The 144,179-nt window shown below is 37.2% G+C and overlaps 4 protein-coding genes across 10 annotated transcripts; 1 reads left to right on the top strand and 3 right to left on the bottom strand.

The window, feature by feature from the left end:
* Positions 1-9,090: 9,090 nt before the first annotated feature.
* On the bottom strand, positions 9,091-11,900 carry ADRA2A (adrenoceptor alpha 2A). The gene has a single exon (XM_054581755.1). The coding sequence runs from the start codon at positions 11,880-11,882 to the stop codon at positions 10,485-10,487; it is 1,398 nt and encodes a 465-aa protein (XP_054437730.1). The 5' UTR covers positions 11,883-11,900; the 3' UTR covers positions 9,091-10,484.
* A 19,428-nt stretch (positions 11,901-31,328) lies between these two features.
* Positions 31,329-105,857, bottom strand: SHOC2 (SHOC2 leucine rich repeat scaffold protein). 4 transcript variants are annotated; one of them, XM_054581501.1, is made up of 9 exons: positions 105,841-105,857; positions 80,591-81,530; positions 60,598-60,735; positions 48,242-48,372; positions 43,828-44,016; positions 39,892-40,014; positions 35,824-35,961; positions 35,371-35,488; positions 31,329-33,662 (listed from the first exon to the last, which is right to left on the bottom strand). In XM_054581501.1, exons 2-9 carry the CDS (start codon positions 81,291-81,293, stop codon positions 33,454-33,456), a joined length of 1,749 nt encoding a protein of 582 aa, XP_054437476.1. In that variant the 5' UTR covers positions 81,294-81,530; positions 105,841-105,857; the 3' UTR covers positions 31,329-33,453. The 4 variants fall into 4 exon arrangements, with proteins under 4 accessions (XP_054437476.1, XP_054437472.1, XP_054437474.1 ...); XM_054581497.1 differs by lacking the exon at positions 105,841-105,857 and adding an exon at positions 103,579-103,809; XM_054581499.1 differs by lacking the exon at positions 105,841-105,857 and adding an exon at positions 103,025-103,061.
* On the top strand, positions 103,305-116,846 carry BBIP1 (BBSome interacting protein 1). 3 transcript variants are annotated; one of them, XM_054581504.1, is made up of 4 exons: positions 103,305-103,432; positions 104,365-104,472; positions 115,742-115,813; positions 116,551-116,846. In XM_054581504.1, exons 3-4 carry the CDS (start codon positions 115,768-115,770, stop codon positions 116,706-116,708), a joined length of 204 nt encoding a protein of 67 aa, XP_054437479.1. In that variant the 5' UTR covers positions 103,305-103,432; positions 104,365-104,472; positions 115,742-115,767; the 3' UTR covers positions 116,709-116,846. The 3 variants fall into 3 exon arrangements, with proteins under 3 accessions (XP_054437479.1, XP_054437481.1, XP_054437480.1); XM_054581506.1 differs by lacking the exon at positions 103,305-103,432 and adding an exon at positions 115,586-115,619 and having other exon boundaries at positions 104,440-104,472; XM_054581505.1 differs by lacking the exons at positions 103,305-103,432; positions 104,365-104,472 and adding an exon at positions 109,618-109,716.
* PDCD4 (programmed cell death 4) lies at positions 116,816-143,359 on the bottom strand. Of its 2 annotated transcripts, XM_054581502.1 has the most exons (13): positions 143,234-143,358; positions 141,109-141,292; positions 139,309-139,415; positions 134,279-134,581; positions 132,451-132,545; positions 130,792-130,905; positions 127,981-128,202; positions 126,137-126,234; positions 125,126-125,240; positions 121,505-121,612; positions 121,153-121,263; positions 120,262-120,401; positions 116,816-117,554 (listed from the first exon to the last, which is right to left on the bottom strand). In XM_054581502.1, the coding sequence occupies exons 3-13, from the start codon at positions 139,349-139,351 to the stop codon at positions 117,494-117,496; spliced, it is 1,410 nt and encodes a 469-aa protein (XP_054437477.1). In that variant the 5' UTR covers positions 139,352-139,415; positions 141,109-141,292; positions 143,234-143,358; the 3' UTR covers positions 116,816-117,493. The 2 variants fall into 2 exon arrangements, with proteins under 2 accessions (XP_054437477.1, XP_054437478.1); XM_054581503.1 differs by lacking the exon at positions 141,109-141,292 and having other exon boundaries at positions 143,234-143,359.
* Positions 143,360-144,179: the final 820 nt, after the last annotated feature.

The following is a 144,179-nucleotide window of genomic DNA, read 5'->3' as shown; positions in this document are numbered from 1 at the left end:
GAAAAGACCCAGAAGAAAAGAGCACATGCCAAATCCAAGACAAACTAAATTTAAAGCTTTTTAAATGAGAGAACAGGTAACCGAGTCAGTTATCAGGACAGGCAAGAGTAAGACCTGACAGAGACAAGTGAGTTGTGGTGAGTGTCCAGGACTAATCCTATGAAGAGTAAGGACACCCCAGAGCTGCTCAAAGGCAAGGGAGAATGATGAGAAGGAGGCCCAGACCCTTCAGGCACAGGCCACCGAACAGAAAACCCAGAAGAAGTGGCTATGAACGCAGGCCCAGAGTGACCCCAACTCCATGGAGTGTGGCATGCAGGAGTTGAGTCACCCAGAGAGCAAAATAAAGCCGGTGTCTTTTTTTGCCGCACACACAAAGGATCACCAGGAATGTGACTGAAGCTCTAAACCATGTGAGCTAATTAGTTCTGACCCCCTTCTGGGCCTTCCTGACTGAGTCAGGGACAGCCTCAATGTGTTCCAACCATGTTTTGTGTATGGCTGGGACAGGAACTTCTGCCCCCGGCCTCACCATTCTGAATACAAAATCCTAGATCAGGGTTCAGTTTTACACCCATTTGTGATGGTTAATTTCATGTGTCAACGTGGCTAGTCCATAGTACGCAGATTCTTGGTCAAACATTATTCAAGATGTTTCTGTGAAAGTGTTTTTAGATGAGATTAACATTCAAATCAGTAGACTTTGAGTAAAGCGAAGCAGATTGCTCTCCATAGTGCGGGGGTGCCTTACGCAGTCAGCAGAGGGCCTCGATAGTAACCAGACTGGCCTTCCCCAACCAAGAAAGAATTCTGCCAGCAGATCACCTTTGGGCCCAAACTTCAGCTTTCCCCTGGACCTCCAGTCGGCCGGCCAGCCCCCCACCCTGCTGACTTTGGAATTACCAGCCTCCACAGTCAAGTGAGCCGATTCTCTAAAGTAAATCTAGAAAGATAGATAATAAATAGACACATACATACAAACACAGACAGACAGATACCTGTATCCTGTTGGTTCTGTTTCTCTGGAGAACCCTGACTAATACACCATCTTTCTGAGTTTAAAAGGTGAAACTCTTTCCCATTTCCCAAGCACTCATTTCACTGCCTCATGAGATATATAGAAATGACAGAGATAGAGACATCTCATATGTATATCACATATAGATCATATATATGGGGTATATATGTACGTATGTATACATCACACAAGCACGCGCGCGCACACACACTCTCTCTCCCCCCCGTACACTCAAGGCTCTGCAAAAAGGTGTCCCCTTGAGACCCCGCGGTGACCCTCCAGCCGGGCGCTCATCTCGGGCCCCCTGGAGCCTCTGCAGCCTTAGGTCGGTCTGCCGACCCGGGCACCCCGCCTCCATTCTCCAGTGCCTTCAGGCTCCAAAGCACAGCAGAGCAGCCGCTCTTGGAGGTGAACAGACCTCAGATCTCTATTTATCCAACCTTGGTCCAAAGAAGAAACCATTTTACCAAATCAGCCTCTGCTTAAACATCTTTAGGAGAGGGGGTTTCATCTACCTGGGGACAGGCTCTTCCACAAAGGACAGCACACCCTCTCTTCTTCAAGAATGCACTCCCCTCTGCCCTACAGCAGGCACGCATGTGTGGGGAGCAGTGCACAGTGTGTGTGTGTGTGTGCCGGTTTTAGGCTTTTCTTCTCACACCTGACACTAGGTATTCACGTTTGCACTCACCATCCTGGCTTTAACATGGTTCTCCATGGCCCTGTCTACTGACGGGGGTGTATTCCATCACATTAAGTGACATTCTCACACTCATCCGACAAATGTTTATTGAGCACCTACTATGGGTTTCCTGAGACTCAGGAGGAACAAAGTCCCTCCCCTTCTGGAACTTATGCTCTCAGAAATAAAACATGTGCATATAATAAGATAACCATGCAGCCATGAACACTGTGGGAAAAGGTAACATTTTACCCATTTTTCAGATAAGGACACTGAGGCTCTGGAAGGTGAAACAATTTGTCCAAGTTCAGAGATGGGGCCACAGGATGAGGCCACATCTATCTGAGATCAAAGTCCAAGCTTGTCTGACCCGGGTGCTGGAGAGCTTGCGAGAACTTGTAGGCTAGGGGTGGCTGAGAGGGGACAGCACTTTCCAAAAGCCAAGCATCTGCATTTCTCATGTTTTCCTCTTGGCTTATGCCTGAAACTCTTCTGACGAAAAGCCCCCCACCGACCCCAAAAAGTAGGCAGAGCGGATTGGTAAAGACACCAGCCCCTGGACCCAAACTATCTGAACAAGAAGAAGGGGTGGTGAAGAGACCCACCCTGAGAGCCTGGGAGGATGGGCTGGGCAGGGGACAGGCCCACAGGCAGCCCCTCTCAGCCACACGGGGTCTGCCAGCATGCGCACTCACTGGGCATTTGCCACCTTCGGGGACAGGGAAGGACGGGGACAGGGAGTCAGGCCCAAGAGTTAAGACCTGGAATGATTGATGTCAAGCCCCAGGTTCTTTCCACTGCTTAAATTAAAACGTGTCATGATGTAGTTTGGCTTTAAAGTTTGGGTGTGATTTTGCGAGCAGCCGGGGAAGAGCAATGTGGCATTCCACACGTAGGACGGCACAGCTTGAGCAGAGTTATGGAGGCAGAAACAAGAATGTTACCGTGAGGAGACAGGAAAACCAGCCAGGGCAGGGTTGCGGGAGGATGCCAACAAGCTGCAAAGGGCACTAACCTGGGCATCAGGAGGCCTCAGTTTCAGGGCAGCTTCACTGGAAACCATGGCGGTCATCATGGGTCCTGTATGGGACTTGGCGTTTGTGTAGTCCCACCCTTTTGCTCTACTGAAAAACACAAGGTCTTCCCTTCATTGGGCTGGAGAGAAAGCTAAGAGCCTCAGAGGTCAGATCCCTAGCACAAATCACCCTAAAACACCTGTTCTAAAGGGCATGGTGTTGGCCCTGTCCAAACTGGCCAGCCCATCCTGGCTCACCCCACAGCAGCTTCATGAGCAAACACAAGCCTCCAGCCCCCAAACTGGAGTGGAAAGTGTTGGCACTGCTGGGTCTTGGCACTGTGCCAAGCGCTGGCCTGGGCAACTCACCAAAATGCTGGGAACCATAATCTCCAAGCTGCAGGTGAGGAAGCTGAGGATTGATTCAGCTATTCAAGGTTCGAATCAAAGCCATGTGATGGACCCAGGGCTGTAATCAGGTCTTCTGATGCCTAAGTCTTAGCTTTAAAGTGCTTTTCTCTGCAACACCGGTCATCCCCTCCGAGACCGGGACATCCTCTCCAGGAACTCCTGGGCGAGAGAGTTCCCATGCCAACCAGCAAGTGTTGGGCAGTAAAGGGCTTGGGTTTTAAGCAATCGAGCACGTGTGGAGAGTGATAGGAAAGGCCCCGCCTGGAGCAGTGAATTTGCTGCTCAGGGCTCCTCGCAGCAGGCAGAGCAGACAGGTGCGCCGAGTCACAGGTCTCCTGAACTCCTTGCAAACAGAGACTCTTTCTCCTCAGGGGCCTGGGGAAGCATGGTAGAGGGTTAAGCAGGATGAGTCCCAGATTGGGGGTTTATCAGATCTTCTGATCCCAAGCAGGATCCAAGGGGTGCCGAGCGCCTTCAAGCCCTCATTTGCCCTGCAGTGCCAGCTAGGCTTTGGGCAGCTCAGGGGCGCACGCAGTCATTCACAGGCCTGCTGCTTATGGTCTCCTCTCAGCCTCCCTGACCTGTTGTGCAGATAAGGCAGCTGAGGCTCAGAAACAGGAAGCAAGTCAGGCCAGGTCGCAAGACCAGCTAGTTTTCCACACCACTAAGGCTGGCTGAGCTGTAAACGTGAGCTCTGAGCCCAGGAGCCACTCTCTAAGGGTGGACGGGGTGGGGACAGTGGTGTGTCATCTTTGGAAGCAAGGGAGCCTCTGAAATTTCAGTATCTGGGTCTGCACATTGACTGGAACTGCCTTTGGATGACTTCAGGGGAGGCAGGGGAGGCCTTCGGTGAATCACAGGTCAGCGCCCCACTCAGGCCACTGTTGTCTGTTCCCAATATGCCCCACCCTATCAGTCTCCTTAGAGGAGCCGGAAGGATTTTCCAAACAAAAAAAATCCAATCACGATCATCAGCCGCCTGACCCCCTGCCAGGATACCACCACCACCCCCACCTCCTCCCTCTCACTGTGGTTCCCATTGTCCTCAAGATAAATCTGTCCAAGTGGCTGCAGGATCTGGCCCCACCCCTCTCAGCCTCTCTGCTGTCCTTTAAGCCTTTCATGGTCCCATCCAATCCAACTAAAGGAGGTTTCATTTAGTTGCTTGAACATACGATGCTCCCCGTCTCACCCCAGTCCCTTTTCCGGACCTATTCCTGTCCCTCCCTCAGCTCTCCTTCAGCTGTCACCTCTCCAGGGAACGTCCTTTGACGCCCTAGCCCAGGTCAGCCTCTCCCACAGTGAATCACTGTCACCCACTCTACCACCCTCATCCACCTGCCTGCCCCTCCCTGGTGCCCACTTACTGTCTGTCTCCCCACAGAGGAAGAAGCTCTGTGGGGTGAGGATCCTAATTATCTTGTTCACCACCCCACGCCCCCGCATCCCCACCCCCACCCAGCACAAGCAGTGCAGCATCAGTGATGTTAGTTTGGGGACAGCTCAAAAAAATTGCTTTGGACGAAAAAAAAACAAGAAAGGAAGAGGGGAGGGAGGGAGGGAGGAGTTTATCATTTGTTAAAACTCTCAGTGTCTCTTCTGCGGCCAGGGCATGAAAAAGAATCCTTAAGGTGTCTATCTGCTGATAAGAAAGGCTAAAGGGTGCCCACAGGTGCTGAGTAAGGAGCAGCAAAACTCTCAGTGTACTCAGGGCCCGGGCGGGGTCACTCACCTGGGCCAGCCCCCGCCACTCCTGGCCCAGACACCAGCCCCATTGGTCGTCACTGCCGGGCAGCTCAGGGTCTGCTCCTTGGTCTCCTAGGCTGGGCCTGAGCCACAGACAGGAGCACAGCCTAGACAGCTTTGGCTAAGAGCCAGCCACATGGTTCCCTGGGGCTCTCCCACCTGACTCACCAGCTGGCTGGTATATGCCTGTCTGTCTGTGCCTCTGTATCTGTGTGTGCCTATACATCCATGTGTGCACACAGTCTGGCCTTACTCATAACAAACCCAACACAACCGCAAGTCTCAATGAGGCCAATGATTTTTAGACTCAGCTGGGCCCAAGAAGAACACATGGCTTGGCCCCTGCCCAGGGTGTCTCACCTAAGGGAGGGAGGGACAGAAGAGAGAGCAGAGCTGACATTCCACAGAATCTATGAACGGATCGAGAGAAAAACCCAGCAAGAGCCCTCAGCCCAGTATGACCCAGCAAGTGTCCCAGCAAACATGATTCACTGAGATGCTCTGTAAAATGCAGTGCGGGGAGTCTGAGAAACGTAGCTCACCATATCTATCCCCCGCCCGCCCCTCCACAAACACAGAACCACAGTCCACACTGGCATAGTCAGGGCTCTGCAAAGTCCCGCAGAAAAGGTATCTGTTAGAGGTTGCTTAATCCAGCAATTTATCAGCTAGATGATAGAGATAGACATACAGACAGACAGATGATAGATGATAAAAACGCGTGTGTGAGAAAGAGATTGAGATTGATTTTGTAGTTAATAAAGTCTACAGAACACACTCGCAAATAACACTGATCTACACCAGCCATTTTCATTTCACAAATGAAGTCACGGGGACTCAGGAAGGGCTTTGCCCAAGGTCACACCTCTGGTAGAAGCCAAAGCTGGGACTGAACCCAGGCCTGCGAATTCCCAGGTCTGGGCTCTTTCCAACAGGCCCTGTTCCCTTTGTTGTGTTTAACTCTAAACCCCAGGATTTCCGGCGCTCCAAACGATCGATGCTATTTTCAAAACAAATCCTGGCGTTTGTGATTGCCATCGTGATGCCACATGGCTTCTCTGGCAGGCATGCCCTCTGCTGAGGAAGGTGCTGGGTCCTGCATCCCAGGCCCTCAGGCCCACCATGGCGGGGGCAGGGCCCGGAGCAGAGGCCTGTACATGGGGCCCGGTGTGGGCCCCTGGCTCTGGCAAGGCCCAGAGCCCTGGTACTTGGAACCTGCTACTCTATTTGAGTCAGAGAGGTAGCTCTCCTGGTAGGATAGGTGTCCTCACATGCGGACAGGAGCGCGCCATGTCATCCACAGAGATCAGGTTGGACAAATGAAAGCTGGGGCCTGACCTAGGCCTTGCAATGTTTCCACGGGGCTCAGCAGCCGGAACCTCAGCTGCCTTCCACGCCGCCTCCCTCAGCTACAGCCCTGTCAGCTACACCCCAGCTCCCACATCCTACCCTCTGGGCTCCCCGCCACAGCGACCTCTCCCCCACTGCACTCACAGCACAGATAGATGCCCATGATCTTCAGTGGGCACTCAGCATCCATTAACCGCCGCCACATTGTCGCTGTTGTATGGCTACTCAGTGCTTCACGCAGGCACTTCCTGTCTCCCCGGGCAGCCTTAGTGCTTCCAGGGCACAGGGCAGGCCCTGCTCTCTTAGGGCCATTGCTGAGCTCTGGGGGGCATGGGCATGAAAGGGAGAGAGCTGCCTCACAGTGCCTGGCGTGATGCTTGGCACAGCACAAGCGCAGAGGGCTTCCCTGGGCTTGGTCGGCAACCCCAACAGCAAAACAGAATTCCTGCTGAATAGGGATGGCATCAGACGGAGGATCATGGAGCAGTGGGCTCAAGGTTCCCCGGGACGTCACATGACCAGTTGCCTCTTCAGGGTCTCAGGCCCCTCAACAGCACAATACAGGAGTGGAGGATGTGAGTAGAAACTTCTGGCTCTAAAACTCCGATGTGGTTATAGAGTCATAAGGAGAGGAAAATCAAGGCCCCTTTTTATCGTCCTCTCCTCCAGCCCAACAACGCAGGAGAAATTGAACAAAGACTTGCACCCAGGCTCAAGCAAGGGCACTACCCTCTTCCCCAACTCAAGGCACCTTGCAGGAGTGAACCTGGCAAAACACACGTGAGACCCAAAAGCCAGTGGCTTGTGACATGCTAACAAAGTCACATTAAGTAGGCGCTTCCATCACGAGGACAGATCCTTTTGGCCCAGATAATCAGGGTCAGATATGGATGGGAAGCTGCGCAGTGACACAGTCCCACCTCCTGATCTTCGGGCTAAGGTCCCCAAGAGGCCCGTCTCTCCTCCTGCACTCTGCCCCCACCGCAGACCTTTGCGGGCTGTTGCCTGAGCCCTCCACAATGAACAGCGATGCTGTTTCAGCAGCCCTGTCCCCGCCACATCGCCCAGGGTCCCTCCATCTCTGAAGCTTCTCTGTGGCCGGCCAGCCTTATGGGGCACCATTGCCCATGCGTCCTCCTTTCTCAGGGAACAAGGCCTCTGGGGGTGAAGGCAAGACAAACACAGACCCGCAGACAGAGCAGAAAAGAGTCAACAGCCAGCCCTGTGTGTATCTGCCTCTGCCCCTGAGACACACGGCCCAGCTCCTGGGGGCCTGCCAGGCCGGCCTATTGTTCCGGCACTGTTTGCCTTTGGGGCGATGGGTGCCTGGAGTGGGAAGGAGAGAGAACCTGGTGTGGGGGCAGGGAGCAGGGCAAAGCACCAGACCAGGCAGCCAGACCAGGCAGCCGGACCCTGCAGCAAAGGCCAGGGTGTGGGAAGCCCCCCGGCAAGGATCCCCGGAGCCAGCAGGCTGCCTGCCCTCCTGTCTGCAGGCTCAGATGTCCCCACCTCTGCGAAAACCTCTCAGAACCAACACCTTCTCTCTCCCAGGCCCCTCAGAGCCCAGATGACTTCTCAGGTCTCCCCTCCCTCTCATCCCTGTACACACACCCCCACCCTCGCTAAAGAAGTTCAGGGAGACAAGTGCTGCCCAGAGGGTGATTGGAGACCTGCTTGGGGCTGGGCTGGGGCGGGGCGGGGGATGCACCCGGAGTTGGTTTGCACGTGTGTCTGCCTTACAAAGTCCATCCTCCCCCAGCCTGTGACCTGGGGCTCCCAGATGACTGGGTGTCTACGTCTCCCTCAGCAGTGTCACCCACACGCCCAGAGCCGCTCCAGCTGCTTCCCTACTGAATGAGGCTCTGGGTCCAGAGATTTGTCACCCAGAGCTGTGGGACCCTGTACCAGCCACTCCTCGTGGAAAATACGGGGTTAGTTTCATGTACCTCTAAGGGCCCTTCCCACTTCAAAGGGCCACAACCATAACCATAGGGTTAGGATCTCAAGGTCCCCTTCCATGGCAGGGCAGAACTTGGTATTACAAACATGCAATAGGAAGGATCCACGCTTTTGGTCGGAGACAGTTCAAGCCACAAACTAATACGTGATTCTATTACGGTGTCGATACCATATTCTGTGCCACACCACACTACGGGCTACACACCACATGTTGTCTATTATCACACTGTAGGGTGTGATACACAATTTGGAGTATATTCCACACTTTGTGCATATACCATACTTTAGGGGACATATGTACACTTTGAAGTATGTACACACTTTAGGGCATACAGACATGCTGAGATATAGACGCACTATGAATAATTACACACTTGGGATATATCCCATACTTTGTGTACATAGCATACTTTGTATAGAGACCTCGCTTTGCATTCTGCAAAGTGGTAATGATGTGACACTGGCAAGGCCCCGGGTTAAAAAGTATAGACCCTGCAACTAGATAAAGCTGGATACAAAGCATTCCTACCTCTTGTTAACCTTGAGCAAATCCCTTGCCTTCTGAGACTCAGTTTCTTTACCTGCAAAATAGGGATAATAATAGTCTATATCTCACAGGGTTGGTGGGGGGTATTAAACACAGCAAAACCTATAGTGGGCTCATCAGTGTCACCACATAAGAACCACTTGGTAAGTGGTAGCTTTGTTATTGCTTGCTCTTGTAAAGGTGAGTGTTTTATAATGTCCATGTATTTTTTAATTAAAAAAAGTGTGTGGTGGGGGTGTGTGTATCCAGATGTTCTCAGAGTCTCAAAGCTTTTGGAAACTCAAATAATAGACAAGACCATTTAATTCATATTTATTTTACATTTGATCTGTAAACTTTTTATTTAAAAAAATCCACTGTCATTAGCAACATGTGCTGACATTAATTTTTCTTTAGTAAAATAAGAACGCAGGCCTTAAAGAGTCTCTGTCTCAAATGTGTAGAATCCCGAGGTAAACACGAGGTCTCCGCCCTCCTCCTTAGACTTTGGGAATTCATCAGAGATAGGATCTCAACCGGGAAAACAGAGGGAGGGAAGGACACCACTTTGATACTAAGAGCTCTTGGGGCAGGAACTGTACAGTTTGGCAGGCCCATTTGTCTTTTCAAACTGTTTACCTTGGGCAAATCGTATCAGGTTTGCCTCTTCCACATAATTTACACTTCCCTGTGTCTAAAAACAGCAGCTAAACGATTTCCCCACAGTCAGCACTTTGGGAGACAGAGGGGCACACATACACATAAAGTAGAAACATACATATTCTTCAAGCAGCAGCCCCGGAGAAAAGACGGGAGGGGCCGCGAGAAAGAGGAGGTTTTAACGTGAGCTGCTGGCACGAAGGGACAAGTGGGATAATGGCTTTGTCCATGGGCTGACGCAGGGCAGGAAGGGTCATTACTTCTGTGTCGCTCCCCCACTGCAGTATTTACATAGGAAAAGGCAATCGTGCTGTTAGGCACAGGGAAAAATAAAAAAAAAATAAAAATAAAAAAAACCGGACAAATCTTTCCCGCCTCAGGAAATCTCCAAGCGGTCCGGGCCCAAAGGGACAGTCACCAGTTGCTGGTGAAAAGGACACAGAGGGAAGTAATGACGCTAGAAAACGGTGTGCAGATTGCAGAGGGACTGGGCCTGAACCAGACACAACGTGTCTGCCTCCAGGGCATCACCAACAGCCAGGATTCCGACGACAAAAGCCAAGCGACAATAGGGACCCCTTCTCCCCCATCAGGCATGTACTATCAAAAATAGTGTATATTTACAGTGGGGGATGGGAGGGCGGGCTGGGCTGCCCTGAGCTTCGTTTAAAAATAGAGTTGGGAGGAGGGGAGCCCAATTAGCCAGAGCTGGGTAACCCCTTCCGTTAACCCTTTGTGAGCCATACCCTCTGGGGTTCAGCAATTGCTCAGAGCTGCTCTGGACTCGGGGGAGGTGAAAACACCTTTAGGAAACAATACTGATGAGGGGCGGCCCAAGGACCCTGGAAGATCACTCGGAATCCCAAGCGGCCCTAACAATAACTCGCGGGTGGGGGTGGGGGGCCACCCAGCCGGTGTTTTTCCCCGGCCGGGAAGAGCAGATGTTCGAAGGCGGCCGCAGAGCAACAACCGGGCCAAGACGCACGGAGTAGGGAGACCCCCCGTTTTCAGCGCGCTGGGACTGTGTAGACGCGCCCTCCGATCCCCGCCGCCTTCGGTCAGCGCGAGTGCGTCCGCGGGGGAGGGGGTGTTGCGGGGTGGAGCGCGGCCTCGGTGCTCACACGATCCGCTTCCTGTCTCCGCGGCAGAGGATCTTCTTGAAGGCGCGGCGAAAGTCGTGGTTGAAGATGGTGTAGATGACCGGGTTCAGCGAGCTGTTGCAGTAGCCGAACCAGAAGAAGAACTTGAAGAGCGTGCCCGGCACGGAGCAGCCGACGGCCGTGAGCGTGTAGGTGAAGAAGAAGGGAAACCAGCACACCACGAACACGCCGATGACCACGGCCAGCACGAACGTGAAGCGCTTCTCGCGGTTCTGCCGCCCGCGCCAGCGCGACGTCTTGGCGCCCCCGCCGCGCTCCTCCCCCGGCCCGGCCGCCGGCGCCCCGGGCCCTGTAGCCCCCGGCCCGCGCCGCGGCAGGCTGTCCCCGGGCTTCACCTGGCTCTCCCGGGCCTTGCCCTTGGCCCGGGTGCCGCGATCAGACCTGCGAGTCCCCGGGGGGCGCTCCGCGTGCTCGGACGACGAGCTCTCCTCCAGGTCCAGCGCGTCGGTGTCGCGCGGTCCGGCCGGCGCGGGCTCCCCGGGGGCACCGTTGAGCTGGGCGGGCAGCGGCTCGGCCTCGGCGCCCACGGGGCCCACGAGGCCCACGCCGCGCTCGGGGCCCAGGCCGTTGGGCCTGCGCTCGGCGCTCCCCGGCGGCGCGGTGTCCGGGCCCCGGCGGCTGGGCGGCACGCGGGTGCGGCGCTTGGCGATCTGGTAGATGCGCACGTAGACCAAGATCATTATGAGGCAGGGCGCGAAGAAGGAGCCGATGCAGGACGAGATGACGTACCACTCCTCTTTGTTGATCTCGCAGTGCGGCTCTGCCTGCTGCTGGCCGCCGCTGCCCTTCTTTTCGATGGAGATGAGCGGTGGGAAGGAGATGACGGCCGAGATGACCCACACCGTGACGATGATAGCCTTGATGCGGCGCGGCGTGCGCTTCAGGTTGTACTCGATGGCCTGCGTAATGGACCAGTAGCGATCCAGGCTGATAGCGCACAGGTGCACGATGGACGAGGTGCAGAAGAGTACGTCGAGCGCCAGGTAGATCTCGCACCACGCTTTGCCGAAGTACCAGTAGCCCATGACCTCGTTGGCCAGCGAGAAAGGGATCACGAGAGTGGCCACCAGGATGTCGGCCGAGGCCAGAGACACCAGGAAGAGGTTCTGAGGTGCCTTGAGCGCGCGGCTTGTGAACACGGCGATGATGACCAGCACGTTGCCGAACACGGTGACCAGCATGAGCAGGCCGGCCAGGCACACGAGCGTCAGCGTCACCTGCAAAGAGTAGGGGGTGGCCCGGGCACCGCCCCCCGGCGCCTCGGTCCCATTCCAGCTCGCGTTGCCAGCGTCCGGCTGCAGGGAGCCCATGGGCGCAAAGCTGCCCTCGGCCAGCGGCTGCTCCTGGCGGAACATGAACGCGGGTGCCCGCTCGCCTGGGCCTGCTGCCAGCTGCCTTCCGGCCCGGAGCCCGTGGGTCCTCCTCTTCCTCCCGCGCCCCGCTCGCCCCGCGGCTCCTCACATGGGTAGAGGGCCACAGGGAGGTCGGGCCGGAGCTGGCCGGCCGCTAGCGTCCCATGAGCCCGGCGAACGGCGCCCTACCTGCGTTTCGGGCGCCCGAAATGGGCGCCTTCTGGCTCCCAGCTCCTAAACACAGCCAAGTTTTATTTCTAAGGGGCGGAAGAGATTAGGTCGAGCCGATGGGGAAAGAGATTTATTCTTCCAGAGGAGAGAGCAAAAATCACTGCTGGCCTGATGACTTGGAAGGATAAGAGGAAATTTAAAACATATGTATATATCTATGTCTTGACTCTTGAGCCTGAGCGAAAGCAAGAGGTCTTACCGTGTGCGGGGCCCGCCCCCACCCCGGGAGCAGCCGAGGGGTGCTGATGCGGGCTTAGGGTCCTATGTCTGTCTCCTTACATCCCCGAAGCGAATACCAGCTCTCCTGCTTCCCCCGGACGCGGCGGGGCCACTGGAGCCAGGGCTGGGGCCGGGGTGCGGACTCTGCCGCCTCTCGGAGCGCCGCGGGACTTCCAAAGTTGCGTGCCCTGCTGGGGCTGGGGAGCAGCGCGCGGAGCTCGGAGGCGGCGGCGGCGGCGGGGTGAGAGGTGTGGGGGCCGCATGAAGGCGCCCCCGTCCTCAGGCGGGCCGGGGCGGGTGCGCGCTCGGCCCTCCACGAGCCGCAGTCTAGGCAGAGGGTCTCTTGGGCGTCGGCCTGGCGCGCTGCTGGCGCTGAGCGCGACCGGACTCGCCAGGGTCCGAGGGCAGCGTGAGTTGGGGCAGGAGCTCCGAGCTGAGTGTAGAAAATGCTGGGGGTGGCCGGGCGGCGGCGCGCCGGCTGCCGGGCGTCTGCACAGAAGCCAGATCTGCTGCTGCTCCGCCGCTCTCGCCGTGGACTGGTTTTATAGCCCCGGGATCAAGCCGGCGTTGCTGAGCAGCCGGCGTCAGCCCCCACGTGGGAAACCGACCCTCCCCCGCCCCTTGCACCTCCCCTTAGCGGGTCCAGCGCCCGCGCCCTGCGCCCCGCGCCGGACCCAGGGGAGCGCTGCCTCGCTAGCCGGACCTGCCCTTTGGAGAGGCGGGTACCGTGAGCAAGGGGTTTAAGGAGCGTGCCTGGGGAGTAGGGAGCGGCCCCTGCTGGGAATTGGCAGGGCAGCTACGGGCCAGCCCAGCAGAAAGAAGCAGGCACCCGGGAATGTCCCCGACGAGCTGGGTCCTGGGAGGAAAGGGGTTGGGGACCCCGATCCGAAACTGAAAAAGCAACCAACAGTACGGGTCGCAGCTAAAGCAGTCGCGCCATGAGCCGGGAGTGTGGACCCGTAAATGCTCCAGGAGGCCAGGGAGAGTAGAGTCCGTGAGAAAGGAAGACCCAGGTTCGGATCGACTCCCTGGGGCGGAATGGTAAGCGCCTCCCGGAAGAAGCTTCGGCCAGAGTTCAGAGCTGCTCTTGGGAGAGGGTGACCAAGTGAGGTCCGACCCGCAGAGCGGTCTGCGGACCGCTCCGGCTTACCGCGGTGGGGAAGGGGTCTCGGAGGCGAAGGCCTGTCGCTGCGACAGAGCGAGGGCGCACTGACACCTGCTGGCGGCTCGTCGGCACCGCTGGGAAGCTACCCGCCAGCTCGAGGCGCTTTCTCCCCACGCCCCTGCAGTCCTTTGCCTCAAGCGCCTTCTCCTGTCTCAGGACAAGTCTGGGTGGGTCCAAGCTCAGGAAAGTGGGACCCAGGTTTTAAATTGCATCGTCTTGTTGGAGAGAACACACTTTTTTATGTCTGCCCTCAGCAGGAGCAGGACTTTGCCTGGTGAAGTCACATCAGGAAGGGCTCGGCAGGCATCAGAGCTCAGGACTGGCACCCACCCTGGAATGGCAAAGCCCGCTAGGCGCCCCGCAGATCCGAATCGTTGTGCCTTTGCTGCAGAGGAAAAGCTAGGCTCCACCCCCTACCCCGCTCCCAGTTTAGATGCACACACCATCTTTTAGTAAGGGGAGGTGCTGGCCAAGAGGAGGGAGGTTGTCTGTGTTCTCTCTGATAGGAATAGCACAGAGTGGGGTGAGTTGTTTGTTTTTCTCTGTATGCTAGATGTCCTCTAATAAATTGTATTGTGTTATTTGCACTTCCGAAATAAGCAGCAGGCAGTTTATTGGTAGGGCTCAGGAGGATAGGGACTTAGCAGAAAAGAGATTAGACCTAAAGAAAACTTGTCTTACTTAAGGATCCACCATAGCAGATTCCTCAGGCAGTCACCTCAGCTGGAAGTTCCGAGGTTTGAACAGATCACCCCTGCGCAGCAGGGTGCGGGCTCAGACCTGGTGGGGCGCTGAGGACTAGTAGTTGAAGGCCTTGAGCATCACCTTCAACACCAGCTGATGATAGTTATTGAGGCTGCTGCTCTTGATGTAGTCAGAGTCTAGCTAAAGTATTTTCAAAGTACTTCACACAAATGTTTACCTCCTAGTCTTTGCTTGGGGGGGGGCGCGGGAGAGTGGGGGGTGAACTCCCCTTCCTCTCTTAATTCTGAGGAATCTCTCTAATCCTCTTTTCTGAACAATCTCAAGAAGGCCAAACAGGCAGAATTTCCTCCCTCTGTGGAGTCCATCATTTCCCACCTCCTGCTCAGATCTCGGCTCTGAGTCTCTTGACAGGGGCAGAAGCTTTACACTAGGCTCAGCTGGAAATGTGGTTACACTCATCTTTGCATAGCAACCAGGAGCCCCAAACGTCAAGTATAAATGCTACGACAGACAGCAAGCAAAGCCCGTGGCACTCTGGGCTTCGCCGTGGTGTTCACAGCACGAAGGGCGGAGTACCCGGAGGCCAGCGCTGCCCCTCGCTGCACCAGAAGCTACCATACTGCTCTTCTTCCTGCCTCACTTCAGAAGCAAAAGGGGAAATGAAAAGAGAGACCACAGGGCTTTTCTTTCTCGAAATCTCTGCTACTAGTCTGTGTATGACACCTCTTGTCACATTTTCTAAATGCTTCCCAAACAGCCAGTTGGTTTCTTAATTCCTGGGTTTGGAGTCTTTTCTCCTAAAATGGGAACAGGCCTTTCAAGGATCTAGGCCAATAAACAATATTAGTATGCATCATGTCCGGGGCTAGGTACAGAGTCCCTTTATAGGCAGAGTTCCTCTTGTCATGTGTACCTCATCACCAAAGGCTCTGCCTCCTTAGTTTGACACACAGGGTCGGTGTGTCTGAGCTCTGAAAAGCTACCGGACACCATTATTTTTGTTACAAGATTTAGTGCTATGCTGGCCTACCTAGTGAGACAGCATTGAGTGGAGAGACACCCACGAAGACAGTAATTCTTAACCGAGCCTACATCTCAGCATTGCCTGGAAAGGTAAAATACACTTACCAGTGCTTCACCAGGGTAATTATGATTCAAGTCGGATGAATCATAATGGGACGCAGTTTGTGTATTTTAACAAAGCTGCTTGGGAGAAACTCACACACACGCTGCTTAAGACTCACTGCCCTAAGCAATAAATTTTAGTGGCAGCCAGGGCGGGGGTTCAAATGACCTGAAGACTTTTATCAGGCTACCCTGAGCTATGAAGAATGGGTCCCAGGTTGAGAATCGCTGTCCCGGTGGGGGAGCGGGACAGCTAGAAGGGTGTCCCTCTGGGGATCTGGCAGGACGAACACACAGTGGAGAGCCGTTGCAAATACGGAGGTGCCTTTCATGACTTGAGGAAGAGGCAGGTCTGGGCACACAAATAGAGAGGTCCATTATTATTTCTACTATTAATAAAAGTAAATACACCCTGCATAGCTCAGTTGATTGGGAAGCCATCCCGTAAAATGAAAGGTCACTGGTTCGATCCCTGGTCAGGTCACACTCCTAGGTTGCAGGTTTGATCCCTAGTCAGGGCATATAGGGGAGGCTACTAATTGATATTTCTATTTCACATCTCTCTCTCTCTCTCTCCCCCTCCCTCCCCCCTTCTCTAAAAGCAATGAAAAATAATAATAAATGTATTAGCACTGACTCCCTGTCAGGCACAATGCTGAGCAGTTTATATACCAGATATTTTATGTTATTCCCAAAACAGCCCTGATATGTAGCTATTATTATTACCAACGTTTGCAGATGGGGAAGACAAGGCTCTGAGAGCCTAAGTAGATTGCCCAGCTAATAAGCAGCAGGGGCAGACCTGGACCCCATGTTTCCTGATTATAAGTCCAGCAAGATTTCCAACCCCTCTTCTGAGGATCTCTGCCCTCTGCCATTGTGACAAAGGGAAACCAGCAAGAGGGTCATCAGGAATGAGAGTGGTGACAAGCTGGCAGATCCTCCGTGAAGCCCTGTGCTCCCCATCTATTCGTGGCTACTAGAGCAAGCCAGAATAGAGCCAGACGTGTTCTTTCATTCCATGTAGGGTGCCTGCTGAGTCAGAAGAAGCATCGAACACAACAGTTCCCAGTGGCCAACCTGCTGGACAGCAAGCACCACACTGACTGGTTGTGCAACGGAGATTGCTGGCCTCCCAGCAATTGGTGGGAGCAGCCACTCCTTCTCACATTTCCTCCGTAGCTTAGGTAAACCCTTATTGCACTAGCTCACTGCTCCTTTTGTACTATGGTCTAGTAAGTGGAAAGGACTGTCCTGTCCACCTTTGTATTTCCAAAACATACCTGAACCAGCTTTATTAAAAATCAAATTTCTGGAACCTACCCCTTGGAGATTCAACAGGGCTAGGGTAGGACTTATGTGTTTACTTATATTTTTAACAAATACCCGAATAAGTCAATAAATACTAAAATAAAAGAGGTATTGGCATAGGTACTTGATGTGTACATAGGTTGAGGTACATAGGTCTGTGTGATGAATGAATGAAAGACTTAGTGAATGAGTGGATACTTACAATCAAGTTACCCCAGCGGTAAGAGGCCCAGGAGAAGGTGGTGAAGATGGTTTGTACTTCATTCCAAAACTAGGATTCAGTTCAGGAATCCTCACTAGCTCAGGATATAGGTATAGAATTCTCTCACTCTCTATCTCAATATATGTCTATCTACCTATCCATTTTTATTTTCTAAAAGGAACATGTAAGTGTTGGGAGATACTCTATTTATAACTGTTAGCTAGACAATTTACCTGTAAATGAAAGCTGCTTGAACTAAATAATCTGTTTGGTCTGGAACTACATCGGCAATTAAAGAGTCAGTCAAAATGACACCAAAATACAACCTGACTTTATCTAAAATGAGAAACTGAGTAGAGGTGATATTAATAGCTTATTTTTGTTTTGGAGTTTTTGTTTTTTGGTTTTTGTTGGGGGTTTTTTTTTGTTTGTTTTTTCTTTTTTTGACTTAACTAAGAAAAAACTGCATGCCCCATCAGCTTGCACTGCTAGGCTGTGATGTAACGCTCACAAACAAAGTAATTCGGACACACACGCACGCACACAGGCCTTAAACACACACACTCACCCGTCTGAACATGGTGACCACAGGGGGAACACAATGTTCGCACAGCCTTCCATGCTGTGTGCGCAGCTGGAACCAAACATCTGTCAAGTCACTGTGTTGCTGACACAGAGGCTGGGGGCAGTCACTAGGAAAAAAATCTATTGCTTCCTTTGAGCTGTGATTTAATTCCTCCACTTTCTCGTACCAATGCCGCAGCTCTTAGGGATCACATTGTTACGGAGGGCAGCCGTGAGCCAAAAGCAAAGCACGGACTCCGAGACTGTGGTCGCGGGAGCTGCCTTATCTCCCCCCAGCCATGCTCCTCGTCACTGACTGCCAGATCAATCCTGCCACAGTAACAAAAGCAAGTGAGAAGTCCTGCCACCCCTTTCCTCAAAGAGGTTCGCAAGTGCCAGCCCCTCCTGCCACAGGCTGGAAGATTAAGCCAGGTGTTCTCCGTCTCTGGCCAAGACCACACCACAGCGGTCTGCGCCAGGGTCCTCTCTACCTTAATGATACCAAGAAAGGCTGGGCTCCTCCGCTCTGGCTCTTTGCCACAGCCCAGCCCTGCAGGACATTTCTGTGTTTCCACTAACACGTGACTACTGAGGGCTGTGCGCACACACAAAACTTACCACCACCTCCTGCAGTCCTCCAGGTGGGTCCTTACAAAGAAGTGTCCCTCCCCGCAAAATCCAGGTGAAGTGTCTTGCCTGCTGTGTCCAGAAGCGTAGTAAGGAAAAGCAAAGCCTAAAACAGTCATGGTGAGTGATGGCTATTTGTTCTCAGGCAGAACAGGTGAGCCAGATCCACTGGCCTTGGGTGTAAAGGAGATAACTGTCACCGACATTAACTAATAACTCTTAAACTAACATCCCATTAATCTAATTAGGTAAGGTGACTCATCCTTCACATTTACTCAAAGAAACCAAGGAGATGTGGTGCCTGAAACACACATACACACACACTCACTCACTCACACACACTATTTAAGAGGTAGTCTGGCTCTCATTGTTCCCTAGGAATGATTTCCTTTTTGTATTCTCCTAAATTAACGACAAAAATACAAGCTCTTCCTTCCTAAAGGGTCCCCCGCCTGGGAGGCATTAATGTCATTAGGAGCCTGGGCTTTGGAGTAAAATAAACCTGGGTTCTGGTGCTGGTTCTGTCCCTTAAGAACTATTAACTCACTTTCTGGACCTCAGGTTCCTCATATGGACACGGGGAAAATACTTGTCCCCACCTCATGCACACTCTTAAGTGAAGATTAAGTGAGCAAATACATGGAAAGTACATAACATAGTGTTTGGTATTTAATAGGTGCTCATTATGCATTAGGAATATTTGTTTACTTGGCAACATTTTTTCCTTTATTAATTTGAATTTTCCTCAAACATGCAAATACATTATAAATTTGTTCCCTTAAAGTTTGACAGCTAATAAATTAGCATGAGAAATAAGAATTGAAAACTAAAGGAAAGTGGAAAAATATGACTTTAACGAGTATTTATTTTTTTTGTGACCAGCAAAGGAGGGGGGTGGTGGAAGCCAGAGGTTTGTGAACTGTTCATAATAAGGATACACATGCAGTTACTTACATTATTAGCTACTATAGAAGAGGCACACAATCAATGAAGTTCAGAGAACCAAGAGAATCGGACTTAATAGGAGAAGCCTCCCAACAAGGTCATGAAGCACTAAAATGTGAGAGATGAAAACTGGAAGGGAATTACCTTCTTTGAGTACTTTAAAAGCAGGATTTATGTCTGTCTGTTGATTTTGAGTCAGACGTGGACCAGACTGGAGGTGTAGAAAGAGCCAAGAGAAAAAGAAGAGAGTCACCCAATCTTAAAGCTGATGGACCTCTAGATAAATAAAGTGATGCCATTTCGGGATGCTTTTTTTGCAATAGAAAGCCCAACTAAAACGGGCTAAAATAGAGCAAAAAATGGATTAATTCACATAAACAAAAAACAGTTCAAGCCAGGGGCAGAGTTGTCTTTGGGCAAGATTGATGCGGTGGCTTAATGTTCTCACTAATACCAGTGGAGAAAAGAAAGAGGATTAAGCAAACGCACCTCAAGTAAAAGATACGGGGAACCACGGAATCCTCCAAAACATCCATGAGAAAGAAGCTGCCTTGGTTTTTCCCAGCCCAAATTCCAGACTTTATTGCTATGAAGCTGAGATAGACCCTTTGTTTTTATTCTCAGATTCCATAAAATTTCAGAACCCTCAGAACTACTTCCCTTTTTCATTTTAGTCTATTGGGGTACATTTCTATTCTGTATAGACAGAATGCTTGACCCCAATGAATGTTAGAGATTTAATTTCACAAAAATTACTTATTGATCATCTACAATGAACCAGACTGAGTGCTAGACACCAATGTGAATAATCACCACCAAGACTTCCCACTGATTGGGAAGTCTCTGAGAGGAGTCTTTTTCCATTGATTTTACATATACTGAAAAGTTTTCAATAAAATAGCCAAGCTTTTTAAAGAACACCAAATATTTCCAGTGATGATGGTGCTCCAAGGTCAGGCACTAAAACATTCCTTTATCCAAGCACATAGAAATAAAAGATGTATCTTAAAAGGCATATCCATTCTCAACGTCTGACAAGGAGTAAGCCTGCCATAGCCTCTCACTGATTACAACTAAAACATCTGGAAAAAATTAAAGTATCTACTTAAATAGTAAACAGTAGCATGTTTCTAGTTTAATTCCATTATGGTCTGAGAACATATTTGCATGATTTCTATTCTTTTCTTTTTTTCTTCTTTTTTTTCCAGTACCACCCAGAATGTGGTCTATTTTGGTGATTCCATGTGAGCTTGCGCAGAGTAAGTATTCTGCTGTTGGATGATACAGTCTATACATGTCAGTTAGGTCCAGTTCATTGATGGGTGGTATTGAGTTCAGCTATGTTCTTACTGATTTTCTGACTGCTAGAGCTCTCCATTACAGATAAAAGGGTATTGAAGTTTCCAACTAGAATAGTAGATTGATCTCCCTAGAGTCAGTTCTATCAGTTTTTGCCTCGCATATCTCGATACTCTGTTAGCAGAATTGTTATATCTTCTTAGAGATATGAGCCCTTTAAAACTTTCTGATGCCCCTTTATCTCTGATAGTTTTCCTTGCTCTGAAGTTTGCATTAAATTAATATAGCTACTCTTTTATTAGTTTTAGCATGGTATATCTTCCTCCATCCTTTTGTTTTTAATCTATTTCTTTATATTTAATGTTTCTTCTAGGCAACACATGGCCTTGTTTTAGCTACGTGACAATCTCTTTATTGGCATATTTAGACCTTTGATACTTAAAGTGATCATTAATATAGTTGGATTAATATCTAGCTTCTATATATAAATTTTGGGTTTTTGTCTTCCACACCCTTTTTGTCTTCAGTGTTTTGAATTGAGTATATTATATGATTCTATTTTCTCTCCTCTCTAAGCATACTAACTATACTCTTTTAACTTTTGTTCATGGTTGCCCTAGGGTTTGCAACATGCATTTACAACTAACCCAAGTCCACTTTCAAACCACCCTTATATATCACTTCATGGGTAGGGCAAGAGCTTCATAATGGAGTGGTTGCAATTCCTCTCCCATCCCATATAAAATTGCTGTTATTATTTCACTTATACATAATCTATAATCACCAAATACTTTGCTGCTATCTTGAACAACTTACCTGTTAGGTCAGTTAAGTATAAGAAAAATGATTTTATTTTACCTTCATTTATTCCTTTATGCTCTTCCTTTCTTTATGTACAGTAGATTTAAGATTCTGACCTATGTAATTTTCGTTCTCTCTTTAGAAATTCTTTTAGTAATTCTTACAAGATAGTTCCAGTCCACTGATGACAAATTCCCTAAATTTTAGTTTTTGTAAGAAGGTAGTTCTCCTTTTAAATGAGAATTTCACAGGGTACACAACTCTCAGTTGGTGAGTTTCTTTCTCTCAACAAAGTATTTCACTCCACTCTCTTCTTGCATAATTTCAAAAACAAGTCTGATATATTCTTCTCTTCACTTCTTCATAGGTAAGGTGTTTTCCCTCTTGCTTCCTTCGTTTGTTTAATCTTTTTTATTTTTATATATATCTTTCTTTTCTGCCATTTGGATATACCTAAGTATAGATTTAAGGGTATTTGTCATGCTTGGTGTTCTCTAAGCTCCCTGGATCAAGTAGTTAGGTGTCTAGTGTTAAATTTGAGAAATTGTTATTATTGTTCAAATATTGTTTTCAAATATTGAAAGAACTCTTCTTTTTCTGGTATTCCTATTATACATAAACCTTTTGTAGTTGTCCCATAGCTCTTGGGTATTGTTTTTCCCCAAGGATTTTTTTGTCCCCCCACTGAAAATGTCCAAGTCTTCAAGTTCACTGATTCTTTCCTCAGCCATGTTACCTACTAATAAGCTCATCAAAGGCATCCTTAATTTCTGTTAATGTTCATTTCTGGCACTTTTCTTTCTTAGAATTTCCCTCTACTACCTCTGTATTTTTGCATATTCTTTTCCCTTTAGAGCCCTTAGCACATTAATCATTATTTTAAGTTCCTTGTCTGAGAACTCTAGCATCCCTGCAATATCTAGGCTGGTTCTGATGGTGCTCTGTCTCTTCAAGCTAAGCCCCCTTCCCCTTTTAGTATGCCTTGTAACTTTGTGTTAAAAGCTAATCATTATGTATTGGGTGAAAGAAACCGACAGAAGTAGGGCTTCAGTGATGTGGTAGTAAGATGCGTTCCACAGCCCTGGGCAGAGGTGTGTTGTTTAGTGAGCTTGTGCTCCCAGGCTGTAACCAAAAAGTAAATACTTCTTAGTTTTCCCCTCTTCAGTGGGCCAGGAAGACTAGAGTTGCATATTTCCATTCCCCCACATGGAATGCTAGAGGGGCCTGCAGGTGGGTGTTACTCTTCCCCTGTGCAGGTAGGCTCCAGTAAAACCCCAGCAGGTTAGGCTCTGGTAAAAGTGTTTCTCTTGAGGGCAGCACTTGTTAGCAAAAATGGTCTCCATATATTTCAAAATGACTATTTTTTCCTCTCTCCATGCTGGAAGCATAAAGGTTGTTCTACAGTTTTCACTGTGAGAACCTGCTAGAGCTTCTGGAGGTACTCAAAAGAGCACGGTCCCCTTTAGACTGTGCCACCAGTTTTTTAACTTGAAGACTCGTTCACACTGAGCCATCAGGAATTCATCCACTATCGTTTAGGCTTTCCTAGCGCTGGTTTCCATGGAGCGCTATGCTCATGGGAGTCTGCTCTAGTGATGGTGATTCTCTGTCTGCCTTTCTCTCCAATTTTGGGGGTATTAGTTTGCCTTGTGACCTCAAATCTCTGACTAGTAGTCCATGTGCTTTCTTTGAACTCCTAACTCGAAAGTCATCAATACTTGAATTTGTCCAAAACAAAGATTCCATTAAATATTTCACCTGTAATCAACACAAAAGATCACACAAAAATAGCAGTGGTTAAGTGTGTAAATTATACATTATGGACTTAATAAAGTTTAGCACATAGTTTGTGGCTTGTATCTTGCATTTGATTTAAAAGGATAAGAAGGAAAGAAGTGTGGGCTTCAATTCTAAATTGTTCAGATTTGTGTTTGTTCCAATTTATGGTCTTTCCAATTTTTAGATTTCTTAGTGAAGGAAAAGTTTTGTTTGATTTGGCTTTCACCTGGTTAACCTGTTTTAATGAAGCCTCCACTTATTACCAGCTTTCACCTGGTTCACATATTCAATCAGAGCAGTAGAAATGATGTGGTTTAGAGGTAATACAGTGGAGTAGCAAGAATACTGATTAAGAAGTGAGAAGGCTCAGGCTCTAATTCATTGTTGACATACTGCATCAATGTGTTAATTCATTCAATTGTCTTGGATATTCTCTCATGGTGAAGACAGAGATAATGAAGTCAGATTTACATAAAAATCAAGGGAACAGTAAGGAAACATTAAATTAGTTTAGTTATTTAAAATAATACATGTTATCCTAAAAAAAACAAAAACTATAACTAAAACCAAAGAAGTGGGGGAAAAAAATGATTACCAAGGTTGTCAAATTTCTAAAGGTTCAGAAGTAACCTGAGTCCTTAACAATCCTCAATAAAATGCATAGCCCAAGCCAATTTCAGGAATCTAAAGTGTTTTAAAATTGACTTTTGGACAAATAATAGTATATAAAAGTTATGAAATAACTGCTAAGGCTCTTAGGTATAAACAAACTCTTGAACTTAGAACTTGGAAGAATTGTTTGTATATTTTAGAATTGTATACTTTTTTTAAAAGCTGGTATTTACTACATGGCATTCAAATGTGTTAGAAAAGCTGGAGAAATGTAATCTCCATGAAGTGTGTGTATAGGTATATATGTATGTATATAAAATGAAAAAAGTAAACCTTATTATTCAGATATCTACAATGACACCTAATAAATGTGATAAGACTACTTATGCCCTGGAAAAAGTAACAGGATAAGTTATTACTGTACAAAAGCAGAAAACTAGAAACATTTTGCTTTTCATTTTCATCTGCAATCCAAGTAAAGTAGGGGTTACTTAGAAGAATTCTTGACTATACAGTGTTTTTCTGAAGTTGATATCAAAAGCCAAAATGTGTAGATTATTGATATCTAAACTGATGTTCACAGGAAAAAAGAAGTCGCCAGCATTTTAAAAGAGACTGGTAATCATTCTAAACCCAGGTTCATCCATAACTCTTGATGCTAATATTTTATTCTCCATAAACCAAAGTCTGTTAGTATTTTTTAAAGGCAACCAATATTCTCAATTGCTCAGGATGGCCATAATTAAGCAGTAATAAGAGGTGCTTTGGAGGTTAGAAAATTGAACTCTGAATGAAATCAGCTATTCTTAATTTTTTTAGAAGTAGATCACTCAAATGAGTGTCAAATTCATTAGACTGTGACCTCCTCAATGGCAAAAATCAGTCTATTGAGTATGTTCAACAAGATACATAATAAACATTGTTTTGCACTAAGAAGTCATGCTATTTAAAGGCATATTATCTGTAATAAAACTCAGAAAACACAATGACCCTCCAAAATCAACAAAAACCAGGAACTTCTTTACAAATCAATCACCTGCCTGACTTAAAACACAAAGTTCATTTGTTTTCAGCATTATGCTTTTGACTATCTTTCTCCCATACTCATATATTCATAAATACATGTTCACATAAACATATGGTTTATCTTTACACTTCGGAAACTAAAAGGCTAATTCTAAGCATTTTGAATACTACATCAGTTATAACAAATTTGGACATTTAGATGCTTAAACACTGTGCATTAAAACTCCCTAAGATATAAATAACATTAAAATTAGGTTTTCTAACTAGTTTTCAAAGTAATTGATAAAAACTAAAAAAAAAAAAAAAAAAAAAAATCCAAACATTCAGATTCTTAGCTCTAGTCTCAACAGGGAAATTTAAAGCAACCATATACAAGGTCTATCCAGAAAAAGTCCAGCCTTGTTCATATAATAAGAATGGTTTGTGCAACATGGATGGAACCCGGCAGCCAAGGACAGTGGACTGGAATGTGCATGAGTGAACAATGACGACGTCACTGTACTAGTCAGTGGGGGCGACAGACACTACTGAGTGAGCATGTGGACTGGGTGGCCACCCTCATTCAAAGTGACTGAGCAAGTAGAGCAACGAATCTGCATCAAATCTTGCGCTAAGCTTGAACATTCCTCCACAAACTATTCAGGCGATTCAGAAGGCAGCAGCTGTGGGCAACTGGTGATTGGCAGCTTCATCACAACTGCACCCACTCATGCATCATGTCTTGTGCGGAATTTTTTGGTGAAACATCAAATCACCGAAGTGACTCAGTGCCCCCTACAGCCCAGCGCCCCCTACAGCCCTGTGACTTTTGGCTTTTCCCAAAACTAAAATCACCTTTGAAAGGGAAGAAACTTCAGACTGTCGATGAGATCCAGGGCAGCTGATGGCAACTGGGAGAACTCTGTGAGGTTCCAAAGTGCCTACTTTGAAGGGGACTGAGGCGTCATCCTATGTACTATGTTTCTTGTATCTTCTTCAATAAATGCCTGTATTTTTCATAGTACATGGCTGGATGCCTTCTGGACAGACGTTATATTCAATGAGATGGTATCTTTATAAAGATTTGGACATTGACATTGCCTAACTTGAAGGTAATATTTATAATATATACTAACTTTCCCAATTAGATGTGATTGCACTTACAATTTAAAGGAGAACTTAACTAGTTTTTTTAAACCTCAGTAAAAAACAGTAATATGAGCTGATGGCTTAATAACAAGCCACTAAAGAGCCAATCGTCTAATCACTTAAATTTAATCATTTCATAATGGTATTCTTTCCAGTCAGAGTTTTTGTGCCCCTCCCAAATACAGACATTTTCTTCCTGGGCCTGGCTTTTGCTAATAGGGCTAAGACCATGAAAATCTAGTTCTTCAGCTAGACCAGTTAAGCCAGTCTTGTTCAAAGATGAGTTAAAAATAAATGTATAGACTTAGCCAGTTATATCAAACCTGATCTATTTTATAAGATTAACTACAGAGTTAAGTAGCAAAAAGGGAGAAAGATCACCATAAATTAGCATGGAAAAGAGCAAACAATAAAAACATTTTAAATGAAGAAATACAGCTTATTATCTTCAGGTGACATTTCTAGAGATAAGATTTAAGGGACTCAAATTTAAATAATATAATCAATCACACAGGATTATTGGAAAGACCATGAGAGGCTGCCCCTACCAATCCTCATCTAGCACCCTCCACCCAATTCATTGGGGAAATAAAATTGCACACAGGCCCAACCTGAACACTTAGTATAATCTCTATCTCAGCTTCAGGGCTGAAAACTAATTAGAAAGAGTAGCTATAATCTAGGATCGCCATCCAACATACTTTTCTGATGACACGTCTTGTATCTACACCAATGTAATAGTCACCAGCCACATATGGTTGCTGAAAACTTGACATGATTAGTGTAACTGAGAAATTAAATTTTTATGTAACTTTAAATTTCAAAAGCCACATGTGGTTAGTGGCAACTATTTTGTATAGGGCAGATCCTAGGAAAACAGGTGTGGAAAATAAAATGATACTGAAGCAGAATATACTGATAGGTTAGAAAAATGGAACTCAATGAAATTGCCTATTAAGTATATTTCTCGTGTCCTTCCCACTTCTATTGTAGCTACTTCTCAGTCTCTGCAGGCTCCTCCCAACCTCCACAAAAGTTAAACGTTGATCAGGATTCCGTCCTAGGAGATTCCATCCTTTTCCCATTCTACCTGCTCTCCCGAGAAAACTCTTACTTCAACTATAACCTATATACTGGCTCATCTGTTTCCTAACTGCTTACCTGACATCTCCAGGTGATATGCTGCAGTCACTGGAACACACCCTCCTCTCACACCCAAATTAAAAGAACCTGGTCCTGCTGTAAAGCTCCATATTTTAGCAAATACACCCAGGTGCTTAAGCCACAATTTTGGGAGTGACCTTTGATTCTCTAACTCACCTTTCCAGTCAGTCATGCATGAGGTCTTACTCTTCCCTTAGGCTCCCTTAGATGTGTCTTTCCTTCCATCCCCACTGGCAAAACCCCAATCAAAGCCATTGTTACCTCTCTCCTGGAATACTCGAACAGGCTCCCACCTTGCCGCTTGATCTCTAGTTTTGATTCCATTCTTCTCACGGTTGCCAGTGAATTTTTAAAAATACACATCAAAGGTTTGTAAAAGATGAAAATTAAGCAAGTGCGTAGGACTAGTATGTGTCACTTTCCCTGATAAGTTTTCTGCAGCCAATTAAATAGTTCTCACTGTATGAGGTCTCTTTTACTCTTACAGCTTTTGTTCTTATGAAACACTTAAATACACAAGTAGTGTTATTAGTATCACAACTTCCTTTTTTCTGGGAATCCTGCACTTAATTTCCACCTTTAGTTACCAAGACATAATTAAACTGCAGAGAGGACAAAACTACACAAAAAGTATTTTCTTCATGAAGGCTAAGAGAATGGGGGAATCACCTCTAATAATATAATGTCTCTGTTACAGGTTAGTCTTCATTATAGAATATATTCATTATGTATTCTAAAAGTTTAAAAGAAACCCAAACCATAGTTTTGGACTTTATAAATAGATATAAACAATATAAGTAACTATATTGAAGGTCACTCGACTATATGAAATATTTTTGGTGCATCTTTTGTGCACCTATTTTTCTACACCTTATGCATGACATTTGTTGTTTTATTTTCCAGATTAAATGATAGTGAAGAGTCATTGTTCATAGTTCCACATTTTTGTGGTTCAATGACATTGCAATGATTTCATGTGCAACTGAAGTTACATGTAGCACTTGGAAAATTCTTTAAAAGTCTCAATGGCAAAACATTTACAAATACATTATTTATATTTGAATATCTTACTACAAAATGACTAAACAAATAATTTTTATATAGCCAAAATAACAAACAACTCGTTAAAAGTACATTTTCTGAAGGCTGTTTACACCTTTTACCCTTGAGTCACCTAACTCAAAATAGCTAAGTATGTATCCCAGCACAAAACTTGTTAAATATCAGTGGAAGTTTGATCTTTACTAGGAGAAAAGTCAAAACTGTTAAATATTGTTTTTAGGTATTATCATTTTTATAGAGTTCAATCTGTGCCTATGTACTGTGTAAACTGCCATGTAGCTAATTAAAAACAAGTTCTAGCATGCAAATTAAAATATAACCAAAGGATACTATTCATCATACAAAATACTTTGTTATGTTCTTATTTAGCCATTACAAGACAACATTCTGAACTCTGATAAAATGATTTTTGTGATTTTTGAGGTAAGGAACCCATTAAATGAGGAAAAATTATATATTAGTATATTATTAAAAAACAAATTATTAAACAATTTGAGCCACACACATTCCCTTTAGTGGCTGACACGAGGTTTTAAGTGCTAGCTAGATGAATAGACTTACTGAAGAATAATTTTACAAAATCATGAGAAGAAAATGGTATTGACAACTAAAGTGAATGTTATTTGTATATAAGCCTGATCAGGCCAGTGGAAGGTTAAATTCTCCACATAAATAATACCAGTAATAATTAAAAATAAATTCTATAACATGAAATATAAATAATAATGGTCACTGATAAGACACCTAGACTCTAATTATCCAAGTAAGATAATTTTTCATAGTACCTGTATCATATAAAATATGTATAATGTCATTTAAATACTATTCATTTATTATTAGGATGGTTAGGCCGGACCTCTAATAATCTGCATGAAGATAAAATCTCCCTATTATTAGCCCACTAGCACCATTGTGCAATTGAGAGGGGGAAATGGTCCTTTCTTAAGACTCTTTACTTCCATCTGTCAGAAATTTGACATAATATACTGACTTTGTTAGAACAAGGCACTTTGTTGCCATCTGCTGAAAATCTCTCATAATAAACATACAAATCCATGATGTAAATGCATCTCCCCTAACACGTGGTGGTGGTGGGGTACTCTGCACAATGCACAACCTGCAAACCTGTACATGACAGCCTTGTCTGACTACTCTCAAAAGTGGACACTATTCCTCCTACCAAACTTTCGAATATCCCCAATCTGAAACATGGTAAACTACTACCCATAGGAAATCCTGACACTAACAAGTATTTACATTAAAAAGTTTATATTTACTGTGTAGTATTCCATTGTGTATATGTACCATAATTTTTTGATCCAATCATCTACTGATGGGCATTTAGGTTGCTTCCAACACTTGGCTATTGTAAATTGTGCTGCTATGAACATTGGGGTGCATAGGTTCTTTTGTATTGGCATTTTGGTGTTCTTAGGGTATAGTCCCAGCAGGGGAATCACTGCGCAGCAGAAAGAAAAAAAGAACTACTAAACTTCACAACAGCATGGATGGAACTGGAGAGCATTATGCTAAGCGAAATAAGCCAGGGGGCGAAAGACAAATACCATATGATCTCACCTATAAGCAGAACCTAACCAACAATACAAAGATGCAAGGAAAATAAGACCAGCAACACCGAAAGGAAAAGAAATCAACAGAGACAAGAGGGAAGGAGGAGGGGGAGCAGGGAAAGGGAAGGGAAGGGGAAAGTCAAGGAACATATAGCAAGAACTCATGGACAAAACCAAAGGGGAAGAGCTAAGGGAGGGAAGAAGGGAGGGGGCAAGGGAAAGTGGTGGCGGGGAGGCAGAGACAAATGTATTTGAAAAAATAAATTAAAATAAAATTTTAAAAAAAGTTTATATTTAGAATGTATAATGTCAGCAGGATAATTAGCAGGTGCGTACAGAGAAAGTTCTTTTAAGGATAATAATGACCAACTTCAGTTTTAAAAGTTAAAAATCTACCCCCCAAAAAACACTTATTTATATTTTAACTTGTATTTCAAAGTTTAAAATAAACCCACAAGTATTTCCTCAGTGTTAGCAGCTTTAGAAGGCATCCTGTTCAATAACAAAGTATTGATAACTATTTTATAAAAGATTCTCATAGAACTTTATTAATCTAACAACATTGAAGATATTCCCTTAGATACCAAATCAATGTCACAACTCCACGTATTCAAATTCTCAGAGATTTGATAATCAACCAAATATTGTCAGTTTTCCAATGGCCCACATTTGGCTCCTAAGGGCTAAACTAACCAAAAGAATAAAGCAAGAAAAAAGTTTTAGGTAAGATATTTGGTGTACTACTTTATCCTCAAGTATAGGCAGAAGGAAATCTTTCTTTAAAAATTCATTGTGATTCTTCTGCTTATTTTTGCATTGTGCCATTTGCTTTCACCTATGTTTAATCATGCAAGAGTAACGATATATCCTGGTTTTCTAGAGACAGTTCTGATGTATGGTTGTTGGCCCAATATATGATTGGTAGTGTCTCCTTTCCCAAAGTGTCCCATTTTATATACCTAACGACAACCCATTCTTATTGATAAACAATTACAAATTCTGCAAGCTGAAATGTGGATTCAATACACATGGCTTAGCAATAACTGAGATGAAGAGTAAAAGTATAACAAAGGTATCAGAGAAAGACTAGATAAATTGTGATGTGTAACAGTTTATCCATTTTAAATGATTGAGACTTTACAAGATAAATTAGAAATATGCAATTACATTTTGAACTTATTCCAAATGCATCACCCATCTTTTAATGTAAGTACAAATAAATGTTTTATGTGTATTTTCTCCTCCAAGAGTTTCTATTTTCTACCGCTTTCATTTGTATCCATCAAGTCCACAAGTTATTTAGGATCTCCCCCTTCTTTCTGTATGAAATAATCATCTGGAATTTAAAAAGTAGTAAACAACCACAGAAGGACTATTAAACATAGTCATTGCTGTTTTGCTACTATCCAGGCTGGGGCAAAAGTAGGTTTACAGTTGTGAGTACATAAAACAGTTTATTCTTGTATTATTATTTACTAATTATTGTATATTTTCCATATGCACAACTGTAAACCTACTTTTGCCCCGCCTTGTACATTAACAAAGTTTAGAGCAAGGTAATATTCTATGACATTTTTAAAAATTTACTAAGCCTCATGGAGAGACTAACCTAATTTCTTTAAAAGAAAAATTTTCTTTTAAAAAGAAAAATTTCAGACATGCTTAGTAGTCCTACTGCATGCAGTTCAGGAAAAGTATTAGCCCACAGGTAGTCAACAATATCCCTTATATCCTAATTTTAAATATTAACTATCTTGATTTCACAAGGGTATACCAATTAGAATCCACTTTAGTTTCTTGTTAGAAGTAGTAATAAAATTCATGGGCCCTTACAAGCTGGCAGCCGTATATACCCAGGACATATGTTTTATGCTTTGTAAAAAAAAAAAAAAAATGTTATAACTCTTCAGCTACATATGGTTTGCCTATAACATCACTCCTGCATGTAACATTTTGATCATTTTGTATTTGTTACAGACCAATATAAATGAAGGTAGGGGAATCAAAATGTTTTAAAAACCATATCTATTTTCATTTTTAAGAAACAATAATGATTTCTTTTTTAAAAAAAGGACATTAGGTTACTCCCTTTAAAATTCAAGTTCCATCATCTCAATACATAAGCACACTTGGGTATGAGATTTTTAAAAACCACACATACACACAAGCTCTAGGGAGAGCTGTAATAAACAAATTCCTTTTATAAACAAAATTTTAACTGAAAAGCCACAGTAGATGGAAAAAAAAGAAGAAAGGATATTACTTGGTAAAATCCAGTGATATCTACAAGAGTTTTACAGCACATTTAAGCATTCTAGGGTTTTATATCTTCACCTGCCTTCAATTCCTTAGTTGCTCCTTAACAATTTGCCAATTACAGATACAGTTTCCACCTCAAACTTAGTCCTGATTTTGAGCACCAGGAAAAGCAAAACAACGCTCCAAATTTCTATCTTTATATCATGGCCTTAATTCAAAAATGGTTTTATTTAAGACACAATGCCCATCTAAAAGGAAGTAAAAAAAGAAATCCAAGCAGCAACATGTAATTACACATAATAGTTATTCATTATATGGAAAGTGTTTTTTAGGATGATATCTAGAAAGCACTTGCTCTGTGAGTCTCTTCAAATGTTAAATAGACTTGGACTGACACTACCAAACGTAAGGGTACTGAATAAGGGGCACGCATTTACAATACTGCCAGCCTTAAAACAGTAAAGCAAAAGAAAATACATCGAATAGCACATGCACATCTTACAGAACTTCCACTGAACTATCAATGGCTTCTATGCAATGTGCCTCTTTTCCATAACTGTACTAACAACTACCAAGAAAGGAAAGATGAGATTAAAATCAATGGTACTGAACTGAATTGTTTGAAGCCAGTGCCCCACATGTGGGGAAAAGTGCATTTAGTTCAGCAGCAATACAGCACAGTGTGAAGATATTGTGCTTAGACGCAGATATTCCAGAACTGAAAGATGTACAAGGCAAGTCAAGATATAAAACCATAGTACACTGTTAAATAACCTTGGAACATACATATATTGCAGTGTTCAAAGAAAAACATTCATTTTCATTGTACAAGGCTAGGGAGGAATCCTTAGTTACCTATTGTAGTTTATGATATAATAAATACATATCTATATAGCATTGTATATACATATATAGAATGTGTGTGTTTATGTGTATTTTTTTTTTTTTGGCCAAATTATTCTGTTACATTTTGTGGACCTGCAACTTTTAGTAATGAAATCTCTTTCGTACTTCCCCCAAACTTAAGAAAAGATATTTGTATTAGAAAAGGTCTCAATACCCTCCCCCCCCAACCCCAAGACCCCTGTCAAATATTTTGCTTCACAATTGATCTGAGAATCATAATTAAAGGAATTCTAGAATTTCTCACTGTATCTTTAATTTGCCAGTTGTTTCAAACAAGTATCTTTTAATATTTGAACCAGCTGATGCAAATTCTTTAGTAGATGATATAAACTCTAGATCTGACTGATTAAAACAGAGCAAATCAAAACAACAACAAAAAAATCCAGTGATTTACTCTGACTGTAAACAATATATAAAATTTAAATCTCAAATTTCAAAATAAGTTAAAGAAAAATTCTACCTTCAGGGCCTATAATACTATAAAGGTCTGACAATTGGTAAGGGGAAAATGCATATGAAAAGTTGCAACAAAATTGTCTGCCCATTATATTTGCTAAGAGAAAGTATACTATACTATCTCTGCTCCTTAAATTTAATAAATTCATAATTTGTTTACAAATGTTTTAAGCAAACTGGCATATCATATTACACAACAGAAAAACATCCAAGTTCAGCAAAGAAAACTTATATAAGCCTTTTGTACAGAATTAAAAAAACTCTAAATGGCTATGATTCCTCTATTAGCAGAAACACATAATGCAGTCTTTATAAATCTGCCAAATATATCAATATCTACATAAATAGATACAGATATAGATATGAAACATTAATGGCAGTCTATTTTGAACAGTGTGTGGGACCAGCAGATTTGTATCAGACCATGGCACGATATGGACCCTGCATCTTTAGGAACTGAATGATGAAAGAAGGACCCCCAGCAACAATCTGAGGTGGAAGGTGGCTGAGTGGACAGTTCTCAATACTCATGATTGAAAGCTTGCTGCAAAGAGCCAGCTCAAAGGGAAGGCTATGCAGGTTGGGGTTGTCGTTCAAATACAGTTCTTCTAGGTTCTCCAGTGTACCTGTTTAAAAAAAATGAAATCAATTCTTATTTTTTTTTTAATTAGTTACTACTAAAAAAGAATTCAATGGCATGATGCTCTCCTGAGCATTCTATACAATGAAATACCCATTTCCTTGTACTTTCTTCTCCTAATTTTAAAACTCTATACAACTGTGGACCTCAAACTTTGCGGCATGCTCAAATCAACTGGGGAGATTTTGAAAACCCTAATATCCAGGTCACGCTCCATACCAATTAAATCAGAATCTCTTCCTTATGACTGGTGTTCAAGCTTAGACAGTTATTTTTGAAACTCCAGAGGCAAGTTTATTGTACAGCCAGTGCCTATAATCATTTTTCTGCTGTAGATAATATGACAATCTCTCTTATTGATAAATTTCACATGTGGAAGCTTTTGTTACTTGGTATAAATCTTTCACTAACAGAATTACCACATAGTTGGCAGTAAACCAAAAATCAATTGATATATTCTTTTTAAAATTTTTCTTAGGTTGTCTTAGGATACTTATACTTTCTGGGCAACTGTCTCAAGCAACTGCATGAGGCCAGCTGAATAAATATACTAGAAATAAAAGTGGAAAGTTGCCTCATGTGTTGTCATTTTTAAACTTCAAAATTGGTGATATTTCACAGTGGTATGTATAAGTAATAAAAATAATGGCTACCAAGTATTGGATTTGTTTACATTTAATATTTTATTTAATATTCAGAGCAACCCTATGAGAACTTACTATTATCCTTATTACAGACAGGAAACTTGAAGCTTACAGTCTCCCTACCTTATCCAAAATCACATAACCAGATTTTGAATTGTCTATTTTACTTCAAAATCATTCTTAATCAACAATCCATGGTGCCTATGGAACTGCATGGCTATTACTAATGTATAATTAATTTATAACTTATAATTAATAAAATTACTAATTTAAAAACTAATGTGTGATATCAATTAACTCTTTATAAAATTGGATTACAACTTGCACTGCCTCAAATTCAAGGTGGTTAAGTTGATTATATGAAGGGATATGAAAACGCTTAGAAAATTCTAAGGTATTCTCAAATATTAACATTCATCAAATATTATTAATCCTAAAATATCATTAAAAATGTTCTTTTGACATAAGACATTACTAATTTAAAGCAAGCCTGTGTAATTTTCAAATTTGGAAAAAATATAAAATAACTCTTTGAAATTAAGGCTATACCTATTAGAAATATAAATATGGTAAATCATTCTCAAATACCCTATGAAGACAAAACCAAAACCAGCCAAACAACCCACCAATCACAGTGCTTGATAGAGCAAAGTAGAACAAAACAGAAATGAAACGAAACAAAACGAAACGAAACTCTGAGCCTGCTGGAACCTCAGCTGACAAAAACAGTAGAGCCCTGGCTGGGCAGCGCAGCTGGCTGGAATATTACCCCATACGCAAAAAGGCTGTGGGTGTAATCCCGGGTCAGGGTGCATAATGGAGACAACCAATCGATGTTTCTCTCTCACTCTTATTGTTTCTTTCTCACCCAGTCTTTCTCTCCCCCCCCCCCATTTCCTCCCTCTCTCTCCCTCTCTCTCTAAAATCAATAAAACATACCCTCAGGTGCAGACTTAAAAAATAACCCAGATTTGTCAAAATTATCTGAACTACTACTTGAACACACAAAGAGAAATTTTTGATAGAGTCAAGCATCCGAAGGCTTCATACCAATTTCCTCAGGAAGATGAGTAAGTAGGTTCTCTCCAAGGCCTAGATGTGTGAGATTGGTAAGGTGACCAATGCCTCTGGGAAGAGTGGTCAACTGGTTGTTTGTCAAGACTAATTTCTAAAAGATCAACATAATAAAAGATAGTTACATATATATTTCCAACAACCAATGTAAATTTAAAATGGTACATCTACTAAACCAATAACATAAACAGGGAAATTTGACTGGATAGGACAAGAATCGCTCAGTAAGTTTTTCTTTCAAAAAATATCATTTGTTAGGAGGACAAAAGCAAACAGGTTAAATGAACATAAAACTCAGTCCTAATGCTCTAACAGGAAAATCTAGCCACTCCAAGAATTAGATCAAATTTTTAAGGAACATGTGCAATTTGGAATGCAGCCCCAAAATTTTAATCATACAACTATAAAATCATCAGGACAATGTTTTACCTGTAAATCCTTAAGATAAGCAATTTCATTTGGTAAGGATTCCAATTTGTTCTCCTCTAGATCCAGCTCTCTTAACTTCCTAAGGTTTCCAAGACCATGGGGAAGCTTCTTTAGAAGATTGTTTGATAATATTAGAACCTAAGGAGAAATTATTGATAGTGTTTGGCAACTTATAAAATGGAATTATTATTACCATTGTTTGGCTTACTATTTATTAAGCAATGCTAATTTTATAAACATTGAATATTAAAGGTAATATTCAATTTATCACATAAAACACTTAACTTACTATTCTTAAAAGGTCACCATTGTTATTGTAAATAAAATAGATTTTAAGTCACAATTACTGTAAATAAGAGTTTAAATTAAAAATATATATAATTATTAACTTACAAAAATATGTACAATTACTATCTACTTGTACTAAGGTTCATATAGTTAATGATATCTTGACACTGAATAGTTATAAATGTCTAATAGAAAACCAGTTATTTCTTCAAATCCCATACAAAGCATCATTTAATGGAGTTAACAACTGACTTATAAACTGCCTATATCAATCCACCACAGTTATTATTTGTGGCATATTTATTTACATTGCAAGGCATCCTACAATATACCTGAGAGGGGAGGAAAAAAAAGGTTGAAGAAGATAGTCTTTGTTGTCAGGGAAGTCACAATGGGGATGTAGGGAGAAAAATAACTGGGTATGGGGTTTGAAAATAACACTACATGGAAAGATCTATGTCACGTCTGGCTAATTTTTTATACCAACTTATTTCCTTCAATGTTATACTACCCAAAATAAACTACACATATACAATAAGATCAAGAAAATAATAGCAGCAGTTATCATTTATTGAGTTCATTATTTGCAGGACACTATACTGAATGCATTATCTACAACATTTCAAGAAAAATACTCCATATTATCCACATTTCATAGCTAGGAAACTGAAGTTTGAGAAGGTTAAATCCATAAGTAAAGAGTCTCAGATCAGTTTGGCTTCAAAGCTCATGCTTTTAACCACTATACCACACTATTTCACTTTACTAAATTAAAAAATACAAGAAGAAATTAGATTTTTAGAAAATATGGATACACAGAAAATTTTAAAAAGTAAGTATTTACTATTAGTAAGCTTTCTCATCAAAAGGATGAAAATTCTACGGACTCAAAGGCAAGCAAAATCACACTTGACTAAGGAGGTGATAATAAGATGGACCTTTAATTATGGAAAAGAATTTTAAAAGGAAAACAAGGGAATGAGAAGAGAGCATTCTAGATACTGAAAACAATAAGACTAAATGCATGGATCTAGAAATATGCATGTTTCCAATAAATAAAATAATCTAACTAATAAATAAAAGAGTAGGTGGATAGTTAGGATGTAAAAGTAGGCCAGAGTTGTATGAAGGGTTCTGAATGCCAGTGTGAGAAATTCATAATTATTTTGACAGAGTTGGTAAAGAGTTCTTAAACAATTCAGGGAAAAAATATGTTCTAAAAAATGGTAAGTTTTAGAAACCTTTTACTTCAAAGATACTTCATAGCACTCAAACTTACCAACTTTTAGTGGGCAAGAGTAATTCAAAAGCACTGAGCCCAGATTAAGTCAACACCTCATCATCCTACCAAGGTTGTATATTTAAGAGAGCTCTGGACTTCCGGTCAAGATACAGACATAGGTAAACACGCTTTACATCTTAGCACAACTACAGCAAAAATTACAAGACCTCAAAACAAGTACCACCCAGATTTGTCAGAAAATCAAGCAGTATGGAAGTCCGACTACCCAGGATTTAAAGAAGCCACACTCATCCAGACAGGACGGAGGGGTGGATGGGCAGAGATGCAGAGTGGGCAGTCCCACATTCACATGTAGTAGATAAAAATCGGGAGGGCTCCCTTGGGACTGACAGATCACAGATCCAGACCAGACCAACCAGCCCAGCGTTCCAGCGCCAGGAAGATAAATTCCCATAACTTCTGGCTGTGAAAACCAGTGGGGGGCCATGGTTGGTGTGGCTCAACGGACTGAGTCCCAGTCTGGAAGCCTAAGGGTCACTAGTTCAATTCCCAGTCAAGACACGTGCCTAGGTTGCAGGCTAGGTCCTTGGGTTAGGGGCATGTAGGAGGCAACCAATTGATGTATCTCTCTCACACATTGCTGTTTCCCTTTCCTTCTCCCTCCTTTCCCCCTCTGTAAAAGTAAATAAATAAAATCTAAAGGGGGAAAAAAAGCTAGTAGGGATTGGGGCAGTGGAAGAAACTGCAGGATTCTCAGCATACTCCTCTTAAAGGGCCAAAAACAGAATTAGGAATTAAGTAGGCTCATCCACTCTGGGATTTGGTACCAGGGCAACAGCTGGAAGGGCACCAGTGGCACACAGGGAGAGGCTGAGGTGACTGGCAGCAGGGAGAGTGCCAGGAGAGAACATTTTCCCAGGCAAAACTCCAGAGCCACGCAGCAACATTGTCCACTCTCCCGCACTGAGCCACAGGGAAGTGACATGGGTTGCCTCACCCTGGCGATTACCTAAGGCTCTGCCCCATACAACCTACAGGTGCACTTTTCTACAATAGGCCATGCTACTACAACAGGAAGTCAAAGCAGCTCTACCTTAGGGAGGTGGACCATAGGGAGGCTGCCAAAATGAGACAAATATATATGGCCCAAATTAAAGAACAGAGCAAAACTCCTGAAGAAGAACTAAGTGAAATGGAGATAAGCAACCTATCAGATGCAGAGTTCAAAACACTGGTTGTCAAGATGCCCAAAGACCTCATTGGGTACTTCAACAGCATAAAAAAGACCCAGGCAGAAATGAAGGTTGCATTAAGTGAAATAAAGAAAAACCTATAGGGAACCAACAGTGGAAAGGATAAAGCCAAGAATAAAATCAATGATTTGGAACATAAGGGAGAGAGAGAGAGAAAAAAAAAAAAAGCATTCATCAGAATAGCAAGAAAAAAGAATTCAAAAACAACAAAGATATGCTAAGGAGCCTCTGGGACACCCCCCAAGTGTACCAACATCAGAATCATAGGGGTGCAAAAGGAGAAGAGGGAGAGCAAGAAGTTAAAAACTTATTTGAAAAAATAATGAAAGAAAATTTCCCTAATCTGGTGAAGGAAATAGACATACAAGTACAGAAGCACAGAGAGTCCCAAACAAGATGGACCCAAAGAGGACCATACCAAGACACATCATAATTAAAATGCCAAAGGTTAAAAATAAAGAGAAAATCTTAAAAGGAGCAAGAGAAAAGAAGTTAGTTACCTACTGGGGAGTTCCCATAAGACTGTCAGCTGATTTCTCAAAAGAAACTGCAGGCTAGAAGGGACTGGCAAGAAGTAATCAAAGTGATGAAAAGCAAGGAACTACAACCTAGATTACTCTATTCAGCAAAGCTATCATTTAGAATGGAAGGGCAGATAAAGTGCTTCCTAGACAAGGCAAAACTAAAGGAGTTCATCATCACCAAGCCCTTTTTATAGGAAATGTTAACGGGAATTACATAAGAAAAAGATGATCAAAACTATGAACATTAAAATGGCAATAAAGCCACAACTATCAACAACTGAATCTAAAAAACAAACTAAGCAAACAAGCAAAACAGGAACAGAATCACAGATATGGAGATCATTTGAAGGGTTATCACCTGAGTGGGGACAAGGGGAGGATGGGGGAAAACGTACAGGGATTAAGAAGTACAAATTGGAAGATACAAAATGGACAGCAAGATGTTAGTAACACTATAGGAAATGGAGTAGCCAAAGAACTTATATGCACAGTCTATGGACAGGAACTAAAGGCAGGGGCGAATGCTAGAGAAAATGGCGGTACCAGGTAGAGGGGGACCAAGGGCAAAAAACTGGGACAACTGTAATAGGATAATCAATAAAATATATTTAAAAAATTAAAATTAAATTGTAAAAAAAGAGACGCTCTAACGTTTATAATTATGATTTTCGCCCAAACAGAAATTGCTTATTTTAATTGGAAACTTTGTGAGATAGCTGTTGAAGGATCTAAGGAGTTCTGAATGCTCTTTTATACGAACCTCAAGAGAAACAAGGCCAGACACATCCTCCGGGATCTTCGTGAGCTGATTAGTGGCTAAATTCAACTCTACCATACTGGTCCAAGTTCCAAAATCCAAGGGAAGTGATGTCAACTGATTGTCCTGGCAAAGACAAAAAGATGCATCTAAAGTATAACCACAAAAACAGAGTTCCATGATTACCACCTTATGGAAAGAGAATTCTTAATTAAGCAGAAAACCTTTTCCCCTCTTGATAACAAATATAGAAAAAACAAAAAAACAAAAAACAAAAAACAAAAACACCTAGCTTCCAAAGTTTCCCATATAGTAATTCTGTTTTTATTGAGGGTAAATTCAAAGTTTGTTCCCTAGGTGACTATCTGTATATAGAAAAAAAATACCATAAAAACCAACACTTGAGATTTCAAAACTCCCAGTGATAAGTATGGTGTTTTCCTCATTTCTCAATAAGGTACAGAAATCACTTAATAAAATGTGGATGCTCATGAGCACAATGGAAGAAAAAACATCTAATTGTGGCCTACAACGAAACCAGATATCCTCAGCAATTCTAGAGACGCTGAGCAATAAAGTATGAGAGGGAAAAAGTCTTAATCAGACAGCAAATTAAATCATTAAGACACTAATTAAGCATCTGTAATTTTACTTTAAAAGTCCATACGATGACAAAAACGTATCACTGAATAATAAAAACAGATGACAGAATAGTGAGTCTAGTTTTGTTTAAAAAATAGAAATAGCTATGCACAGAAAAAAAAGTGAAATATGCGCCAATGATTCACTGTATTTTTTTGCTCCCTCACATTCATTTATAAAACACATTTTCATCAATTACAACTGTTATCACGGGGGTATTGTTATTGAGAGGGGACCACCAGTACCACTATCCCAATTGGAATCAATGATATATGCCAATATATTAACAGTGATGTTACATCTCATTGGTGGGATTACTTTATGTCGTTTTTGTTAATCTGTATTTTAAATTTTTTTTGCAATGTACATTGATTACTTGTCCTATTTTACACAAAATCATCCATAAGACAAGTCCCAAGGAGCAAATATCCATTTAAAAACCAAATTTTGCCTTGACTGGTGTGGCTCAGTGGACTGAGCACTGACGAGTGAACTCAAAGTTTGTGGTTCAATTCCCGGTCAGGGAATTGAATTGGCCTGCAGGCCAATTGCAGGCAAGATCCCTGGCTGGGAGCGTGCAAGAGGCAACTGGTTGATGTCTCCCTCACACATCAATGTTTTTCTCCCTCTTTCTCCTTCCCTTCCAATCTCCCTAAAAATAATAAAACAAAATCTTTAAAAATCAAGTTTTTCTTTTATCATAATATTTTAACTTATTACCTATTATAACATTTAAACTTACTATCTACCTATGCCCACACGACTGATGGTTAATAGTATGATAAAACATTTTCATGAAAAAAAAACTTACTATTGGTGCTTATATGAGGAGGAAATGTCAGGCCTCAATTGACTTTTTTCAGGAAAAAGTTTTTTTAAACATTTGTTAGAATCTTGAAGAAAAATTAAAACAAAGCTCTATGCAAAGTTTTATTATTTCACTGAAAACAGCCAGCCTTTCCAAGCTAACATATTACATTAACTCATACTGATAAAAATGTATAACCAAATGCAAAAACTAATGAACACCTACCTGGACTGCTGTGATCTAAACCTCTTATTACAAAATGAACATCAGATTAATGCCATTACTACTGCTAAATCTCATATAAACAGAATGATTAACAAGTTTTATACTTGTTTAAGATTATAAGGTTATTTTGAATTTCCATTAGTTCATTTATTATATATTTCCAAAGAACTATCATAAAAGATACATACATTTATGAACAAATATAAATAGAATTAAGAATTACTGTACATTTAGACTGTAGTTTAAAGAACCACAATTACTCTGAAATAGTTCATCAAAGGCAAAAGGATGTGTTATGATACAATAGAAAGAACACTACACCTGGAAGCAGGAAATACAGGTTTCCTGGATTCCCACCTCAGCCATGAATTAGTTATGTGGTCAATTTATTTTCGCCTCTGGCCCTAAAGTTTGTTCACTACAAATTAAATCACTAAAATCATTTTCATTTCTTTCTTCCTTTTGTAATAAACTTGTTTTTCCTTATTACAAATGTAAAACATTCATTGTAGAGAATATAAATAAGCAAAAAGAAGCTAAAGATACACATAAATAATTCTGATATTCAAAGATAAATATTGTATTTTGGTGAACATTGGCTCTATATATGTATATACATCTATAGATATTTAATATATAATTAAGCACATTAAAAATAGCTTTCAAAAACTATGTGTGGAAAGAAAGTCTTACATGCTTTAACTTTTTTCTACTTAATAAACTGAGAATGTTTCAACTGGTATTTAATATTCTTCTAAACTAGAGTATTATTTTTAATGGCTTCATAGTATTCCATTGACAACATACAGGCATACCTGAGAGAGACTGCAGGTTTTAGTTACAGACTACCACAATAAAGCAAATATGGCAATAAAGAGAGTGACATGAATTTTTTGGTTTCCCAGTGCACATAAAAGTTATGTTTATACTATATCGTAGTTTATTAAGTATGTAATAGCATTATGTCTAAAGTAATAATGTCCATACATTATTTTTAAGATATTTTATTGCTAAAAAATGCTACCCATAATTCAGGCCTTCAGCAAGTCATAGTCTTTTTGCTGGTAGAGGGTCTGGCCTAGGTGTTGATGGCTGCTGAGTAAGGGTGAGAGTTGTTGAAGCTTGGAGTGGCTATGGCAGTATCTTAAAATAAGACAACAATGAAGTTTGCCACATCAACTACCTCTGCCTTTCATAAAAACTTCTCTAGTCTCCTTACCCCCTCAGCCTTCAAAGAATTGAAGAGTAGGGTCTTGCTCTGAATTTGGACTTGGCTTAAGGGAGTGTTCTAAGTGGTTTGATCCTCTATCCATACTACTGCAACTTTCTCCACGTCAGCAATAAGGCTGTTTTGTTTTCTTATCATTTGTGTGTTCACTGGAGTAGCACTTTTAATATCCTTCAAGAACTTTTCCTTTGTAGTCACAACTGAGCTAACTGGCACAAGAGGCCTAGCTTTCAGCTTACCTTGGCTTTCGACGTGCCTTCCTCACCAAGTTTAATCATTCCTAGCTTTTCATTAAAGTGAGAGACATGCAACTCTTCCTTTCACTTGAACACTTAGAGGCCAGTGTATGGTTGTTAACTGACCTAATTTCAATATTATTGGATATTAGGGAATGGGAAGGCCCGAGAAGTGGGGAAGAAATGGAGGAATGACAGGTTGGTGGAGCAGTTAGAACACACACAGCATTTATTAATTAAGACCCCCAATTTACATGAGTGTGACTCATGGTGACCCAAAACAATTACAACAGTTACATCATAACAGGTATAATAATAAGTTAAAAGTTTGAAATATTGTGAGAATCACCAAAATGTGACACAGAGGCGACTGAGCATATGCTGCTGGAAAAATGGTGCAGACAGACTTGCTTCATGCGGGGTTGCCACAAACCAAATTATAAAAAAAAAAAACAATATCCGTGAAGTGTAATGAATCAAAGTGCAGTAAAATGAGGTATGCCTGCACTACTTCTAAAAAATAAAATCTCTATGAATATTGTAAGTTGGTACCAATTAAATAGAAAGCTCTATAATAAATATCCCTACAACTATGCATTTATGGACATTCATAGTTTTTTTTTAGTACAAATTGCTAAGGGTCTGCATGGTTCTAAGATTTTTGTCACCTAATACAAATTGCCCTGAAGTATCCTTATTATCATTTAGAACCCATCAGCAAGAACCCAACAGAGAACATAAATATTAGTATAAGTGCTAGTAAGAGCAGCTTTTTCCCTCTAATACAAACAGAGGCTTACCTTCATGTTCAGCTTACTTAATACTTTTGCTCTGGAGAATATACCAAATGGAATTTTATTGATTCGATTGTGTTCCATGTTGAGGGAATAGATGGTGGAAAACTGAGATGGACCACCTACTGGATATAACTGGAAGCAATTTCTAGCTAAGGTCAAACTATTCAGTTTCACAAGACTTGATAAAAGACTCTGCAAAAAATGAAATAAATGTAAGAATTAGAACTGTAAAAAAGCTTATTCTATAGAGTATAGAGCAGAAGTCCCAAACGCCAATGCCTTAACAGTCTTGCAGGTAAGAAATGAGAGACTGGTTGAGCTGTTCTATGATGTCTCATGGAGGATAACAGTCACTACTCAACTCTAGATAATTCCTTCTTGCAGGAATATGGAGCCAATATAGTAAAATTTCCGATTTTACAAGAAACAAGAAATTCAACCACTTACATGAAATCTTACAATTGTTATTCTTTAGCTCAATTTATTTAAAACCCTTTATAAAGAAATATGTCTGTGTGGAAGAGGTGCCTCGTGAGTGGCCAGTTTGAGACCTCTATAGAACAGAAACTTTGGTATCAAACAGTCCTGGTTCTGCCACTTGCTGTGTGACCAATCCTTACCAGGTATTAGTTAAATACTATCTTTAAATTATTATTAAGATTAACATAATGCCTGGCACAGAGTAAGCAGAGTATTTAGTAATTTAATGGTTCCTTTATGAATATTAAATTCAGAAGACGATTATACTTCCTTATATTGTATAATACATTGCTTTTCCATATAGTAAAATTTATGAGGGAATATGCACCTATCAAGTAAGTATTCATTAAGCACAAGACCCCATATCCCTTTACTTCGGCCTCCCATGCTGTAACCACAGTGCTAAGTGTTTAGGTAGTACAAAAGAATCTGTTATTAAGAAGATTACACCCTATTAGAGAAATAAATCACACAGATAGGAAAAAGAAAATACAATACTGTACATAATCGATAATAAATGATAGGAAGTAGGCTCTTGCTGTTCAAAGTCTGGTTCATAAAAGAGCAAATCAGCATCCCCTGGGAACTTGTTAGAAATTCAGTGTCTTAGGCCCCACTCCTAAAGAATCATAATATGAATCCTAAAATTCCCAGATGATATGTATGCTCATTAATGTTTAAGAAACACCAGTATAAACGATAAAATAGTTTTGAATCCTGGCTCTTTCAGTAGCTTGTGACTTTGGGCAAGTTATTTCTCTGAACCTGAGTTTATTCATTTGTAAATGATGATGCCTTATTTTATAGACTGTAATAAAGACTTCTTAGAGAAATAAAATACATTTATAGTTTACAATATCTAACATATAATAAGTACTTAAATTTTAAGTCCCTTCTCTATTTAAATTGAAAGAAAAGATGAAAAATACTGGAATAACTGGAAAAGCAGTAAGGAGGCTGAGAGTGAGCTAAATTTTAAAGGATGAAAAATAATTAAATATTTAGAGAAGTAGAAGAAAGCACTGTAAATGGAAACAAAAGCCCAAGGGGGGATTGAAACAAGCAGTGTGGAATATGCATGTGTATGAGTGTTTTAAATAATGTTCAGATTTTAGCTGTCCACCATGAGAAAATTGAAGACTTAATATCTAAGGTGTCATTTGATTTGCATAGCCAGCAGAAGGAATGAAATAAATATATAATTAAAGGTGTAATTATACGGTGAACTGAAACTTGTTCTTTGTACTGAATGTTAAGAAGGTACTCAACATTTGTCAACTGGTGCACACAGATAAAAGGAAGAGCACAGGTAAGAGTGGTGAGAAAGCTTTGCATGGCAGTACATTCAGGAAAAATATCTATCATAGTTTACTGAAAATAAAGGAGTTTTCCATTGAGTTTCATGGCAAAAATGTTACTATTCTTACAACTTACTTAATTTGTGACTTGAAATTTTTCTATTAAAAATGTTAATAACTGAAGATATCCAAAAAGGGGCAACAAGAAGGGAGCTCTCCAACCTTTCATTCTTAGATCATACTGTGAAGCTTTGGAATTGTTTATTATTGCTTTAGAGTCTGACATCTCTAGGTTCCCATCTTAGATCTTCACTTGCCAGTTTTGTGACCTTTGGTGAATTAATTAGAAAATCAACATATCTCTCACCATATTCCCCCCAAAATATGTAACAAAATAGGTAACAAATTTAGTCAGAAACGTAACTTCTCTTAAGTCTTATTTTCCTACCTATTTGATAAGAATACCCCAATAATTAGTAGGGTTATAATGAAGACTTGAATGTGTTAATACATAAAGAGCTCCTAGGCTTGAGCATTAGTAAGTTCCTTTTGCTGATGTGCATATGTCTACATTAAAACTAGTCCATTTTCAGACAGTCTTCAAATGGAAAAGTATATAGTCATTCTGTCAGTTCTGATTTCAGCAATATAATGAGCTCCAACTGGAAACCACTTTAATTTTTCTTGTCTAACCGAGCTTGAACGTCTAGAGTAAGTGCTATATAATGGATTTTGTCTTCCTTATTGTATTTATTATAAATAATCAGATATTTGCATTAGAAATATGCTCTTCCAAAGCACATACACTATATTTAAATAAGGCTTAATACTTTCCCACAGTTGAACAAGGCCAATCAAGGGCTTTCCCCACAGCTTTTCCACCTGAAAACAGGCCAGTTTAAACACATGCACACACAAACTCCCATGCACACACAGTCCTTCTTCCACAGCCAGACTGAAGAGAGCTGTCCTCTTTATAAATTTTCTCAAAAATAACTTCACTCACAAAATATTATATATGAAAGTACTTACCATAATCTCTGTATCCTAAGAGGTACCCAATAATTATTAGTTTCCCTTTACAGACAGTAAGACTAAATATATAAACTTTAAAATTTCTCACTGTGTAATCTGATATACACCCAGCCTTTATATGTAGGCACAATGAAGTTATAAAAGCGGTCAATCTTACTTAAGCTCAAAAATCACCCCTAAAAGCATCCCAACAAGGTCTAATTAATGTGCTTATTGTTTGTCGTATTATGGATATGAATCACTTTTAGAAACGGGGATGATGACATTAAACAGTAGGACCTCACCCATTTTGATCATTCTAAATTACCGCTATCACAGAAACACAAAAATCCAGACAGTCTAGTTGTCAGGGCTCTATCTACAATCTGTGGACTCTATTCCTTATCCCACTTAAATTGCTGCTAACAATAGTGTTCTTTTGCCACAGGGGAGAGACTGGTCCAGCCTAGAAACTACAATCCTGAGAAACTCATTTTTGTACTCTGACCAAGCTGCTTTCTGAAACTCCAAACACTCATATTAGTAAGAGCCAAATTAATATATGAAACTTCATTTCTGTATCTCTAAGAAGCAAGAAAATTGAATACATGTATTATATAAATTAACTGCTACAAACCTATCTCTTAATCTACTCAAATTGTTCTTTCTAAATCAAAGCATAAATCTGAAAAACATTCATCCAAAGCACCTTTATTCTTAATTCAAATATACATACACAAACACCATGGAAAAATTAGCAATAGTTGAAACATAATAGGGCCATATATTAGACATTCTTAATTGTTAGGAAAAAAAACTTTACAGAAGTTCACTCAATCCATAAGTCCACAATTCCATTCTTTTATATGTTGGAATACTACAATAAGATATTATGCTATATAATCATAAGCAAACATACAAGTTGTTGGGTATGCTAAAATAGTTGGTAGTAAAAGAAGGCAAGAATAAAAAAGTAGTAAGTTGAGAAGAAATTTTTTTAAATTATTGCATCTTGCCTGATTAATCTGAGCAAAATAAGTGGAAATATTTTTCTAACAGAACCAACAAAACCAAAATTAAAACTGAAGTGTTTAAAAGATAACAGATTTTGGTGACTGATAGATGCTAAATAGGCTTTAAAAGTATTGTATAAGCAGGGTAATAACTTGGGTCAAGGAGCGCTGCAGCTAATATCAATCTTCATAATAAACAGTAGTTCTACGTAGTTCATTTCTTTTCATTTATCATCTTTCTACAGTACCTTTTTTTAATAACTGAACTGGGTGGGGCAGTGAGTTTTAAAACCAGCCACACAAGCTTTCCTTTATTATAGCTTTTACTGCCAGTTCCCAAAATGACATGAGAAAGATTTACACGGTGCTAAAGGGGAATGTAGCACACCAATTTTCCACCTTGGTTTCCCCCTACTGCACAACAAAAAGAAATTTAACATGTTCCTTTAATCATACCTATTCTTTCTTCTTTGAAATCTTTACCTTTAGTAGTGGCTATATATCCACAGCATACTCGTTTTTAGGCAATCTCAGTCATCAAATTATTCACCCAGCTGTAAAGACTTGCTAATTTTCCCTTCATTATCTTGCAGGCTTGTTTCTATCTCTTACCTCTGGTAAAGCAGAAATGTTATTGTTCTCTAAATTTAATTCTTCAAGTGCACTGCATTTTGCCAGTGATCTGGGTATTGCTGACAGTCTGTTATATCTCAGACCAAGACGACTTAAACTGGACAGGTTTCCTGTGAACACACACATACAGAAAATTTTTTTAATATGATGACCTTCTCACTGTCCTAGGCTATCAACCAGATATTTATGAATCACTGTGAAGCACTATTTCGGCAATATCCTTAACTTCAAGTATGAAGGAACAACACACTACTCTTTATCAATTAGGATGATACTGAAAACACTTTTGTGTCCTCTTGTCTTAGAGAAACAATGAAATACACAGCTGTAAGTCAATTATAAAAATAAATCATTAGAAAGTATTGGCATACTTTAATAACAAATTAACATTTAGATATGCCTAATTTATAACATTACAAGTGAATATTTTAAATTTATAATAGTTAACCTACTTGTAACTACGTGATGATGATACAACAAGGAACAAGTGGTTATATATAAAAATGTACACATAATATTTAAAAATTTCAGATTTCCAAGGATATTATTTAAAATACACAATGCAAAATTACTTTGTAAGATAAGACAGGTTCAATATTTTCCATGAGTTTAAATGTAAACATTCCAAAACTTCTCTGAAAAGTTGACCTGATGGTAAAAAAAATTCTCAAAATTATTATTTTTTAATTACAAACAAAAGTGAAAGTTATAGTTTCTCTTATTCTCTAAGTATATATCAGCCTTGGCACAAATTAGCCACTACTGAATACATTAAAAAGCAGAATAGAAAAATAGGCATTTTCTAGTTTTGTTGCCAAGACTGCATAGATAGCAAGCTACAGGTAAGCTGCATGAATGAATGATGTCTGCATGCATAAAAGATTTGAATCAAATTTAATTTCATAAAAAAGATATAACAATGATGAGAATTTAGTGTTTTTTTCTTTGTCATGACTGGTTAATTTTTTTCTGACTCCAAATTACAACTGCTGCTATAACATTTTTAGACAGGCTGGGTTTGAATATCAAATCGAGTTTCTTGTTTTAAATTAAACAGTATTATGAGTGTTAGGAGTAATAGAAGTGGTTGTCTGTCACAACTTTTTGAAGACAAAGGTTTGAGTGTCTTTCAATTTCATCTATTTCTTTCTTTTAGTTCTTTTTCAAAAAGTTGCATGAATAACTTTCTCTTACATGCAACTTACTACAATACTTACAGAAAAGATTTATTAGCGTATAGCATTAAGTTTAGCTTTGAAACCTTAGGAGGACACACACCATGCCTCATAAACCTCATCTAGTTATTCATTTTCCCCTCTTGCTGAAGAAACCAGTGACTGCAATTATAAAGAAATGACTAAACGGGGCCCTGACTGGTGTGGCTCAGTTGGCTGGGTGTCGTCTCACAAAGCAAAATGTTGCTGGTTCAGCTCCTGGTCAGGGCACATGCCTGGGTTCAGTCTCCAGTTGGGGTGCATATGAGAGAACAACTGATCTGATAGATGTTTCTCACATCAGTGCTTCTCTTCCTCCTCTTCTCCCTCCCTTCCCCTCTCTCTAAAAAGAAATAAGTTTTTAAATGACTAAATAGAGTTAATTTTTATCCTTTACGTTTTCAAGGTAAGAATTAGTCATTCACAATGAAAATACTCTGATAATTCTGTATCATAAGTCTAGCCATCTATAATGCAAACAAACTTAGCAACCATTTCAATTCCTGCCATTAGAACTATTCCAGAGGTACTCCATGCTCATTTACATTACTTTCTTAACATGGTATTTGGAAACTGGGTTAAGAGTTCACTGGTTCTGATTAAGTAAGATTCCAACAGACAGAAAACTGAATACAAAAGCAAAAGTAAAAACTACCACTTGGCAAAGACAACTTAGTTCTGTCTTTAAAGTGCTTCCTAATTTAACTAATGATGCTTCACTTAGTGCCTTTCTGATGACACTCTGGTGAGATGTGTCAATTCTGGAGAAAAAAAAAAAAACAAGCAGAGCACTGGATGACTTTCCAAAGCCCCAGAGAATTCAGAGGTTAGAAATAAGGGAAGAACAGTATTTACTATTGCTATAACTGCATTATGGCATTGAATATGATACAAATGTTATTAAAACTTGGGTTGTCAGCAAATAATCTTCCTTATGACTGTTACAGTAATTATAGTCGTATTTCTAATGGCTACAAATAGGAAGAACCTACTTGTTCAAGAATAGATGGATAATTATTTAAATTGGAGGTATCACATATATAACAGAAAAAAACAAAGGACTTCACATTATTTATGTGACCGTGAGCAACTTACTTAACTGAGTCTATTTCGTCATTCATAAATGGAGATAATGCCAAATACTTGACAAGGTTGCTCACCTAAGGGTTAAATACAATGTGTATAACATACTTGGCACAGTGACACTGATACATAACGGATGTTCAAAACATCATTTTACTTTATGGGTATGTCTATATTCTGATATATTTTGTACCCATTAAGATTATGTTACAAAAATTTTAAAGATGTTATAAAGTTATAACATTGTGAAAAAAACAAGATAAAATTATTTTGTATAATCTCAACAATGTAAAAAATATGCATACAAAAAGAGTGGAAAGAAAACACATTGAAAACTCATAGTTATCTTTGCATGGTACAACTATGGAAGATTAAAATATTTTTCTTTGAACTTGTCCATATTTTTTCTAATTTTCTATGGTTTTTATAATTTTAAAAAGATCCTTTTAATAAAGAAATGAGCTAAATTGTGGAAGGACAGAACAGGATGGTTTGAAGTTTTGGATAGCCATCCTGATTTTAAAAAAGATAAGAGATGAGAAAGACACCCAAGAAGCAGCAGTAAGAGCCATCCGTGAGTAATGAGCATGGACTCTAGCATAAGCTATGTGCAATATAACCTGTCCAAGTCACCAACTTGTTAGTGGTAGAGCTATAATCAAACTCAGTTGGCTCCTTAACAAGTACCCATTCTTCAAGATCTTCACTGACTGCTCCAATAAGCTTGTTTTCTTTTGACACAGAAGTAAAATATGTTTATTCTTACCTCCATGCTGTTTGACTGTCCATGCTGTTGTGCTCAGAGAATTGATTTTTATCCCCTACCAAGTCTAATATGTTTGTCCATGAAGCTTTTCCTGGCCCGTTCTATCAAGACATTATTGATCTCCCTAAAAGTACAACTCCTTGCAGCATATTATTTTCACCATAAGGTGGCATTTAATTATATTTGGTCTTATGCTGTTAGTTATTGCACAGATTAGTTACCTCCCCCAACAGACTGATTTTCTGTCTCCCCATAGAATTTGTTTTTGTGCTAAGCATACAAGTAGGCATCCATTCATGGTTTTTTAATAATTATAGAAGCTAAAACATTTCACTATTTGTCCTTTCTATTAGCAACAAGATACAAAAACTTAGAATTATATGAAAGGCTCATAAAACTTCTTTTTAAAACTCATTTTATAAAATGGCTCATCCACAAAACACAGACTTTACTAAACATGATTTTAAAATACACATCAGATTTGTCTGATCTCTCTGAATACAAATTAATTCTTCTACAAATATTTGCAGTAATTTTTTCTGGAATACCAACTTCTGAGAAGCCCACTTCCAGAAACAGAAGATGAATAATTCCAACTCTGACTTCTTCTGCCCGAACAAATGATTTTTAAATTACAAAAATATATGAATGCCTCTTACTCTCTTCCACCAGATAATCATGGTCTATAATATCTACCTATTGAGACATTTCTCTAAGCATTTACTACCACACATAATAAATATGGGGGGGGGTTTGTTTGTGTACTTGTTTTTATATAAATGGGATCATTCTGTATGTCCACCACCCCCCCTTAACGGGTCATAGTAAATACAAATAAACCTCATTTCATTTAACCTTTGTATTCTACAATATGTTTGTGCCATTATCTCTTTAATCATTTCCCAATTTGATGGCATTTGTTTCTAATTTTTAAAAAGAAATTCTGTAATGAACAACCTTATAGATATCTTGTATACATGTGAAAATATTTCTATCAGAAGAAAATATATATATTTTCAATCTTGATAGATAGTAACCACAAGGCTATATCAGTTTTATTCCCAGCAAAAGTGAAGGACAGTGCCCATTTACTCACATCCTTTTAAAACTGGGCAGGGCGGGGGCTGGGGGAGGAAAGATACTAATAGTTTATCCCTTGCCTATTCAATGTCCATGGCCACTTTAGCTACAGCAAGTTCATAAATGTGGAAACTTTCCTACTATCAGTGGTAACATCTGACTATAAAGAGTTTCAGTATTTTTTGAACACATTTCAATTTACTATATGAAGCAGAAGATAAAAGAGGTAGGCAACCTTAAAAAAGAAAAAAAGAAAAAACATGCAAGCAAATAAGACCAATCCTTTCTCTCCTTCATACCACTGCTTTCCCTAGGGAACAAAGCTGTTCCACTGTAATAAAATGGCTGAAGCACTGATTAAGGGGTCTTTGAAATCTGCCAGAAGAGGAAAGAGCTTATTAAAAGTAAAAAGTCCCCAAAATTTTGTTCCATCAACTGACATGCCTCATTCAGTCACTGTTTACAGTAAAACAGTATACTAATACATTGTGTTAAGCACTTTTTATTTTCACTGAAACCTAAAAGCTTTTTCTGGTTAACAAAGATTAGTATGGCAACCAAATTCTAAATGTTTAACAACTCAAAAGCCCAGTAAATATTGTAGAACCAGATTCCTGAAATTTCTCTCCCAAAAGCAAAATAACTCTTAAGTTTCTCACTTTTAAAATCAGAATAGGTTTCCCACCCTGGCTGGGTAGCTCAGTTGGCTGGAGCGTTGTCCCAATATGCCAAGGTTGTGGATCAATCCCTAGTCAAGGCACATACAAGAATCAACGAATGAATGTGTCAATAAGTGGAACAACAAATAGATATTTCTCTCTTTCTCTCTGTCCCCCTGCCTTTCCTCTCTCTCTCAAAATCAATAAGTAATATTTAAAAAAAAATAAAATCAGAATAAGTTTCTAGAATATTAAAATTACAAAATGAAAATGGTGAAATTCCCATATAACACTATAGCAAAATTTGTGGTTAAACAAAAATGGTACCTCCAATGTTCCTATACTTTTTCTTTTTCCCCGTGAAAAAAGAAAAAGCTGAAGAGGCTGAACTGTAAAAAATGTAATGTATGAGAACATGCTACTCTGATGAAGAAATTCACATTTGCAAAGGCTCTATCACTTTCTTGAGAGCATGGCATGTTCAAAGAGTCATCCAAATTTTGCCAAAATCCATTATTCTCAAGAAAAATAAAAGAGGTGAAAAAAATTAAGGATGAAACATCAAAACTCTTTATGCCAAAAAAAAAAACTTGACATCAGAAGTCTGGCATTTACTGTGATTCATGCCCTGCAGTGGTTTCAACCTCTAACCTCTTTCAATGAGCAGCTTTAACCACAAGCTAAACTGCAACCTAGAAATCAAGCCATAGCTTGCTTTAATGTTGAGCCATTGCGACTAAGTAAAATCAGTGTTGCTGAGATCCTGGGTATAAATGTAGGCTCATCATTGCCAATCACTGGCATTTAGCTTTTAAGTGCTTAACTTTGACTTTAAATTGTTCTATGCTCCAGTTTGACAGCCTGCTTTCTTATGCTGTCAGATTTTTAAAATATGGCAACATCAAATGACTAAGAATTAAAATTAGATGCTTTCAATTTCAGCAAATATAATCAGCATCTTTAGGTTAATTCAGTATAACTTTAGAGTAAGACTAACCTAATTAGCCTTAAACTTATTTTATTAACAAAGTAGCAAAAAAATGAGTAGAAAAGACACACAATTCTAAAAATGAAATCATATCGAAGGTACAAGTTTTTGAACATTAAACTAGAAAACTGAAAGCACACTGAAAAGCAAGCAATACAGAAGTTCGTAAATGGCAAAAACCTAAAATAATGACACTACTAAAAAGAAAACTAGCAAGAGTTGCTGTATGTAAGCTGCACTGTAATTACCTAAAACCTAACTACTAAAACCCAACTTGTTGATAAAACCATAATTACTGTAGCATTTCTTCAGAACCCAATGCAACAAAAAGACCTCTGTGAATTGTTCTGTGCTCCAGCCTTGAAGGGCAAGGTCTTGTTGCCTATTTCTCTCTTTATCTCATTTTGAGAAGAAAGAGAAAGTAAAATACTTTTTCCTACTCCAAACACAACACTTTCCCAACCACCCACCCCCAATTTCATAAAACCACAAGAGATCTCAGAAGGCTTTAAGATTATTACGTTCATAGTTTGAAACCAAAAGACTGCTGTAATGAAGCTTAATATTTTCTTTAGTTCATAACTGATTCTTGATTAGAACATATTTACATGAAAGAGAATACACTTTTTATTCTTCAGTGGGGCAGACTAATGGTTAAATCAAAGAAACTATAAATATGTTCTTAAGTACTCTCTCACTTAACTGCATCTAGCTGCCCAGTCCCCATTCATTCTATGAGCTGTCAGCAATCCTGGCTGGCACTGCTCAGCCTGGAAGTAAACAGCAGTGATCGCTGCCAGGGAATGGTAACTACTTTAAGAGTGTTCATGCTAAATACAGAAAGAGGCAAAACATCTCAGTTATGTTTTTTAAAAAAAGAAAAGGTAAGGAAATAAAGTGACCTTTGGAAAAGTAATTTTAAGGTGGTTAGTTACAAGATTCAATTATCAACTCTGAGTTCAGGGCTAATTTCTTTAGTCCAGGGAGGAGAGAGTAGGGCAGCTGCTTCAGGGCTGTCACCGACTCTCCAGTACAGGTGTTAGTTTTTTCTTTGTTTTTCACTTTCAGTTATACTTTTCAAGAAGCAGAAAAAGAAAAAGAGGAAAAGTACCAGGAACACTATACTCTAATTAGTCTGCCACTGTTTTAGGTGAATTGTGCTTCTCCAGTAAATGAGAGGAAGACTCTCAAAGGTCAATTAAGACTGTTGAGATCTGTAACAGACCAAAGCCCAAATATTCAAATTTCTCACCCAGTCGCAACCTTCGGCTATACAATCAAAATACTGGGAATGGGAGGGATGGAGAAAGGTAAAAGAATTATTTTAGTAAGCACGGCATATGATAAATGACTACACTATTATAAAAAATTTCAGTAAGCATTACTTACTCATTTTGCCATTATACTCGGAATAACAGCAATACTGAATTTGCTGACAACTATCAAAGAATATAAAAAATGAAATACTGAAATTTTTCTTATTGTTAAATGTTTCAGTTCTCATTGATTTCCAATACATACTTGCAATATGACCATGTAGAATGTGCCAGAAGTGAGGCACTTCTACTGTTCTGATGTAACATCTTAACTACAAGAGATTAATAATGAAGTAAAAGTATTTTCATACTGATAAACACATTTAAAATACAAAAGAAGAATTACTTCTGAGGGAACAGAGAAATGTAAAATTAAGAAAACCAGGAGAAAGAAGGATACATAAAGACATTACCCTTTGTCAGAGGAAGTGAATCCAAAGGACCCTAGACCTACGAACTGGAACATTTTATCATCCACTACCACCTATGCTTTCTCTGTTTGCCAGGACTATTCATTTTAGCACTTTCATTGTATCCTCCTTTTATAGTTATTTAAGAAAATAGGGATAAAAAACTTTCATGAAATATTAAATAATGAAATATTGTTAGACTATTTGAGAGTAAGAGAAGGGCTGATGGATGATCATGCCCTATATATCAGTTTGGTCTGTTGAAAGAGTAGAGGAAATTATGTGGATATTTAGGAGAAAAGAGTTCTAAGCAGAACAATCAAAAAGTGCAAAAGCCCTTAGGCTAGAACTTGTCTAACACTCTCAGAGAACAACAAAGTCGCTAGCATCTATAATAGCCTAAGAAATACACAGTGCTTGAGCATCAATGAGAAGGATAAGAAGAAAACTATAATATTTCAAGCATCTTTAATTTTGGCTCCCCTGTCTAATTAGCAGTAAACAATCTTTATTTTTCTTTCTAAGACTGGGAAAGACTTTAATTTTATAAAAGAAGTTGCTTTTATAATGTGCTTTTATGTTACATTCCACTGAAAAGTGATCACAGTAAGACTACATATGATTCTTTTCTCCTTTACTGTTTCAATTAATTGGTTGTTTGAAATAAGCAAACTCAGGCACATATTTCAATTAGGAACATACAAAACAGACTAAATATGCTAATATGTAATTCAAGAAAACTACACTGAAATAAAGATTAAATCTATATATTGAATTGGCTCAGAGTATCTCAGGGAAATGGAACCTGAAAGATCAACACTGAGAACTATATTAAAGTTCTTGAACTTCAGAAATAAAGAAATAATCCTTTGGGTGGCAGGGCAAAAATATTAAGTCACTTATAAAGGGAAAAAAATGGGACTGACCTCATACTCTTGTACATTAAATTACAGAAGACAGAACTACCTCTTAGTTCTACTAAGATGCTCAAGGAAAAGAAATTGGACCAAAAGATGTTAATATCCATCCAAATTGTTCTTCAAGTATAAAGGTTACAAACATACAAGAACTAAGAAACTACTTTTCATGAACCATTTCTGAAAAAACTACTATAAGACTGATATTAGTCAATGGAGAGAAGACTGAGGCAACTATGGCCACAGAACTGTGGATGAACGTTAAGACTAAAATAAAAGCAGAGATCAGTAAGCAAAACATGACATGCCCTGACAATGTAACTAACAAAAATTAAGAGAGAAAGAGACAAAAAAGACAGGTAGAGAAATAAATTCACCAATTGCATCATCTGTGTCACTCTACTCAACAAAAGTAGAATGCACATTCAGTTGCATGTGGAATATTAGTCAAGATAGACAATATACTGAGCTACAAACTAAGTCTCAATAAATTTAAATGATTCAAGTCACACAAAGTATGTTCTCAACAACAATGAAATTAAATCAGAAATCAGTAACAGAAAGACCCTTTTGGAAAACTGTGGGATATTGGGAACTCAGTAACATACTTCTTTTTTTGTTTGTGTGTTTGTATTGTCTTTAAAAAAAAAAAAGCAGCATCAATTTGCTGTTCCACTTATTTATGCATTCACTGGTTGATTCTTGTATGTGCCCTGATCGAGTATCAAATCCACAACCTTGGTGTATGGTATGATGCCCTCCCAACAGAGCCACCCAGCCAGGGCAAAAACACACTTCTAAGTTAACCACAGATCAAAGAAGAAACAGAAAGGTAAATCAGGTAAATCAAAGTATTTTGAACAAATCAAAAAGGAAAACCAAACATCTCAGAATTTGAGGAATGCTGCTAAAGGAGTACATCAGGGTAAGTTTATAGCACTAAATGCCTATATGAGAAGAAAGGTCTTAAATCAATGACCTCAAGCTTCAGCCTTAAGAAACTAGAAAAAAAATTAATAAAACTTAAAGTAAGCCAAAGAAAGAAAATAAGGGTCGAAGTGGAAATCAATGAAATAAAATTCAGAGAAACAAGAGAGAAAATCATTAACACTTTGAGACAATCTATACAATTGATAAAACTGATATACCTCTAACTGATTAAGGGAAGAAAAAGAATACATAAGTTATTGATATCAGGAATGAGAGAAGAGGTATTACTATAGATTCTATGGATATTAAAATAGGGGATTATAAACAATTTATACCTTTTAAATGTGACAAGTTAAATGGAATTAACATTATTGATACAGAATATTTATTTAATTACTCTAAAGATACAAATACTCAAGTTTGCTCAAGGAAAAAAGTGATAACCAAAAAAGTCCTATATCTATCAAAGGAATTAAAATTGTTCTAAAAAATATTTCTACAAAGAAAAATCTTGATCCAGGTGGTTTCACTGATGAATTTTACCAAATATTAGGGAAGAAATAATAAATTTTTTATTTTTTTAAAGATTTTATTTATTTTTAGAGGAGGGCAAGGGAGTGAGAAAGAGAGGACGAGAAACATCATTATGTTGTTGCCTCTCACACACCCCATACTGGGGACCTGGCCTGCAACCCAGGCACATGCCCTGACCAGGAATCGAACTGGCAACCCTTTGGTTCACAGGCTTGCACTCAATCCAAAGTCACACCAGTCAGGGAGAAATAAAACGAATTTTAAACAAACTTCCAAAACTTGAAAAGAAGGGAACACTTCCCAGTTTATTATATGTAGCTAGCATTATCCTGAAACTAAAACTAGACAGAGGTTTTATAACATTATACATTAATATACTGTTCTTTGAAAACAAGTAAGTAAACTTAATTCTTAAGACATCTACTAGAATGTATCTTTTTCCCATTATTTCTTTTAGTAAGCAATTTTAATCTTACTCTCTGGGTTTTTGTCAAGTTCAGGAAAATACTATAAAATTTAATTTTATTAGTTTCTTTATTGCATTACCTTTATTCTTTTTCCACAACTTCTAGTCCTGTCTCCCATGACTTTTTTCACTTATTTTGTATTTCTTTTTTTGTTCTAGATTCTAGAGGACTTCTTCCACTTATCTTACACATTATTCTTTTTGCCTTTGGGTGTGTTCATATTATACAGTATTTTCACTAATTTCATATGGCAAAGGTATTCTAAAAAGTGTACTCTTTGTTTCCTTTTTAAATAAGCCTGATCACATTTTGTAGATGCAATATGTATCTTTTCTATGCTTTTCTTCTTCTACGGTCAATTCTCTGTTCATCTTGGCCATTTCAACAGACTTTAAAGGGAGAAAAATAAGAAATAATTGTGTTCAGTTCCTATTGAACCAAAAATCTGATTCTTATATTTATATAAGAAATTTGGTAAAATATTTATGAATATTAACAGAACAATTCATTATGTGTTTTAGATCATCTTGCCTTTCAGAGATAATTTTAATCCAATTACAACTAGTTAATTAGAATACTTAGTTTGCTGCCATTACAAATAGTAATGTTATTTAAAGAGCTTTGGACCAAGAATCAGGAAGACATAAGTTCTAGTGACTAGCTATTATAGCCTCAAGACGTCTCAGATTGCTTTTATGTAAATAAATTGTTGTCACATAACCTAAGACAGTCTATTATAACGTATTAAAAACTCCTTAACAACTGCTTTTGTTTCAAGTAATGGTAGACCAGGTGGGTAATTCAAGCAAACCCTCCCATTGTAAAAAACAAACATCACTTCTAAAACAAAAATCAGAGAGTTAACACACTAACACCAATTTCCAGGCCAGAAAGTGCTGGGAACCCAGAAACAAGCAAAAACACTGGTGACGATTTTATCCTGTGAGTGCTTTCCTAACTAGAAGATACAACTGAAAGGCTAGGGCATGCTTCTGCTGAGAGTCAAAATCTAGTAATCACTATCAACTGGGACCCTACAGGGCTGCACCTTAGTACTAAGAGTGAACTGGAAGTAAAACAGCCCAACATTTAGTCTGTAGCTTGCCTTTGAATCACCTGGAGGATCAGGATAATCTCAGGCCATAGAATATAAATGAATTAAAGGGTCCCTTAGGTATGATAGAAGGAATCAAAAATCCTTCTGGAGAAAGGTATCATCATAGGTCTCATATGATTTAGTAATAGAACTTCATAAATATTCATTATTGAAATTCATAAATTAAGTACAGATGTAATTGTTTCTGGGAAAATATTATAGTAACCTATAGCACATCAATAACTAAAAAGGTGTTCAAATTTTTCAAAACTCCCTTCACCGTTTACACAAATTTATGGGCATTTAGAAAAATAAACAAGACTATGTAAATACAGAACATTATCACAGTAAGCATAATTTAACTTTTTGTAGTTTGGCTAAGTCTTTGAAACAGAGTTTGAACTTCAAGACATTTTGTACATCTCTTCTCTTATTCCCTCAATATTACAGAACACACTTAAACTATATTGGCTATGTTTTAAAAACTAAGCAGTAATGGTTTTATTTTTCAGTGTGCTCTACTTTGGCAAAGAAGGAACCACACTTTATACAATAGCATGTAACATTCTGAAATCAGTAAGATTGAAAATGCACACATTCTGCAATTTAAGCACAGAGCTACAGTATAATATATACATATGACTTAATATCCTATAATCCGATGGAGCTCATTTTCAAAACCTAATTATTTTCTTTGCCAGGAAATGGAAATAAAGAGTGATTTTAAAATAATATCTTTTAGAAGTTTTACTACTTTGACAATGTTGAATTTAATCTTTTAATATTTATTATCAAAATGGATCAAAAATAGTCTTTTAATTTCTAAGCAGCTATAAATGATTCATCAATATCTCCTTTCTCCTCTCATACCATACCTATAGTATCTGGGAGGTCTAGCAGTTCATTGTGCTGCAAGTCTAGGTTGGTTATCTGTGTGCAGTTTCCAATCTCCTTTGGAAGGTGTTCAAGTTGATTGTGAGCTACATCCAGCGTAATGAGGTTACATAATTCACCTGTGAATTGACCAACACAAAAATTTAGTAAGAATATATTAAACAACACTGAAAGAAAAAACTTCATTTTCTGTATCATAATTATACTTTCTTTCTGAAAAAGTTAAAAGTCAAACACAAAACCTAGAACCGTTATTTGAAAATGGCATCTTACAAATATTGAATTATTATGTTGTGGACCCAAAACTAATATGCTGTATCTCAATTATACCTCAAAAAAAAAAAAAAAAGAGAAAATGACATGAGATAAAATTAGAATGTTGACTGTAAATGATTACCAATCAATATTATACATATATATAGTAAATAACCAATTCAATCACAAACATTTACATTTGTATATTCCAAGAGCTCACTAATTTTTTAACTAAATTTAACAAAATATGAGCTTCGAATTCAATTTCAGAGTCACTTTCTACTTCAAAATATATATGCTCTCAAATAAACATATCTTTTGATGTTATATAAATATGTAAATTGAAACTGCTTCTCAATTTAATAGTACTCCAACGGGATAGAAAATAAGGAATATTTCTCCTTTTCATACTGGTTGAAAGGGCTGTATTGACAATACACGTTATTCCTAATGTTATTCTGTCTTGAAACACTTTATCATTTTTAACAGATACATTTGTTCCTTCACGATTTTTTTTAAGGTAAAGGCTGTAAAAAGATGAACAAATAAAGTGCATAGAACTCTGAAAACTGGGTGTGGCATACATTATTAAGCCACAAATAAACACAGGCCAAAAAAGAGAAAATAGAGAAACTGAATTTCATCAAAATTAAAAACTTATGTGCATCAAATGACACTATCAAGAGAGTGAAGAGCAACTCACGGAAGGGGAAAAAATATATGCAAATAATATTGGGTTTGCCAAAAAGTCCGTTCAGTTTTTTCCATAAAATAAGACACATTTTTCATTTTCACCAATAACTTTATTGATTTGGATATTCTGAGTATGTCAACTAGCTCCCACTATTGGCTTCCAGTGGATAGAGGCCAGGGCTGCTGCTAAACATCTTCCAGTGCATAAGAGAGCTCCACAGCAAAGAATTATTTGGCCAGAATGTCAATAGTACCAAGAAACTTTGCAAATCACTTCTGACACATTGGATCAGTCACAGCACCTTCTCCATACACTGCATCTATCTGTTTTTGGATTTCAGTTGTGTTTTTACCTTTCTTGAAATAACAAAATGGTGCATTATTTTCTTCCATCTTCAATATTAAAATGGATGCACAAAAATTCACCAATTTTGATAAGATTTTTTTAATACATGCTGATATTACAGCTGTCACAATACAATCTAACAAAATTGTTTTGAAGGAAGTTAAAGACAACTAAGCACTACTAGAGCCATCGTACAGAAAAAAACTAAACTTTTTGGCCAACTCAATAATTCTTAGGTTAAAACAGAACAAAACACTGTTACCAAACATATTTGTAGCCTTTTTCACTATTCAGGATGCCAGTTTGACACTTCTGACCATAGAAACAAATTAATTAGCAACATTTTATGAAAGGAACTTGCACAGGACTATCTAATATTAAAACTAAAAAAAACAAACAGAAAAAAACAACCTTAATTGTTTTTTAAAAGCAGAATATAATCACCTATACTCAAATTACGTTAAATCCCTTTTGATTTGCCCTGGCTGGTGTGGCTCATCTGGTTGGGTGTCATCCTGCAAACAAAAAGGGTCGTGGGTTCGTTTCCCAGTCAAGGTACAGATTTGGTCCCTAGCCAGAGCACTTACCAGAGGCAACCGATGAAAGTTTCTCCCCCTTTCTTTCTCCCTCCCTTTCCCTCTCTCTAAAATCTAATCTAAAATAGGATTTAAAAAGGTTCCCTTTTGATTTGTGTAAATCACCACATGGTAACAATTATTTATTTTAAGCATATATTCTCTCCAGGAAGTTATCCTCCAGTAATACAACTCTCTGCAAATAAAATCGTGTGAATACCAACACACAAGAAGAGTGTCATCTAATAACACTAATACTTCTTTCTCATAATCTAGTAATTCCTAAAGATTTTGAAAATGCTTAAACCTCAGAAACTGTGATTTAATTTTTTTAACAGCATCAGCACATAAAAATAACAAGTAAAATTTGATCTGTTAGTGCATGAAATACAATAAACTCACAACTAAATTTTATATATATATTATTGAGTTATATTTGAAAATTATTTTAGATTTTCCCAAAAATCCATGAATAAATTTTAAGAGATTCATAAAGAATGTTTTCTCTTAAGAACTTTCAATTTTCTTCTGTCCAATGAAAAAAACCTAATAAACTTCAGGGAAATTTATCTTTATAAAAATTTTCCATGAAAATCTAAAATATTTTCCAAACTAATCCAGACTTTCCTAGTTAATGCAATTAACATAGATATTTAGTGTGGTTTTGAAAAATAAAAAGAATTTAAGATCTCTCTGTAAGGGGAGTAGTTAGGGGGATGTGGCAGGATAGGGAAAAAAAGAGAAAGAAGTCATGGATGTGGACAACAGTGTGGTAACTGCAGGGAGTGGAGGGATGAGTGGAAGTGGAAAGAGGATATAGGGGTGATAAATGGTAATAAAAGAATATACAATAAAAAGTGGACTATTAAAAAAAGATCTCTCTCTTTAGAGTAACACTCAAAACTGCCCCAGCTCCTCTTGTTTGAATTCAAATAATCAGAAACATTTTAAAAGTCTGAATATACAATAAATTCTGCACTAGATAATACTGTGCCAGGGAAAGAGCCTATGTTACCATTTGCAAGGGATAGGATATTAAACCTTTAAACAGTTCATGGAATATGTTCACACTATTTACTACTTCTATATTCTGGCCAATTATAGTACCTTTAAACATTTGTTTCACCACATATAATCCGAATATTATTAAAAAACAAAAGTATATCTGTGATGATTCTAAAGGATAATAAACAAGATGTCAACAGTGACTTGTTACTGGCTGGGTTTAAGTGTGGTCTTTATATTCTATTTTTATACATTTGTATTTCAAGATTTTTTTATTGTTTTTGTACATTTTTTAATTGAAAGGGGAAAAAGGGAGATTTGAGAGGTAACACTAGCAGTCTTTCCTACAGTCTTCGTGGCGGAACATTCTCTGACCCATAAACAGAAGTTTCCTATCTGTGGAGCACATGTATTTTGTAGTGAAAACAAATGCATCATTCTATCTATCATATTGATTGCATCAGCCATTAATATGCATCTTATGACTCATGTGTTTTCCATACTTACTAAGCAGTCTTTTGATTTTATATTTGACTCCCCACATAGATTTGCCTACAGAGAGAACACTAACTTCATTCATTTATCCATTCTACAAATGTTTATTAAACATCTACCATGTGCCAAACACTATTCTAGGGTCTTGAGGATACAATAGGATAAGAGACAAAACTCCTGTCTTCAAAAAACTTATATTTTAATAAGTAAAAATATACAAATTAATATATGATCATGGTGAGGAAGTTAAAAGCTATGAAAGAAAATAATGCAGGCTAAGAGTAAGACTGTGATGGGGGAAGGAGAAATTAAGAGGTATTGATAATAAATAGCCAGGAAAAGTGACCCTGGTAAAGCAGCATTTGAGAACAGACCTGAATAATGGGAGAGGGATGAAGCAATGGTACTAGACTCTGTGGAGAGGGTGTTCCAGGCTGAGGGAATAGAAAGCACAAAGCCTCTGAGGCAAGACAGTTCAAAACCCAACAGAAGGTCAACATGGCTGGGATAATGAGTAAGGAAGAAAGTGGTAGGAGATGAAGTAGCCAGAAGTCAAATTCATTTAGGGTCTTGTAGGCTAAGGTAAAGACTTCAGTTGTGACTTAAGGAGGTAGTGGTGATGGTAATAAGAGTGGGTTTTTTAAATTATTATTTTTGGAGCAGTTTTATGTTTACAGAGAAACTACACAGAAAGTAGAATCCCCATATACCCCCTTCTGCATACAAAGTTTCCCCTATTCTTAACATCTTGCACTATATGGTACATTTGTTACAGTTGGTAAACAACCACTGATACATTAATATTATAAACTAAAAGTCCATGTTTGACATTAGTATTCACCCTTCGTGTTGTCCAGGTCTGTGGGCTTTGATAAATGCAGATTAGCATGTATCCATCATTAAAGAAGAGTTTCACTCCCCTAAAAAACGCCTGTGCTTCACTTATTTATTCATCCCTCTCTCCCTCTCCCAGAACCCCTGGCAACCATTCATCTTTTTCCTTTTTCCTTTACTAGAATATTATATAGTTGGAATCATATAGTACACAGCTTTTTCAGATTGGCTTCTTTCATTTAGCAATAAGCATTTAAGGTCTTTTTGTGGCTTGATAATTCATTTCTTTTTATCCTTGAACAATGCTCCATTGTACGGGTACCACATTTGTGTATCATTAATTTACTGAAGGACATCTTGGTTGCTTCCAATTTTTAGCAACTGTAAATACAACAGCTAAAAAACATTCTGTGCGCAGGTTTTTTGTATGGACATAGCTTTTAACTCTTTTGAGTAAATGACTAGGAGCATGACTGGTAGATTGTACAGTAAGACTATGTTTAGCTTTGTAAGAAACTGCCAACTGTCTTTCTAAGTGACTATCAATTTACATTCCCACCAGTAACAAATGTGTTTGCACCAGTATTTGGTGTTTTGGATTTTAGCCATTCTAATAGGTATTTAGTAGTGGGGGTTGTATTTTCAAAGTATAGTTTTACAGGATATTAGGTAGTTTTATGGAAAAGCAATAATAATGTGTCAATATCTGCCATAAAAAAACTTAGAATCTATTCTTAGGAAAATAAGATCTACTTTAAAATATAATAAAAAGAAGAACGTTATAAACATAAAGTAGTAGGTATATATACATATACACAAAGTGATGAGTAAACAGGGAAGTGAGATTCTAACTACGTGGATTGGTGAAAGCTAGAGTTTAAAAGATAATCAGGAACTACAAAGATATTCCAAAAAAAAAGAAATAATATGAGGAAAACAGGGAACAAACAAAAAAAATCATGGGCTCCACAATTCCTTTGCAAGGTATGTATTTAAAAGAAATAAGTCTTTATGCTTAACAAAAGTCTTGTATGACAATAACACAGTAGCACTATTTTTATAGCCCCAGTGTAGATCAAACAGAATGGATAAATTGTGGCAACTGTGGCATATTCATACTACAAAATATTATGTAGTAATAAAATTGAACAATCTCTGATTACATATACCAATATGATGAATAATGCCAAGTAGAAGTTGAACACAACAATTTCATATCTATATATCTGTATCTGTGTGTGTATATATATATATATATATATAAAATATGATACCATTTATATTAAAACAAGGAAAATTAATGTGTGCTGGTAGAAGTCAAGATACTAGGTTACCCTTGATGGGAATGGTGACTGAAAGGTTTCCTAGGTGGTCTTGATCTATTTTTTTTAACTGAGATACTGATTACACAGTTTGCAAACGATCTTGACTTACAGATTTATGATATTTCAATAAAAAGTAGGAAAAAAAAGAAAACAGTCTCTGACCTAAGTCCCTACTTTTGAATCTGGCTTAATCCAACCATGGCAGACAAACAGAAAAAAAGGTATTTTTAAAATGTGTATTAGATGCAGAATAATCAACATATTTTAGTAAAACACTGTTTTTTTCCTCTATGGACGTTCTCTAAAGTCTAAACTAATTTCATTTTGAAAAATGTACTTTCCTTTTGTCCTGTCTTTGGAGGACACAAAGACTGCAATCTCTACCCAAAACTTTTTAAGCATAACATCCAGCTATCGAGCAGGCTGGATACATCCCTTCTCAAAAGTAACAACACTGACTAGACTCATGTTGGAATTCTTCTTGTTATTTCTACATGCAATATAGTCTCCCAGGTTACACTAACATACTATACTCATTTTCATTTTGTAATACAGAAAGGCAGCATTCCACCTGCGAAAAGCAGTGGGATACATGGCCCCTGATATCCAGAAATTAGATAATTGGACTATAAAACAAACATTCATGAAACAACAGAAGAGCAACTTTAGGAGGAAAGAAGTTTTTTTTTTTCCTCCTTCTGGAGACTTCAGGTAATTAAAATTCTAAAATACCAATTCCTGAGGATTATCTGACACTTTTCTAAGTTTCCCATATTACTTAAGAATGATCTTTGACTTTTAGTATGCTAAAAATATTTTATATATGCTTTGGTCTTAATGAATATTTGATTAAATAAGTGACAAAACGAGTAACAAAGAAACATTATTATACAAATATTTGAATACATTATGTCCCTATAACAGAAGATATACTGAGCATTAATTCAGTCAGTCAGACAAAAATAATATTCTTATGCGCATGGTCTCTTTACTAGGCACTAAAGATAACAAAGAGACTACGATATCCTAAATAGTTATTCTTAAGAAACTTAAAGTTAGGAATAGACTATATGTAATTTGAGGGGGGCTAGGGGGCGCTCTGCTTATGAAATTTCACTATTAAAGCACTATTCTTTTGGGTCTTCAAGGTCATCAGTGGTCAAAATTCTCTAAGGTGATCATTCCATTCACTTATTTATTCAAGAAAAATGGATTGTGTACCTACTGGAGATTAAGCAGTGAAGAAAACAAAGTCTGTTCTCATGTAGCTTACATTCTAGTATGTAGGGAGTAGGAATCAGAAAATAAGGAAATAAAGTGACAAAAAGCAGTAATTGCTGTAAACAAAAATATAGACAGAAAAGGGAGCTGGGAATAAGTGTATTGAGAGAGCAAACTGTGAGCCTATTTGAATTGAACCACTGGGCATAAGAGGAAAAAGAGAAGGGAAGGAAAGAGACCTAGGGTTTTAAATGTCAAACTAAGGAATCTGGACCTTTTTGATCATGTAATAAAGCACAATTTAAAGTATTTGAACAAAGCATGATAATCAGAATGCCATTCTGAAAAGACTATTTTCTCATAGATTTGAATGGATGGACTGGAGAAAGCAGAATTAGAAAGTACAGTCTGGCAGCAAGCTACTGCAATTAGCCCACATTAACTAATGTGAAGGCCTGTGGCAAATCAATAGCACTAGGATGAACAGGCCCACTACAATAGCTACTCAGGTGGTTTAAAAAGCAATCGAAATGCAACAAGAACAGTGATGCTCAAATTATATATAATGAAGGCCCAGTTTTGTGGTTTTGTTTTTTTTCCCCAATTTGTTTTTATAAAATACAAACTTCTAATTTTTGTTCCTAACTTGTGGCAAACTGGTAATAAAAAATTAGTGGTTCCATGCTTGTCTGGTGAGTAGGCCACACCTGGACTACAACTAGAGCAAAAGAAAAAAAATCCTCTGATTTGAAGATCTTGAACCTGGCTGACAGAGAAATGATGCAATTAAGAGAAAGAAATGAAATCTGAAAGAAGAGTTTTCAGTAAGAAGTTATATTTTAATCACACTGAATTGGAGATACCAGTGAGACATCAAGATAAAATATCTAATGGTTAATTAGGAAAAACAATAAAAACATACAGGTGTGAAGAAAATATGATCTTGATAGAACACTTTTGTTCTAAAGAGAGAGTTGGGGTTAGTGTCTGCAAAGAGTCAAGTATTGGACTTCTGGCTAATGGTAATGGTGGAGGTCTGGATAAATTATCAAAACTCTGGATAAATTATTTTTAAAAAACACATTATAAATGCATGCAGAAAGACCAAAAGCAGATAGAAACTGGAGAGAATTCAACTCTTGCTGAAAGAGAACTGTGTAGGCAGATTTCTGAGATGGCCCCAACAATCCTGCCTTATATATATAACTGTATACATTGTATAATTACCCTTTCCTCTGAGCGTGAGCTGAACTTAGTGACTTGCTTCTAATGAATGAAATATCACAAAGGTGATGAGATGCCACATCTGTGAGTAGGTTACAAAACATTGTAACTTCCATCTTGCTAGCACTCTCTCTATCACATTCTCAGCTTACACCCTTTAAAGAAGCAAGCTGCCATGTTGGAGAGGACCAATATGGCAAAGAATTTAGCACAGTCTCTAGCCAACAGCCCCTAAGAAATTGATATCCGTAGTCCAACAACCTGCTAGGATCTGAATCCTGACAACAACCACATGAGCTTGTCATTACAGTTCATCTGCTTATACTATACAATTGAGACAAATGTATTTGAAAAAATAAATTAAAATAAAATATTAAAAAAAAGAGTTTCTAGATTGCCCTCGCCAGTGTAGGCTTAGTTGGCTGGGCATCATGCCACAAAGCAAAAGATCACTGGTTCAATTCTCATCAGGGCACATGCCTGGGTTGTGGGTTCTGTCAGACTGGTGCACATGCAGGAGGCAAACGATCAATGTTTCTCACAGCAATGTTCCTCTCCCTTTCTTTCTCTCTCCTTTCCCCCTCTAAAAATAGACAAATAAAATCTTTAAAAAATAAAAGTTTCTAGATTGACTTCTATTTCTCACCACGATACAACTAGAAAATGACAAAATACAGCTGTCCCTCCTAATCTGCAAGGGATGTGTCCCATGACCCCCCCCTCCCGTAGATGTCTGAAACCAGACTGTACAGAACCTATATATACGATGTTTTTTTCTGTACATACATACCATATGATAAAGTTTAATTTATAAATTAGGCACAGTAAGGAATTAACAATAACTTATAGTAAAATAGAATTATAATGTACTATAATAAAAGATATGTAAAACAGTATTTCTCAAAGTATCTTACTATGCTATACTCACTTTTTACTTAAAGGAAACATTTTATAGTTCTCCTTGGCATATCCAAATTGCCAGCACCACTACTCTTGCAGTTTGGGGCCATTATTAAATAAAATGAGGGAACCTAAGCAGAAGGACTGCAATACTATGACAGTTCATCTGATAACCAAGATGGCTACTAAGTGACTAAGGAGCAGATAGTATAATACGCTGGAAAAAGGAGTATTTCATGTTCTGGGTAGGACAAAGTAGGAAGGCATGAAATTTCATCACACTACTCAGAAAAGTGTATAGTTTAAAACTTATAAATTATTTATTTCTGGAATATTCCATTTAATATTTTCTGACTGCAGGTAACTTAAACCAAGAAAGTGAAACTGTGAATAAGGGGCGGACTGCTGTATACAAGAAAATTGTAGAGAGCAGACAACAGCTATACATGGCTGTGATCCTGGATATAAAGAGAAGAAACTGTATGAGCACTATAATTGTCCTACATAATTGTCTGGCATGATCCGGGCCATAAAAAGAGCAGGGAAGGAATACCAAACTAAGGCCAACAGTCTTACCAGTTGTGGCAAAAGATTTGAGTTTAGGAAGGGCCAAGTGGCCAGAATATTTTAAGAAGAATTTGAGAGATTATAGAGAGATAAGAGACATACAAATAGATCTGTGCAATCTGCAGAAAAGTTCCTTTCAGTCTTTGCCTGAGTACTGATCTGCATACATGTAAAAAGAAATTACCAAAGGCTAAGTGAAGAACCAGCAAAAACAAGCAGTAGACCACAAAATTCCTAGCAGTCACACAGGCTAGGAATAGTCTGAGTTCCTACCAGGCAGAAATAAAAGACCTCATAATACACAGTGCCATCAAGGAGATTCCTCAGGAAGATATCAATTTAGTAGTGTGGCTAAGTTAGATCTAGACTACAGGCTACTCTGAAGCCACTATAACAAAATTTAAAAGCCAGCCACAAAAGGATCGAACTGACTCCAAGTAACTTAACAGTAAGCCAGAACAAAGTTCAGCACTATTTGAAAGAATACAATAAAATCTAAGATCCAAAAAGAGAAGAATTATAATGAATTATAATCCTGGACATCCAATTTAAAATATTATCAGGCATGCAAAGAAAGAGGAAAATATAACCCACAGCCAGAGGAAAAATCATTCCACAAGCTATACAGAAATAAAAGAGATGATGGAAGTAGAAGAAAGATATTAGAAAAGCTCCATATATTTAAAAAAGAAAAAAAAAAAAGGACACCCAAATACAATATACGGAGGTTAAAAGTACAATATCTAAAATTAAAATTTCATTGTATGGGATTAACAATAGATTTAGACATTGAAGAAATGATACAAAATTTTTCAGTAGAAACAACCTGAAATACACACACAAGAAAAATAGAACATCAATGACCTAAAAGACAATATAATGTATGACATACAATATACATCTTATGTAGAGATCCAGAGAGAGGAGAGAAAAGCAATGGAAGGGCCAAAAGGGAAAAATTTCAAGAAATAAAGTCTAAAATCTTTCCACCTTTTTTAAAGCAATTTTATTTATTTATTTTTTAGAGAGAGGTGAAGAGAGGGAGAAAGACATGGATGAGACACTTGCCCCAACCAGGGACCAAACCTGAATCCCAGGCATGTGCCCTGACCAGGGGTTGAACCCAAGAACCTTTGCTTTGCTGGACAACACTCAATGAACTGAGCCCCACTGGTCAGGGCCAAAATCTTTCCACCTGTGATAAAAACCATAAACCCACAGATCCAAGAAACTCACAAACTCCAAGCAGAAGAAACATGAAGAAAACCAAATACAGGCACTTTGTAAACACACTGCTAGAAACCAGGCACCAGGCACAAAGAAAAAATATTAAAAATATACAGAGAAAAAAAGACTTTAGAAATACAGAAATAAAGATAACAACAAAATTCTTGTCAGAAAGTAGGCAAGCCAAAACAAACAGAAATAAGAGACATATCTTTAAAATATTGAAAAGAAAAGCTATCAAACTGGAATTCAATACCAGGAAAATAGCTTTCAGAAATCCAAGCAAAATAAAGGCTTCCAGACAAACAAAAGCCTACAGAATTCATTATGAGAAGACCTGCACTACAGTATATATTAAAGGAAGTTTTTTAGCAAAAGGAAAATATCAGATAGAAATTCAGATCTACACAAAGAATGAAAAGTACTTGAAGGGGTAAATACATGGGTAAATATTAAAGATCTTTTTCACACTTTTTAATCTCTTTAAAAAATAACTGAAAAAGATGGATGACATCAAAAGACACAAGAACCATAAAGAACCTAAAAGAATTCATAATTACCAAAGCTGGAACAATTTGAGCAAAAAAAAAAAAAAAAAGAAAGAAAAAAGATAAAAATAATATTGAATTGTAATCCACAGAATAGAATGACTCCAGACTAATATAATTAAGTAATTGCATAAATGAATAAATGGAGAAGGGACAGCTCTTTGTTATATAAAAATTTCAATTAATAAATGCAAAAAAAAAAGGAAAAGGTGAAATACAGTAGTAATTATTTAAGGAAAGGTCCACTAATGAATGCTAAAATTAATAAGCAAAAGATTAATGCACAACCTCAAACTAGTAATGAGAAAACACCATATAAAAAATAATTAGTGATATATTCCATATCACTAAGCAGTACTCTTCAAAAGTATCAACGTCATAAAAGAAAAGGAAAGACATTTAGTATTTCTGACTGTCAGAGGTTAGAGGAGACTACAGACATGTGACTACTACTAAGTGTAATGTGGGATTCTGAAGCAGAAAAATGACATTAGTGGAAAAATTGGTGAAATCAGAATAAGATTTGTAGTTTAGTTAATAGTACTATATACCAAGGTTAATTTCTTGGTTTTGATCATTGTACAATGATTACGTAGGATGTTACTATTAGGGGAAGCTGAACAAAGGGTATGTGGGAACCCTCTGTATTGATTTTGCAACTTTCCTCTAAGTTCAAAATTTGTTCAAAATAAAAAGCTTTAAAAAGATATGGTTTAGCCCTGACTGGTGAGGCTCAATGGATTGAGCACCAACCTACAAACCAAAGGTTCACAAGTTCGATTCCCAGTCCAGAGTACATGACTGGGTTGCAGGCCAGGTCCCCAGTAAGGGGTGCACAGGAGGCAACCACACATTGATGTTTCTCTCCCTCTCTTTCTCCCTCCCTTCCCATCTCTAGAGAAGATAAAATCTTTTTTAAAAAAATTTTTAAAAGATATAGTTTAAAGCAAAAACAATGGCCACATATTATTATGGGATTTATAATATATGAGGAAGTAAAAATGAATGATAGTAAGTGCACAAAGAATGGAAGAAATCCAAGTGCTATACTGTAAAATTCTTAGGATATATGTGAAGGTACATACTATCTGAATGTAGACTGTGTTAGGTATGATACGTACTGTAAATCCCAGAGCAGACACTAAAAAAAAGAGTAACAAAGATGTATAATATGTGAACAGTTGAGATAAATGGCATTTACCAAAAAATCCAAAAGAAGGCAAGAAATGAAGAAAGGACTAAGTAACAAATGACACAAAATAAATAGCCAGATGGTTAATTTTAACCCAATCATATTAATATATTAACTATATAGCTAATATATAGTTAATAATATATAGTTTATAGTTAAACTATATTAACTAACATATAACAATTATAATATTAATAACAATTAGTATAACTGGGTTTTAAATATTAAAATATAAATATATTAAATATAAATGGTATAAACCCTTCAATTAAGGCACAAACTGTCAAGACAGGATAAAGACACAGCACACCTAACTTATATGCTATCTACAAGAAACCATTACTTTAAAAAAGATGTAAAAATGATATACAATGTAAGCACCAATCAACAAGAAAGCTGAAATAGCAGTAATAGCAAATAAAATAAATTTCAGAAAAGAAATATTCCCAAGAATATTACCAGAGGTAAAGACATTTTATAATAAAATGTCACCTCATCAGAAAGAAAATTTTAAGTATATATACAATAAATAACAAAGTTTTAAAATAAAATAAAAAAATAATAGCACCAAAAGGAGAAAGACAAACTATTATACTTGATTAGTTTAACACTCACTCATTTCTCACTAATTGACAGAAAAATCAATAGGGGTATGGAAGAAATGAATAACATTATCCTCCTACTTGACCTTGTTCCAAAAAACAACAGCATAATGCACATTTTTCCAACTGCAAATAGAACATTTACCAAGGCACACCATATTTTATAAATGAAGAACAAGAAATATCTGAAACTCTCTCTCAAATACTTGGATATTGAACAATTTTAAATAATCCACAGGTGAGAGAAGAAATAACAAGAGATATTTAGAAAATATTTTCAACTGAAGAATAATAAAAATAGAACACATCAAAATTTGTATGCTGCTTTAAAAATAGTGCCTGGACAGAGATTTATAGCTGTAAATGCTTATATGACTGGTCCTTGAACAACACGGGGGTTAGGGACACCAAACCCCGTGCAGTCAAAAAATCAAGGCATAACTTTTGACTTTCCAAAAACCTAACTACAGTCATCCCTCAGTATCCATGGGGGATTGGTTCCAGTACCTCCATGGATGCCCAAGTAACTTATATAAAATGGCATAGACCAATGTATAGGCAGCCCTCTACATCCATGGATTCCCAAACATGGATGGAAAATACTATTTTCCATCTGCAGTTAGCTGAATCCCTGAATGGAAAACCCACAGATACAAAGGGCCTACTGTGTATTTACTGAAAAAAAATCCACGTGTAAATGGACCCCAGCAGTTCATCAAATCCATTTTGTTCAAGGATCTACTGTATAACGAAAAGAAGAAAGGTTTGAAATCAATCTAATAATTGAGAAAAGTAGACAAAGAAGAGCATATTAAATCTTTGACAGATTCAAACTATCAAAATTCAACTGAGAAATAGAAAACTCAAATAACTCTTATTAACTAAATTAAATTACTCATTAAAATCCTTCCTACAAAGGAGACCCTAGTCCCAGATTACATAACTGATAATTCTTCTAAACATTTGAAGGAATAATATTAATTATATGCAGACTCTACCAGAACACAAAACAACTCTTGCCCACTCATTCTATGATATGAAGCTAGCATTACCTGTAGCAAACCACACACACACACACACACACACACACACACACACAACTACAGATCAATATCCATGATGAATACAGATGCAAAAATCCTTAACAAAATTTTAGTAAGTTAAATTTAGCAATATATAAAAAGGCCCTATTGAAATGTATCTAGTAGGCACTCAAATATTGCTAAGTAAGTATGTAATTTAGGTTTTGTTTGTTTCACAAGTTGTGGCCTTCCCAGTGCTATCATTTGATCCTTTATTAAGGCTATATTTTAGAAATAACTCTTGTTCTTGAACTTATAGGAACATTTTTCAAATATTGAGTTTAGCTCTATAAAAATCACATCAAGTCTTACATGTATTTATAAAACTATATAATCCACAAGGGCTGGAAATACCTATCGCATAAGCTTGAATAGATTTAGGGACTTAGGTCAGAATTTATTCATTATTTAAATTTGTCTTATAGGACTTAATTCTCCCTTCCCATGCAAAGAAGGCTTCAATAGGTCTTCCAAGCAGCTGCTTTTGCAACTTAGCAACATGGGCAACAATGCTTACATTCCTTCGAAGGGTTCGAATGCAGTCCTTAAGAGCACAATGACTGCCCGCTTCCCCACACCTCAGCAGAACCAGAAGTCAATGATATCCTATCAAATCCTTCTTGAATAGCTCAAGTGCTATCTTCTGTTTCCCTCCTTCCTCCTTTAGCCATAATAACTTTTCCAGGTTTTTGTCTCTAAACGAAAGTCCTGATAACTTGATAACAATAAACTAAGTTAACAGTTCATTTCTAGGTCTCTAAGGTTTCACACTCAATCCCAGTCAAAAGGAGTTATTTACTAACAACTCTGCATTCCCTTTCCTGATTTATTTATTTTTCTTGGCAAACTAAGTTACTCATTAACACTTGTACAAAATACTCAAATGAGATAATTAAATAATGTTGCCTGGATCATGAAAGCAATTGTAACACCTCTGGAAGTTCTGGGAGAATTTCAAAAATTTTAGGGACTAGGGTTACAATGTGAGTTAATACTGAAAAATGGGTAATAGTACTAGGCTTCATTAAAATCTCTTCAAGCCACATTTATTGACACTCTATCATTTATTTTCTACAATAGTTCATAGAAAATTACATTATTGGGCATTAAAATCTGAGATCCTTCAACTTTTTAAAAATTGCTGATTCTGTTCTTTGTATTTTTGTGTAGTGATTATATATTGACTGTATGTCTAAATTGACCTATAAAATGTAACACTGCAGTATATTTGGAAATTGATATTTCAACAAATGTTACTGAGTCAAATGTGTTTTTAAAAAAAATGCTGATTCTATTTGTCATATACCTGAACACTGTGAGTTGTTTTTTAAATGTGTAAAAATGATCTGAGGTCTCAAAAAGCATATGCTTTAACATATCAGATTATTCACCTAAACAAAAAGGGTTATTTTGACAAATTCACATGAAATTGTTATCCTAAATAAATGATGTAACATTTTATTGAACATACAATGTAGAAAGAATAGATTTTTTTAAAATCCCTCTAACTTAGTTGTCTTAAAAAGAATAATATATCAGGGGGAAACTTTAAAGAAAGAGAAGAAAACCTGAAGTAGGCCATAATTCAATGAAAGAAAATAAATTGTAGGAATATTAGTGAGAGAAAAAAGTGAGATTTATTTCTGATCTGAAAGAGTAACCACTTCCTTCCTAGAAATTCTTTAAAACTTCCTTGTCCATAATTTCTGGAACTAAATTGATCAATTATTCAAACTGACTACCTGATTGCCCTCAATCTAATCCATCCAGGAAAAAAAGAGGAGAAGAAGAAATTTACAAAAGTACATCTCTGATACAAAACTCAAAGGACAGTTTGAGGTATAGGGGATGGTTATTTACTGTTTTCCCTCTGAAAACATGATTTCGCAACTCTTGGTGTACAAGGAGGGTCTCTTTCAAGGTAACAAATGATGAAAGGAGGTATGGAGAGGAAGAACAGAATATTGATCCATAAGAGAAAGCATTAACTAAGGTTTCCGTCTATCTACATGCCTTATATACAAAAGAAGAAAAATAAATGAACATTACCAAATGAGGTGTTCTCTTGGCTACTCTGATATATTACCTCTGGCTCTTCATATGCTTACACATATTCTCTGCTCAGTATCCTTTTACTATTTTCTGCCAATTTTCACCCATGTGAAAATTGATCACTGGTATCAAATCACATGGCGTTAACAAAGATGCCATTAATGTTAAAACAGATAAATGTTCTAATTTTAATATATTTTCCCTATAGGGCACCAGCATAGTACAACCTTCTGTAATAGTTAGATTACAAATATATTATTTAAACTAAACAGTTGATATATTTCAAAAACTTCTAGTTTCTTACATTCCTCAAATATACTGCTTAATACAAAATGGATGGCAAAATTGAAAGTGGCATACTTATAAAATAATTTGCATAAATTTTAGATTCTAAATTCTTATGGGTTTCAGCAAACTATATTAAAGGTGTGTAACACTTTAAAAAAATGTCAAATTTCCATTTTACATGACCTTTGTGCCTGGGTCTTATTTTTAAAATATTCTCAAAAGAGCTGACTTTATAGATTTTCTTTAAAAAGCAGTAAAGGAAGATCTGCATCACAGACAATAACTTTCTCCTTTATAATAAAAGATAATAGCTTTCAAGATTTTAGAACAAATCTACAGTCATAAGGGAACTGCAATCAAAACTACAATGAGATACCACTTCACACTTATGGAATGGCTGTAATAAAAAAGACAGAAAACAAGGATGTTGAGGATGTAGAAAAATTGGAGCCTTCATGCCCTGCTGCTAGGAATGAAAAATGATGAAGCCACTTAGGAAAACAGTCCAGTAGTTCCTCAAACTGTTAAACACAGAATTACCATATGACTCAGTAATTCCACTTCTAGGTACATACCCAGGAGAAATGAAAACAAATTTCCAAACAAAAACTTGTACAAAAATGTTCAAAAAATGTTGATAGTAATTTTATTCATAATAGCTAGAAAGTAGAAACAACACAAATGTTCAACACAACCAATGAATGGATAAATAAAATGTGGTATATTCATGCCATGGAATATATTCAACAATAAAAAGAAATGAAGTACTGATACATGCTACTACCTGGATAAATTTTGAATACATTACACTAAGTGAAAGAAGACAATCACCAAGACCATATTGCATATAATCCCATTTATATGAAATGTCCAGAATAGGAAAATCTATAGAAACAGAAAGTAGATGAGTGTTTGCCTAGGAAATTGGGAGAAAATAGGGAGTGGGTGACTATTAAAACAGAGTTTCTTTTGGGTGTGATGGAAATGTTCCAAGTTTGTGATGGTTGTACAGCTCTATGAACATGCTAAAAACCATTGAACTGTACACTTTAAATCTGTTAGTTGAATGGTATGTGAACTATCTCAAGCTCCTTACATCCTCCCCACCTCATAAAAAGAAAGGGGAAAAAAAACACTAACGCAGCTACACATAGAATAACCCAGCTTATTCTTTAAAAGTGCAGATCCCCTGGACCTTCCAGACCACTAAATCATAATCTATGGGAGTGGGACCCATTTTTTTTAGACTATTGGAGGCAGCACAGTGAGACCTAGGTTCACACTCTGACTCTGCCAACTAACTTCCTAGCTGCATGATCATCAGTAAATTATCTAATCTCTCTACATTTTCAGTTCCTTCTTCAGTTCAATGGGGGTGGAAGGGGATGCAAGAAGTACCTATTCCCTTGGGTTACTGTAACAATTTAATGAAATAATATACGTAAAGTATACATGTACAGAACCGTGTATGATGTATGACATATTATGCTCAAATAACAGCTATTCTTATTACCACAATTACGCTATTTTTACTGAACCTTTATTTTCTCATTCCCTTTAAGGAAACAGATAATGCAAGCTTTTGCGATGTTTGCCCCAAATCCATGCATCTAAATTAAACCTTATAAATCTTAACTCCTTAATAAGAAATATTAAGTTTTATATTTAAAAGTAGTTTACTTTCTACCTGATGCCCTTCTTAGGAAAAAAATAAGTAACATTTATGACAATAATAGTTTTACAGAAATACATAAGTTACAACATAAACTTTAATAATGTCACTAATGGTGGAAGGGTGCTCATTAAAAACCTAATTCTATGGTTATTTTTTAAATTACAAATTTAGGGGAAAAAGTCAAAATAGGGAGCCACAAATATCAATCATTTAATTAAATAAAATTTGCCAATTTAAAAAAATGCATTAATTTTTTAGTAAAAATGCTTAAATATCTATATGCTCAAGAACAACAGAAGTAAATTTAAAAACCCATGAAATAATTCTTTGCTTAAGAAATGTGCATTCTTAATTCCCAGGCAATTTGATAATATCACGATGGGGAAAAAAAATCCTTAAAAAGAGACTTCAAATGAATTAAAGCCAAAGTTTTAGAACGGACTATATAATACATACACAAAACAACAAGAAGATAGGAAATAACCTTTTTTATTTTTATATAAAAAGCCATCATTTCTTTCTTCAACAGCCTATAATTCTATTCCACAATGAGCCATACACACAGTTCAAATTTTGACTGAATCTGGTATGAAATCAAGTCTTTCAACGACCACTCTGAACACATGGAAAGGAACATTTCTATTCAAATTCCTGGGAATATTTAATATCTCATGAGTGAGTCATACTTTTTAAGTACAGTGCACTGCTTGAGAAAATCTATAATGATTTTTCTAAGTACATTTAAATAAACCAAAATTAAATAATGATTTTAAAGTTAGAGCCAAATGTAGTAACACCATACCTAAAACTTAAAACTAGATCTTTTTCAAAACTAGGTAAAAGTTTTTAAATACCCACAGAATATATCTCTACAAATCTGAGAGCCTAAAAAGAGAAAGTTTCCTTTATCACGCACCATAGACTAATGCTCAAAGCAACAAAATATTTAATTTGCCCGTTTTATTCAGAATAAATTGCCCTCTCATACAAAAGGAAAACTTTCCTTAAAAAGTTGCATAATCAATTTTGTCAATTTTTAAAAATTTATAAAAATGGCCACTAATACCTTTATCAATTTCTCAAAACTGATGTTGATGGTTTATTATATTCTAAATGTTTCTAATTTTTTTCCATAATTAAAAATATCAAGACAATAAATTTTTTTTACTTACTTGTTTAACATGTACATTTCCTATTTTTCTCCTACTATCATTCTTTTAAAAGCATTTCTTTGTTTCAGTTCAATTTAGCTTTATATAAAAAAACTGGAATGAAATCTACTAAGATGCTAATTGCATTTAGAATACCTGACTTTTCTTCTACTTTTCTGACTTTTCTGTGTTCATGGACTGTTTAATGAACATGAGTACTTTCAAAATGAAAAAAAAAATTCTTCAATTTTCTATGACACTGGCTCTGTTAGGTCAATCTTTGTAACAGTAGCAGTAGAAAAGTGATGTGAATTTAAACAGTTTTCAAGTAAAGAAGGGAAAGTCAGAAAATGAGAAAATGTAGCCTTAATGGATTTAATAAAATTACATGTGTAAATACTTTAAAAATAGGTGGCAACAACTTAATTAGGCAAACATCTTTTTTCTGCCTCAAATTCACTTTTTCTTCAATGAAAATGAAAGTAGACTAGGTTTTTGTGAAAAAGGCCCAATGATATCTATATTCTCAGTCACTTTCTTAAGTCTATGAAAGATCTCAAACCAGATACTATTAATATGACTAAAATTGAATAATTAAAGTAAACCATCTGGTTTGGGGGCAAGTATCAGATATATTCTGATATGAAAAAGCACTCAACTAAATTATTTAGCATAACAAAACACTACAAAGAATAATGGTAAACCAAGGCCTCTTACCAATTTCAGCAGGTAGTTGTTTGATTTTGTTTTCTCGAATGCTAAGCATGCTGAGTTTTGACAGGTTTTTGATGTCCTTTTCCACAGTAGTTATACGGTTAAAGCGAAGATAAAGAGTGGTGAGAGAATCTAGCCTATACACCACTGAAGGAATTTCTCTCAGTTTATTATGCCGTAAATCAAGCATCCGCAGCTTCTTCAAGTTATCGAGAGAGTCAGGCAAACTGGTAAGTGAATTTTCACTTAGAGCCAGTGTCATGAGATTTACTAGACAGCCCACTTCTGCTGGGAGGGACTGCAATTTGTTGCTATATAAATAGAGTTCTGTTAACTGAGTCAACTCTTTGATTGATGATGGCAATATGTGTATAGACCTCTTGGATAAGTCCAAACGCATTGAGTTCTCTTCCCGACATTTGTTGAGCTCTTTAATTACCTCTGCATTGCTAGATTTTTTCCTAGTCCCAGGTGCTGGATTTGGCCGTTTGATCGTATTGTCAACTGAAAAAGCCACCCCTGGTTGGGCAGCACTGGAGTCCTTCTTTCCATCTTTGGCATCTTTCCCTTTGGTCTTAGGTTCTTTTTCTTTGCTTTCTTTCCCAAAACCTCCAGAGGCTTTTGCCTCCTTTTCTCTTTCCTTGGCTGTTGGTACTTTGGGGTCTTTCTCTTTAGAGTCCTTTTCTTTTCCTAAACTACTACTCATGGTGACTCAAGCTTGAGCAAAAACTACATGAACTGCTCTTATTTTATTTGCCAACAACAATAATTGGAATTCAAAGATGAAGAGACAAAAATCCTATGGAATTAAAAAGGTGTTGGCTTGAAGAAGTAATCACCATGGAGTAAGAGCCATCTGTTACATGTTGAATCTATTCCCATTTCTGACAACTCATTCCAACTGGTAAAATGGTGCTGGTCAATCAATGATTCATTAGGATTCCTGAAATATAATACAGAGAGTATTAATATTTTAGATTATAATTTATATTAAGCAAATGAACTCTGAAAAACAAACTGATAATTTTGCCATTTTCCTGTGATTTTACACAGTAAATATTTATCAAACGCTTATGCAAAATCTTTTGAAAAGCTATGAAAGTTAGTAAGTTGGGTTCTATCCTCAAAGAATGTACAATCTGAACAGGAAGAGGTAAGATAAGTATACAAGTTACCATAGTACAAAACTTTGTTAAGAGCTGAAAAAGGGGAGAAGTCATGACAGCAACTAATGTTTGAGTGCTTTCTATGTACAAGCACTATTGTAAGAAATTTATAAGCATTCATTTAATACATTTAACAGCCCTACGAGATAAATTGCTATCTCTATTTTACTCATAAAGACACTGAGTCACAGAAATATTTTTAAGTAAGTAGCTTTGTAATCTTAGACAAGTGACACAACTGAGATTCCACCTAGTATGTATCTAAGGCCTATGTTCCTAACCACTACCCTAACTCTGTTCTATCTGCAACTAATTACCAGATAGCCCAGATAACTTTAAGTAACAGGAAGGATTTCAAAGGTGATGAAATATAGAAGAGAGCAACCTAGAAAAAGAACAAAATGAGGAAATAGTTCAGGAAAAAAGGGCATGAAAAATCTGCAATTAAATAAACACTCTAGATGATTCTGATGCAGGTAGATCTGGGGGTCACTTTTCAGAAACCTTAACAAAAAAACAAGCTCCAATGATGTCCATCTTATGCTGAAAAAGTGAGGATTCTTAAGGGTTCTTAAAGGTAGAAAATGTTCACTGGCAAAAGGACTGAGTAAAGGGATCCACTAAGGCTGAAAAGATGAGTAAGGAGTTAGTCCTCCCTGAATACTTTGAAATTTAAAATACAATTTTTGGTTTGTGGCTCTATTATTAATTTTATCACTAACTGATCTTTATTTGGTAGTACGTCTTGAAGATTAAAGACACAACTATAACATCTTACCTGATTAGCTTAAGAGGTTAAAAAGATGGTAATAAAATTTTGTCAAACCACAAAAAGTATTTGATAGTCTAAGTCAGCAATTTTCACCCTTTTTCACCTCATGGCCCACATAAACTAACTACTGAAATTCTATTCACCAGAAAATCTATGTTTTACTGACCTGACCAAAAAAAAAAAAAAAAAGGTATAATTTTGATTCCTTCAGACCAGATGACTATTGTTGCGTTGTTGGCTCTTACACAATCTAAGGGAAAAGAGGTCAGTGAGCCTGACTAAATAATCAGGTATTGCCATGTTTTAAAAATTCTTGTGGCAGACTGGTTGAAAATTGCTCATTTAAGTGCAGGACTGTGCTAAAAATTTCTATATAGAGGACATGGGTCCTACCCAATAGAGGTTAGAGTTTAGACAGCCAAAACACTCACGTACAACTAAGTAATTGATAATATAGTAAACTATTAAATCCTCAGATGAGTGAAATATGTTATAGCACTTTTGAGAAATCATTGGTTTGAAATCACTCCCACATTAAAAACACATACAAAATCATCATACCCTTATCACTATTCTGTTTCCTGAACATATGGTACTGTTTCTTCCCTTCATGTCTATATTCTTATTGTTTCCTCCACTGCCTGTATGCCTTCCCCTATATATCCCTCATACCTCTTCCTTTTCCAGGCACCACCTTTCCAGATGAATCTATAAACATCTTTTAAGACTCCTGGGAGTCACTTTTTCCAGAAAGTCTTTCCTACACTGCTCTCATTAGGCTACATACCTCCCAAGAGCTCTCATGAATGTCTTCCACTATATAACATAATTTTTTAATTATTGGTTTTATTTTTAATTCCTAAGTAAATCTTTACACACCTCAAATTCTTGTTAACTTTCACAACAGCAATATACTTGTCTTTCATATACAATCATTTTTTTCTGTTAGAACTGTATATTTCTTATTTCTTTAATAAAACTGTGATAACATTTTTGAGTGTGAAAAAAATTAAACACACCTATTCCCCACCCTGGTCTAGTCAAAACTAATGCAACTGAGTATTGTAGAGCAAGGTTGGCATCCACCACAGTGATGGTAGATGAAAAATCAAAATGTCCCATAGCAGAAAGTCAGAGCCCAGGAAGACTAGAGGGTAGAGTACAGAAAAATTATCTCCCATCTTAGATTTTAGAGCCTGGGTTAGAGAAAGACAATCCCACAAAGGGGCAGCTCACAGTGTGTGAGTGCGTGGGGGGGGGGGGGCAGGCAGAGGGAGTGTAATCAGAACCCATGCAGGACAAAGTAGACATAACACATGTTGGCAATCCATAAGAGGCCAAGTGAAGTGGTCATGGGTATCCTCAGAGAGGGATGACTCAGCATAGAGAATCAGAGACTGAATGGAATGAAAAGGGCATCCACAGGTGGTGATGGACCAGTGTTATGATACTGGAATATAAGAGCGGTATGTACGGAAGATGTCTACATGGAGGGCTGGGTACATAATTGGTAGGTGGCATGGCATGAAGAGTTAAGAATACATGCCCTGGCTGGTGCAGCTCAGTGGACTGAGCACCAATCTGTGAACCATAAGGGTCGCCAGTTCAATTCCCAGTCAGGGCACATGCCTGGGTTGCTGGGCCAAGCCCCCAGTTGGGGAAGCGGGAGAATCAACCATTCATTGATATTTCTCTCTCTCTCTTTCTCCCTCCCTTCCCCTATCTAAAAATAAATAAACTCTTTAAAAAAAAAAAGATTACAAACAAGCAAGGTGAAAAGGGCATCCATGATACAAATACAGCACTTTAAAGCAAGCAGGCAATTCACAGAAAATATTTTAGTGGTCAATAAATATTGGGTTGGCCAAAAAGTCTGTGTGGTTTTTTTCTATAAAATAAGACACATTTTTCATTTTCACCAATAACTTGATTGATTCAGATATTTTGAGTATATCAGATATCTCCCACGTGGCACAATGTTGATTGTTCTCAATTAATGTCTTGATTTGATTGCTATCAACTTCAACTTGTTTACCTGACCTTGGAGCATTGTACACTGAGAAATCTCCAGCATGAAACTTTGCAAATCACTTTTGACATGTTCAATCAATCACAGCACCTTCTCCATACACTGCACAAATCATTCTTTTGTGTTTCAGTTGCATTTTTACCTTTTTTGAAATAATAAAGCATAATATAAATTCCAAAAATGTTGCATATTTTCTTCCATCTTCTGTATTAAGCCAGCTGTCATAATACTATCTAACAAAATTGTTTCAAATGAAGTTAAAGACAACTAAACACTACTAAAGCCATTTTACAGAAAAAAACAAATGAACTTTTTGGCCAACCCAATACTGTTTCAAAACTACCCAGTATCACTAGTAATTTGAAAAACATTTGGCGATATCACTGCCATGAGGTTAGTAAGTAAAAAGTCTGATAAAAGCAACTATTGTTGAAAAATAGGGAGCCACAAAAAAACCTCACATTCTGCTGGTAAAAAGTATTAACTGTTAAAACTACTTTGGAGAGCAATTTGGCAAAAACCTGATGAATATGAAAATGCCATATCCACCCATTAGATCTATCAATTCTACCTCTAGGTATATACAGTGTGAAAACTTCTACATGCTTGCACAAGGAGTCTCTGTGGCAAAGTTACTCTACACCATGATAAAAATCACTAAGCCTACAGGAAGCAATTCAGGAAAATGTCAGAAAAAATGGTGAACAACAACAAAAACAGAAACATATAAGTTGCAAAATAATACATAAGAAATGGTTCTATGGGTGAACACATTTGCCAATGATATATTTGATAAGGGGTTAATCTCCAAAATTTATAAAGAACTTCTAAACCTCAACACCAAAAAAGCAAACATTCCAATTAAAAAATGGGTAAAGGACCTGAATAGACACTTCTCCAAAGAGGACATACAGATGGTCAATAGACATATGAAAAAATGCTGAACATCACTAATTATCAGAAAAATGCAAATTAAAACCACAATGAGATATCACCAACAAACAAATGTTGGTAAGGATGCGGAGAAAAGGGAACCCTTGTGCACTGTTGATGAGAACACAGATTGGTGCAGCCACTGTGGAAAGCAGTATGGAATTTCCTCAAAAAATGACCCAGCCATTTCATTCTGGGAATATACTGGAAGAAACCAGAAACACTTAATTCAAAAGAATATATGCATCTCTATGTTCACTGCAGCATTATTTAAAATAGCTAATATTTGGAAGCAGCCCTAGTGCCCAGGAGTAGCTGAGGGGATAAAAAGCTGTGGTAAATTTACACAGCAGAATACTACTTGGCCATAAAAAAGGAAATCTTACCTTTTGTGACAGCATGGACAGACCTGGGGAGTATTATGCTAAGTGAAGCCAGTCAGAGAGAGAAAGAAAAAGTACCATATGATTTTACTTATATGTAGAATCTAATGAACAAAATAAACTAGCAAACAAAAATAGAAACAGACTCATAGATACAGAGAACAGAGGAGAGAGTGGTGGGTGGGCTGGGTGAAAAAGGTGAAGGGATTAAGCAAAAAGAAAAAAAACTCATAGACACAGACAACAGCATGGTGATTACCAGAGGGAAACGGAGTGAGGGGAGGTAGTAGAGGGTAAAGGGGGATAAATAGTGATGGAAGGAGACTTGACTTGGAGTAAACACACAATACAATATATAGGTGATATATTATAGAACTGTATACCTGAAACCTATATAATTTTATAAACCAATGTCACTCCAATCAATTAACAATTTTTTTAAAAGAATGGTTCTATTTGTATCGTTTTAAAACATACAAAAATATACATTTTTTTGTAGATCATTTACATATAAAGATTAGTCATAAAGGATTGAAAAACATCAAATTTAGAATAGTGATTTTTAAGCCATAGTTAAGGGTAAAAACCAAGGTAAGATAGTATACTAAACCAATGCTTGGTAAGTTGAATCACGCAAGCCAAAGTTATGTTTCTTTTTTGAAGTAAACGTTCAAATGAACTCTGGGTCCCTCCCCTGGCTCTTTGAAAGCTCTAGAAAGATATTTTCACTAGTTATTAGAATATTGATTTAAAAATACAATGAGAAATAATGTTCTATCAAATTGATGAAAATATAAAGAAATAACAGTGCTGGTGAGGATACAGAAAAATTGCCAATCACAGTCCACTGATGGGAGATGATCCAGAAGAGTCTCTCTGAATATGTGGCTTCTTCATACTATTATGGATTAACCAGGGTATTTTTGTTTGTTTGAAGGAAAATAAAAATGTATGTGTTAAACATCTGTTTAAGACCACAGAAGAAATAAAGAATATATCCCAAACTCCAGTTAAGTGCTTACCCCATCTCTGGAAGTTTGGACTCTGCCACAGATTCTCCACCCAGGATCTTATGAACACTACATGGAGGACAGTGATGAAATAGATGCATTCTGGGCCTGACTGAGCCAGAAAGAACTTACATGTTTGCTGGCGCCTCAGTGTGCCAGTACTGAAGGAAAAAAGATGTGTCGTCAAGCCCTCATTAAACCCTTTCCCGAAGGTGAATCTCCACTCTCTCTTTAACCTGCCCAGTCTTAATGGTGTAAGACTTGTCACCTCAGCTCAGGTTGAGAGTTTATAAACTATTATCACATGATTACACTTGATTTCCAAATTAAGCTTGTGAACCAGTCACACCAAGTAGTGTTACTTCCAAGTAGTGTTAACAGGTGAGTTAACCAAGATTTATGGAAGTTAAATTATTTGCCCAATAGGATGGTGTGAATCTGACAATAACACCACTAGTAACAACAGATAATATTTACTGTGTACTTACTACAAGCCAGGCACAATGCTAAGTGCTTTCTGCTGTTATCTCATTAAGTCCTTGCAATCATTCTAAGGAAAATTAATCCTCATTTAAAGATAGTGGAACTGGCTTGATTGGTGAGGCTCAGTGGATTGATTGCCGGCCTGAGAACTAAAAGGTCACCAGTTCAATTCCCAGTCAGTGCACATGCCTGGGTTGCAAGCCAGGTCCCCAGTAGGGAGCGCATGAGATGCACCCACATGTTGATGTTTCCCTCTTTCTCCCTCCCTTCCCCCTAAAAATAAAAATAAATAAAGTCTTCATACAGATAATGAAACTGAGGCTCAAGAGCAATCCAATGACTTGTCAAAGATCACACAGACCATAACTGGCAGTCACAAGCCCGACGTAGTTCTGACTCCAAACCCATGCCTCAAACCCATGTTTTAACTACTACAATATACTATTTCAGAATACATTCACTAGATATAAATACTCCTGTAAATATTCAAGATTAGATATATGAACCAAGGAAAACTTCACAGAACAAGATTCAAAAAGGCAGGATTGTTTTCTATAGCCTGAGGAACACTGACTAAAGAGCCAACAACAAAATACTGTAGAAAATCTAAATATCTATCTTTAAAAATTATTTTCCCCACCTCATTTAAGACCTAATCCTATTGAGCAAACTAACAGTTTACTGATCATTCTGGCATTTAAAAGAGGCATTTCTTCCAATAACATGTTATTTATTATATATCTAAATGTGTAATGCATATAACCTTGAATTCAATTATTTTTACTGAGCAGTAGCTTTCTGAAAAGTATGATAAATATATTTTATAAATCAGTTTAAATTCAGTACTATAGAGTTTAACTCTATAGTCATTTAGGTCCTCTTTTCCATTAATAGTAGAATATAGACATAAATGTTTCCATAACTGACCACTAAGGCAGTGATGATGCGATGTGGCTCAATTCACAAAAGAATCTGACTCATTCATCCTTGGTTCATGCACTAATTCTTAAAAACTAGCACTGATTATTCTTTAGTAGTAATAATATTAAGAGTACATGCACTTTTTAAAAATATTTTTCTCTTGTCTAGAAGCAAAAGATTATCTGAATAATTCAGATAAGTGATGGGAGACTGGATGTCCAGACACTTACTTGGGGTGTTTTATCTATATTAAATTTGACCTACCTTAAATCTAATTTTATGTTCAATTCTCATGTTAAATGAAGGTATCTTCTAGCTATTTCTATCTCAAAAGGAATGTGATTAAAAGTAATATATTGAAAAAATGCAGTAAAAAAGACCAAAAGATCTGGAGCTGTGGATCTGGGTTCCAAATCCCCTAATAAATTGCAATGTAACCTTAGGCAAATGCTACATTTCAAGCCTCAGTTTTTTTATCTGGAAAAAAATGAGTTTAGGAACAACATGATCTCTAGGTATTTCAAAGCTCCAAAACTCCAACTGTACGTCTTAACAGAAAGTAGTTTCAAAGACCAATTTTGGGTGTTCAAAACTTACTTTCTGAGCCCTGGCTAGTGTGGCGTAGTGGACTGAGTACCGGCCTGGGAACCAAAAGATTGCTGGTTTGATTCCCAGCCAGGACACATGCCTGAGTTGTTGGCCAGGTCCCCAGTGGGGAGCACACAAGACACAACCACACATTGATGCTTTTCTCCCTCTCTTTCTCTCTTCCTTCCTCTCTCTAAAAATAAATAAAATCATTAAAAAATTACTTTCTGAGTTTATCTATATTCCAATTATCCATGGCTACAGGTTATCATAACTGTCACACAAACACATGTTTTGGAATACCTAATAACATGCTAATCTGAAAACATTCAATAATGCATTCCTAGAACTTCCCAAAATCTATTTCTACAACATTTAGTTCCATGGTCAAATAGGTTTAGGGTAAGATGTGTTTCCAACATAATTATATTCTGTTTTTACAGCAGAAATTACCAATGCTTTTAATATAATAATTCATTTTGTGAAGAATACAATATTCAAGGCTTCTCGAATTATTAAGTTATACACTAATTATCAGTATTCTTCATATGATAAACATCAATACCTTTTATTTATTAAGGAGAATATTAATGTATGTCATAAATATTCTCTCTTGGTTTTTCTTTTAACTTAATCATAGCATTCATAAATACATATAAAATATTAAAAGTCTAGAAAAACATCCATCAAATGATTGCAATGTATGAGGAGGGTTTTCACTTTTCTTTATCTTTGTATTATGTTTTAAATGTAAACAGTAAGTATTCCTTTCATAATCAACGATGAAAAATATGCAATTTTCATTTCAAAACAGAAAACATCCTAACAGTGCTAGTTTGGTTATGTTTACTTTTAAACTGAGAAAGGATCAAAGTAATTAAAAATTTATTAATAAAGAAAATCTTAATGTATAATACAAAAGGGAATCAACATAATATCAAAGCCCATTTAAATTAGTCCATGATAGCTGATGAAGAATTATATATATCCAGCACTTCAAATCTGAATTACAATGTACACTGTATTCAAAAGTGCATGGAGTGACCTAACTCGGTTTAGTTACAAACCACATTTTTGGATATTGGTAGTTCAGAAAATCAGTTTTTTCCTACAATTATAAATACTTAATATCTTATAAGTATACAAACTATGTTTTCATTTGGTCAACACTTTATTTAACGTATACTGAGTGTCACACACTGTTCAGGATGCTTAGTACGCAGTAAGACACAGTTCTTGCCTGTAAGCTTACACACAAGTGGAAAAGACAAAGAAGAGTGTTGTAAGAACTGCTGCAACACCAAGAGAAGGCACTTAAACCAGGCTTATGGGTTGAGAGAATCAGTAAGGGCTTCTTTAAAAAATAATAACAATAACAGCTAAGGAGCCCTGACCAGTGTGGCTCAGTTGGTGAGGTGTCCTCCAGCAAGGCAAAAGGTCACTGGTTCAATTTCCAGTCAGGGCACATGTGGTGGTTTTGGTCCCGATGAGGGCACATGCTAGAGGCAGCCAATTTGCTGTTTCTTTGCCTGTCTCCTTCCCTCCCCACCCCTAAAAATAAATAAAAGATAACAGCTACGGAGAAATCAACTAAAAAGGCCAGGGGTGGGGGGCTCAAGGACGCCGCAGCCATTCTGACTTCCATCTATACTGCAACTCCGATATCTTAACAATCACCAAATCCTATCCATTCTCCCCAAATTTCTCCCAACCCTTCAAACTTCCCTTCACTCTCACTGCCACTGCCCTGCCCCAGGGTATACCAAATTTCCTCTAACAGCTTTGTAACTGGTCTTGTTACCACATCCACTCCCCCATCCTGTTCCTAACCTAATCGCTACACTGTAATTAGAGTGATCATTCAAATACTCACATCTAAGTGGGTTACTGTCCAATTTAAAACACTTGAGGGAAGAATGGGTGGCCCCCACAAATACAGCTCTCAGTATAAAATCTAAATTCTTAGCAGTAATAACCAAGCCTTTCAAGATCTGGCCCCTGCTTACTTCTCCTGCAACAACTCTGATATTTCCCATTTGGCACTCTAGTCACAGGAACTTCTTTCAGATCCCACAGCAGGTCCTGCTATGTCCCCAGGACTTTATACAAGTATTTCTGCCAGAAACATAAATTTACAGTTCTTCACTAGGTGAATTTTTTATTCTCCAGATCTCAGCTCAGAGGTCAGGAAATCTTTCTGAACCTCGCCCTTTACCACGCTCCCACTTAAAACTACCCCTTACCAGTCTATGTATCACATTGTATTGTACTTGCCAGGTTAGCTGACTCCCTCACTTAAAGTAATGGGAAAATAGGGACCCTTCTTTTTCACAGCTGTACCCTTGTATTTAGAAATAATGTCTAACACATATAGCAGTTATATATATTTAAAAAATTATAAATATTTGTTAACTTGGCTTTATCTGCCCTACTACGCAGCAGGATCCTTACATAAAAAGGCAATTTTTACTCTATAAAGTGCTCTACAACTTAAACAATATTATGAACTTTTTATTAAGCACACAATAACCGTTCAGTAAACACTTATTGAATGAAGACAGCAAACAAACAGGTTAAAACCTTGTCTCGTGCAGTTTCCCTATATTCAACTTAAAACTAATTACAAATCACTCAGGTCTTGCCTAAAAATAGCAAGATTTCATGCATGTTTTCCTGTGTTTACAGAGGTCTGAAACACTCCTTATTCTATTAATTAGCTTAAAGGACAAAAATAAACTGTCTCCCCTCCAAGTCACATAAAACTATATGTTGGGTTGGCTAAAAAGTTTGTTTTTTCCCCATAAGGTGGATCTAGTACTGTTTAGTTGTCTAACTTCATTCAAAACAATTATGTTTGATTATATTGTGACAGCTGTCATATCAGTGTGCATTTAAAAAAACTTATCAAAACTGGTGAATTTTTGTGTAGCCATTTTAATATTGAAGATGGAAGAAAATAGGCAATATTTTTGGCATACACATTATGCTTTATTATTTCAAGAAAAGTAAAAACACAACACAAACACACAAAAAAGATTTGTGCAATGTATGGAGAAGGTGCTGTGACTGATCGAGCATGTCTAAAGTGGTTTGTGAAGTTTCTTGCTGGAGATTTCTCACTGGATGATGAATCATGGTTGAGCAGACCAGTTGAAGTTGAAAGCAATCAAATCGAGATATTAATTGAGAACAATCAATGTTATAACACGTGGGAAATAGCCGACATATTCAAAATATCCAAATCAATCGAGTTATTGGTGAAAATGAAAAATGTCTTTTATTTTACAGAAAAAACCATACAGACTTTTTGGCCAACCCAGTATTTTCATATTCAGGAGTTAAAAACGGAATCCTCAAAACTGGAAGACATAAGATCAAGGAAGCGCACCAAATTAACATGCTGAATGTACCATTATTGTTCAGAGAAGAAGAAAAAACACATCCCTAAGCGGCATGAGTGAACCTGACATTAAGGGTAGTTTTCATGGAGGCTCAAGAAATAGCTGTGAAGAAAAAAAACCCTCTATTTATTAGAATTATGTCAAGAGTATACAACTTATAGCATCTTCAAATTCATTCATTTAACTGTTTTTCCCCTTTGGTGAGCAAACAAGGGGAAATAGTTTGAACTGACATGGAGAGAGAAAGTACTGTATTTTACTGTGTATAATGCACACTTTTTTTGCCTAAATTTTTGAGGGAAAAATAAGGATGCACATTATACATGGATATAATGATGATATACAATGGATATAGTTATGGCTATAATAATTCCATATATAATGCACACAAAAAGATGGGCGCACATTATACATGGCAAAATATAGTAATTTTTTTATACAATAGCAAATACATGCGAGTTTTTCAGGAAATCTGTGTTCCTTCTTATGAGAAAGTGTAAGAATTACTATTTAATTTTGATTCTGGGCAAACAAAAGTTTTAGACAAAGAACTGAAAATTCTCGTTTCCCCAACCCGCAATATAAACCATAATTGGGATTACAACTCTCTTGTACAACACTTCAACTCACCTTGTATATAACTTGCAAGATCCTCCAGCAAAGTATCAAAATAAAAGACAGGGGAGGTAGGTGGGATTTAAAGGTAGCAATATGACTTAAGATATAATAGTAAACATCAAATATCCTTGACCAAACAATATCTAAAAAACTCATGCCACACAAACACTCCCCCAAAAATGACTTATCTCTGAACACTGCTTAAACTGCCTTCCTTGCCAAGGAATTCAAAATATGTCATGCACAACCTAAGTATTCCCAAAATATACTTTACTCTTCATTTACCAGGGGCAAACTGGCAATAAATCAATTAAGTTGGTTACTTAGTTATCAGTGTAAAGCAAGAAAGATAAAATGTTATTGCTATCTTAAGTTATTCACACTAAGATGATTGCTGTGTTCAATATTTTCAACTTAAAAAAATGACTTTCAGTACTTTTAAGCTAAAAATTAATTACATTTAACTGCTTCATTTTTGTTTGTATAAACCTACACATTCCTTCACTAGGTCTTATCTGATTAAAATCCTTTCCATTACTCACTCTACGAACTATTTATCAGAAACTGTCAGAAAAATATAAGCAAAAATAAATGAACTATATGTAACAAGGTTAGAAGAGTATGTGGTCTCAAGGTAGGTATTTTACATTTAAAAACCAGTACTTAGAAATTTGCCACTACTATAAAACAAATAGCTTTTCTCACATTTTGAAACTATTTAGATGAAGGCCATATAATCTACTGATCCTGACAGTTGTTAAAATAAGACTTACATAATGCATTTGGGGCTTTAAAAATATATCTATTTCTTTATTAATTTTTTAAATATCCCAAAGCAAAAATCTTTCTCATATAAGATCAAAAGAAATAGAATAGCCAGGCCCAATTTAACTTAAAGTTAATAAGGAATTTCTCCCCTCAGAAGCTACTCAAAATAAAGGCAGCCCTTGTTTATATATTTTTAAAGGTTTTATTTATTTATTTTTAGACAAAGGGGAAGGGAGGGAGTAAGAGGAGGAGAGAAACATCAATGTGTGGTTGCCTCTCATATGCCCCCAAACAGGGACCTGGCCCGCAACCCAGGCACGTGCCCTGACTGGGAAATGAACCAGCAGCCCTTTGGCTTATAGGCCGGTGCTCAGTCCACTAAGTCACACTAGCCAGAATCCTTGTTTATATTTTTCAATATACTTAAAAGGACATTTTATTATTTTGTAATTTAACACACTAAACCCAACCAGTTTCCAATTGGTATATACTATCTACTCTCTTATGACTATAATCCCAAAATATTATTCCCACATAGTTTACAGAAGCACTGATGTAAAAAAAGTCATTACATCACAAAGATGTAAATCATGTAATAATTTGCTGGTAGCAAGTGATACATTACTTAAACCATGCCAGGAAGAAAAAAACATTATTTGGCAATACTTAATTTTAATTACTCTCAGAAGTGACTCAAATATTATCAAATTGCTACTTACAAAAACAGGATAATGGTATGGTCAGGAAAGAGATGGGCTATTAAAGATGTTTTTATTTTTAGCACATGATTCTACCATTTGTGGATTATCAACTTTCAAAGAATTTGTGTATAATAAAATATAGCAAAACTTCAATTAAATTTAACTTCAACTTTCTTTGATGAAACAAAAATATTTAAGATCTTGCCATAAAATCCTTATTATTATATTGATTATTACCATACACACACACGCGCGAAAATGTCAGGTATAACTGAGTTTCAGCTGAGAAAAGGCCATAAGCTTTTTATATTTTTTTATGTGAATAATTAGTCATGTATTAAGGCATTACTCTCAGAGCTAAAGCTACAAAAATTATATAGCTGACTTTTAAAGCAAATTTATTGTCTTTCCTTTTTCATATCATAAAAATCCTTAATCTGCAACATTTAACATCCATTTGCAAATATTACAATTAGTACAGATTATCAGGCCCTTTTTAATTAACAAAATAAGCTGGCTGAAATATATTTTATCATATGCCTTTAGAAACATACCTTTCTGAACAATGTATATAAACTAGCACATTCATTCTTACAGCTAGTTTCTAAAGTGTTTCCGTAGCTCAGTCTCATAGACTGGCATAATATTGCACAACAGCTCTGCGAGAGGTGTTTAAAATTATTTCTACTGACATTTTTAAATCATGTACACAATCATCATGGAAATGTTTATGTCAGAGTTATTGCTAAAATTTTAATAGCATTTAAATGTTTTTATTTAGAAAATAGGGATTCCATTTTTAAAGTCATTTTCCTCAAGCCCCAAAACTATTCTTGCTTTTCATGCCTTATTTATAACCTGAAACATTACCACCTGATTTATGTCACTCACTGGCCATCATATTTGATTATCTTTAAATCCTTAGAGCCCAAAGCCTGATACAGTCTCACAGATTTTGGGGCTTCAATAAACTTTGTCCTTGTCCCAAATACTCATGTTCAGTGTGTACTACTATACGCTATTATATAACAGGAGTGGGGGAAATGAAAAAATACTGCAGCACTACGAGCCGTTTAGCGTGCTTTCCCACAGTTGCTCAGTGGGTGTTCTGAAACTAGGCCATATTTCTAGTATTAAGAATTTCAAATCACTACTTCCAAAGTACAGAAATAAATGTCTCCAAGATTAAATCATAAAACCTTACTATTTTAAACTGCCTAGTATATAAGCATCCTATTTCTATGAGTTTAAAACTGTAATTAACACATGGTAGATAAACCAATATTTGTTTTAGCAACAAAGGAAGAAGTAATTAGCTCTTCTACCTATCCTTATATAGTGACAGAATTCAACAGATTACAATATTAAGATAAAATTAAATTTATCTGATCCAGAACTAAAGCAACATTTTATCCCAGAAGATATATAAAACAAAATTGAACTGAATATAATCTATTTCAGGTCACTCAATCTGTTAGACTGCACATAGTTCTAGCAAAAAAACTAATTATGACCCCCCAATCTAATTTTTCCAGTCCAGGTTACCAGGAAATGCCAAGAGATTAAGCTTACTCTCTTTAACAGAACAGAAGTTGCAGAGATGGGTCATTTTGTCATATCATTGCAACAGGTATGCTTTCATTCAAAACTGATGAAGAAAAACTTGTTACTCAATTTTACATATTTCACAGCTAAGTAAACAAAGAACATGTTAGGTATAAAATCTACTTCTGCAAATTGTAAGGTTATAATATTATACTGCACTGATTCTGTACTGTGAAATAATTATTTGCTTCTACTTAATTTTACTCAAATACTTATGGTGCCTACTATATTTCATCTCATTAGGCACATCTTTCCAATAGTAAAAATGTAATACATTAAAAATTTTAAATTGTAACATTTTAGATGGAAACACTTCTGAATCACAATACATGCTCCTGTGTCATCTTTAACAAAATTTACTAACAGCAATTAATCTCTTCTTCATAATCTTACATCATTGCTATATTGTTCTACATATAAAACAAATGGTGTCTTGAAAGATTCTATGTTTATCAAAACATTAAGTTGCCTTAAACTAATATATATTTTTTACAGTCTTGTATTTGCTTTTTAACTGTTTTCTTCCACTCTTAGTATCAACTCTCTTGAGGCCTCTAGGAGTATCACAGGCCTTTTTACATTTGTTTACCAAGCTTTTTAAAATTGTACATTATGAGAGTGAAAAAATGTCTTGAATTATGTCCTGAGGGGTTCTAAGAACAGAAAATGTGTTTAAGAGCCATGACATCTCTTTGTCCTTTTCAGTGGCCTGTTTGTTTTGGGGGCTTGAGACTATTAATTTAAACTAATTTCCCATTAGGTGCCTACAAGGTCTAGACATTGTATACTGGAGAAAGAGTACAGACAGACATACTCAATGCTCATGAAGTTTACAGTCTAGCAAAAAGACATTAAACATATCATTACAAAAATGATGCATGGAATAAAAAAAAAAAAGGTACAGGTGCCAGGGACCTTTAACAGAAGATTCTAACTAGAGATCAAAAAAGGCCTCCCTGGGGATGAGATATTGAAAGCTGACGGACAATTAGGTTAGCCAGGTAAACACTGCATTGGGCTCTATCCAAGGCGATGATACCACAAAGTGTTAGTTTCCTAATAAATAACCTTGAAATAAATGAGGTATTATAACAATTATAAGGTAATTGCTAACATGCAAAAATTTTAAAAAGAAATTTCTCAAACTTCTATAATGAAAATAACTAAAAGAAAAGCAGTATGAGAGTGTTTTAAAATGGGAAACTAGAGCAATAATTGCACTTTGAGGGGAATGAAGTTTGAGATAGTAAAGAAGGCTTCACTGTGTCTTTGAAAAAGTATTTTTCATTAGATCATACTATATGAAAAATTACTTAATGTACTAGTTCAGAAAATTTCTAAATCATTTAAGACCATAAAATGACTTCTACCAGGATGTAACTACTAATCATACAGTCTGACCTTCCTAATGGAAAAGGTGGTACTTCTAAGTAAGTTTGGAAAGTGGTTGTTTCTAATTCTCAGAACAGCAAATTTTAAATGTTTGTATAATAAAAACCTACAAGTTCCAAAAAAAGTAATGTTACTCAACACGATGCATAAATGCTGAGAAAAAGGTATTTAATTTCAATTTTGAAACATATCATTATCCACATTCTAAGTCTGGAAATTATTTCACATCATTCTGATATGTTCTTGTATTTAATTACACTATTAATGAAATAAAAATTTTATTAAGTTTTAAGTAATAATTTGGAGCAGCTCCCTAACATTAATGCAGGCTACACTTCAAGGCCCAAATTAAATTAGGCACGCAAGAAATAACAGTCTCTGAAAATATGAGCTTTCGTGAAAGTCTACTGCATCATATGGAAACCAAATTGTTATTCACCTACAATTCTCCAAATGGACTTCAATGTCTCTAACTTCTATGCTTTTTCTAACCTCTACCTATCCTATTTATTCCTTAAGAGTTAGTTCAGGCCCAATCTTCAGTAAGCAATGCTGCTTATACATGTAATCAGTCTTAGCTGAATTCTTCAGTGTATAGTGCTATCAAAGCACTTGTCACACTAAAACAATTAACTACTGATGTGTCCAGCTCATGCAACAAACTGAACTTGCTGAAAGTAGGAAAACAGTATATTTATCTCTGCATCCCCACAGTGTGGGAAATAACATGGCACTCAGCAGGTCTATGACATTAGTGAATACAAAATTATAGTAAAAAAAACTTACAGAACAAAATTTAAAAGTTAACATAAAGGCTATTTACAAAATTGTTAAAAGTCTTGCCATGGCTGTTGTGGCTCAGTGGATTGAGTGCTGGCCTGAGAACACAGAGGTCGCTGGTTCAATTTCCAGCCAAGGCACATGCCTGGGGTGCAAGGCAATCGATCCATGTCTCTATCACACATTGATGTTTCTCTCCCTCATTCTTCCTCCCTTCCCCTCTCTCTAAAAGCAAATAAATAAAATCTCTTTTTAAAAAAACCTGTGAAAGTCTTAAAAGCAGAAAGGAGTGCTGTATAATATGAAACTGAGAAAGCCTGTTTTTAACTGATGTAATTCACTCCAAATTCTAGACATTCTCAGGGCAGAACAAATCACTTCCACTTTCCCTCCAAGACATTAGAGAAACTAAAAAGAAAAAGATTCATCTTTGTCAATTGTAAAATTATTAAATTAAAATTGTAGGATTTATAAATAATATTTGAGGACAAATAAAGTGCTTAAATTAAAGTGTTCGTGGTGCTATAAACATTAGAAAATAGACATACCAAATATTTCATAAAGCCCTTCAGGTTCATTTCACATAGGGACCAATTATACCCTTTAAAGGTCTCCTGTAATGTTTTCGCTTCAAGCAATATGTTCATTCTTTCTGAGAAAAGAACCTTTGCCTTTTATAGCATGCACTACTTTTTCAACCAGTGCTGATCTTTAGAAAAGTTGCAATGAGACATATAGTGTGAAAGCTAATTAGTTCTTTTAAATCTCGATAATGGGAACTTCATGTTTTCTCAAAAAGCACATATGTTACCGACATCTCAAAAGCTGAAGAGCCCTCTGTAATTAGAATATTCTTTTCATGTGTTAGAACTTTAATTTGCAAAACAGTTGCAAACCAGGGGAAAATATCTAACAAAGACATGATAAACATTAGTTTACTTTAAAATAATGCAACTACATATTTTAGAACATAAACCACTTTCTCAGACTTATGCATGTTCTTTTCAAATTACACTGATTGACAATTATATTTCAGAAAACTCTACATCAAGTTCAAGCATACAATAGGTCACCTTGTAACTTACACATTTTTCAGGTTGTAAAAGCCAGTGTAGACAGAGAGGTAAGAAAATACAAAAATTTAACTACTATATTAACAGAGAAAATATTTCCAGAAAGATCTATAGGGCATAACTTTGATGCAGTGTAACAAGTAGACAAAACAAAATCCAGAAGATGGATAATAGAACAAATTGCATCTATATGTGAAAGATTTAGTCTTAAATTATAACATGCCTAATGCATAATATAATGCGTAAGTCCTAAGTCTAACAATAATTTAAAAAACAATTTCATATTTGCACTACCCACTTTTCAAGTGCCACATAAAAACACTTAATATATCACTCTGCTGCTAAATTATAGTCAATTTCTATCTAATTTCTAAATAATAAAATATTTACCAATTTCTTACTAGTCTTATTAGGAATTGTCAAAGTGTTTATTTTATATCTAAATTTCCTCTCCTAGTTGATATTTTATAAACTAGTTCAAGAACACTTCCATCAAGGCCAAGCTATAAACCTCAGAACTCACTGAAGGACTTGTGGGTCAGCTTGTTTGGCTGTTGTTTTTTATTGGGGTTTTTTTTTGGTGGTAGGGGCGGTTCTTGGTTTTTCTGTTGTTATTGTTATAAGCACTATTTCATGCTTTTCCATACATGAATGATACAGTACACTGAATTCTAAAGATATATTCTTTACTTAATCTTCAACCTTCACATACAGGTTAGAGTATATTTTTTAGCCAAAAACACACAGGTTATTTTTATATTTAAATTTCTTCTTACTAGAAAAAATCTAAAAATTTTAATTGTTTAAAGAACATAAATTCTACAGAAATATTAAATTACATGACAGATATCGATAATCCAGCATATCTTCAAAACAAATATGACAGCAATTTAACAAAATTGCAAGTCTAACAAAAGAATTTACAATTTTGCTGTTCCTTTTAAAAAAAGAAATATTTCAAATTTCTGACTGTAGTTCACAAGTTGTTTTAAGACTCTTGTTACAATTATCACAACAGCTGATAAACTTTTTGAATATGGTAGCTTAAATACTAAAAAATTACCCAGCTGCAAGCTATTAATGTAGCTCTTAATATCATTCTTTAAACATAACATTTGTAAGAAATGAGAAAATTTTGAACACTTGAAACTACTAACAATGACAGCAGAGAACAAATGCCAACCTGACATAAATGAAGTTTCTTCAAAAACTGAACACACACTTTGGGAAAAAGTAGAACCTTAGAGATAGGTGAGGTCCATACCTCAAAACAAGCATTTCAAGAATATATTTACGAGGAATTCCCACCACCTGAGACAACATGGATTGACCTTGAAGGCATTATGCTAAGTGAAATAAGTCCAGACAGAGAAAGATAACTACTGTATGATCTCACTTAGATGTGAAACCTTTAAAAAAAACACAGATGAGACTTGTGGTCATCAGAGGTGGAGGATGGAGGGAGTGGGAATTGGAGGAAGATGGTCAAAAGGCAGAAACTCCCAGTTACAGAATAAATAAGTACTAGGCATATAATGTACAGCATGATGATTATAGCCAACACTGCTGTATGATAAATAGGAAAGTTAAGAGGGTAAATCCTAAATGTTCTCATCACAAGAAGAAAATTTTTTCCTTGTTTTTTTTCTTTGCTTTCTTTTTATTGTACCTATATGAGAAGATGGATGTTACCTAACCCTATTGTGGTAATCATTTCACAATATATAAATCAAACCAGCATGCTATATACCTTAAACCTATATAGTGAGGTATGTCAATTATTTCTCAATAACATTGAACAAAAGATTATAGTTTTACATGTTAGCTTTATATTACATTTAAGCCATTTGAAAGTTACAAATCTTAAACAAAGACTTTATTTGTCTGTGGTCTATTTTTCAAATGTACATTCATAATCAAATAAAAGCATCACAATCCAAACAAATATTTAAAAGGCCTATCATATTCAGTCTAAATTCCATATGTAGGAAATGGACATTTACATACTTCATAGTCCTCAAAATTCTTGTCACTCACATGGAAAAACCTCAACACGATAAATTCAAACTGTAAGTGTAAGCTTACTGAATGTTACAAATTGTGCCCATAGCTAAGTCTCTTCCAATACAAAGTAACAGTTACAAGCGCTATGGCATGGAAGGGTGAAGTCTAGAGATTAGTAAAATCAAGACAAGTTTTCAGTGTTGATGTTACATTTAGATGCAAAAATACTTTGTTACACAAGTGTACCCTAGGATTCTGTGAAACATAACAAAAAATAAGTTTTAGATACAATAATCCCTCTGAGTAGATACTAGAAGCTGCTGACATTTAAAAAATGTACAAAACTGTACAAGTGTGAGCTTAACAGACTGCTGATAGTTATGATGGAGGCAAATACTATACAGTCCACATCTGCAACCCACTTTTGTTTCAGCATCCCCAGAGACTTAGAAAACATTTCTTTGGGTAGGTTGCAAAACACTGCTTCCTCTTTTATTCTCATCACCCCCATTAGGATACAAAGCAACAGATAGATGAGAAAATCAAATCAGCAACTGTAAGGGCTGTAAACTTAATCTCTCTCTCTCTCTCTCTCTCTCTCTCTCTCTCTCTCTCTCTCTCTCTCTCTCTCTCTCTCTCTCTCTCTCTCTCTCACACACACACACACACACACACACACACCATCTTTCCAGCTCCCGAATCACTATTCATTCCACCTGTTTGTAAATCCACACTAACACAATTACACAAACCCGCTACTGAAGGCAGGGGGTGGGGGGGTGGCAATTAATGGTTTGGAATCATTATTCTTCTACCTAGGCACAGGGCGGGGGAGGAGGATGGTACAAAACAATGGGTACTGAGGGGCTGGGGGAAAATCGTTTGGTCCTGAAGCCTCCAGCGTTGAGCTGGAGGAGGGTAGAGGAATAGAGTACTTTTTCTCTATCCCTAAAGGCTACCGCGAAAGAGGTTGCCATCAGGCATGTCCAACAGGGCAGTCTTAGATGCCTACAACTCGCTTCACCAGGCAACACACCCAAAACCTACTCACCACTCTCCGCCAAAAGGAGCGGAGACGAGGAGAGCGTGGAGAGCTTATGGGGAGGGGACGAGGAAAGACCCCACCCCGTACCACTACCGCTGCGCCAGGGACCCCGCCAACCAGTTACACGCCCTCCCGGACGCCCACGGGTCTCCCAGCAGCCTGGACCCCGTGGCTCCGGGAGCCGAGTGGAACAGGACCGTCCGCCAGACGCCCCCGGCCCTCGCCCTCGCGCCCGCTCGCCCTCGCCCGGGTGCTGTCCCGGGCGGCCGCCGCCACCGCAGGCCTGGCCCCAGTCGCTGTCAGAGCCGGCCGGCTTGGTCTTGGCGCCCGGGTGCGGTCCCCGCAAGGAGAGCTGGGTCCAAGGGCCCAAACCTCCCGGCGACAGCACCCAGGAAAGCCGCGACGGCGGCAGCGGCGCCTCCCAGGGCCCCGGCCCCTGGGGCCTCGCCCCGGCCCCGCCGGCTCGCGCCTGTCAGGGCGCGCGGGGCCTCCCCCTGCCGACAGCCAGCCCCACCGCCCGACGGGCAGGAAGGAAGGCAGGAAAAACCGACCCATGGACACCCTCCCGCCTCAGCGGCCCCAGGTTACCGTCAGAAACCCGGACTCCGCCATCCTCCTCGCTCGCCCTCCTTCCTCCTCCTCCTCCGCCTTAGAAGCGACGCTGCCCAACCGCCGCCCCCCGCCTGCCCCTCCCCCACTCGCCCCGCCCCGCCCCTCCCCCACTCGCCCCGCCCCGCCCGCCCCTCCACACACTTTCGCTCCTACCATGCCGCCCCACCCCTCCGGTGCGGGCCGATCACTTGCTGGGGAAGAAAAACAGGCGGAGCAAGAGAAATCGATGCTGCCCAATCAGAACGAGGCACTGGCGCCAAAGAACGAGAATAAGGGATTGGCTCCAGCTTTCCTCTCCCCGCCCTTTTCCTTTCCTACACTCCTCTACGCCCTCTCTCCCGCCCACTGGGCGCCGCTGGCTAGCCTGGTCACAGAGTAAGCCTCCGGCAGGGTAGAGTGACAACTCTCAATCGGAAGTTACCGTTGAAGCCAAAGTAGCCATAATTGATAATGGCAGCGGGAGTTTTCTGGCCTCCCGTCTCCAGTGTGACGTAGTTTTCCCTTCGCCCAATCCCTCCGTTACCCTAGTAACAGTTGAGACGTCTGGGAAGAGAAGAATCTGTAAGTAGACCCGAAATGGGACCAAAGGTGACCAGACATCCCATGTTAGACAAGTTAATTCATATTCCGGACTACCTGCCTGGGATGGGGTAGAGGAGGGAGCAGGTTCCCTGACCCTTAGTTTGCTGGGACGTCTGGTCACTTACCTAGGTGGACAAGAGTTTAGGGCTCCAATAATCTGTTCTGCCCGGAAGTTGCGTTTGGCACTTCTGTTTGGGGTCACGGCGGAAGTGTGGGAAAAGCGTGCGCCCCCCAGGCCCCAGTGAGTGCCCTTTCTAACTGGAGTAGCGAAGTGAGGTGAGAGCCTCTCGGCCTCGACCAGTGGTGCGGGCCTGGGCCTGACGGTCCCTGGGAGACAGCGCCGCGGAGGAGAGCGGGACTCTAGAGCTGCTTCCGCTGGAAGAAGCTTTTCTTTCCGGGCTGGCCAGACGGCGGCCCGCCCTCTTTCTACCCGCCTGAGGCTCGCTGTCGGGCGAGGCCGCTCTACCGGCCCCCGTCGCCCAGCTGAAGCCAGTCGGGACCAGAGGGGCCCGGACGCGGGCCGCCGGGCGGAGTACCCAACTCCCACACGGAGCTTCTGGTCACGCCCCCACAAGCTCCTATTTATTACTTTCAATCCCTAACCTTCGGAGGACGAAGAACTAAGGAGCTTGAGAAAATCATTTTTCGTTCCCAGTTATAAAGGAAAAGGATGCCCCACTCCCCACTGCAGCAACACTTCTCGACCTTACTTCCCTGCCTCCTTCACATTCTGAATTGTCTCCCTTCTTTCTTCTCTCTTGAGGATTTGTCAGCATTCACTGCAGCTCTGTCCTGATCCTGCATGTATAGGGTTTATTAAACAATGTGGTGTTTGTGAATATCTATTAAAAAAGTACAAAATTAGTTTTATATGGCTCTTTACATGAGTTGTCACACAATATTTCATGTAGTTCGTTCTGTAGGCTTGAATCAAAAAGTGTCAGTCATTTTGGTAATACCGGGTTGGACGCCTAAAGCTGCCTAAACCTGCGGAAGAAAAACACCGGGAGAACTTTCAGGTAAATTGAAACTTGTTTATACCCAGCCAGTCAACAACAAGGGTGCAGACCTACCTTCTTAATTTGTACTTCGTTTGTACTCATATTTCAGCCAAAATGAACTACTTGTTTCTTCCAAGGTTAATCACTGAAACGCCAGCCTTTTGTGATTCTGTATCCATGTCCTGGTTTTCCTTGGAGGTGTGATTCCAGATTCTCCCCAGCAGGAAGTAATTTTCTCTGAACTTTCTAGCACCTTCTGTACCTCTTATATGACAAGGACTATTTTATATGACAGCTGCTTATGTTCTTAGTCTCACTGTTGTGTTTATGCCTAAATAGAATGGTTTGTATCAGATTCATCCGCCTATTATTTTATCCTGCACATGACATTTTGGTAAGTACTTACTGAAAGACTGAATTTTGAGATATCTTCTGGATGCCCAAGACACTGCCAGCGAAGTTTTATGGAACTTCAGTTTATCAGAAATTCAGCATTGTCTCTACTGCTCACCCTTTTCTTAGGCTTCCCCTCTGAAGATTTCCAACATGATCTATTCTCCAAATGTTTTATTAAAAGAAATACTCAAACATTTAAAATCTTGAAAGAATACAATAAACATTTATATGTCCTTCACCTAGATCCAACAGTTAACATTTTGCCACATTCATTTCATTCCTTCTCACACACTTTTTCATTGTCCCAACAGTTAACATTTTGCCACATTCATTTCATTCCTTCTCACACACTTTTTCATTGTCCCTGAACCATTTGGAAATAAGTTGCAGACACGATTTGTTAAGTAGACACTCCTAAATTTAAAACAACCTGTTTTTCCTAAGAATTATAAAATTCTCCTTCAAAATATAATATCATCACCACAACTAAGGAAGTCAATAATTTCTGTAATATTTAAAATCCAGTCTGTAAATTTTCTCATTTGACCAAAGAATATCTTAGTACCTTCTCCACTCTCCTGGCAAAAAAAAAAAAAAATCCAGTCAAGGTTTCTACACTGTGTTCAGATATTGTAACTCTTCAGCCTTAATGTAGAATAGTAACCCCCATTCTCCCCCCGCCCCCTGCCTTGTTTCTTTGGCATTTTGAAGAGTTCAGGCCAAGAGTGTTTGTCTTCTTTTTTCTATTTCTTATAAATCAGAAGTTGGTCCAGAGATTTGGTGAGATTCTTTTTAACATTTTTTGCAAGGATACTTCACAATAGTCATACTTTAAGCCTTCTCAAACGCAGCGACATCTACCGAGGCTGTGATTTGAAGCCTTTCCACTTCTTAGCACACTCTTACGACATCTTTCAAAGAGTTTAGCATTTCATCCTGTCTATGTAGATAATGTGTTAGTGCCCTGGACTGGCACCATAGACTGCTTACCTTCAGTAAACTGTTGCTGCCACTTTGCCTACACTTGGAGCTACTGCAATGCAATCTGCAGCAAAGTACTGATGTCAGCATAGTTTCATGAGTTTCATGGCACCCAGAGGACTGTTGATGAAAAGATGTGTGGGCCCTGCAGTGCATATACAGATGAATCTTGATGTTATCAAAGCAAATACCAAGGCAACTGCGGCCATCTGGCCACATTCCAATTTAGGTAGTGTTATTTTTTCCCCCTGAAATTCTCTTCGAAGTCCCAGTTGGTCCTGGTGTTCTTGTAATAGGCTTTGGGTAACATTCATCAAAGCCAATTAAAAACTACAAGATCAAGATTATATTTAACATTTAGTACATGAGGGAAATTCTCTGCTCAATGGATAGTGAAGTGCTTACAGAATTTGCTTCATAATCCCAAGGGAAAAATTTCCATAACTGCCAGGCTCAGTACTACTCATATCCTAGACTTATATTTGATCATGAAAGATAAGTGAAAGGAAGAAAATACAGTTAAGGGAGCAGGAAATGTTCTGGGAGGGCAGAAATTGAACAGTAAATGATGCACTCCATCAGTCACTTGTGTAGAAGGAAATTTGCTCATGTGGGACTATAAAATGATTTTAAGTTGACTACATTTTCAAGTAAGGCAATTAAGACCACAGATTTTAGAATCAGACCTGGGTTTCAGAACAGGGTCATTCACTAGTTGATGACTTTGGACAGTTGACTCATTCTATTTATCATCTATTAAGTGGAGCCGTAAAGTCCCTTAGGATTGTTGAACAGAATGACTCAACTATACACAAAGTGCTTTGTTGGGTGTATAGCACATGGTATACAGTCAGTGTGTGGTAGATACTATAACTTCTTAAACAGTCAATTTGGGCACATAGTAAGGATCAAATATTTATCAAGTGAGAATGAATCTTAAGACAGTGTTCTCCAAGTTTCATGTGGGGAACTTAATAAAATAATTAGAGATTCTGATTCTGAAGAGTCTCCAGAAAAATCTGTATTTCTAATAATTGTCCAGTGAATTTTGATGTAGGTGATCTGAAGATCAGTCCCCTTCCTTGTATATTGTTGAAATAGCTAGATATCTCAGATGCTGAGAATGTAAATTTTTCAGATACTTTTTTAAAAGGTTAATAGCTAACATTTTTAGGACCACTTTCTAGAACTAAATTTTAAAATAGCAATTATTATTTTAAAGAAGACATTTTGCATAAGTAGGATGTTGTGTCATTTTCTGCTGGCTTAATAGTAGTGTCTGCTACTAGAGTATAGCAAAACCAGTGCCATCATCCAAGTTCACCCAGGAAGAACAGTTCCTGTTCTTAGGTTTAGGCACATTCCAAAAGCTAGACACCACACATTTTATTCACATGAGTCTGTATTAATTAGCCAAATGGGGCATGTTGCAACATTCTTCTACCAGGAGATGCCCAATAGCAAAACAGAATAGGATCTACTATGGTTTCCAACTACATGACATGTGATGTTATTTGGCATCTCTGGATGAACATTATCAGTCCAAATCAGGCACCCTGCTAGTATGTGGGTAGCCACTTGAGTGAGAGTGAGCATTACTACAGTGTGTCTGCTGAAAAAGTTTCTTTTTGGGCTCCCTTTTTTACCTTTTTCTCATGTTAGTTTACATTCAGAAATTTGTGTTTGAAAATTCATCAGTAGTCAACCACAAATCTTGGATAAGACAAAATTAAAATTTTGCCATTTTTCTACCATTCCTTCTAATCATATCCACAACCCATACTAGCCAGATTGAATTTACTTAAAAGGAACTTCAAATATCTACACAAGAAAAATTTCTTTTCCTTTACGTAAGTAGAATTGCTTCTGGTGTCTCCTTCCATTCCCAGATTGTATTTTTGCTTTTTAATACTCACTAATTATAAAAGAGGATGTCTTGGCATACAGTATGTTGTAGTGGCTCTGTATTTTACTGCAGTAGCAAAGTCAAGTGCCTGTCATGGCTGGGCAGGTAAGATAAAGTGCAACAACACCCTGTAGTGGAAACTAGAGAACACCCCATGCTCATCTAAGTGGGGCATCACTTCCCAGCCCTAGCCAAATTTTGTCATGAGGGAATATGGGCCTGATGTTGTCATATTTGTCAAAAGGAGCCAAAATGTGGACTTTGTGTGAAATCTGATTTTTAAACATTGGTTCAAATAATTTTGAAACATTCAGCCAGCCAGCAAAACATTTAGCTAGACAGAACCAAGGGCTACCAGTTTATGACCTCTGTGTCTCTTACATGAAAACATGATTGGTACTTCGGTTGAGAATCTCAGAATGCTTTAGCAATGTTTTCTTTTTGTCGTATTTCAGGTGCATTTTCTTCTCTAGTTAGGCAACAAGTGACTCGTCACCTCCATCATAAATTCAAGATAGATTCTTATTTATACCAGGTTCCTATTCCCTGATTACAGTTTTAAGGTTTTTACTTTTTGCTGCCAACTTAAAAATTTGTCCATATTTTTTCAACCTTGCACTATATTATGAAATAGGTTTCCTTTATTATTTTTTTAAATGTATTTTAAAACACAGTTTGATAGCACATGCTCTTGAAAAGTAAACTAAAACAGGTATTAAAAGAAAAACACCTTTGTGCTGTCTTATAGGTACCAGGTGTTGGTATCAAAGAAGTTTTAGAGTTAAAAGGTACTTAATGGGAAATCTAGAACAAATCCTTTAATATAGTTATATGAAAATTAGACCTGGGATAGTTAAGTGTCACACTGTATTTCTAAGCACTTTTACATCTACTTCTCACTTGAACTTTGAAACCCAAGACAGATACTAAACATGTTTTTTGTGAGAAAACAAAACTTCTAATTGGTTAAGAAATGTATTCAAGGTCACACAGCAGTAGAGCCAGAATACAAGCCTATTGCCCATTTAAAGTATAAAAGTGTTAAGAAAAAAACAAATTCCAGTACAAAGCTTGTTTTAAATCATACATTGGATTTTACTGTCACAGCTTATTTAAAATACTTGGAACCCTAAAATACTCTGAAGCATTTAAATTCAAACTTTAAAATGGGTTTTATACAATTAGGATAAGCTGATAGTTTTAGATAAATGAATGGAGGTATAAAAAGAATTATGTTGAAGAGTTCACGGTTCGGAGTGGTAGGCACACATAAAGGATAACTATTGAAACATTGACCCACAGAATGGCTCCTTGGGACACCTAGCAAAGGTTAAAAATGGATTAAGGTGACCAGTATGACCCAGGAGGACAGTTTTCAAAACATCCAAATACTGTCCTGAGCATTTTTAGAAACCAAGATTTGGCTTCAGCACCCACAGTATATTTTAATGTTGATATTTCTGATCCATAGTACGTGACGGAACTGAATTTGGATTTTAGTCATCTATTCCTTTTCTCTGTCTGCCCCCATATGACTATAGCCTACATTTTCCAGATGCCTAGATTAAACTAAGGTACAATATAAAGCGAACAGTCTTATCCAGCTCTTTAACCTTTGATCTTGGTCACATCATGTTCTTATATATCTGTAAAAAATATATAAAAAACATAAGCTTTTAAAGTATTGCGTATTTCTAAGCTTGAGATTGTAAAATTTCCAGGGTATCTTTTAAAAAATAATACTAATGCTATAAACAAAATCCACAGACTAAAAGCAGTACTTTTTCCTGCTAAATTTCTTTCAGGATGGTATCAAATATGACAACGGCAATGCTGAATCCTCAAATTAAGGACTGTGTTGAAAAGGAAAAACCGCATGTTGGTTAGAGCTATACATTAGTCTGATTTTGACACATTTCCCAAAGTAAAGAGGAAAAGATTGCAATGCTTCCAGTCACTATGCTGCTTATATTTTCATTGTAAGATTTACTGTTTGACTCATTTTACATTTATCTTCCTTTGCAAAGGTCATTAGTAGCTTCAAAACTGCCCATTTTTGCAGAAATTAAAAATCACATTACTTTAACTTTCATTAGATTTTACACATGATAGTCTCCTAACATCATCTTAAATGCTGGTGTCCCTGCAGTGGGGCACTACACTAAATCCATTTGGGGGTCTTCAGGTGATTCTGACAGATGCAGCATAGAGAAAACTGAAGAGACCAGGCTTTGGAGTCAGGCAGATGTGAGTTCAAATCCTGTTTCTCTACTCACCACCTATGTGATATTGGACAAGATAACTTGTTCTAGACCTGGTTTGAGTCTGTTAAATATATGTGTATGAGGGGATGCAATGGGAGGTGGTTTAAAGGGGTAAATCAATTCCAAAGTTAACTCTTAGGGTAAAAGTTATTTTCAAAATTATTGGAGATATCCTTTAAAATGTCTATGTAGTTAAAATACATGATTTTGTACTAAAGCACTGCTGCTATTCTTAAACAAATTTAAGAGCCACTATGCTGTACTAAAGGAAAGAAGCTGAAGTAGATTTGTGGGTATTGAAACTGTTCTATCTTTAAGATGATGTTTAAGGCAGTATGGGTGTAAAGGAGATGAGTGGACAATTAAAAAGTGTTCCTGCTTGCCTGTAGGTTTTTCTTGTTTTATTACTAAGCCTCTCTAACACTAATACATGTCAATAGACATTTTTCCTAAGAATCTAATTTAATGACAACACTAATGGAATAACAACAGTAAGAGTCACTGAAATTCACTGGGTTTTTACCATGTGCTAAGGACTGGCCTAATGTCTTTAAATGAATTGTTATTTAGTATGTCAATGCTATTATAAGCTTCATGTTACCAATTAAACTGAGGCTTAGAAAATTAATTTAAATGACTAATCTGACTAGATCCTCCTCTTCGCCACTACAATATATTCTTCTCTCTTTTTACCAACAGCCCTACCACCATCTACAATCCTTCCACATCTTTAAGGTTATATCCATTTCTATAGCTTAAACTATTGTACCATTGACTGCGTGGGCCTCCAGTCCTTTTTACTTTCCTATTGGACTTCCACACTCAGTGAGGCTGAACCTAATTCGTAGTCTTTACCCTTTCCTCCTATTTCTCCTGTGTTCCCAACTTGCATACATACCTGCAACCATCCACTGAAACATGGTAGCTTGAAATTTGTCTACCTTGACCATTTCCCTATCACCCAAAGAGTGTGGGGGACAGGGAGAGTGGTGATGGAAGTTTAAATCTCAACTTCCTATGTCCTTGAACACCTCTTGTCCTCTCTTAATGCCTATTACTGCTTTTGTTCACATCCTAATCTCCTTGCCTCTAGTGTCTCTTCCTTTTTATCTAGAATGTTTTTACAAAACACAGGAATGTCACAGGCCCACTCAGAACCATCCAGGTAGCCCTCTCTTGTCTATAGAATATAAAGTTCAAACTCCAAGCCCTGGCAGTTAAGACCGAGCATGAACTGGCCACCTAGCCAGTCCCACCACAGTACAGTGTGTGTACACCATATTCTAGCCATTTCCTTGGGCTTTTTTAATGTTTTCGAACATATTTTTTACTTTGTCTAGAACACCCTCCCCTTGCTACACAACCACTTCTCTTCATAATAAACCCCCATTCATCCTTTTGGGAATAGTCCCAATGTCATGTGTACTACTTCTTCAGAGACCAGCCACTGTCACTTGCCCTCAGCCAAGTTATTCATGGTTTTGGTTTCTTAAGGCACAGTAGATATACCTTTATTAAACCATTATATTCCATTGTAACTTTATTTACATGTGTTTCCCCCTGATTTCACCTCCCCCAAATTCCTCAAGGAGAAGAACTGGTTCTTATTCACTGTATCTCCCTCATTTAGCTGTGGATGGCATAGACATTTACTATCTTTGCTGAAAGAAAAAAAAATCTGCATAGGTGCATACGATCCCAAATTCCTTTTATACTTACTTTCCACTCTGACAGAATAATTCTCATCACCAAAAGCAGTACATTTCTGTACTCGTCTTTATTGTCCAGTGTTCCCATCCAAAGCTCTATCCTTATTAACAGATATATAGCCATTAACTTTATTTTTTTTTTAAGATTTTATTTATTTTCAGAGAGAGGGGGTGGGAAGGAGAAAGGGGGCATGGGAAATATTAATGTGAGAAACATCAGTTGGCTTTCTCTCACACATCCCCAACCAGGGACCTGGCCTGCAACCCAGGCATGTGCCTTGACTGGGAATCAAACTGGCAAACTTTCAGTTCACAGGTCCATGCTCAATCTACTGAGCCACCCTAGCCAGGGCCATTAACTTTATTTTCTATGTTCAGTGATTATTTTATTAATGTGTAATTTTTGATCAATTTTTCACTAAGTATAGTAACTCAATTTAAAATATTTTTTTTTCATTTACATATTTGTAGCAGAGAATAACAGGATGATCATTAAAATGTGTTCAAGCATGAAAATGCATAAAAATAAAGACTAGAAAGAGAGGTCTAGGGAGAAAAACAATGTAAAATACCTAAAAAGTAAGTTGTTTTAAAATTAATGAATGGTGGCAGCTATCAAACTATGATATTTATATTATATTGGATATATTTTTCAAATACTGATGTAAGACTTAAGTATGCTGGAAATTATATCCTTTATAATTATTTAAACTTATAACAAGTTCATGTGTCAGTTTACAAACATGTAAAGGAGTACACAGTTTTTCTATTTAGTTTTTCAAAATCTTGGGGGGTTATGAAAGCATAAAATTTGAGAACACCAATATATATACTCAAGGTTCAGAAGCATGTTTCAGTGCTCTTACCTACTGCCACACCCATAGTTTAGTTGGGTTACCAAACTAAATCACCCTAGCAATTTTTAACTTATACTAGTTATGATTTATTTATCAACATGTATATGATTGATTTAAAGCAGTAATCCTTCCTAGACTTGTGTCTTCTAATTCTCACTCCTACGGCTTAGTAAAACATTTCATGACAGATTTGGTTTCCCTCCAAATTCTCCTAATTTTAGACATCCAGCTCAAATGGCTTTGCTTACTTGTCATGACTTTCAAATGCACTTCCCATCTAAACCCATTATCTCTGGGAGAAATTACAAACTAAGGGAACCATGGGAGATAAGGAAGCAGCAGATTATTTTTTAATTACTCAGACCAAGAGCTTCAAAAAAAAGATCAACTGACACTTCTCTGCAAGTAGTATTTTAAAATCTGACATAGTAATCCAATGTATGGCTGTTCCATACTTTAACCGTTGACATATTGCTGAACATTTTGCTATTCAATGCAGTACTTTAAGGAACATTGTTATTCTTCTATCTGTATATACCCATGCTTTGTTTCTTTAAGGCTCAGCACTAAAATGTTTGGGTCAAAGAAATGTGCATATTTAATTTTGGGACATACTACAAAATGTTAGTAGTTACTACAAAATATCCCTCTAAAAGAGCTGTACCAACAGACTCCACCAACCATGGAGAGCAGATTTCTCTCTACCTTCCCTAACTGCGAACACTAACAGGCTTTTTGGCTTTTTTGTGATTTTAAAAGACATACATACACACCAAAATGAGACAATTTTACCTTAATGAGGCCATAGTGATCTTCCTATTTAAATTGTAATACCATGACCCCCAGCATTCCAAAGTCCCCTTATTTTCTATAGCACGTACTATCTTCTAGCATTGTATTATTTCTCTCCCCTTACTCTAATCTGTAAGCTCCAAAAAGGCAGAGTTTTTGTTTTTTGTCTGTTTTGTTCACTAACGACCAGTGCCTGGCACATGGTAGACATATATTTTATTGAACTGAATGGCATGGCAGTTGTACAATAAACATGAATTTCAGCCATAGCTGGTATTTTTTCTTTGGCCCATCTCTCCCTGGTATTACACACATCTTACTTTAGCAGTAAGAAAGTACCTTTAGAGCAGCCACACAACTCCTTAGGGCATATCACACCAGACACAACACCCATGTTTGACTATTAGCAGGGCTTCTGGACAAGGAAATAAATGCTCTTCCCTACTGTGACTCCCTGGGCAGTGGATCATCAAGACAATGTAGCCTGGCCAGTGTGGCCATCTAGGCACCACCATGCTTATTTTAGCCCTTCCCTTCCTGTTTCTCTCCTGCCAATGCGTAACAGGGACTAGGAACAAGAACCAACTCTAGTAAAGCAGACGTTCCACCCAGGCATGTGATGGCGCTCATCCCCACACCCTATCCTATGTCAATGGCAGCTTAGGGAACAAAGGTTTGATAGAGAGCATCGAGCTTCACTATTTTCCTTGGGCCAGATTTTGGATGTGAAAGAGGTACAGACTAGAGAAAGCAAAAGATGACGATTTAATTCTGGGTGGCTGGTACTGCTAATCTATATAGCTGAGAATTGTTTGGGTCACCTACCAGTTTAGCATTTTGGTGATAAAAATGTTTAGCTGTTATTTCCTTTACATTTATCAACACCTGTACTGCACATTCACCCTTTCAGTAGCATGCTGTGTCAGATTACACCCAAATAAGGGCCTAATGAATGTTTTCATTGTAGTTATCTTGAAGAGGTTACGTGTTTTTTATTTTGGTTATATTCAGGCTAATTAGGGATCTGTGATGTTGTTAGCCTTCAACATACCCTGAAAAAAAAAAAAAAGAAAAATAAAAAATAAATGATCACTAGGTACCTACCACTAGCAGGCCTAAATAAGAAAATAATGTGGCAGGAGTTGTGCACTCTAAGGGAATTGCATACATAGGGCTTTTATCTCAGATTTCAGTTAGTAGTGAGTTGCTTTATTCCTGATCCATTCCCTAATCTTCCCTCCTGGAAAAAGCAGCCTAGGATAAGGTTGCTGCTTAGGTGTTCCAGAATAGGAATCTGAATGAAGCTGCTTTGTGAAGAGTAGGAAGCTTTCACTAGGAATGTGAACGTAGTGGACTACAAAAAAACTAAGACCGGAAGCAGCTTCACTTGATTACAACTCATTTGCAGTGGGCAGTTAAGGCAGGCACTAGGCCAGCATCACCGCTTTATAAATAATAAATCTTTCATGCTGGTGATGTGGTGAAAGACATGGTAAGGATGCATCAGTATGGCGAAATATCGCAAAATGGGTGGGACTATCTGGAGAAGAATCTGTTTGGAAGGGGATCATACTACAAACTAAGTCCAGAACACCTTGAATATACAGCATAGCTATAATCTGGGATGTAATAGTGGGAACAAATGTCATCAGCCAGAAATAGCATATATGCTGGCATATCCGTAACAAAATACTCATATAAAGGTGTTTGTGGGTACTTTAGCATATAGCATTTTTGTATTGAGGATAACAGAAAATTGAAAGCATACCTCACTTCTGTCCTTCAAGGGCAAATTTCACCTGTTTGTTACTTCCTTACAACTTCCAGTAACTTATCCTTAGGATACTTTTTGTCATTATAGAAAAGAGTTAAAGTAGAAACCAGCTGTTAGCTATTGAGTGAAATGAGAGTTAGGAAACGTTTACCTCCTACTTCCTTCTTTCCCTAACTACTACTTACTGCCTCCCAAAGTCAGTCTTTATTTACGTTAGGCACTCACAGGGGATGCTATCAGTAAACCAAGGTGGCGGCACATAAATGCCCTTATTGTTCTTCAGGTACTATCTACCAATTATCTTCGCCTAAAAATCAAGCCCTATCAGTTTTTTGCTAGGAGGGGGGAAATTTTTATTATGCAGCCTTCCAATTAATACCACTACTGACTAGTGAAAGTTGACAAGATCTTGATACTTACATGAACTCTCTCAACCTTGTTTCAATTCAAAGATCCACAGGAAATTAAGAGAAAAATTATACGACGGTAGGTAGTTCATTTTTTATGGGAACTGTGATTTTACTTCTTGAATTACAATGGAAGTATCTTAAGCAGTATGTTGGGGAATCCATTCTTTAATAATACTAATAACTGATTTCTCATTAAAGGAAAAACTGTATCCAACAATTCAAATATGGCAGAAGTGAAATCCATGTTCCGGGAAGTTCTTCCAAAACAAGGTATTTAAATCACAAATGCCTGGATCACAGAATATTATGGGGACCTAAAATAGCAATCTGTAATGTCACATAGTAGGCTCAATAGCTAAAAATCTGAAACTATTGTGTTCTGTATCCCACCCACATTTACTCTCCATTTCTACTATGCTTCTTTCACAAGGAAGTTGTAAAGAAGTAATCCATCACTTTTTTAATTTTTCCCAGTAAAAGGATGACAGACGAACTGTGGTGTCTTAAAACTAGAAATCTTGTTATACTCAAGATCGCAGGTTACAATACGAAATTTTCAATGAAAAAGAACTCTTTAATAATCTAATATTAAATAAGATCTGAATGTGGGTAAAAAGAAAGCTAAATCAAGCAATAGTAAGAAATGCTGAAGATTTCAGTTAAGCATTTAGTAATTTGAATAATTTTTAGGCACTATGCAAGTGTCTTTAAGCACTGCATTTCTCCCGTATCTTTTCAAATTAAACATCTGACAACAAAAAGTTATGTGTCCTGTGGTAGCTTAGAATCTTAGGAGGAAATTTCAAAACATATCTTCCTCATGAACTCCTTAGCATTAAATTTTTTTTTTTAATACACTGAAATGTTACAGGGGTAAACTATGAGAAACAAGAGATTTTCATTAACAATGGATCAAGTTTTTAGACATTCATTCTACCTGCAAATCCAAACCACCAAACAACTAGGTTATCTCAATCAAAGTAATTCTTATTTCTTTTTAAACTTAGGTCAGTTGTCTGTGGAAGACATAACCACAATGGTGCTGTGTAAACCCAAACTTTTACCCTTAAAATCTCTGACTCTGGAAAAACTGGAGAAAATGCAGCAAGCAGCACAAGAAACGATTCGCCAACAAGAAATGGCAGAAAAAAACAGCAGCAAATAAATTTTTAAGGGTCAAGGTTTAAACTCTCTAGGTCCAAATACTACCCCCCTTATATAAAATTTGCATGAAATAAAAGTTTTTTTTAAACTTAAAATAAATGTACTCCCAATGAAGAATCAACACTGCTTCATATGTTTTATTGTGTCATACATTCTTCTAGAACCAGGTTCACTTTTCCAGTTTTGTAGAAAAATAAGATGTTCCAGCCACCATTTACTTAACTGTCTAGTCTTTTAAGACCAATCATTAGGTTCCCTGGAAAGATGAATAAATCTCACGACTAACTCATTTTCTTAAAATTCTTTGAGACAAATAACTTTTTTTTAAATCCCAAAGCACAGTATTTCAACAGCAGCAGCCAACATGGGGTTTTAGCAGCTTAACTTTACCCCCTAAATAAAGCTTTGTATAAACCAGTGATTTTACTACAAAAACACTGTCCTTGAAAGAAAGGAGTAGCAGTCTGACATCAATGCAAAACTTGGAATGATTAGGTCATAAACATGGCACTTAAAAAAGGTAGCTTATGAGAATATTCCACTTAAGAAGTGGTTACTTTTCTGTCCCTCCTTTATACCATCAAAACAAAGAAAATAGAAATTTAGAAAGAAAGAAAGAAAAAAGAAAAACACTTCCTTTAAAAATTCCCCTTAAAGTCTATAAAATTTCAGAAATGCCTTGTACCCAAGTGCTTAAAAAAAAAAAAAAAAGACTGTGCTAACAACTCTTACAATTCAGATATATATGTATTTTTATAACATCTAAGACTGCAAGAGTTCTTATATTCAGTAGCTCTCTGGTTTAAGACGACCTCCATCTCCTTCACTTACAAAACGTTTTCTGCCCCTGTAATGCAAAAAACATAAACATGAAAACAGATACAAATTTTGACTACAGTCAATTTAAAAAACTCAAAACTTGGTATTTCCTGGCTATTCATTTAGTTTTGAAAGGTTTTATTGTTGTCTTTTTAAAAAGCCAGTGTGCCTCTAAATCTTTTGAAAACCTCTTTCCTTGTTACATATCCTAGGGTATAGCATATCAAATAAACTGTTAATCTGAGCATTTTTTAGTTGACTAAAAGCTTAATTATTGAAGTTCACTGTTCAAACAAAGGGAGCCATGTAAAAAAGTTAAACTATAAAGTAAACATTTGTTATTTAGAAATTTAATATTTGTATCTACTATGTTATTAGTATTATTTGAAAACTAAACAGGAAGCCAAATAGGAAACAACATAATCTGGATTTATGCAAACTAGAGCTAGGAACCTATCAAAATATCCATGTAAAATGTTTTTTAAAAAAATGTTTCCTATGTAGAAAAGCTGTAACCTGAATATGTGAAAAAGTGAATCAGAATCAGAATCAAATTAATTCTACTCTATGCCCCATTTTGGAATTTTTCTTATTTCAGTCTCAAGTGGCCTTGCTCTGTACTGTAACCACATTCTAGCTATGTGTAGTAGCAACAGCCCAGGAGAAATAGTTGACCAGCAGCCTAAAGCAGTAAGTGGAAAACAGAGCTTAGGAAGAATTAGCCCTTATCCTCTGACCCTACACCAACACGCAAAAGCATTTAAGATCACACACAAGTGTGCACTTCACCTAAATAAAAAAAAAGAGGCTAAAAATTCAAAGTTCTATGGTATGAGATACATAAAAAGTTTAGGTATCTTTTGAAATGATACTTTAGAGTAAAGCCACAATAGAAATAACCAGTTAAAATTTTGAATGGAGGCTGGAACTTTTAAAAAGCCAGTGCCCAGGTGTTGACCCCTTTTCATACTAAGTGAAAGAAACTAGCTATATTTTCATGAACATAAAGACTATCATATTAAGAAGACCAAGTAGGGGAACAAAAACAGTAAGTAGCAAGAAGTCGTGCCTAAATAGACAGTTTTACTGATGAATACCACCTGGCACATCAGTACATAAAGGGTGGCATTATCGAGTAGAGATCTACCATTTTCATCAAAGGCATTAACTGTGTCTTGACTGTTATCTTTTTTTCCTTCTCTCTTAATGGCTCCTATTTTCTAGAACAAAGGATACTACCAGTAAGTATTTTTCTGACACTCACAATACACTTAAATAAAAATATCCAAAGCTTAGATATTCTTTGATAAAAATTGTAAAAACTTACAATGTACATAAAACAGACCAACATTAGAAAATTAGCTATTACTAAAAAGTTAGATCCTAGTAGAACAAATATTGGGTTGACAAAAAAGTTCGTTTGTTTTCTTCTGTAACATGGCTCTAGGAGCGCTCAGTAGTCTTTAACATCATTCGAAACAATCTTGTTAGACTGTATTATGACAGTTGTGCATTTTAAAAAAAACATGAAAATCTGAATTTTTGTGTAGCCATTTTAATATTGATTGAAGATGGGAGAAAATATGAAACATGTTCGGCATATAATACTTTACTATTTCAAGAAAGATAAAAACAGCCCTGGCTGCTGTGGCACAGTAGACTGAGTGCCAGTATGCGAATCAAAGGATCACCGGTTCGATTCCCAGTCAGGGAATATGCCTGGGTTGCAGACCAGGTCCCCAGTTGGGGGCAGGTGAGAGGCAATCAATCGTGCTCTCTCATACTTCAATATTTCTCTGCCTCTCTATCTCCCTCCCTCCTCCTCTCTCGAAAAATATAAGTAAATAAAATCTTTTTTTTTAAAAAAAAAGATAAAAACACAACTGAAACACAAAAAATTGTTTGTGCAGTGTATTGGAGAAGGTGCTGTGACTGATCAAACGTGTCAAAAGTGGTTTGCAAAGCTTTGTGCTGGAGATTTCTCGCCAGACTATGCTCCACTCCATAGCTGGGTAGACCAGTTGAAGTTGATAGTGATCAAATCGAGACACTAAATTGAGAACACTCGATGTTAGTCCACGCAGGAGATAGCCAACATACTCAAAATATCCAAATCAATAAAGTTACTGGTGAAAATGAAAAAGGTGTTATTTTACAGGAAAAACCATACAGACTTTTTGGCCAACCCAATACATTACCTCCAAAGACTCTCACATACACCTTCTAGTGGTTAAGATCCAATCAGCGCCAGTTCTCCATTTTATGGTAGAGCAAAAGGAAGCAACATGGAATGTAGGAATGATCTAGATCTTTGAAGCTAGAAAAGTCTGCATTCATCCTTGGCCTCTACCTTGGTGGCCTCTACCACATGCAGCCTTAGAAAAAGTATATTACAACTTCCTGAGCTTCAATTTTCTCATCTTATTGATGATAATATTTACACAGAAATATTTAAACTACTTAGAACAGAGCCTGGTACACAGAACTGCTCCACAAAATCAGTTTCCTTCCAGTGACTTTATGAAGTAGTTCTCTTTAGATTTACAAGGGGGCAAAATAAACAAGGGGGAGTTTTATTTTTCTCTATAAACACAAAACAGATGATTTTCATTATTGAGTGGCTCCAGGAATGATAGTATTATTTTTCCAACAGAACTGGAATGACAGAAAATTAGCTTAGCCTTCCTAAGCACTTCAGCTGGTATTTTAGGTTGAGAAAATAATAAATAAAGTACCTTGAAGGACAAAGATCTCTGAGTTGTTTGGAAATTATTCCAGCCTGAAAACATTCTTCTACAAATCGCTCAAGCACAGAGTAAGAATATGGGACATCCAGATTAATGTCCGGAATTTCATTATAAATTCTCTCATAACCCTAAAACAATGAAATTGTATACAGAATTATTAGCCCATATAACATACATGATGCCATATAACTCATCACTGTCATCAAGCTATAGTTAAGGCCAAATGTTCCAATAGCAAGACTGAAGTCAGACCTGAACCTTGAGAAGTACAGATAATAGGTACATTTGTTTAATAGAGTGTTATTTAAAACTGTTCTCTCAAAAGATCTTTAGGCAGACATCAAATACTGGACACATTTCTCCCCCCAGCTAACTTCTCTATAAACAGGGGTAGACAAAAGGTTTACAGATGCAATACAAATAAATAGTACAAAAATAAACTTTCACATACTCAAAACTATAAGCCTATACTTTTGCCCACCCCTGTACATTTACTACATTTTTAAAAAGTAAAAAGAGCCTCACCAACATTTTAATAGCAATGCATGTACAATTCTAAATAGGAATAAATTAGGTACTTTAAAGTAATTTGTTAATGTTCATGTTTCTAGATACCAAGAAATTACCATATCTTAGAAACAGGACATTGAGGAAGAACACACAATCACATTTTTTAAAAACAGGTTAAAAAAAACCCAATACTCTCCAAGAAATGGCTGCAGGAGATTCAAACATAAACACTGCCATTAAAAAAATACTACAGACATAATACTACTAAACATATAAAGTAAAATTTCATTAACAATTCATAATCTTTATTCAATCATTATATATTTAAGGCATAAGCCTTAGAAGTGTTTGAAATAATGTTACACTTACTCTTTTCATTTGGTCTACAGTAATGGTAGAAGATTTCCAAAGGGATTTTAATAAATCCAAAATCATCTTAAATGTACTTTCTCCAGTTGACTCCAAAACCATTACAATGGCCTAAAAATTGAATAAATGAATGAATGCATTTTTGATTATTAATTCATAGAAGATATTGCTCCTAAAATGTATCAGATCCTTTTTCTCTAATACATAACTATAACCATAACAATTTAAAAATAACTTTCTCCATTAATGTTTTTAAAAAGAAAGATAGATGTATATTAAAATTAAACAAGCATTAAGTCACTGTAGTGCATAAAACACAATTATTCTGTTTGGAATGTCAAAGTAGTCTTACTTCATATACAAGTTCATGGTGAAAATGAGGTACTTCCAGTTCCTTAAGGCAATGTTCAGCTTCAGCTATGTCTCCAGAGAGTAAATACTCTTTCAGCAGCATATCAATCTATTAAATTGAAAAATTGAGATGCTTTAGAATTTGATTTTGAAAAAAATTGTGCTTTTCCCAAAAGATTTATTTACCCTCTTATCAATAGATTACAATAAATGACAAAATAGGTTACAAACAGCTGTTAAGAACACATAAACTTGACACTATCATAATAGAATTTTTTCATACTTAAAAAAGTCCTCAATTTTTAAATGGTTCATAATTATGGAGAAAATGAAATGGTCCAGCGTGTCTTAATAATCACTGAAATTTCTGAGTAGACTTAAGCTGTACATGGCCTGAAGCTGTAACCATAATTCCTCAATGTTCCCTGTGAAAGAAAGGATTTTAAATACCACTAGAGGGCACTAACTGAAAGTCTCAGAATGAACTTTCAAAGTGGCACAAACTCTCACTTCCATCAAGATGACCTTAATATTGCACTGGAAACTACAAAATGAAGCATCAGAGCTTTACTATACAGGACAAAGAATTCTATATACTTTCCTCGACAACCAAGGATTTGAAGCCATGATCTAAAACATTCATCAGTCATTCAGTTTCCAGTTTTATGAGGTCTGTCCAGAAAAGGTCCAGCCATTGTTAACATAACGAGAAGTTTCCAGGGCATCAATGTAAGGTAGCAGCCAAAGAGCATGGGCTGGACTGTGCATGAGTGAACAATGATGACTTCACTCAACTAATCAGTGGGGGCAATAGACACTACTGAGTGAGCATGTGTACTGTGTAGCTGTCACATTCACAATGACTGAGCAAACAGAGCAATCAATCTGCATCAAATTTTGCGTTAAGCTTGAACATTCCTCCACAGAAACTATTTGGGCGATTCAGAAGACAGCAGCTGTGGACAACTGGTGATTGGCAGCTTCATCGTAACAACTGCGCCCACTCATACACCGCGTCTCATGTAAAACCTTTTGACGAAAGAGCAAATCACCCAGGTGACTCAGCCCTGCTATAGCCCAAATTTGGCACCCTGCAACTTCTGCCTTTTCCCAAAACTACAATCACCTTTGAAACGGAAGAGGTATCAGGCCATCGAGGAGATTCAGGAAAATACAACGAGGCACCTAATGGTGATTAGGAAAACTGTGTGAGGTCCCTAGGTGCCGACTTTGAAGGGGACTGAGGTGTCTTCCTATGTACGATGTTTCTGGCATCTTTAATCTTCAATAATGTCTCTTATTTTTCATAGTACATGGACGGATACCTTCTGGACAGGCCTTACATATACCTAAAGAGGCAAATCTTGTCTTGCCCATTCAAATTTAAACAAAAACGCCTATAGATCCAAAGGGGGAAGTTTTTCAGCATGAGAATGTCAACTACAAATGTTCTTCCCTACACATTGCCTGTTAAAAATCACCTTTGCACCTAGCTGATGTACAATGCCGGCTAACTGAATAAAATAATCTGATGTATTTTCTACTTCATATTTCACACTTCTATAATGTTGTTCATAAAAGGTAAAGTAAAATTTGATTAACAGAATACACCCTAATTTCTATTATGCTTTAGAAAAGTAAATGTTTAAAGCATGTCATTTCAATAACATTTTCACTCAATAATACATTTATTATTTAAATTATATTATGTAGTTTTTAAACTTTGTTATGTAAAAAGTATTTAAATGTTGGTCCTGACTGGGTGGCTAAGTTGGTCAAGCATCATCGTATGCACCAGAAGAAGGCTGTGGGTTTGAGTCCCCAATCAGGGCACACACTTAGGTTGCAGGTTTTATCCCAGTCAGGGCACATGTAGGAGGCAACCAACCAATAGATGTCAAACTGAAATAGTACGTATTTTTATTTCAATTTTTATCTTGATCATTTTTTGTCAAGATAATTCACGCCATAAAATAGTCTGGGAGTTTCTCAAAATACTGATTTTGGGGAGTACAGATATCTCTTGATTTGCGACAGGGTTATGTTCCAGTAAACTCCTCATAAGCTGAAAATATTACGTCAAAAATGCATTTAATTACACCTAGCCTCCCTTAAATGTGCTCAGAACAACTTACGTTAGCCTACAGTTAGGCAAAATCATCTCGCTTCCGCTATGCTGAATCACAAGAAAGTATCATACAGCATATAGTGCTGGTCCAGGAAAAGATCAAAATTCAAAGTACACTTTCTACTTATGCATATATTTTTCACACCACAAAAAGGAAAAAAAATCATTAAGTCAAACCATCCCAAATTGGGGACCATCTGTATTGCCATCTTAATATTGTCTCCTAATCCATAAACATGGGATATCTATTTACTCAGACCTTCAATTTCTTTCAACAGTGTTTTTGCAGTGTCAGTGTATAAAATTTGCACTCCTTTTTAAGTTTATTCTTATTTTCATCTTTTTATGCTATTGTAAATGCAATTGTTAATTTCATTTCACGTCATTTATTGTTAGTGTGCAGAAGTAAAACTGGATTTTGTATATTGATCTTATATCCTGCTACCTTGTTGAATTTATTTATCAGTTAATAGTTTGGATTTTTGCTTTTGGTGGTGGTGGTGGTGGAGGATTCTTTTCGTTTTCCTTATACAGATCATGTCAACTGGGACCAAAGACAATTTTATTTCCTTCACAACCCAAGTGCCTTTTATTTCAATTTCTTGCCCAACTGCCCTGGTATCTTGATTGTTATTGTACCTCAACTGTTCTAATAACTATTTAAAAAAAAAAAGATACTGCAATCATGGTATTACGAACAACTCATCTACCTTAACACACATGAAAGCACAAATGGTCAAAGCTCTTAACTAGACTTTAAGTTCCTTAACACACAAATAAGGTATACATATCATTAAGAAATTTATCAAATATCAAAACTATAACCACACGTAAAGATTACAATGTAAAATCAGAAGCACATGAATTAGAATCTTCTAATTTTCTTTTAAAATCTGCAAATAAGATTAAATTTTATTTTTGGTTCTTGAAATTTTTTTTGATTTTTTGACATAAATCATCACTTTACTGCCAGGAGAAAAAAGAATCTAGAGAAAAAACTGGCATTTTAATGTAATAAATTAATTACTCTTTCATTTAAAGGATGGCATACATAGTGAACTTCCTTACAAAAATCTACCCTAGTGTTCATAATTTATAATCTGGGACTATCTAGTTTCAAACTGCTCACATAAAAATGGATAATTACAAAATAGTCTTATTTCAACAATATTTGAAAATTTTAAAATACCAATATAAAAGACTTCATTGCATTCTTTTGCAGTTTATACACAGCTTTCTTAATCTTAAAATCCCTTTTAACACCATCTCATTTTCAAGTCAAGGAAACCATACAAATTTAATAACAATTATATAATTACTGTAGAATTTATAGCAAACGGGTATAAAGGCTAATATACAAAGATTATCCAATTTTCCATTTGCAGCTGTAAGGATGACTTAATTTGTGTCCACAAAAATACCAGCTAGAGGGCACAGTTTATTTCCTTAGAGGAATACATATAAATTCCGTTAAAGATAATAACCAATAGCTACCTCTTTAACAAGGTGATTAACAGGCTTCTGCCCACCTCCAGAGCCCCATACACTATCTTTGCGCTTTCCACTTTTAGACATACTCAGGAGCACAGTAGCCTTGTTCAGAGCAGCTCTACAAAAACAATAGTAACAATAATATTATTAATTTAATTTTTACATTTGGGCATGCTTCAGGTTAACCATATCATGGATAAATTTGAAAAAAGAAACCTGTAAAATTCAAGTCTTTTAAAAAATAATTTTTCAAAATAAAAAGTTGGGAGCAGAATTAAAAGTTGCTTCTCATATTAATATTCTCATACTCTTATTTTTCCATTTCTCAGTCAACAAAAATGTTATCACAAAATAAGTGATCTACACTGAAAAGGAGCATTTCACATAAAACTTTTACTTAGATCCATGCCTTCTCACCAGAGGCATTCCACTATGACTTAAAATAGTCCTAGAAAATGAACATCTACACCTAAAAATACCTAAGACATGGCTATGTCCCAATCTAAGTTTCCAGATAGTTTTTTAAAATCATATAGCATAACTCCCATTTATCACATTTAGGTTATAATTAATACCACAGAGCAAGTGTAAAAAACATTATTTAAGATTTCTATAGCAGAGAAATATAAAATTGAAATGGGGCTTCGTTGTTAATACTGTCCATTTTATTAGAACATTAAATAATTACAGAAAGTTAAAACCTGAAAGGACCTTAAAGAACACTCGAAGTTCAATCCTTTCATTTTATAAATAATGAAACTAAGGCCCAGAGATGAGTGGCTTGACATGAAGATAGCTAATGGTTTAGCTAAAACCCAGAATTTCTGTATTACAGTATTATTTGTTCTTTCTTTTTTATCAGGCCAACAATTTCTCTATTTTGTTTTAATGGGGGAGAATACAAATGACAAATAGATGTTAACAATGTCTAATTAATTCATGTGTCATTTCAACAGAATCCTGTAAAATTTTCCCCTCTTTTCAAATTCTAAGTAAGAAAATTAATTTACTTACCTAGCCTGTACACAATCTACAGTTCCTTTGTAACTATCAATATAGGTATTACATAAAATTCCATCTCCAACAGCTCTAGCAATAAACTGGCCCACCAACTATAGTAAGAAAAAAAAAGTTATATAAAAAAATTTATAATAAACCTTTATAGGATACAATTTCTAAATACACAAATGACAACGACTGGTTGAGTTCAACCAGTCAGTACCTAAAACAGATTGTAATATTCAAAGGACACCCATTCAGCACCTATTACTTATACTTGGCACATACTCCCACATCTTAACTTTCAAGTTAAGAGCCATAGGGAGCGGGCCCACATCTGTTTTGCTCACTACTGAATCCCTGAAACCTTATGCAACGCCTGAAACAGTATGTGATCAAAAATACATAAAGTCAAAAGAAGCCTCTCTTCTGGCAAAAATAAATGGGACTAGGTTTTCTCAAAAAAAAAAAAACAACAAAAAACCTGATTAAAGGAATTTATCTATGGTGAGAAGTTGTGTAGAAACTTACCTGGAAGTATATTCATAGCATTGTTTCTTATAAAAACTAGAAACAACTTTAATATCCATCAATACAGGTATGGTTAAATGGTAAATATATAAGGATAGTACACTATGTGGCCACGGGGAGATATATTTACATTTTATGGTGTAAGGAAAATCAAGTTTATAAACAGCACATTCAGTATGATTCCATTTTTTATTAAAATAAAAAACATAAGACTATATAAAAACCACACATTTATACCCACAGAAAGTTGAATGGAAGATTTAACACCAAAATGTAAACAGTGATTTTTTTTGCTAGCCTGTTACCTTTGTTTCAGGGGTGCCCAACCTGCAGCCCACATGCTGCATGAAACCCAGTATGGCTGTGAATGTGGCCCAACACAAAATCGCAAATTTACTTAAAACATTTTGAGATTTTTTTTGTGATTACATGTCGCAATGTATTTAATATGTGGTCCAAGGCAACTCTTCTTCTCCCAGTGTGGCGCAGAGATGCCAAAAGGTTGAACATCCCTGGTTTAGGTTCTTCTTTATTTTTCAAAAATTCTATAATGAATATGAACTTATGTAATCATTTTCTAAAATATGGGTATTGGTATAAAAAAAGTCCATGTTTGAATCACAGCTCAGTAACTTACACAGACTATACTGTCTGTCATAGGAAAATAAAATAGAAACAGCATTTAGGAATTAAGCTACCTATACTTTTTTCTTCAATTAATGGTTAAGTAAAGTGTTCCTACCTTGATTTAAAACTTTGTCAAGTAAACAGCAACAAGTTCACACATTTTTAATTTCAAGTCAGAAAGTCATATAATAATGTTAGCATGTAATAAATCTAAGAAATCTAATTAAATCTAATAAGATTTTGGGAACGGAAAACTGAACAGAAGCATGAACCACGAATTTTCTAATTATTTCCCCAAAATGCTACAAAAGGGAACAATCTTACTTATGATTACTTTTATAACAAACATTAGGCAAATGCAATCCTCAATACCAACAATCTACATTTTTTGAAAATCCCAGATCATAAAACCATTTAACTACATATAATAGAGAATTTACAAACAGCAAAAAAAAACTATGACCTAAAAACTATACCGAGCATTGGGGGGAAAGCAGGATGTAAGATTATAGTATGAAAACTATGTTGACAGGGGAAGCTCGGGGAAAAATACACTATAATATAAAGGGCCATTTTGGTGTGGTAGGAAATACGGGTCACATTTTCCTCTTTCATCTACTAAAATTTCCTGGGAGCATGTATTATTTCTATAATTGCAATGGTAGTGGGGGAAGAAAATGATCAAGAAAAATCACACATACCTGTGGTGCTCTGGGAGTATCCAATGCTAATTCAGGTAGATCTTTCAACAATTTATCAAATGATTTTTCTACATCATTTGTGCTCATTACTGTTCCACAAAGGTCAGAAAGAAGCTTGGATGTCATTTCTCTATGACTAGCCTTTCCCTCCAATGCCAAGGACACTGCCAACACTGGTACTCCACTTTTCATTTCACCAAGATTTAAATCTCTCAGCAGTTCCTATTTTTTTAAAGAAAGTATTTTATTTTTGAATAATCAGGATTTGATATATCCTTACCTCTCCCCATTTGGAATAATCAGAAAAGCAGTCATATTTTGAGGGACAGGATACATATATCTTATTCTGCATATAAATTACATATTGACCCACTTTGTCAAGCATTAACCATCTGAATATCACTGAACTCAAGAACACGAATTACGCCCTGGCTGGTGTGGCTCAGCGGACTGCGTGCCGGCCTGCAAACGTAAGGGTCACCAGTTAGGTTGCCAGTCAGTGTATGTGTCTGGGTTGCGGCTGGGTCCCTGGTTGGGGGCATACCTGCGAGAGGCAACCAATCGACATTTCTCTCCCTCTGTCTCCTTCCATCTCCCTCCCTTCCCCTCTCTCTAAAAATAAATAAAATCTTTAAAAAAATATGAATTATACCTAAAATGGCTTATTAAACCACATATTACTAAGTTTGGTGTTAGGCATTAACTAATCCTCTATTTCATAATCTATTAATAATATTTCTAAAAATATTACTTTATAAGCATTTATGGAGAAATTTATTTTACCTCATAAGCTGTTCATACTCTTCCTCAAAGCTTTCTTCTTGCAAAAATTTATATTGCCATATAAAGTTTAAAATGAGATCTTAAGCCATTGTTTTTAAGTGGGATAATTGTTTTAAATGTTGGAATAATGTTAAAATTTCCTGCATCTAATACTTCTTGTAATGTATCTGGCATTATAACAGCCACTTTTTTTTATATTATCTTATTTAATACTCAACCAACCAACCCTCTGAGAGGAGGTAGTGCAACCCCATACTCATACACAAAGCACAGAAATATCAAGTGTTTGCTGAGGGCACACAGCTGAAGTAACCAAGTTGGACGTGGAATATAGTCATTTTGATCCCACAGGCTAAATTCTAACTCAGTACTTGGGGTACCTTTCTTTTTACTTAAAGTTGCCTCAGAATATTTAAATCATGGTATACTACTAAAAGGGTGTCAGTACTATTTTCACAAGCACCTAACTGGTGTCCTTGTTAATTGTCTCGTCCAACTCTACTTCATCTTTCTGGATTGGACTTGAACAGCTAAATCATTGCCTTTAAACACAATACTCCTCCTTCCTAAAAAACCCTCTCCGACCAACTAACCCTGGCCAACTCCTAACTATCCTGAGGCAGCTCAGAATCATCTCTTCTATTACTCTCCATTTTATGCTTCCATAACACTTTGCTCATAGTACTACTCAGCTAACAAACACATAGCATACTACTGATCCCATGCTACATAGGGAAGAGGTTTTCAACAGTCCCTGCCCTCACAGTACTCACTTAAATTCTTCTTCTGTAATACAGTGTTTCACATTATATTTTAATGCTTATATATCGTTTCCTTCCATGCGCTCCAAAAGGGGAGGAATCACCTATTATTAATTTCTCCACATGGAATGCACTAAACAAATACTGGTTTCATAGTCAAGCCCTACAAATCCAAAGATATCAAGCCTCATGGTATCAAACAAATCAAGAAAGCCCAGTTTGAATTAAAAGAATCAAAGTCTTCTCTGAGTTGCAATTTTATTACTTTAAGTCAGCAATCCTAATAACTAGACCAATTATTTTGCCCTTTTAGATTTATTTTATGATAAATTCATAACACAGTAAATGCTCCCATAACAAATTATCACATTTGTTCTCTCGGTTTCTGAATACATTCTTTTTTCAAATCTTTATCTGTGTTCTCTTTTTTTTGGACAGAATACAATGACAAATTTCACCCTAATCTTAAGCATTGAAGTGAATGTCAAAAAAAAAAAAAAAAAAAAAAGGAACTAGGTCAGGCACTTTTAACTGAGATCCCTGAAGAGACTTCAAAAGATCCATAAATGTCCTGAAATCATTAAAAATATATTGTATAAACTATCAATTATAAAAATATAGTTATAAAAATATTGTGTCATTTTTCAGAGAAGGAAATGGCACATAGCCCTCATCAGATCCCAAATCGGTAAAAATTCATCTAAATTCATGAAATTATACTCCATTTCTTATTCATTTATATAAAAAAAAAATTTAATTGATTTTAGTAAGTGTAAAAGGGGTGGAGGGGTTGGGGAGAAGGGAAACATCGATTTGTTGTTCCACTTATTTGTGCTTTCATTGGTTGCTTCTTTTAAAGATTTACTTATTTTTAGAGAGAGGGAAGGGAGAAAATAATTGATATATGAGAGAAACATCATGCGCCCCCAACAGGGGACCTGGCCCACAACCCAGGCATGTGCCCTGACTCTTGTCTTGACTGGGAATCGAACCAGTGACCTTTCAGTTTGCAGGATGACACCCAACCCACTGAGCTACACCAGTCAGGGCCAATGGTAGCTTCTTGTATGTACCCTGAGTGGAGACTGAACCCACAAACTTTGCATATATGGACAATGCTCTAAGTATCTGAACTACCCTACCATGGCAAAAAAGAAAATTCTTAAACTTATTCAGCAACCCAAGATCATTCTAGCTATGATGTTTTGCTTTTAACAGTGTTTTCCCTCCTACATGAAATAAATTATAATTGCCACTTTAAACCTACTGCAACTTCATTAGTATCTCCATGCTCAAAATATTCCTGTATAATTGGTGTTAAAGTCTTCTCAAATGCTGCTTCATCCAAAGGCAAAACTACAGTTTCATAAACACAGTTCTCCTGGGAAGGAAAGGAAGAGAAAGAGTTATAAATTAATAGGCAAAATATTTGGAAAAACTGAAATGGTTTTATAATTTTATATTCCAATTGGTTAGTAATCCCAGTTCTGGAAGAGAAGACATGCTACGTGCTTTGATCACATATAAAAATAGGATCTCTCACTGCTCTTTTAAAAAATCTAAACATAACAAACCAATATACAGATTAGAACCACTAACCACAGCAAATATGACTGGTTTCCAATGCCCCATATCTTCTGTTAATTCTCTCTCTCTCTCACAAAACCAATCCTTTAATTATCAAAAGCAATAGTTTCTTACCATATCTAGTATTTTCATTAAAACTTCACTTAAAAAAAATGAAGCAGGAACCAAAGCCTTTATGATGTCCCTTTAACAAAAATCTATGTTGTGGTTGCCAAAATATTCTCTAAGGAAAAGCACTATTAAACTGAAATTTCAAAAAGAAGTATCCCCCTTCTCTTACGCAAAAATCCCTGAAATATTAATATGCAATTTGTGACTGGCTTCCATCTAACAACATAAACTTGAAAGTACATATTAAAACGAGAATATTTGGCAAAGTTTCTACACTACTTGAATTCTACTGGTTTGAAAATATATTTTCTCATGTTCTCTTAGAAATATTTCCTTATCCAACTATTAGTTAAAATAGTTAAGTACATATATGAAAAATGCACAATAAAAACAACCTAACATATTCCTTGATAATCTCCCGTCTAAAATTTTAATTACCACGTCTCATACAGATAGTACTTTATCCAGAGCGGTGAGGAGTCAGGGGTGGGGACAAATAGACACAACAGGAGTAAATGGAAGTACAGGATGAAAAAAGATTGGCCATGAGTTATTAATTATTAAAGTTGGTAAAAGCTGGAAGATGAGTACAAGCAGGTTCATTATACTATTCTACTATTGTATAAGTAAGAAATTTTCCAGTAAAAAGTTAAATATATATAAAATCATTAGAAAATCTATTAAAAATTTACATTCTCAGCAACATCCCTAGAAAAAGATCCCCATTTCAAAATTACCAAATTTACCCTCCTAAACAGCAATATTTAAAAGGAGCATAATATCTATAACTCTTTCATGATATTCAAAAGAATATAGTCTCAAATCTTATTACTACAGAAATTACATTAACTCAAAAGAATTTATTGAAAAATGCTCAATTTAATAATCCTAAGTGAATTTGTCAAGATCTACTTCTGACTCACTTTAGAAACCAAATGAAAATTATGTAACATTATTATCAGTTATCTTGTTTTCCTAATCCAAAATTAACCAAAATTCTGAAGGAACTGTTTATGACTTACATGAATACACTGATATGTGTATGTATATACATATATAGTCATAAGTCATATACACACATTAGTATACATAATCACAAATATGACAATTATCAATTAAAAATATGGCGCATATGATTTGACAAATGTCATGAATAAACTACAAACATGAGACCAAAAGAGTTTTGTAAGTATTTAACTGGATATTTAAAAAGCAAAAACACTGATACCTGGTCATCATCATAGTTAGGATCTTTCACATCCACCTCCTCCACATCATATACCTGCCCAGGTGTGCCCCAAACACCTTTGCCTCCTGCACCACCTGCAAAGTTTTGAATTGAGAAACAAAGTTCACAGTTCATAAATTGCAATGAAAATTTGAAATAATTCTAGATGTTCAGATGTTAATTAAAGTAACAGCTAAAACACTGTGTTTTAATTCCTTTAGGTTTTTTCCCAGTTGAGTTATACTTTAAACCTTTTTTTATTCAGATCACTGTCTTTTCAGTAATGATTAGGTATTTTATAACCTACTTCAAAACATCAAGTTGAAATAGCTTAAAACTAAAAAGGCAGCTGCTTTCCAATAAAAGCAAAAACAAAACAAAACAAAGATCAGAAAAATAGCTCTATCAGGGACCTCAAAGAACGTGATATTCCAGGTTAGCTCTAAACTTTATTTGGCATTCCTTGAAACCAAAACAAAAATATACTGAGCCAGTAAAAATGCAGCACAGAAAATTCAGTAGAAATTATTTAGCAAAGAAGCAGAGCGACCACCATCAAATGTTTTAAAGTCAAATGTTCTTTAGATATAAAAGTACATATTAAGCTATACTTTGTAACTAGTAATGTTAAAACTATTACAATAGCTATTTAAGCATTAATAGCACTGTTCATTTCTCTCTACTATATACAAGTTGACCAGAAGTTTAACAAATCCAACTTTCAAAGTTGCTTTTCTACATAAACTTAATGAAATGTTTTTGTAAGTCTCAAAATACTATTTTTAAAGAAGTTTACAGCATCATCAATATTTTGGGGAGGTTTTTATTTTATATTCAAAGTATAATCCTTGCCACCAGAGCAAAAGAGAATCTGAGAACTAAGTTTCATTTTGATCCAACCAATGGCTATAGAGCCATTCAACAAGAATAACAATTTTGGACACATGACAAAAAAAATTCTGCAAGAATCCTAGGCTATAAATTGAAGCTCCCGCCATTCACGAGCTTGTGAAATCATCATACTGTATCAAAATCCTACCACAGACAAAAGCCAACAGACCATTCATTCAACAAAGATATAACTACCTACATTACTAGTGTCTACTCCAAGCACTGGAGATGAAGCAGTGAAACAATTCCACTCCAGGACCCAAGATAAACAGCGCTATAGAAAACTCAGAACCAGGTCTATGAAATCATTAAAATAAAGTATTAATGAATTTATACATATTATGTATTCTTCAGAACGGACATTAATTGATTCATTAGACAATAGGTATGATGAATTCCTGACCCTACTTCTTTCAAGCAAAATTAGAGAGTACATGCACAATTCATAACTGTAAAAAACATCGGTGTGTACAGTGGTATCTCAGTACTCATAATTAATTTGCTGCAGAAATCATGATGAGTACTGAAACCCGAGTACTGAACTGTTCACAAGCTACCGTGAGGTTGACACATGGACCTGTTTCATTGCGAGACAGGTGTGCCAAGTGGTGAGCAAGCACTGAGTGCTGAACCATTTTTTTCTCATAAAAATGCAGCAAGTACAAGGTTTGATCAGTTCTGAAACCAACAAGTACCGAGCTATTTTGCTGGAAATAATTAGGTTCCGCTCAAGAACATTAAAGCTATTGAAACAAGAAAAAAAGGCTCAACTTAAAAAATGGATGATCTTCAGTTTAGTACTATGTAAAAAATATATACAAACCACAAAACCTTACATTTTCATTGTTTAAATTTTTCTCATTCTCAGAACAAGGCAACTGTAGTGCAAGAACCACACAGTATTTTTTCCCCTTGCATCTTTAGGTGTGGTATATACCTTTCTTTGGTAGTCCCCGTCCTTTCCCAGATCTGGATCGCCTATCTAGCAACCTTCCCTTTGGACTAGTTGGTACAGTTACTCCACTTCTAATGGCTTCACTTCCATTATCACTGACTGAATCGCCTCTGCCAGAGTCCCGGGAAGAGTTTTTCCGTAGTCGCCTTTTTGCCTTAGCATTAATTCTAGCTTCATGAATGGAGGATGCTGAAATCCAATTTCCATTTATCTCATTCTTTATATCCTCAGTCCCAGCATTTTCTTCATCACCAGAAAAGAGAGAGTCACTTAAGTTATCAGGATCTTAAAGAGAAAAATAAAGAAAAAAATGTCTAAGTATTTTAACTGTCTACTGTTATACCAATATATCGTAAGTTTTAGGTTGAATGACATGAAATTACCATTTTTGTATATTCAGCAACAGTCACATGTTGGCAATTTTATATGGTTCAGTCTAATAAATGACAACTAAATAGATTATTTTTCGCATTATCATGGAAAGTAGACTAAGACATTGAATTTTTTAAAAATATTTTTATTTATTTATTTTTAGAGACAGGGGAAGGGAGGGAGAAAGAGAGGGAGAGAAATATCAATGTGCAAGAGATACAGCGATCCGTTTTGCCTCCAACCGGGGACCTGGCATGCAACCCAGGCATGTGTCCTGACTGGGAATTGAACTGGCAACGAATTGGTTTGCAGGCCAGCAATTAATCCAGTTAGCCACACCAGCCATGGCTGAATTTTAATGACCAAAGTTTACTGAAAGCATGTTATCTCGTGTGTTTAGATCACACAATCTAAACATTAACACTAAATATAAAACCTTTAGACTTTATGAGCTGAGAGAGCTAAGCAATTGATGATATAAGACTAGAAGGTTTGTGAGAAGAGAAATAAACTAATACATACAGAATGCCTAATACTATTTATCAGGCACTGTGTTGGCACTTTTTCATTTACCCACAGTGTGAGAACTATTTATTATATCATTTATACAGATAAAGAAACGAAGGTTGAAGGTATCTAAATCACTTGCCAAGTATCTCATGATTAATTACAGATACTTAGGAAATATTAATCTGGCAAACAAGTGATCACATGATTATTTTGCTGAACTGTTCATTGCTTTCAAAAATAAGCTTGCTCTCAAAGCCATCATGTCAAAGTCCTAATTCATCTCTTCAAACTTAACCATCCTCTGAAAATCTCCCAGCCTATATAAGATCCGTACATTATCCCCTGAAAGACAGCAAATATATTTGGAGTTCCCAAGAGTCTCCTGCTTAAAATGCCATCCTCACTACTCTTTTAGTTACCAAAATCCTTGAGGATATAGGTCAAGGGAAACTTTCCTAACAACTCTATCCACAATAAAACTAATGCTCATATACCACTCATTAACCATATCACCAAAACCACGGTATTTCTTTTTACAGCACAGTCCTGCTTTTCCAAATAAGTAATAAGCCTCAAAGGAGAACCTACTTCTTTTTATCCTCAGCACGTAACAGAGTATCCTCATACTATCAAATCAAATGTCCGTGCAGATCAAATGACAAAAATACTCACCTTTGCTCTGAAAAACTGTACCACGATAAGTCAGAAAGCTACTAAATTAGTCACCCCTACGCCTGAGGTTTTTTTTTTCATTTAGGCTAACCCAGGTCAGAGTTGAACTCCTCGGATGGTTTTAAATATTCCTAAATGTAATCAGGAAGTGTCAAGTCTATGTATCTGAGCTTCAGCATGTTTTAATATGTTGAAAATATTTTTTAAGTCAACCTTAAAAAAAGCATAAATGTATTAAAATATTTAATTTTTTTTTTAAGAGAGAGGGCAAGGAAGGGAGAAACAGAGGGAGAGAAACATTGATATGAGAGAGAAATATCAATTGGTTTCCTCTCCAAAGCAACCATACCTACCCCTACCAGGGACTGAACCCGCAACCTAGGCATTTGCCCCAACCTAGGCATGTATCCCACCAGTGACCTTTTTACTTCACGGGACCATGCCCAACCAACCAAGCCACACCAGCCAGAGCAAAATCTTAATAATTCTTGACAAAACATATTAAATTTAGGAAGAAACATCATGGCAATCAAAAACATTATGAACATTAAATAGAGTCAAATTATTTCATTAGTTTCAAAAGCACTCTTCATTCTTTTGGTACTCAAACCATTCTCCACAATGCATGGAAACTAATTTTCTAAAAACATTCTCCCACTGAAAACCATTTGAAGGTATTCCCACTAGGTCAAAATAAAATATAAATGCATTACCTTGTAATTTAAGGTCCCTTATGATCTTTTTGCCCCTACTTACAACACCAGAGTAACTGCTGACCACTCCACATTCAAATGGTCAGAACTCAGATCTGGTACCATAGAAGGGAAATATGATATGCCGGTATGTGAGCATTACTGATCTACTGACCTAATGGGGGAACTGGTTTAGCAAAAGGATGCAGAATACATTAGAAATAAGTTAAAGTATAAAGTGGGAGACCAGCTAAGAAAATACTGCTGTAAAGCAGTCAAAAGGGTAGTAACTCTGGGATAAATAAGAAAGTAACACTTTCAGCCAAAAAAATAAAGAGCTTTTCAACAAAATAGATTCAAGGAAAGTAAAATGATATCTTATAGCTTTTAGACTAGGAAAGACAGCCAGCATTAGGAAGGTGAGTTTGCAATACCATCGTAACAGTCATTGTAACTATCACAGGAGTACTACTACGTCTTTTGTCATTATCGTCACAATTGTTACCTTAACTAGATACCTAGACACTTCACATACACGGTTCTATAATCCTCACAAAACTCTATAATGAAGATGTTCATCCTCATTTTATAGAAGGAAAATGTTTCATAGGAAAGTTACATACCTAAAATGGATTGTGGTCAGGATTCAAACCCACATGTGAATCTCAGATGACTATAATCATAGAAAATACAAAGCTAGAGTACAGCAGAGTGGTGACAGCTAAAAAGGATGAACAAAGCAGGGATGTAAAGAGAGGGAAGCAAAAGATTAAGAAGGAAAAGGACCAGAGCTCAGGCCAATTAAATGGAGTGGTTGAAGGAAGCATTAAATATCTGCCTGTAACATACTGCTTTTCATTATTCTACCATTAAGGCAAACCACCAAATTCATCCAGAAGATAAAGAACTTAGAAGTATATTAAATGCTTTATACTGTCCCTTAAGGTACTCAAGTATTCACTTAAACATATTTCCCACACCTGAGTTTTTCTTCTTCAATTAATATCTTTTCAAATGTAAGGGTGGGCAAAAGTACATTTACAGTTGTAATACAAATAAATAATTAAAAATAGTAATACAGCAATCAACCCTGTGGTTCATGTACTCACAACTGTGAGTGGCTATCATACCAGGCAGTTCAGAAATGAAGCAATTACCAGGTGTGTGTATGCACACACACAATGGAATGCTTCGCAGCCATAAAAAAATGAAACATTGATATTTATGACAACATGAATGGATCTTGACAGTATCAGGCTAAGTGAAATAAGTCAGACAAGAAAAGGAGAAAACCATATGAGTTCACTCATATGTGGAATATAATACAAAAAGTAACAAACAAAACAAACAAAAAAAACTCATAGATACAGACAACAAAACGGTGGCCACCAGACAGGAAACTGGGTGCTGCAAGATTGAGTGGGTGAAGGGGGTCAAATATGTAAACAGAAGGAAACTAGGTTTTAGGTGAAGAATACACAAAAGAGTATACAGATATAGAACTATAATTTCATTTACCTGAAAATTATGTAATATTATTAACCACTGTTACCTCAATACGTTTTAAATATGTATAACATATTTTAAAGAAACAGTTATCTATGTGTAAAATACATTCTTAAATTGTATTACCATCCCCACCTCAATGAAGGAGGTACATGATGCCCATTTATAACCCTAAAAAATAAGTATAGTGCTCATATAACTATTGTATATAGCAGCACCAAAATAATCATTAGTTCTTATAATTTTTTCAATAATTTTCTAGCACACTTGAAATTAGGTTTTAAATACAAAATGGCAAAGAAGTTTCAACTTCAAAGTCTGCTCAAAGAAAATTATACAACATACACAACAATGAATTAGTCTTCTGAAAAACTGAAGCTATATTATTAAAAAGTGAAATATAAATATATTTAAATTACAAAAAATAATGATCCTTTCAATTATTAATAAAATTATAAAAGTAAGCAATTATCTAAAACATACCAATATGAAAAGTTCTCACTATTCAGAATATTTGAAAATCCTAATTAACTCTCTACAAAGATTATTCTGAAAGGTAGAAATACATTTTAAATTGTCTGAAGTTACTCAGCATTTGGCTATCTATTTCAAAAAACCATCTGCATAATAATGTACTATTAAAGCACAATAAGAAATAAGAGAAAATATCCACAGGTAATTTATAAAATATAAATTATTAGTTAGAAAAAAACAGTACTTTATGTTATAGAAATCACTACCTAGCTCATACAAAAATATTAATGAGCAAGTTCACTATTCTTCCCCATTTTGCACAATAGTTTATTATATTTAGTATAAATAAGAATGTATGGGATGTGGAAGGAGAGAGAGAAAATTAGGGACATGCAATGAATTTCTATGAAAATAAGAATCACAAACTTAATTTTAAAAATAATATGACCTATTTCCTTGTAGCATGAATAACATGTTTTTTTTTAAATAAAGAGTTTTTTAAAAAAAGATTTTACTTATTTATTTTTAGAGAGAAGGGAAGGGAGAGAAAAGAGAAACATCGATTGGTTACTTAGCCCCAACTAGGGACATGGCCCACAACCCCAGGCATGGGCGCTGACTGGGAATTGAACTGGTGATGTTTCAGTTCACAGGCTGGTGCTCAATCCACTGAGCCACACCAGCTAGGGCAAAGTAAAGACAGTTTTAATATCAGGTTTTCATAAAATATGATATGGCCTGATACTTGCTCATAATACAATCAAGGTTTAAAATACTAATACTTACCTGTAGAGTGTACATTCAGTATCTGCTCATTTTCTACATCCATTATTTCTTAATTTCACTTGCAATGATTGAATTACCAAATGGAAGTCTTCCTTTGGGATCTATTTCTTTAAAAAGAAAAAACAAAGTTTCAATATTCCCCCAAACTGACATAATTAAGGTAAATTCAATTTACTTAATAACACTAAGGAAAAAATCTACCACGTAATTCCATTTTTTAAAAAAACAGTTCACTTCACTTTTGAAGATATCTTACCCTAAATAACATTTGGTTTCAATCTTCTTAATAAGTTTATGTGTCCCCCACCCCCAAAAAAGCCCGTATTTCTCAATGTGCCACACTACACCTTTTAACTTGGAATTAAAATATATTGCTATACATGTTTATTTCAAGTTAAAGGAGTATACACATGCTTACATTTTTTTTAGGAGTAACAGGCCTCATAATTAATCTAATATAAATAAATATTGGATAGTTTGCTATCAATAAGTTATGAGTACTACAACAAAATGCAAATAGAGTTTTGATTAATGAAGAATATCGCGGAACTGTTGTTTTTCACTCTACAACATATCTCAAGGCAGACATATCTATCATTTCATCACCTAAATATCTGTAATTACTGTTATACAACTTTGAGATTGGGAAAAACGTTTTAACTTATTTTCCATAACAAAAGTATTATTTTTATAATCTGTAAAATGCATTTTCTTAATCTTACCTATTTTAAAAGGAAATAAGTACAATGACATTAAGCATCTCAGTATTTTAGACCTCAATTTCAAAATGACTTAAAAATTACTAATGCTGGAAGATTTTGATGAAATCAATTACCTTGTATTTAGACAATTAACTTAATGATATAAATTCAGTGTTATTTGAAAGACTATCAAAACATACTTTCATGTGAACTATTGCCAGAAGGCAAATATGATTTCAAAATTTATCTGGAGATTTTTCAAATAGTGGTTTACAGACTTAAATAAGTAGTATAGGTTACATCTAAGTCCTCCTAATCATTTAAAATAATTTTCACTAGCAGTGTGCTCTTCTTTTAAGACATAAAATGCATACATTAATGGAGATAAGAAACTACAAAAAAGCATAGTTTTCTCATATAACATAACCAACAGTAAATGTTATTTTAAAATGATACATGATGCCTACTGGAACTCAAAGGTGAAACTGACTTTTAGATTCCTCAATATATACTATTTAAATATCTTATAAGCTTATAGCCCTTTTCTCCAGAAAAAAAGTATTATTTTATAAAGCAAATATAAACACACACCTTTTGTTAAAATCATAAATTCTTACTATGATATAATCCTTTGGCTACTAAGATGCTATCGTGTTGCTTCAGAAATTAACAAAATAGTGACATCACTCCAATTCTATTCAGAATAAAAGACATGCGATTTTATGTAAATACCTTTTACTACCATAATTCCCACAAACTCTGGACTTAGGAAAAAAACGCTTGAACATATATATGAGACACACATAGATATGTAAACAAAAACTGTTTGCAAATCTAAACATTTAGTGTCCTTTGTGGCTGAAAATGCCATATCTATTTCATTTCTGTATATACATTATATGTTACAGTGAAGTGAAAATGTCACATGAGTTTTTTACACTACAGTTACATTAAAGTCTCTTTCATACTTGATGCAAGTATAATCTGAGAAAATGCTTTGTGCAGAACATAGCTAATAAAGGAAATGAAGTGATTATAACTGATGTTTACAAAGGTCTTTATAATTCAAAGAGAATTTTACAGGCATTATTTCATGTACCTCTCAGAACAATCTTGAGGTAGGTACTCCACTTTGCACACAACTAAACAGATTCTGAGAAGGCAGGTGATCTGTCCACAGAGAAGACTGCTCGGTGGAAGAACCAAGGTTAGAACTTAAACGTTCTAAATCCAACACTGTTTGCACAATACCAAAGTTTAGTCTATCACAGGAATATTCTTTTCTAGAGTTAAAAGAGAAAAGCTTATTAAAACACAGACTCCTATTGTTATAACAAACTCTTCAGTACTGCTTTCCAAACAAAAAAAAAATATTTATTTACTATTATACAGAAGACATTCAGTTGGGCAAAGAAAATTATCAGGTAATGGCTATCATCTGTATTTACCATGTTTGTTCTTATTAAGTAATCATTAAAAAAAAAAAGAAGTCCTAGTCTTCAGGCAATGATAATGCAATAAGAACTCAAGTCACACTTGATAGCAACATGGACATCTGGAGAAGGATCAAGATATGTTCCTTGTTTTCACTCTCTTCAAAGCAATAGGTTTTCTCCCGTTTACTTAACAACCCTTGAGATCTCTGCCCCCAAATTTAAGAAAATGTAAACCAAAAATTTTAACACCCATCCTTCATACTAAAATACAAAATTGTTTCAATAAGAAAAAAAAACTGTACATCTGTTAAAATTAAGCCTGAAATTAAACATCGTTTTCAGTCTTCCAACATGTTTCACAGAAATACAGGCTCAGAAGTCTTCAACTGCCAAGACATTCCCTAAAAGGTTCTCGGCCTCCCACCCAATTCCCTCCAAAAATCTATCTCCTGAAATACTGATAATCCACTCTGACACTTTTTCAAGTTCAGGCTAAAAGTATTTACTTAACCACAATGATGCAAAAGTGAGCACCACAAAAAATATCAAAGTGCCATTTATTCTTACACTCTTAGCCACTATTACTACAACAGAAAAACCAATCAAAATATAATTCAAAGAGGCCTGCTGAGATATTAAAGAATTTAACAGCCTATAATGAAGGAAGATCAAAGGCATAAACACCAATAATTAAATTTACAACACATCGACACTGGTTTTTTGTTGTTGTTTTTTTTTAAGTATATATGGTGGTTTCCTAAAAAGCCTCGTTAGCAAGAATGCCAAAATTCTCAAACTCAACAGTAAAAACATAAATAAAAACAGGTGGTGACTGTTATCTACACGAAGCTGCAATTTTAATTGTTTTAATTATCTGTAGATAGTACACTGTTGCTGGCTATGGAGCCAGTTCCCACAAGGACTCGGCGAGATGGGTGATAGGGACTTCAGCAAACCGTTTTTGAAACTCTTGCAAAATCACGCGCACATATAATACACAACCCTCCCATGTACGTTGCAGCACCAATCTGAAAAATGCAACACAGCATGCTTTTCACAAAAAGGGGCTCCCTTTCTGTCTTCGTTTTCTCTGGGAGATTTCACTTAAACTAAAAACAGAAGACGACCCTTTGCCTTAAGAGCGGGCGAGCGAAGTTCGCGCAGGGCCCGGCGGCTGGCACGTGTCCACCTCCCAGTGCCCACGGCGAGCGCGCAGCCCCTTCTGCCGCGGGCGCAGGCCGGGACCCCTACGGCCGCCGGTCCCACCGTCCTGGGTGGGGAGTGGCGGGGCCGGGCCTGGGCAGGATGGGTTGGAGGGATTCGCTTCCGAGGACCCTCATGGAGGCCAGGAGGGGCAAGCCTCTCTCAGGATTTCAGTCAGGCCAGAAACGCGCATCCCAACGCCCACTCCCCAATTAAAAAAAGAAATCTCGGCCTTCGCGGGGACGCGGAGCCCGTCGCCGGCGAGCGCCTCGCGTGCCTGGCTAAGCGGGGATGGGGTCCGGGAGGGGGCGGGCCCGCGCCACCGCGCTCCGGGCCTGGGCTCATCAGGAGGAAAATTGGGACCGGCTCCCCTCAGCCTGGGACGTTGGGGAGGGCAGGGCTGGGCTATCGGGGTTCGGAGGAGATGGCCGGACTCCAGCCCTGCCGACCGGACCTGACCAGACAGGGCCGCGACCTCCACGCCCCCGCCCCCTCCCCCTTCCAACGTGCGGCTGCATCCGAGGAGACCAGGGCTAGGGGAGAGGACGCCCTCCTCCCGAGCGTGCGAGCCGCCCTGGTACTGACCCCCCGGGCCGCCGCCGCCGCCGCCGCCGCCGCTGCTGCCACTCGCCCAGGTCCCTGGTCCGCTGACCTGACCCTGCTGCTCAGCCTCCGCCGCTGCCTCGTTAGCGTCTCGGCCCCTCTCGCTGTTTTTGTTTTGTTCTACCCAGTAACACGGGGGCGAGAGGCCGACGTTTATTGGGCAAGGCAAGGAGGTCGACTGGCCAATCGTAGTGGTGGAGCTGGAGTTGCAGAGGAAAAGGGAGGGAAGTGAAACGTGGAAAGCTGGGCACGGGCCTAAGAGGGCGCATGCGCATCTGGCTCCCAGAACTTGCTGGAGTGGGAGTGGGGCGGGTAGCTGGAGTCGGGGAGGTTGGGAGGCGGGGAGAGATGGAAGCATGGGTGAAGGGGTATTGCCTTGGAGTGGGGACTAGGCTGAGGCAGTCCTGAGCTGCTTAACCCATTCCCCTCATAAAGCAGTAAGCAGATTCGGCTAAAGCAAAGGCTTTGGGCTTCCTGAGGTTCCCTGCCCCCGTTTCAGGACACACTCCTTAGGGGAATACCCTTAATCTTTCCATTTTCTTATCTCTGTGCTGCTCCCTGCTCACGCCTTGACTCCTACAGAGTGCAAACCCCATGGTGCGGACTTCATTTTAGTGAATGCTGTCGACCTTTGATATGGAAATCATTCCCGTCTCACAGATGAGGAAACGAACTCAAAAACTTTTTGAAGTCCCTTTGTTGGTGTTCAAACTCACACACTCCAGATTCCAAGCCTGGGTTTCTCAACTCTGCCTATAATTTCTTTATTTACACCTCCACTCTTCTTTCTTTCTTCCTTCCTTCCTTTCTTTAATTTTTTGAGGAAACTCCATGGTGCTTATGACGCAGTGATTCTACTTCTGGGACTGTATCAGAAGAAACCAGAACCACTAATTTGAAAGAATATATGCACCCTGTCTTCATTGCA

The sequence above is a fragment of the Pteronotus mesoamericanus genome, unplaced genomic scaffold (genome assembly GCF_021234165.1).
Source record: "Pteronotus mesoamericanus isolate MK-2021 breed Mesoamerican mustached bat unplaced genomic scaffold, CSHL_Meso_final contig_657, whole genome shotgun sequence".
Lineage (NCBI taxonomy): Eukaryota > Metazoa > Chordata > Mammalia > Chiroptera > Mormoopidae > Pteronotus > Pteronotus mesoamericanus.
Note: the sequence above shows the minus strand (reverse complement) of the source record. Positions and strands in the feature narration are given on the sequence as shown.

Bases quoted from the DNA above. Each gene is read 5' to 3' on its own strand.
- ADRA2A (XM_054581755.1), bottom strand. From the start codon at position 11,882: ATGTTCCGCCAGGAGCAGCCGCTGGCCGAGGGCAGCTTTGCGCCCATG.
- SHOC2 (XM_054581501.1), bottom strand. From the start codon at position 81,293: ATGAGTAGTAGTTTAGGAAAAGAAAAGGACTCTAAAGAGAAAGACCCC. The intron at 44,017-48,241 runs GTAAGAGATAGA...CATTTTTTGCAG, and splicing joins ACATTTCTGCTTTACCAGAG to AGTCTTTTATCAAGTCTTGT. The intron at 35,489-35,823 runs GTAAAACATTGT...TTGATCTTTTAG, and splicing joins CTTATCTTAAGGATTTACAG to AAATTAGTCTTGACAAACAA.
- BBIP1 (XM_054581504.1), top strand. From the start codon at position 115,768: ATGGCAGAAGTGAAATCCATGTTCCGGGAAGTTCTTCCAAAACAAG. The intron at 115,814-116,550 runs GTATTTAAATCA...TTTTAAACTTAG, and splicing joins GGAAGTTCTTCCAAAACAAG to GTCAGTTGTCTGTGGAAGAC.
- PDCD4 (XM_054581503.1), bottom strand. From the start codon at position 139,351: ATGGATGTAGAAAATGAGCAGATACTGAATGTACACTCTACAG. The intron at 134,582-139,308 runs GTAAGTATTAGT...TTTCTCTTTAAG, and splicing joins ACTGAATGTACACTCTACAG to ATCCTGATAACTTAAGTGAC. The intron at 125,241-126,136 runs GTAAGTAAATTA...TTGTTTTTGTAG, and splicing joins GTAGATTGTGTACAGGCTAG to AGCTGCTCTGAACAAGGCTA.